The sequence below is a fragment of the Chelon labrosus genome (genome assembly GCF_963514085.1).
Source record: "Chelon labrosus genome assembly, chromosome: 13".
NCBI lineage: Eukaryota > Metazoa > Chordata > Actinopteri > Mugiliformes > Mugilidae > Chelon > Chelon labrosus.
In genome coordinates, this window is record NC_140346.1 from 10,438,359 (window position 1) to 10,582,537 (window position 144,179).

Genomic DNA, 144,179 nt, shown 5'->3' on the forward strand with positions numbered 1-144,179 from the left:
CCATGCTCCTTATCTGGTGTGGACACCGTGAAAGGTGAGGTCCACCAACATGACACACGTGTGTTCACAGATGTTGATAACTACACGTAATATTTGAAAAAGGACTCCAGAGGGAGTTGGGTGGTGTTCAGCCATTCAGTCTGGTTTCCTTGTATGTCCTGCTTTATTTTCTAATTGGTTATTTCTTTGCATTTAATCTAGATTTGCTTCCTGTCTTTGTCTTTTCCCACCGCTGTGATTACTCTACACCTGCCTTGCTGTGTCTTTTATCAGCGTGCTCCTCCCCCTCATCAGTTTCAGCCGTTGTGTGGTCTGTTCAGTTGTTTTCTACCCGTTTTGGCTTTCAGTAGTTTTTATATTGTATTAGTACTTTGTTTGTTTGCTAGTACTTTGGTTGGACTGTTTGAATGACCCTGCATTATTGTTGCACCACCTTTTGTTATATGCAGATTAATTAAAGTTAATTTCCTGTCACACTTGTCTAATTATGGAGGTGAACAAGAATGTGTACACTGATCAGCCACAACATTAAAACTGATCGGACTATGTTTCATTTGTATGAGTCCTCCTTCAGTGGAACTATCCACAGATGCATTTCTTTCATATATTATGTGAATAGAGCAGTACTCATTTTCGGTTGTAATGACCATAAAAAGTATTTTCTTCGATGCAAGCACTAAAACGACAGCTGCAATTCATTTTGAACATTCAACTCATGTGATTGGTAAACAGAAAAACATACACATTCAGTTTCAAGGATTATAAATTAATAATTAAGTAATCAGTGTAATGTTCTGTAAGTTGAGTGCAGTGAGGTAAATTAGAACAGATTGGATTCTGCTATAGAACTTCAGACTGAACAGCAGTGACTGTTCTCTCTCTCTTCAGGGTTCAAAACTAATGTCATGTGGAGCCTTCAAGTCTCTGAGGTATAAAAAGACTGGAGACAAAACTACTAATCTGAACATTGTTGTGGCATCACCGTGTGTGCTTCCCCGCTGGGAGTATCAGCGGAATACGAAAACAACCCTCCAGGTGCTTCCCAGCTGTTGCTGAAGGGAAAGAAGAGGACAGGAGCACTGCTGCAGAAAAACCGAAATCCTCGGAGACAGAAAGTTCTCTCCAACAAAATACGTTTGTTAAAATCTCATTTATTCATCGCTGATATACAAAAAACAATGCTTCATTTTTCGGTGTGAAAAATAACTCTGGATTTTGTTCTGCTTCGTCACATTTGGCCCTCGAGGCTTACCGTAGTGTAGGCCCTCAGTATGTACAACGTACAGTCCCTAAGGAGTGGATGTAAGATAACCCTCCACAGCTGAGGGGAGGATCTGGTTATCGAGGCCCCTCAGACTGAAGGAGAGGATACAGGGGAGTGTAACAAACCTGACTCAGTGTCAGTGCTTTAAAGTGGTGGGGTGTTTGAGAGTGCCGGCTACAGTCCATGCAGCAAGATTCACCACAGGGCCTTCACAGACCAGACGGCAAAGATTTCCCAAAAGCCTAAATGAGGAGTCCAAGGAGTTTTTTTCCTTCTTGAACAAAGACCCAAATGTTTCAACGCTGACTCTAGTGATCCTTTATGAAGGCTTTTGGGAAAGCCCCACCTCCCTTAAACCACCATTCCAACATCAATTCATCACACACAAGCTCCTGTGTGATTATCAGTTCTCCCCATATACATACGACTTTTTACACTTTTCAGGTTTCTTTACAAAAATAAGGTTATCTTGCATTCATGTCATCAATTAAAACGGGGTTACAAAGTGAGATGAACAACTGTTATTGCACAAACTGATTACCCACAAACAGATCATCCGTAAAAAGAACGTCAAAACAAGAAAAATAACAATAATCACAACTTCTACTCAGATTAATACGGACTAATAAATAGACATATGCCTCAGCCTGTATGAGTCTGGTGGCGAATGGAATGAAACATTCTGAAATGTCTGCAGAGAGGAGAAACTCTGACAGAAGGCAGAATAATGTAAATCGATGAAAAGCACAAACAAATGAACAGAACCAAATCAGTGGATCTCGGTCGGTCCCCCAAGGCGAGCAGATATGGGGGCGGGTGGGGGCTGACGATGACGTTGCCATGGTGGTAACTGCATCACCCCCTCCCCAGCTTCCATACATACCCGTGTGTGTGTGTGTGTGTGTGAAAAGTGCCTCGTCTACATGCATACGACTAAAAAACCAGCTCCAGACACTTGGGTGTCGATTGCTTATTCCTGCTGATAAAGAAGAGGAGGCACTTGTGGAATGAACAGCAACAGACCACATGCTGGTCCCTTCAACTGATTATTACATCTCTTTTGTCTTCCCATCAGGCAGCCATAGCGAGCCTTCGCCCACTTAGTGTTATTTGCACTTTACAAATAGAATGTCTGTTGTAGTAGAAAGGTTTCAAACAGCAAAAAAAAGAAAAAGAAAATAATAAAAAAAACTTCATGAAAATCAAATTTCAAATCATCGAATGAGACAAAAATACAACACATATCAAAAAACAAGCCCCAAGTCAACAATTAAGGATTGGTTAAGACATTAAATTATGATTTTTTTTTTTTTTTTTATATTACAGGAATGATATTAAATATATTAATCTGTAAGTATTCGTACGCAGACCCAAACAGCCCCTTCCCAGTTCAAAATCAGGCAATGAATGAAGCTCGCTGGATGAGTGGAAGATGCCACTGAAAGACAGTTCAGGCACAAGATGGCAAACGTAAGACGACATCATTCACTCGAACCAGATTCATTTCTGTCAAGCTTTTTTTGTTTTTTTTTGGTACATTTTGATCATATACATCAAATCCCGCATGCGCTCTCTCATGCGAAGCCATGCTGGTTGACGGGGAGGATTTTAAAATCAGCAGCGCGCGGCAAGACAAAACTCCAGCCAACGAAATAATGTCCATGCGATGCATCGTAGGCAAAAGTGACAGTGGTGTTTGGAGTGTGTGTTTGTGCGCGTGTGAGTGAGCATTTAAGGCATTCAAACTGTAGGGCTAATTCAGCGGGATGTAGTGGCAGTCCCTCACCTGGTCCCAAAATAAGTTAAACAAAAAATGAAAACGACAAAAAAAACAGGAGTGTGTCTAAAAGGAAGTGCTAGGAGTCAGTAGCCAGGGGAAGTAAAATAAAATAAACGGAGGTGGAAATGACAGGAAGTGAGGGTTGGAGGAAAGAGAAACAGATCAATGTTTTCTGCTGACCTGGAGCATTATGGCAGACATGAATTATTAAATACTAACTACTCCACGTTATCTGTCACGTCAGAAATAAGAAACCATGCTGCTGTTAAAACACAACGCCTCAAGCTCCGGGCTCAGTCTTTGGACGGTGTTGGGGTAGTTTTTTCAGAGATGTAAAGCAGCTTTCTGTTTGTAAACCTGAATGATTCGTCTTTGAAGGCTGTCAGTCGGTCAACCTTTAGTGGTTTTACGCCGCTTTATCTCCCCGGATCAGTCTTCGGTTTACCGTCGCCTCAGACCGTCGCTCTGCGTTAGTCAAGATGATTCTGCTCACGCTTTGCCATCGAGCGCGGCGTCCGTTGAGCCTGGACCATGACATCATAGAGCTGTTGGGGCTCTTAGCTAACATGGCGATCAAAGGCAGATTGATGAGAGGGCCCAGAGCAGCTGGTTAGGTAATGATGTCTTCATTCTTTCAGCCATCCATTTGCTCCCTGCTCTTCCTCCCTCCTTCCCTCCCTCCCTCGCTCGCTTCCTGCCCTCTCCATCCGCCCCAACCTTTTCTGGAACGCTTATTAAGAGCTATATTTAGATAAGCAGAAAACCTCCACTCTCAGAGTGCATCTGCGCCGAGCGTTGGTGTGTGTGTGTGTGTGTGTGTTTCTATGCGTGCTTGTAAAGCAAGGCTGTGGCTACAGTATGAAAGGAGTGGACGTTGTGAAAAGGGCTACAGGTGCTTCCGTCACTGCCAACAGGCATGTCTGCTTGCATAGGCTGTACTCTCAACCTGACCACTAAGACTCGCAGCGAGGGGATGAGCAAAGAGAGGAGAAGAGGGATAAATATAGAAAACTAAGGCATCTGTCCCTTCACGAGTCCGATGCTTGTCGACGGGACAAACTGTAGTGTAATCTACAAAGTAAAGATCATTCCAGTTAAACACAGACCACCTGATCAGTCAGAAATAAAATTACACAAGCAGGAAAACGAAGACTGAAATGTGTTCGAAAGGCAATAAAAAAAAATCCTATGAGAAATAGTCATCTGCTACCTCCCTATTCACGTACACTCACACGTTCTCACTTCATACACTCTCAGTACATGCATCTGTTACAGTATTCTTCTTCGTCATCACTGCTGAATTTCTCTGAAGTGGAAGACTCGTTCAAATGATAACTTTTGCAGGCCAAATCTTTGATTCCAACTATAAAACGTACAAGCTTAACAAAGTCTAAAAAAAATAACATCCCTTTTTTGTTTCGGTTTTTTTAAAACGATTTCAACCCAGTCCCGGATCCCTGTTGGACTCGACCAACAAGTGTCTTTTCTTTCTTCCCTCCCGAGCCACATTCGCTCTGCTGTGGGTTCCCAAGGGCAACGGGAGAGCAGGGCACAGATTGAGTTGTGTCCCCCCCTCCCCCTCGTAGAGTGCCTGGCTGCGTCAGTGCATGGCTCTTGGAGAAAGCACTCGCTGGTTCACGGAGCAAAAGATGTGGTGGAAGGGGAGGGAGAGGAGCAGATAAGGGAAAGCGTTGAAGAGGAGGCTGGCGTTGCAGTAGAACTCTTTCCAGAATTAAATATTGATCCTAAGCCCTGAGGAATTTTGCATGTATGTGGCTTTGGGAGATTAAAGACCTCACTGCTTCCCCTTCTTCCTCCATCTGCTCTTCTACCTCCCCCTCCTTCTCCCCGACTTTCCCTCACTGGGACTTCTCGTCGGACTCGGAGGGGGTGGGTTCGCGGGGCAGCGACATGCTCTTGTGGCGGTCCCACAGTTTGTGCAGCTCGGTGGCCTCGTTCTCGCTGCTGCTGGTGCCGCTGTCCCGGAAACTGGCCAGGGGCGGCCGTACCTTCACGCCTTTCACCGTCACTGAGCCCTCGATGGCTTTGCGGAGCTGGATGAAGAAAGACAAGACGGTTAGAGAAGATAGAAAAGAAGGCACAAGGAGCCCAGATCCAGGCGGGTGACACGTAAATGTCATCTGCCTGCCACGTATGCTTTCTATGCTTCAGCCAACAGCTCTTAAGCCCCAAAACTGAAGGGTTTGGAGCTTTCTGCTGTCCAAAAATGTGGTCCTCAAATTCGTGCTATTGAAATTTAAGCCCCCTGACAAATGCTGGAGATTATAGCATTATAGGAGCATTATAGGATCATTTTTGATGGAATATAATTCTGCAAACAAAAGTGGTGATATGTACAACAGCAGCGAGCATTCCTTTCTGCAATAGCACCTTTAAATATCCTAAAACAGACGGGTTTTAAACGCAACATATACTCTACCAGCTGCTCTGCATCAAGACATCTGATGGTCACATTCATCCATTATCCCCTCATTACACAAATGTAATGTAAGGAAAACAAACACAGCAAACCTTTGCTAACAAGACACGTTACAGAAGTACGGTGGCATTCAAAGTGCACTACCATGTCACTACCAATTAGGATCCCCAAAAAGAAGGAAAAATGTCTTAAGGTTGAGTTTTGTTTAACATTATTTGCAGCAGCTTCACAACACATATTAATTAGTTTCGTTTCCTTCGAGCACTGCATTGTGGGAGAATTGCACATTCAAAAAGCAGACAAAATAAGCATATACACTAATAAACAACACGCTCCAGGTCTGGTTAGGAGCTGGAGTGGATAAAGCAGGGCTCTGTGCTGCATAGTGTTTTGTCATGTGCAGCCCCTGTTGGGAACAGAACTGCTGAGCGTGACACAGCGCTGGCCTTGCTCCGCGGCGCAAGATCATGTCAGTGGTTTTACAAGCCGATGGAAAAAGGCACACAAGCAATTTTCTATTTTAGATTGGAATCGGTTTTCCAAAATGTAACCGAGGGAAGGATCATGGCCGGGGGTGGCGTGCGTTGGAAGCTGAGGTCAGAGTGACTCGGACTTTGCTGCCGTTTGCCCAAACATTTCACAGAATGAACATTGTACATCCATTAATCTCCGCTGCCCTCTTCGCCGCCTACGCACAGCGGCAATGGAAGCAGATCAAAATGGGTCTGAGTACAGGTCAGAGCAGCTTCTTCCACGGTACACGCTGCTCTGCAGTCTGCCTCTTAAAAATGTTCAGGAGAGCAGACAGTTTATTACAGGAAACCAAAGAGGCTTAGGATGTCAGAGAGGGTTGGTTTTGGTGTTACCAAAGAGCTCTGGCTCTGGTCAAACTAAGTTAGATTAACTAAAATCTTGAATACCGGAAGTTAACTTTTAATGTCTCAGATGTTATTGTGAGAACTCATGGTACAGAGGGAGACTTTAGGAGACTCTATTGAGGATTGTCTAGAAAATGTTTTCCAGAGTGTAGGGGTCCTAACAGTTGAAGTTGATTATTTCCTTAGAAGAAACTCCCAAATACCTGCTTTCCACTTCATCTGTTTATTAACTTCTTCTTGCTGTTTATTTCAATCACTTATCTGTTACATGTAGCTATCACAACCATTTATCTTCTACTTTATGCTCTTTTATGAGTTTATAATACGCAGACCCTAACGCAATAGCTTTCCAGAAATGTAACTACGCGCCATGGCGACGCAGACCACAAGAGCTGTGATTCGTCCGCTTGGTAGTAGCGTGTTTCCGCCTTAGTATTTCCGGCTGCTTCTCCATCTCCGCAACTGCTAGTGTTTAGGAACAACATGCTATTGTAATGCAGAGTGTCAATTCGTGACTTTAACACTTTATATTTGCTACTTTGGCAGACATTTTCAACAGTTTATTAATTACTTCAAACCAGCCATCTGAAATCGACATTCATTGAATCTAAGCCGTCTCGGTTATTTATCAGCAACTTTAAGCTAGCTGCTCAGACTTTCTTTTTTTTGCAAACTAGTTTTAACTCACTCATAGTGTTCACTTATAGCAACAACTTTCTTCTTCTTTTTCTACATAGAGGCAGCAGACGCTTAGTGTTTTGGTCCAAAGAGGAAATGATTTTAATAACTTGAGTGTTCTGGGTTTACATGACCTGACATTATTCAAACTCCTAAGCACACTGCAGCCACGTGAAAGTTTGTTATGACTCTCTACAGTCTCCTTCATCCTATCTCTCCCTGCTCTCTGAGTGTGAGTAGGCTATTGAGATTTCTGTCTGGCCAGGCTACGTTTGTCATTTGGCCGATAGAGTGAAGGATTTGTGTGCTACAGATCCTGTTGAGTTCTGTGTGCGTGTGTGCATGCACAAACACGTCTGATTCTTCTCTTCCATATGGACCAGAGAGGCTGTCGTATAATAGCATGTCTGTGTGACAGTCATGCAGACATGGGAGAGGCTGGACGTTATCTGGCTTGGCCGGGTTTCTTTGTTTGCTGGCGGAACGCGGAACAAAAAAGCCTAAATGTCAGGGACAGGCAAGCAGCACTGCACTTAGCAACAATCCTCTCACCAATTCCATGCCAATTCACAAAGAGTGAGGGGTTTTTAGTTGTTTGTGAAGCAGGAGAGGTGGAGAGAGAGGAAGGGAGGCAGAGAACAGACAGAGGGACAATAGAGAGAGACAACAATATTAAGCAGCCTCTTGTCTGTCACAGTACATAAGAGGCAGAGGGAGGAGGAATCATTAATGACGACTGAAATGTCTTTGTGTGCACAGCACGGGAATATTGACAGTGATTTTACAGTTATGAAAGCAGTGAACATTCTGCCTGTGTAAATGACTGCAGTCACGACTGAGGCTGGGTGTCAAAGAAGCTGACGAAAAATGGATTGTGAGATTAAAGTTCTAAACTATCACACCTGTGTATAATGAATAATAGAAAGATGTAAAAATTGTTACAGAATGAATCTAGACAACCAAAAAAAAAAAAAAAGAAAAAGACGCAGAAATAAAACATACCTCTTTGAGGGAAACCACCCCGATGAGGCGACCGATGCTGGTGACGTAGGCGTGGTCAAGGCCCAGCAGGGAGAAGATGGTGTGGGTCTGCAGAAAGAGATCAGAAATAATATGTAGTACAAATCAGAGACACTGGGTAAAACAACTAACACCTCTCAATCAGGTTAATTCAGCTGGTTAAATGTTTAGCTGAAAGGATACGATCACTTTGGGAAACGTGGCACAAACCGATATGTATTCCAGTTGCTTATCTGAAGATAAAAATAACTACAGCTGAGTGTGTTGAATACCTGGACATTCTGACTGAAGCTGTATGCATTGTGCTCTGTACTAAGCCGAGCCGAACGGGGAAGAATTAGATCGTGATGGAAAAGCCTTTGTTATCTCGGCAACAAGGCCATGAGGAGCCATGTTTCAAGCTATATCGGGTATTTATGAAGGACAGTAGGTAATTGGACAAGGACCACATACAAACTAGAGGTTTAACAGCCAGTGGTGATGCGTGCATCACATTATTGGTGATATCTGCCAAGTGCATAAGAATATACCTCATCATATAGATGGCTTGTAAATGTGTGGGGAAATCTGGCGGCTTTAAAGAGACAGACATATAATTGTTTAATTCCTTATATAAAAATAGCCAGTCTGACGACATTATTAACCGATATTGTTTAGGGTGGCTAAAATAAATATTTCTGCTGACTTAATGCACATCAGCTCATATTTGCTTGGCTTCTCATGCTGGTTTTCCAAATTGTGGGGTGTGCCAACCAGTTCTGGCTAAAACAAACCGTTTCCTGCATCCTCTCATTAGAAATCTTGCAAGATCGTGCAACGAGAGTCCATATTGAAGAAGATCATAAACATGACAGAAGCTACAACCATGAGATCACCGTAAGACCTGAAAGCTGGTTGGATTTATAAAGTGTGATGACAGAGAAGACATATGCAGGATGTAGGTAAAATATTGTGGAAATACCACAAATCTCCGGAACCAATGAAAAAAATTGTTTCAGTTTTAAATAAAATTATTTTGGAACTGAAATCTCTCTAAATGAATGTATATTGAGTGGAACCGAATCTGTAAATCAGAAATGAACTGATTCAGGAAATCTGTATCGATATCAAGCCCTGGTGTCAATCATCATCTACTGTCAATAACATGGATAAAATCTTTCAGTCTATAAAACCAAAGTTTATCCCAATGGGTCAGTGAGGTTCCCCCACCTACTTTGTTACAACTTTCTCAATGACCTGTATTTAGTACAGTTCAGTTGCTGCTTGGTTGTGTTGTTTCTTTTTATGAGTGTAACTGAAAATTTTACTTCACCTTTCTGAGGTTTAAAACCGCTATAATCTATATTATTGTATTAACAAGGGATCATATACTATAAGGAGTTTCCCGTTGTAATGAGATGAACTAGATTTATGCTTCTGCAGATACATACTCTATCTCTATACTCTACTCCATACAAACATTTAGCCTTACGAGCACATCTGAAACGTAGGGTTTTATCTCCTCTGTGGTCTCCAGTGTTGTTTCTTCTGTGCATCAAATGGCAGTTTAAACATTTCACTGACGGACTAACTGAAACTTAATATGGTACTAAACTGTAATTGCATGTTACTCTGTGGTTTGATGTGATGTGTGTCCCACTTAAGCTGCAGACTCGAGTCTCTGATTGGTGATGACACACATTAACCTGAGACAGCTGTCTCATGAATGGGGTCAAATACAGGTTGAACATGTTAGACTGCAGAGTCTATTGACTTTAAGAGGCCTTAAAGTGGAAAATTCAAAAATCCCCTGTTAAATCACCTTTTGAGCCAACCTAATGGGTGCTAATGGTGCAACACATTCACTATCCCCCATAAATGAAACGGACTGCCAACTGATCAACTGTTACTGTATTATATTTCTAGGACAACTACCTAATTTACTACCAAGTAGTCCAAAAAAGAAAAGCAACTGTGTTTAAATGCTCTGTAAGTACTACTGTTGTCATTATTGGCCATTAGTGTGATCCAAGTCTTTATCCTTCTGTTTTATCCAGCATTTATAGTGTCAGCAATGTTGGTTTCATATGTTTCTACGACCCTATTTTGATCTGTTTATACTCTCTTCCCTATTAGTACTATATTTGCTCATGCAATGACTAATATTCCCCATGAGGACCATTCAAGTTAATTTAATCTTATCTGCAGTACTAGAGTTACAGTGGATGAGTTGGGCTGTGGGCAGCTACAAGCAGGAGTGAGCGGTCGAAAAATTCAGTAGATCAGAAAAGACGTGGGAATGATTTTAGTTCTAGACTCTTTTAATGTTTAACAGAAGAAGAAGCCAGGACTGGGAAGTTTGAATTGTGTGCCAAGGAAAAGTTTGCTGAGTGTTTTTAGACCATGGCCAGCCGTAATGTGGTGTGTTTAAGAGTTGGCCCAAAGGGGGATGTGGTGACCCCTCTGAGGAAAGAGCCAGTTCACCAACACTTCAGCCCAGTTTACATCTATTTTAAATACCTTTCACTGATTAGAGGTGCTGCAGATTGCATGTTACAATCAACTGATCAGCAGTGTAACATTTGGCACAACAAGCTGAAACAAGAGCAACTGGACTGTTTTGATAATGTTTTCCTTTCCCAGTGAAGGGTACTCTAATGACTCCAGTCTCCAGGTGTGAATGGAGTGAAGCCTTTTGGGGACAAATGTTAAGATGGGGATGAGGAAGATCACATGGGAAGTGCTGTCCTAATGTGGAGTGTATCAACGTAATGTATCAACGACCACTGAAATTTCAACCTCAATTTCAACATAATGGAACAGAGCTGAAACATTTGTAGATGAATCAATTAGTCAACTGGAGACTTGGACAATCTAACACTGAAGGTGTAGTTTCAGAGAGGGCCAACAGCTCACTAAGATACTGATATGTGTGTATTACATTAATTTGTCATTAATCTGTGGGGTTTATGTAATGTTGGTGAACAGACCCTTTAAATATACATTTGTAGTGACGACAGGCTACAACAACGGCCTGATGTGTTCTTTGATGGAAACCCCAGAAGAGTTAGTTTTGCTCCTGTTGGCCTATACCTTAAATTAACTGACATTTGCCCTGGGCCAAAAACCGAGGCCACAGTGATTGAAGGAACAAATTGTCATGGAAAAATTCCAATAAATAGATTTGTCCATGACAAAAAGGCCTGCAGACAAACACACACAACAAGCGCAACACTAAACAGCTTGGGATAAATGGAAGCCAGAGAGAGAATAATTTCACACACGCACAAACACACGCACAAGCCTATGTACAGCCGCGGCAGGCGGTGTTTAATATGCTGGAGGAGATTGTGCATGGTATTGGCTTTTGGCGGTGTGCAGTGAAGGGAGGGGAGCAAGATGGATTGGTGCAGGATCCCTCTCTTAAATGTTTAAAGAGTATTCACAGGAGGCATAGGAGAGAAAAAGAGAGTGGGAGAGAGAGGTAGGATTATGAATGGAGGACATTAGGCGCTGCTGCAGCCGCTGGCGAGCCACATTGAGTGTATGCTGGTAGGAAGTGAGTGTTTCAGCACTGAAATGTGTTTGTGTGGGTGTACTAGGTTTGTGGGTGCTACATTCAGATGTGTGTGTGTGTGTGTGTGTGTGTGTGTGTGTGTGTGTGTGTGCATGTACTGAAGACAGAGGCTCTTCCATGGTGTTGGGAAGTGCTGCAGTAAGGGACTTAAATCAACTTCTGAAGAGCTGAAGATCTTTTCTTTACTGTGCTTTCTCCTTCACTCAGCTGGGAAGAACTTTAGCTTGAGTATATGTCTCCTTATTGGTTGTTTGTCACACTAAAAATACCTGGAGTATTGGAAGTTGAGGCAGTTCACTTTCCAATTGCTTCTGTCTGTTTTGGGGCAATGAAACTGGCCACATATTGATTCTTAAATAACTTTAAATCAAGTATAATAGAAAACAAGTGCTTGGGAAGTTATTTCCTAGTCATTGTACCCTCTACTGCCCTTTTGCCACCAACAGGACACTATTACTCTGGTGAACTTCAGACACCACTACTGCTAATATTACGACAAAGCAAAAATGACATGGCATTCAACAAGGCTCCTATCTAGGACACCTTCTTTATCACATCAGATTATGATGCACAATATAATCTATGTGTCACACTGATGTACATAAGAATGTGACAGATTTACACTTGTTCCATAAAAGCACTGTCTAGATGCACAGAACAGATCAGGATTTTAAAATGTGCCCTTGTTTGTAACTTCAGTAAGTTTGAGTAAAGCAGGCTTGGCAGCCGTCAATACAGGTCTCTCTAAAAAGCTAATATCAAACACAATACCTACACTCCTTCCTAAGTTTTAAAACGCCTGGTTGTCTTCGACAGGCCTGCTTACTAATCCAGAAGTAAAGCTATTTTCAATGTATCACATGTTGAAGAAAAATTAGGAAACTAGTGATCTGCATCAAAATGTTTTTGAGTCTTTAAACAGATCAGAATTCTATCAGAAGAACAAGAACGTATCCATATCTTGCAGAATATACAGTATATTGTTATATTATTTTATATATTCTATTTATGAATCTTAACTGTTTTCAGCTTTTTATGTCAACCTGAATTGCCTTGTTGTACGTATCTGCAACGTAACCTGCATTTCCTACATCAGCTGACAAATGTCCCATAAACGTAGAAGCAAACATACACATTTGTGCTCTAGTATGTGAGACACACACACACACACACACACAGAGGTTCAACAGCAGTATTTACAATCAGACCTTATGCAGCGACGTGCGCTCCACCAGCTGGAACGGGGCGGGGTCAATCTTGCAGTTGTTGAAGTTGACCTGCTCATCAAGCTGCTTCTCCTCCCACTCTGCAATCTGCACAGATTTTGAACATCACTGACAATATGCCAACAAAAGAAGGGAAAAAAAAAAAAAAAAACGCTTTCGCAGCAAGGACTTCTAACATGCAAGACATGACTGATCTATGAATAAAAAGGTAACCAAATAAAAGGCATCACACCTATTTAGAATTAGATGACACAAGCTATGCTTCAATAAACACTTGACTCCTTGTGTTGCAACCTGGCTTTGTTGGCCTAACATTTATTTATTTTGGGCTGTTTGACTATAAAACTTTGAGAGACAGGGCGCCCATCTTTTAACAGATGATGACTTTAACAGGCTTCAAGCAATCCCGTAGCACCACCCAACAAATCACATCCTCTGATAGACAGCTAATGGACCAGGTGCTTCACTTGAACGACTCTATAAATCAAATGAGACTCACAGCAATGGATAGTGAGAAAGGTGAATGGTGAACATGGAAGAGAGACGCAGAGAGAAGCAATGACACGGCAAACTTGTGAGAGATGAAAGACAAGTGATACTGAGAGAAAAGAGGGAGTGGGAGAGGGAAAGTGTGAGGAATGTGAGGCTGACAGAGAGGAAATGAGAAGAGCTGTTGATGGATGAATTATGAATTATGTCATATCCAAAAATATAAGACTCCAGGACAATCGGCCCATCGGATATTGAGAAATCTAAAAGGCGAAATCTGTGAGGCCGAGATGGCATCAAGCGCAAGCTGATGTTCCAGTTAGAGAAATATACTGTACGCTTGTTAAGACCTATTTCACTGAATGCATTTGAAAGACAAACTGATTCCTATAACAAATATTGTGAGTGCATCCTCAACCTGATATCATGTAACATGTTAAAACACATTAATGAGTCACAGTCACATTGGTTGTCATGTTCCTGTTCATTATTTGTCTTAGAGAACTGAAAAAGGATTAATCTGCCCCAGAAAATAGTCCCAAACTAAATTAGCAAAAAGTTGTTTTGCTTAAAAACTACAGTGGCTTGTTGTATAAACATTAGTAGTAATAAGAATGTGTTTTTTAAGAAATAAAAACTTCACATTTGTAGCCTGTTTCATAGTAGCCACATTGGATTTATTTATTTTTTTTTAAAGTTAAACTAACACATTTTGGTATCCCGCTTTGAGAAAGAGGTACTTACATGATATCCTGCTTTCAAACAGTCATAATCAAAGTTGCAAAAGCTAACAAATCGTTTCCATTATTCCAACTCAGCAACATGCTCTTTTAAGCTCTACCTGTCTGATAAACCCGCTTTAAAACTTTCTGCCCTGGGTTTGATTTGCAACTGGCTGTGAGTCTTACCTCTCTGATGGTCATGTCATCCTCTACATCTCCGTCATCCTGCAAATGAGAAGATACGGGACAGCAGTCAGTACAGAAAAAACAATTCTTCACCATGACAAGAAGAGACCCAGCGTGTACGCCACAAATACCCAAGCAATGGTAAACAAATGATAGACAAGCTATGACGCCCTGTGGGTTATTATCTCACTAAGCCTTTACGTGTACTTTTAAACTGTACCCTCTTCACTACATCTGTGCACAGAAGGCAGAATGACACATAATCACCCATGCATCACATCATAAGTGTTATACTGCGCCGCTGTCTCGAGACAGATGGACAGAAATGGGATGAGTGACTGAAGGAGCGACTACAGTATATTTAATGAGTGCGGGGGATGTGATGTATGAGATGTCAGAGCAGATGATCATTATAATGATGGATTCGTGGTGCGCTGAGGGCTCATAACCGACAGGGTGATGCTACAGACACAGTTTGACAAGCTGGAGTCAATCCGGCAACCTTGTCTTTGCAGAAAAGCACTAAAGGTAAAAAGAGGTCTGGGTGATGGAAAGGTACAACCGAGAGGGTGAGAATGTTACTGCGGGGTGTGTTTGGATGTCTCCGTGTGTGTGTGTGTGATGGGCTGTGAAATGCAATTTCAAAGTGTTTAGTCATGTGCTTGAGTTCAGGTATTTACTTTTCACAGGGATGCAAGAATGCAGGAGAACATGTGCGAGAGAGAGATAGAGTAAGACAGGGTGAGTGTGACCCAGGGGCTGATGGGAGCCCTGAGCTCATTTATCCTCATCGCTGTGGTGGTCGACCTGTCGGTAACCTTAGCAACTGTTGCCGTGGGGTGGAAAGAGGTGCCCTACTGTAGCATTATGCAAGCAGAGGCCAGACGTGCCTGGAGTTAATCAGACAAAGCAAACACACAAACACACACACACCTACAGCGCTTTATCTCTGCTGTCTCACTGATCATTCTGCTTGTCACACAACACAAGGGCGCTCTGAATGTCACCAAGGCACACTGTTGTTGGAGGGGGGAAAAGTAAAATAAAGGATGTGTTGGTGTGTGCCTGTGTGGAATGTGTGTGTGTGTGTGTGTTTTGAGGTGAGACCGTGCATGCAAAACAGGTGCTTTCAGAAAGATTAGCTGCTCTATTAAGAGAGCAAATCTCTGCTCCTGGATACACAGATTACGCAGAAGTGTGTGTGTGTGTGTGTCAAGTGGGAGAGTAAACTTTGCGAGCCCACGTGTGACTGACAGTAAAATCAGAGAAGCTGCGTGGGCATATTCAAATGAGATGTGAATGGGCATGTGAGCGTGTCCGTTTGTGTGTGTGTGTGTGTGTGTGTGCGGGTGCAGAGGCCTGTGAGAGTGCTGACAATGGCCTGATGAAGCTGTGCTGCTTGCTGGGCTGTTTCTGTGACCAGATACAGATTAGAAAGCTCTTCATTTCTCTCCCTCGCTCTTGCAGCCATCCATCCTTACATCACCATGGGGATCGTGTAATGAAATGCGCATTTAATCAAGTACTGTCCGAAAGTACAAAAAATAAAGAAAAAGCAGATGATTGTCAGAGATTTCTCTAAATTCAGTCTCAAACAACTGACACACTGACGCTGCCATCCCTGAAGACATGCCTCTAGCTAGCAAGGCTATCACGTAGTTACAATGATAAATGAATCAGGCGCATCCCCAACATCTGGTTTAGAACAAACAAACAAGGCAGCATATTATTGCCAGTAGTTAGCGTTATAGTCTACAGCCACAGCACGCTGCATGGCTGTAATTAACAGAGGTTGTAAACCGTGAACTTATAACAAGACAAGCTGTCTGCCAGCGGCTGTAAAACCTCAAAGAAGAAGAAAAACAGTAAATTTGGCCATCAGTGAGAGAAAAATGTTCACAGGGCTTCGGGATTATTTGAAGAACTCTGAACTGATCAAACTGGACTGCATGTGGTCCCTGAACTACAATGAATTTTCAATACTTTACTTGAGTACCAACTCATATTTATCCAAATCTACAGTATTGGTGTGGGAGATGGCTGAAATCTAAGACATGGATAACTCAAAGACTACATGACCAGACACCAGAAGGATTAAATGCGAAAACACAAATTGGTGGATTCAGCTTCAGTGAGTTGTTGAGTCCAACAGCTCAATCAGCTCATTGTTCTTTCAACAACCTCTGATTTTATTAGATTTAACTAGGTCTCCTGGATAAGAACCTGCTGCATGTAATGTTGTTGGTCATGCATCTTTAGACTACGCTCATAATTAGGATCCTGCTGCTTGCTGTTCTTTAAATAGTTGTTTCAGATGTTACAGTGGTGTCAAAAGGCCCTATAAAGTTTATCTCTCGTGCTTATTCTCAGCGTACTGATGGTCTCTGTTTCTCCATCTGCTGGCTGCACCACACACTGAACAGTGCAAAAGGGAAACATTGCAACAATAATTATCACTCATGTGCGAACAATTAACTGCTGATTGCCTTGCTGCTGATGCCCACTTTGCTTATTGCTTTCAAACTCCATTACCGCCTTATCCGTGTATTTGATTAGATTGCGGACACAATTATGACGCAAAATCAATAATGACATTGTTCAAACTGCAGCGGCATGAGCCATGATGTTGTTACGCACTTGCAAGCGCTTTGGGAAAAGCTGTGAAGTGTTAAGGAGAAAACCTAAAGGGTTCATTGTCCTTTGGTTGTTGAGTCGTGACCACCCTTGCTGTTTGGGAAGCACCCTGATTATCATGGCTGCACCATATCTGACTGGAAATGGCCAAAACCACAAAGTTACTTTTAAAACTGTGTCTGAGGAATTCACCTGACGCACTGAAACCTGCACCAAATTCCTCACAGTGAAAGCATCTGATATCTAGCATCAAATCAGTTCACCTTCAAAACACATTACAAGTCAGTATGTCACAGTCCTCTTGTCTAGATGGATCGGAGTTCGGCCTGTGTTGTCAGAAATTATTCAGGAAATGAAAATGTCATCTTGTCCCCTGAATATTCTTCCTATCAGCCACCCGAAGGACAGTTTTAACGGAGTCGGTGTCTTTGTAATACAGCTTAGAATTTGCTTCCACTGAACCTATTATGAAAATACCCACGGGCCTGATGACTTAAATAATCTCTGCCCTATTTTAAAATCTATAGAAAAACCTTTAATCTAGTGTTACCTGTCAATTCACGAGACAGACTTGCTTCCCATTATCAGCATTACCATTTCTTTTCCTCCAAGAACTAAGCATGTGTTAAATATAGTAAATCATTCCACTGTATATTCTTGGACAGGCTAGAGAACCAGTTTGGCCTGAGTCCAATTTCTACAACAGACTGTCTGTGTTGGCTTTAGGGAGTACAGATCCTACTTACTCCACATCGGTTAGCCTTGTTTTATTCTGCTATTACACACTTCCTTCTCACCAGCTCAGTTTGAGAGGGCTGCATCAGCACTGAATCCATAGCTATGAGATATCAGAGCGATTTGCAAAGTTATTTCGGTGTTAAAACTAGCAAACCGATGCAAAAAAAACAAAAAAAAAACAATGCTAACCCAATTCACTTTATTTCATCTTTTGCTGTTAGATTTCAGAATTACGCTTTAAGAAAGCTCTTCGGCTCTTTACTTCAATCTTCCTATTTTAGCACTGTGTTAATAGTTATGTCAGTAAACAACAGGCAGTTACTAAGTGAAAATATATCTTGGAACTTGTGAAAAATTGGAAGCTGTGACGTAGAATAAAACATCAGTTTTAGGATTTGAGAGTCATTAAGCAATGACTTGATTATATGCATTAGAAAATGCATACAGTACATGGGGAACTAGAGCATGTGCCTCAGCATTCATACAGTATAGAATGAATGAGAGATAGATAATTATGCTAACCTAGTTTACATTACTTGGTCATTTAAGACAATGAAACTGGAATTAATTCCAAATCTTTCCAACTGAATTATAAACAAGCATCATATCAGAAATGTCAGTAAGGTTAAAACTGTACAGGTATACATTTTTAGCAACGAATATTTCCAAACTAGTTTGTATGGTGCAAACTTTAATTTCAGGAGTTAGGAATCTCCATTTAGTAGACACTCGTATAGTCTGTAACTAGACTAAGTATGAAACTAAAAACTAGCACCTGGAACCCGAACAATGAATCAAAAATTTTTTGTTGGACAAAAACTAGTTTTACATTTCAGCCGAGTTCTGAAACAAAACAAGAGAGAAATGGCAACTTCTTTTTTTAAACTGCACTTCTAACAGGATGTCCTCAAGTTTTGTGCAGCTGTTTACCAAAAACACTGAGATGCATGTAATTGGTCTCGGCAGTTGGATGCTCCAGATGTCACAGCGACTTAGCTCATTATCTCCCTGCATCACTGGCAATTGTGAGATTCTGGAGTTATTTTTCATAATAATGTTGGATAAACATGTTAAACCAGTTGCGGAACGCTTCGTTTTTCAGCTTGGTAAAATAGCTGATGCCTCTCAGATAATTTATGCTTTTCTTCACATACTTTTATTAAATAAAATGCAAAAAAAATCGTTATGTGCTTTTCTGTCATGACATCTATCATTTATTTTCTCTCAGTGATGTCAAAGGTGGACAACTGGCATCTATTAAAGAAGAATAATGAGTTTCAACCAGTTTCTTCTCTTCTTTTTGTCCCTGGGCCTTGTTTTCTCTCTTTCTCCACTGATGCAGTGGAGTGTGACGAGTCAAACAGCTACTCAGAATTCAATTTAGGTAGAGACGCTCCAAGAGGGGTCATTACACACAACCACACACACAGAGGACACATATTCTTCTATCAGCACCTCAAAACAACATGGCTTGCGTCACGTACTTGTAATGCGTCTTCATTTGTAAGCATGTGTGAAGCATACATATTCACCAAATATCTAAAGGACAAAAGAAAAAAAAAACTCAACAGATATGAAGAGGGAGAAGTGAGGTGCCAAAAAACGAGCCCACAAGCCATCATAAATAAAGCATGTGGGTATTACAATGACAATAGAGTAGAGGAAAAATAATGAGAAAAACTGTGAGGAGAGACTGAGAGGCTGGGCGGCATCGTTCCTCTGAAACAGACTACTGATGTCATTTACTCTGCATCAATATTTTACAGCCCAGATAGAAGAATGGAGGGGGAGAGGTATCGAGGGAAGGTGTGGACAAATGACGAGAGCTACAAAAACAGGAGGAGAGTGTTGTAAAAGTCTTGAAGATAGATGGAGAGTTTGAAACACAGCTGCACGTATTAAACCAAAAACAAAGAATGGAAGTAGAAGTGCGAGAGAGGAGCTGATGCAAGGGGCGGGAAAAAGTAATAACTCGTCTCTATCTCTATTCTGCTGTGAGGGTGTATCTTAGAAGTGATGGGAGAAGTAAAACAAATGATGAGTTTATCTATATTCCTGCTCGGACCCACAGAGCCTCAGCGAGATCAGAGCAGATGCAAAGCTCTGCCACATACACATATCCACTGTTATTTACCGATCCACTGGTAAATGTTCTTTTAGCTTCTGATATGACAGGTGAAACAAACGCACAAGCCACAGACTTAGTTGTACTGTAAATGGTCACACTTATGTGTATGCTACAGGGGTTCATTGCTAATTAGCTCACTGTAAGGCAGTAATGACTAACATGCTTGTAGGCACCACTTAACACATCCAAAAATTCACTGCACTAATAGTCTACCATCTGTCACAGCACTGACCATCCAGTGTGCTCCTCGTGGGCACGTTTAACAAATCACTGGGCTTTATTAAATTAGAAGAAGCAGTGGCAGATGAGGACCATTGGTAGCTTGACTTGTGGCTAACAATTAATGCATTTAACAAATAGTCTGGGCATAACATCTGACATTAAATGAAAGACTTAAAGCAGCCTTGCACATGGTGTCGGAGATTGTATTTCTTTGTCTTTACTTTAATTGCATTTAATGTGTACACTGATCAGTCACAACATTATGACCATTGACGAGGAGTTAATAACATTGACCATCTTGTGACAATACAATGTTCTGCTGGGAAACTTGAACTGGCAGTCGTATAGATGTTACTTAGACATGTACCACCCCTCTAGACCAGACCAGACACCCCCACCCCGTAGCAATGACACTCCTTGATGGCAGCAGCCATCCCCAGCAGTATGCAGCCTGACATAGACACAAAAACAGTTTAGGAACAACAACATGAAAAACAGGACAAGGTGTTGACCTGGCCTCCAAATTCACTAGATCCCAAACTGATCAAGCATCTGTGGGATGGTCCACAGAAGCCCCCACTAACAACATTCTGTTGCCAGACACCACAGGACACCCTCAGAAGGCTCATGTCTATTCTCTGATGAGTAACAACTGTTTTGGAGGCACAAAGGAGACCTATACAATATTAGGAAGGTGGTCATAATGTTCTGACTGATAGGTGTATGTGTATTACTTTACAACAATCACATTAATTAAAAAATACCTTAAAATCCAACATATGCAATGTGCCTGGAATAGCTGCAGGTACACTTTTTATGACGCACAACCTCTTCATCAATACAGAGAACATGACCTTGCTCAGAGGCAGCTAAAGTCCTGAACACACTGCCATCAGTCTGAACTGATACAACACGTGACACGCACGGACTGCTCTGTGTCAACATAAACTCAACTTGGCAACTTCCAACTAAGAAACAAGAAAATGGACCAGTAAATTAAAAAGTTAACCTAATTATTTCTAAATGCAGAAATTGCAGGGATCATCAGATGACCTTAGTGTTGTTGGAGATTTGTGGTGCAAGTCTTGCTTGCTTAACGGATTATTAAACAGCGGATCTGTGTTTAAGATCTGAAATTAACTCTGCAGACCACATGAGGTCTCCATGTAATATTAATCCTGTTTGGATAGGGCTTAATTTGCCATAAAACCCCCTCCAGGACTTTTAGATGTCCCAATGTACTATACTACCAACAAGCTTGACAGAATAACATGTTGTGGTAAGTCCTCGACTTTTGGAAGTTTTGTGGCCTGTAATGTAGTAGCCCATCGGGCCAAATGTGTGATTTCTAACAGCCAGAGCGCTGATGTGCTGCTTCCTTTCACAGCCTGGAGACTGGCAGACCATCTAATGATTGGTACTTCAGCTGTAAATGTATGAAACAGCTACACTGTGTTTTGATTAATCTGTTTCAATATTACAGTTGGAGAAATCTGTTTCTTCATTCCCCTCATATTAAAGTTCCTCCTGTGTTTTATGGTCTTTGCGGTGTCATGGTGCTAAATACACGCCTCAGGGTTCATACTTTACGGCAGCAAATGAAAAAACACTCCCAGCACGCCTCCTCTGTTACTAATTTAGTACTTTTCATAAGGTCCCTTAAGGCAAGTCTGACTTCTATTGTGTTACAGCGCAGCACATCCTGTGTTAAAGAACCAAAGTGCTGGATTTTGGGACATCATTTGTGGTGCTTCGTAACAGAGAGAAGTAATTTCAGAATGGAGTCAGAAAATTCACACTGGATATGGTGCTGGGGTTGAAAGCCCTTAGAGGGTCATTGGCCACATTGGATGGGGACAGTGCATGATTTAGGAACACAATGCTGTTAGGGTTTTCCCTTACTTATCAACAGAACTGTTCACAGTGTCATTAATCAGTCGCGTACCGTGGGTTTACGCACGGACCCCGAAGCAGTAGGTGAAAAATGATCTGACGCTGCTCGGTGCTTTTGAATGTGTACAGACTTCAATAATTGTCACTGACATGTTAAACTAATGGAATCCCTTCAGTGCCTCAAGTCTGAATCATCAATAGTTCTAATAGAGTTAGACTGGCACAATAATGACAGAGAGTCTGAAGGAAGGAATTGTGGAATCTCGTACAACAATAAACATACACGAGTGATGTCGAGGAAGGATGAAGAGTCTGCAGTTAACATGTAGATCTAGTAGCTTGTGGTTGCAGCATTTTTAGATGTCCTTCTTTTATTTATCAGATAAGTTTAGAAATACGTTATTAATCTCTGGAGGGTTTTTTGCACCAAATAACAAAAGCCAGATAAGCACATTTTGCTCCTTTAGGACCAACCATGAATAGTTTGAATGTCAACCAATAAAATCCAGGAAATGCACAGGTTTAGCTATATAAAAGAGATGCTTAGTTTGTTGTCTGTCATGTGTTTTACAGACATGTCTGACCCTTTCGGAGATCCTACTTCAAAACTAGAAAGTCCCTCTTTGGTGTTTGGTTTGTCTATTCTGGTTTACTCTAAACATGGCGGTGAACTATGGTGGGTGGCTGACCTGCTCCTTCCCTGGGTATAAAGGGAAGTTCACGAAAGTACAATACAAATGATACCATTAATTTGAATACTGTATTCTATTTTTGCTAATAAAAACCCTTAAATCCATCACATTTGACCTCATACTCATCCATTATTCCATTTGTTATGTGTTTTCTTTAAACTACAACAGTTCAGTTGAGTTGAGTTCAGCTACATCCTGGGAGGTTATATAAGGAGCTCGTTCGTCTTTAGTATTATGATTTAGAGTTGAGTGAACTCTCATCATTAAATTTATTCAACTCAGTAAACAAATCAAAACTTTAAGTCAGAACAACTTGTTCATATGACCATGAGTTTATATTTAGTGAAATGGTCTGAACAACTATATGTTTAATTGATTTGAAACTTTACACTTTTAAAAATTTGTGGCACTCAGACTCATGATAATCACGTGCTAACACACCTCATCATTATCATTCTAGATTCAGTCCGTGTCTCTGATGTCTGGTTGATTAAGTAGCATCAAATCAGTCAACAGGTGATGATACTGAACATCTGTGACGTTAACACTTTAACAGTAGATGAAAGTCTACGCCTGGCCTTGCTTCTTAAAACTCGACCATAACAGAAAAAAAAAGTTTCAAAGAAACGGGGACAACATGCTCACCCCAGAGAAATTCTTTAGGCTGGGCGGTGGCTCCTAGTGAATGAAATGACATTATATGTGATGAGTGAAAAACAACTTAATTTAAGAAAGGATTGAGTATGAATAAATCATTGATGCTAATAGGCATCAGGCATCAGTATGAACGATCATACGGTGCTTAACAGTGTTTGATTTTCAGAAACGGACGTTCTCTGATGGTGTCTGATCATTTGTCATGCAAGGCGGGATGATCTGGTATCATTTTTCTCAATTCATATTCAGAAGCTTGCGTTATTGATTGACACGCAGCGCCGCTGGAGTAACAGGACAGCAGGCTACATCCCAGCTTGTAATGATATTTTCCAATACTTCACAGGATGTTTGTGAAGCACCATCTTTTCTTCTGAGCTGCTGCTTAATCGTTGGCGTTCAAATACCTGCCTGCTCCTAATGAGGAGACATGATGCTGGATGCACAGAGAAATTCTCTTCCTCCCGCCCTCCCTCCCCCAACATTACTTATGTGAAATACCACAGATTTTGAACTGTTACAACAAATGATGTGGGATTTTGGGTCACTCCAGGGACAGGGCGGGGCCTGCTCTGGGAGGCGGTCACTGATTGGACACCTCGGGTGACACAGCTGATGATGGACGGCACAGCATGCTTGATTGGACAATGCACAGAACACTTGACCACAACTGCACCACATCTTGGTTTTAATAGGAACGCAGTTGGAGCATTAGGTGAACATGAGAATGCAGCTTTTTGTAGAGCTAACTATAGTTCTGGATAACATTTGACACGGAAATAATAAGGTTGGGATCAATTTTGATTCAATGCAATTCAAGGAATGTTTATGGTGGCCCAAAGAGTTTAACAATGAAGAAATAAATAGTATGGAAAAAATAACAACTATAAATAAATACAGAAGGATATATAATCTAACCATGACCTTTTTTAATTAACTGATTTAATTCTAATTAACATGATTTCATTTCAGTTCAGTTCTTTTTATTTGATGTAATAAATAAAGTACTTTTATTTTATATTACTCTAACCGAAGAACAAGATCAAATTCGGTAAAAGCCTGTGTCCAGAATGATATATTTCACATTATTAACTTGTCAAATTGCACTTGAAATCTAAAATCTATTGTTATTTCTATTGTTATTTCTGGCACATTTAAGTTGTTTGTAGAAAATCTGGTTGTACATTCTGTCTCCCAAATTGTGTTTTTTGAATCAAATGAATTTGAATCCATGTCTCGGGTCACAAAGATGCTGTTTTTAACCAATAATGAAAGCAACTGCTGCCTTGATGGCGTTATCACTCATCAGTACAGGTTCTTTTTCAGTGGTCAAGTGTTCTGTTAAATGTCTACTGACCAACAAACCAATGGAAACTGTTTAAGCTGAATGGATCCTAGCCTTAGACAACGACACAGAGGCAGTGACAGGTCAGTATTCGTGGGGTTACAGGTTGCACAAGGGAGAGGGTGTGCTACACTTTTTGGCACGATGGCTCAGACGGGCTTTTGGCCCAGATCACAGTCCATCGGCATTTGGGATTAGCCCTGGAATGGAATGGCGGCGTGATAGTCGGTTGATTGGCTGATGAATCTGATGCAGATTCCAGGCAATTGGTTGGCCCAGATCGGTGGGTCTTACCACAACGGATATCCGGACTCGTTTGGACGGCCTCCTTTGCTCAGGAGACGTGGGACTCTCCAAGTTGTTGTTTTTCTTCCAGGGTGACCAGAGAAAGGCATACAAGGTTAACAACAACCTCAACCTCAGTCTGACTTTGCAAAAACTTCCTTGCAATGTCGATTTGACATGCCTAGACTTCCCTGCAACGCTGGGGAAAACGTAAATTGAAAACGTTTTTCAATGAAACAAACCATTAGTAGGGTGGTGCAGGAGTTAAGAGTTTTCTTTAAAGCTTTGCAGGATGCAAGGCTGAGACAAAGTGAAAAAGCTTTTATAGTGAGACTGCCTGAGATACTGTGTGTGTGGGGAGAGGGGGGTACTGTAGAGCGTGAAGGACTGTATGTGAGAGATAGCATAGGACTGAGTGGGTGTACAGAAAGTGTAAACGACAGGATGTGAGCCACCATGTTTGTGTGTGTCTGTGTGTGTGTGTGTGTGTGTGTGTGATGGTGGCGTTGTTGTCCTGTGTGTTCGAGGACATGGCTCTCTCACCTCCAGGCCTTCTGCGTCCGGACTGGCGCAGAACAGGTTCTTCAATGCAATGCCAGAATTATCTTGTGCACCTGCAAGACAGAAAGATTTAAAAATATCGTTTGACACGCTCTACTGTGAAATTTTTACACTATGCTATAAACATTTTATATTTTTAATGTTGTTGAGGTTTGGGCGGTCTCTTGGACAAAACAAGGTTGGATCGTTTTTGGCAGATTAATTGGTAGTTGCAGGATGACAATCCAAATCCATAAGGTGCTCCCACTGAGACACATGACTATACAAACAGTATTTAGCAGTATAAAGTGTATTTACATGTAACTGCAGTTTGGAGTTGGGATATACTGAACTTCTTATAATAGTACACCCTTGTGAATCTGTATTTCCGAATAGACCAGTTCTCCCTGACTAAAATTCTGTAGACAGAGTAACTTCAGACTGGCTTCCAGACTAATAACAGCTACTTTAGCAGTGTACTATCGTTATAAATAGTTAGGGAAAGTCGGGTTATACCAAGGTGACCAAACAGAGTTACATCTCCTATCATAGCCCTGTAGGAACTTTCAGGTAAATGTTGTCACAGGCTCTGTTTTGGTTTCCATTGTTTTGAATCCACCCTGTCTGCTTTGGGGATGAGTCCCAGGAACAAGGTTTCACCCTGATTAGGAAGTGACACTTTCTTCTGGGTATTTTCAGGGGCTGATGGCAGTAGAATATGGGGACATTGGAGGACATTCAATGGGGAGCTCGAGTCTGTGGCTATAAACCAAAAACAGTAAATAATAGGGATACAACACACAAGCAAAATATCTAAGTAAAAGTTTACAGGGTTCCATAAAAAATCTAGGATAACAAATGGGATAACCACTGTAAGAGAAAGCTACAAAAAAAAATAAAATCCCATTGAATGTAGTGTGCCTGAATGTGCTGTTGGCAAATGAGACCAGAGGACGTAACAAAACCTGAGAAAAACAGAGTTTGCCTAAAAAAAATGAAGTATGAAGCAAAGATGAAGTAATCGAGTTTGTCACAACAATATAACTGAAATACTGAGATACATATGATGTAGGTGTGCAATACATATGATGCTCTCTGACCAAAACAAAACTCTGTCTGAAAGAAAACAGTGAAACAATACATGAAACTCTACTGGGTTTTAACACCTGACTCTTTTTGATTTCCCGAGCCTCTTTTTACGTTAGACTTTATCTCATTTGATAATATGTAACAGATTATTTTTTAACAATTAGATTTTTTTGTCATAAATTACAGCACACTTATGCAGAAAACCAGGAACTATTAGCATGAGCTGTCAGTTTTCTAAGAAGATAAACACGCTAACATCAACATATTATTATTGTCATTGTGAACATGTTAGCGTAACAGCATAAAGCAATTAGCTCAAACCATGGGTGTTCCCAAGTACATCCTCAAAGAACTGTTGCCATGGCTGTCAGGTCTAAATCTTGTATGCAATTATTATTGTTATAGCATCAATTATTACTGAATTATCACATAAAATCAAATTTGAGATGAAAAAAGGTGTTGTGTGTTCAGACAGAGCAGAATTAGGCAAACAGTGAGGGTTTTTGGGGGTGTATTTCAATTAAGATCGTTGTAGTCAATGAGTCCTAAAATAGCTTTCATCAGCTAAGGAGCAATAGAAAAGGAGAGAGAAATGCTATCAGTGTTATGTGAGCTCAGAGAGACCATTACCACCACTCCTTACGGATCCATTGAATGTCCTATTCCTATTCTTTTTGATTGCTTCATCTGTCTGCTGTTGGAAACACTGCTATCTGCGTGTCTTTGTGCGGCCAAGTGTGTTTCTTACTGGTGGGAAGCTCACTGGGTCGCTCCACCACAGAGGATCTTTTCAGAGCAGGTTTGAGGGGCTTTTGAGATGCTGGACGAGTTGGACTGAAGGATGACTCCTCAGTAGAGATCTGTGCACACACCCAGAGACACACACATATACACAAAGATTACAAACAGCACTCAAAATTCCCAATCCCGCTTAAGAGATCAACCCGTCTCTCCTTTCCTGCAGACTCATTAGACAAATGGATGTAGTTCTGCAGAGTGAAGAGATGGAGACAAATCCAAAAAGGGGGAAGAGAAGAAATTCAAAGAAAATGCACAGAAAGGAAGAAAAGAAACCATCGGGGGGTGAGCGCTAAGAGAGGGGGTTTGTGTGTTGGCCTTGATGTAAACTTTCATGACTTCCGTGACTTTCCAGGGTGCCATTTCGATGACCTAAAAAACTTTTTGCTCAGTTATTTTAATGACTTTCTGAAGTGGGACAAAGTTCTAGCTTCATCTATGAAGTATCACAGATCAAATGCTGTGAAACTAGTTAGAAAACATATTCAGCTATAATTCCGTGAGTTTGCCCTTTTACAAATCCATTTATATTCTGGTTATGCCGGGCTGACATTAGCTTTTAGATATTTTGAATATTGTGTTGTAATATTGCATTAGTTGCAGATGTGTGCTGGTTTCTACAATGCTGTCTTTAGTAAGTAAATTATTTAACTAAAAGATGACTGTTCCACAGAAATAAGTTTCAGTCTCATGAGAAAATAAAATTATTAATTATTGTAAGGAAAAAGTTTGATGTTAAGGCTGGTATAAATATACAATGATCAGGCAAAACAACAGACTGTTGATGGGGGGGCCTTGGGCTGAGGGATCAGTTTGGGATCTAGTGAATTTAGAGGCCAGGTCAACACCTTCTGCTGTTTTTCATGTTTTTGGAGTTGTTCCTAAACATTTTTTTGTGTGGGTGTCTATGTCAGACTGCATCCTGCTGGGGATGGCTGCTGCCATCAAGGAGTGTCATTGCTATGGGGTGGGGGTGTCTGGTCTGGTCTAGGTGGGTGGTACATGTCTAATTAACATCCACATGAATGCCAGGTCCAAAAGTTTCCCGGCAGAACACTGAATTGTCACAAGATGGTCAATGTTATTTACTTCTCCTGTCAGTGGCTTTAATGTCGTGGCTGATCGGTGTAGGTATTCATTGATCATATTTATAGAAAAACATCTATAAGCTGATTTAACACAATTATAGCCTTTAAAAAGCTTTATTCAAGCTACATGAAAGAGTTGTAAGGAGGCAGAGAAGTGAAGCAAAGGAACAAACAAAAGACACTCCTTCCTCCCACTTCCACACTCAGGCCTGTGGGCATCCCATTCAGACACACAATGCAAACTAATGAAAAAGAAGCAATACGGAAAAAATCAACAGCTTGAGCACTGCAGTAGAAGGCCTGACTGTCCAGTCCCATTCTGTTCTCTTAAACTACCTCATGCATAGCTGCCATTGATGGTTCACATTTTGTCCGCTAAAAATTGGCTGCACAAGCTTCTCTACAACAGATGAGTCAGTATGTAGCACACCCCGCGAGTCTGTCTTTTCTTCTGTGATTGTTTTCCTCTCTCTGGCTTTGCAAATAAAAAAAATAAAAAAAATAGAAAGTAATGTCAAACTCTTGTTGATTGTCTAGCTCTCTGCCCGGTTTACTTGCCATATAGGGCCAGTAACTAATGTAATGTGTTTTCCAAATGTTGCTTCACTCCCTCGATTCATCTGCAGGGGCCTCTCACCTGGAAGCGGACTTCCTGACTGGCCCGGTGGTTGCCGTCCTCGCTGCCTTGGTCTGACACAACAGACAGGTGTTTCTTCTCTGCGTCAGCTCGTTCCCTGATGTACTCCATCCGTCTGGAGCGACCGAGCTGCTGCGAGAGCAGCGACTGGAGCTGGGCACGCTCGATGGAGCCCAACAGAATCATTGACTCTGCGACAGGAAACAAACAAAGAGGGGAGAGGTGAGGAGAAAAGGAAGAAATAAGAAGACCGTGAAATGGGTGGAGGGCAGTTTTGCGCAGGTGAAAGAAAGGAAAAGCCAGAGAAGAGGGAGGGCAAGAAATACTTGTTGTTTTTTTTTTTGTAAGGAATAGTGAGCAGACTGCAGGAGATTCCAAACACATGCAGCACTGCAGAGAGCTCAGCTGAGTTATATAACAAGAGCCCAGGATGCAGTGAATATGTATTAAGTAGCGCGTGTGTGTGTACGTGTGGGTGGCAGCTTGCTTGCTTTAAGTAATTGCCTTTGTGACAGTACGTGCTGATTATGTGTTTGGTTAAATGCCGCGGCTAATTGTTCCTGCATGATTGCATAATTGAAACAGCTTTGGAATACCAAATTTACACTTCAGTGAGGTGGCCAGCGCCATCAGCAAGCTGTACCCAGGCAGGTTGGTCAATCAATCAATCACTCTAATGAGCACATCACCAAGGTTGCTGGAATTAGCTTTTGGTAGTAAGTGGAAGGGAGGCTCAGTCTGACCGCATCGGCAACATTAAGCAATGACATCAGTGACTAGCACTGATTAACACACTGCCTTCACACAGGATTAACTACTGTAAAAAAAAAACATGTTTCTATATTGTGCCTTCTCATTGTTTTCACACTGGTGGGTGCTTAATCATTTATTTTTTTACTTATTGTAACACATTAACGCCACCGTTTGAAGCACACAAAAGTAGGTGCTTACAAATCAACTGTTGTAATTACCTATACATATATCATGGAAGCTGAACACAAAAGAAATTCAGTTTTGTAGGTTTGTAGGTTTTGTAGGTGTGTTAATATTTCCAGAACTTTGATTTCATTAAATAGGGCGGCAAAGTGGCGTGGTGGTTAGCAATGATGCCTCACGGCTTCCTCTCACCGTCCGAAGACATGCTCGTTGGCTCATTGGTGATTCTAAATTGGCCGTAGGTGTGCATGTGAGTGTGAATGGCGACCCTCCGGAGGACAAGCGGTTACAGAAAAGGAATGAATGAATGAATGATTTCATTAAATAGCAGGGCTCAGTGCAGACTGAATGCGCCCCAACATTACAAAGTACTATACTGATATTGGCGTATTATCATCTCATCATAAATGTTACTGTGATCATGTTAGCAATTAATGACGTTATTAGCATTCACTTAGCGCTTTGTGTTTGTGTATAGCTGCAAATGTATTCCGTCCCGCTCTGTTCTGGAGGTATCCCAATATGTATAGTTGCCAAATGTGGAGTTGTGAGTAGGAAAACTAATAGGATAAGTTAGAGTACACTATGGCCCTTACAGGAGCTATAGAGTTGTCATTTGAGCCATTGTTAACATGTAAAAGAAAGAAACAGTGCAGCTTTAACATCAGATTTGGTTAATGGACCATTTTTCGCAAACTGTTAATTTGCCCAAAAGAGAAAGTTACTGGCTATACACATGAGCTGTTAGCTCGCAAGCAACAGATGTCTGTGGGCGTGTGAATAGTGTGTGTAGTGTTCAGCTCAGTAATTCATCAGAAACTTCAAATCTTCGCTCTCATTTCCCTTCAGCCTCTCTCCTTCATTTCTGTACCTCTATGTGTTCATGACAGATGTAGCATCTGTTTGCATCTCGTCCACTCTTTACTTGAGAGGGTTTTATCAGCAGCTGTTTTCAAGGTCAACAGCTTAACTTGTACAATTAAACCGAAGGGAAGTTTTAAAAGACACTTCTCTGACAACTGAACTCTGAACTGAATCTGCTGAATCAAACGACGTGAAACTAAAAGCTCAAAAACAGACACGTAATGGATTTTGAGATGTTGTGTAGACTAAAAATAATACATTTATATAAACATCCATTTTTGATAATCATTAAAATGTTGGTATGCACACATTTATATATTTCTTGCACATGTGTGCTGCTTTAGTCTACAACTGGATTGACTGGAATTTACAGTATTGGATTTGAGGTGAAACCCCGTTTATGTGCAGACATATCAATACAGTAATGTGTAGTTTCTTATGCAATAAGCTTTAATGATTAAACCAGTGTATTTATCATATATGCATACAGGTTCATTTTCAGTTAGTTGAAAATGAGTTACCACTTCATATGAATTTTAAAATCTTAAATCACAAAAACTGTACAGGATGTGTGTGTGCTTGTGCATTTGTGTCTCACCTGCTGATTCCACCAGTGCCAGAGTCTTGAGGTGCCCCGTCAGCAGGACATTATGCAGGTCTCTGTAGCAGCAGTTGAGTGTGATGTACCGGACATCTCGCACCATAATGTCCTCCACACGAATATTATACTTCCTGATGTGAGAAGACAGAGGAGAGAAATATAAATGTCCCAAATCTGATTTTATAGTATAAGCTATAATGCTTAAGGCTACATTTATTTATTTATTTTGGATGAACAATCTACTAAAGCTTGGCCAGTGAAGTTGTCATAAATATGTCAGCGATCTACAACCGCTCTCCGTCACACTCCGACAGCACATCCTTGTGCTGACCGGTCAAGCCAGTAACACGTTGCCCTGGCGACACGTCATCCGGATGTTGACACCGTGGCCACGTGTACAGCAGGGGGTGACATTGCGTGAGCAGATCTTGCCTCAGCAGAATAGTACGCCCCAGTACACCAGTCATAAACACTCAGATTTCTCTTCCTGCTTGATCTTGGCAAAACCTGCGAACACGACAGCAGTCGCTCAATGGTTTCCGCTGCCAAGGGCTGTAGCCGTGCCAGGATGCAGACTCCGGCCAAGCCTCCGCTTCTTCTTGTGGTGACAACTCAATACACTGACCTCTCTTGAAACACAAAGTTAAATTGATGACCAGCTTCCTGGAGCTCCACTTCAATAAATATAATGCACAAAATGAGTCTAGGATCCCTCTTAGCAAAGTGAGTGGCATATATAAAGTTCCTCTTAAAGCGCTACATCAAATCAACATTCAATCTATTAATTCCTCTCGAGCAACAGTTGACCCTTACTGGGATATTAACCATATCATGAGATAAGAACATTGAATTTGCAAGAACGTAGCTGATCAATGAGACCATTTTTCTCTAAGATCCAGTGCCAGTGTTTTCAGACTTCTTTGTACAATACCAACCACCAATGTGGTTTTCCAGTTTTGGACTAGTAAGACATGTGGGCTAGGTCAACTATCCAAAGCTCCACATTGTAAGGTCTGGGGTATGTTTGATACAACAAGTTTATTGTTTCAGTGAACATTCATTTTCAGTTTTAAATGGGGATATTGTTACGTACGGTTCAGTCAGGTGTGGGGCTAAAGGTTTATAGATACCTCTCATAGAACAGGCACACAGCCTTTGAAGCATGCCGGCATCTTTACTTCCGCCTTAGTATGTAAAGGGCACACAATTTCCTTCATGGACACTGGACATGAGTCATGGCTCAAACCTGTCCAGTAGCAATGTAATTCAATGAGATGCTTGGTTGGGTGTCTAGCCATGCAGACAGTGTTAGGGTTTATTTGTCTAGGCTTCAAGACATTTGCCTCCACCTGTACACAAAGGAGATGAAGAGAGTCCTGCTGGTTGTGCTTACAGCGTTGTTAAAGGGCATTACCGGCACCAGGTTTCATTTTTCTTTGGAAATACTTTTGACAGAAGAAATGGCCCTAATGAAAAGTCTTTGCAGCTCAGGTAAATGGATTTACCAGAGTAACAGGGACCCAGTTCCTGGAATGAAATCTTGCTGTTTAGGTTTTCAAATCTAAATTGTCAATGATGGTACCACAATAAATAAAATTCAATTTAGTCTCATTGTAAAGTGTGCTAAGGAACCTAAGAGATGCTTGGCACAATCTTGGCAAACAAAACATTATGCATCGATACAGCTACATAAACTGAGTCAGTAGAAAATATTTTAAAAAACCAACCTCTAATAACTCTTTAAGTATTCACCTCAGTGCTCCCCATTCTCATAGATTACATGCCAGTCAAACCAAAGATATTCTTCTGAACAGTATCAGTATTTGGAGATGGCGTTACAGGTGATCAGTTTTCTTATTAAGCTTAACAAACCCCAAATTAAATAACATCTTGAGCAGTACTGAATATTTTCCTCCTCCACCAGATACCTACTGTTCCCAGCAACTAATCAAACAGCTTTCACAAACAGGATTCTTCATGACAGTTTCTATTAGTCTCTGATTGGGAGTACGAAAACAAACGAGCAAAGAGGAAAAACATTCCCTGAAAAGAAAGCTTCCTCTTCCCAGTGCATTGGCAGCCTCTTTTAATTTGCTAGTGGATCTGAGAGAATAATGTAATGCGTACCTCTGAACTGGCCTCAACCGCTGCCAAGCCTAATTTCCCTCGAGATATCAAAGGCAGTTGATGAAATCTGATTGGTTTCCTCTTAATTGTACCTTCCTCCCCCTGCAAAGGCTGGGCAATACATCTGATCAGTTTGAGTTATCTCACAATGAGAGCGTATAGATTTAAGCCAAGACAAACAGAGTTATTGGGTTATGAATCCAGGGTACATAGATCATCCATATAGTCCAGAGTAGTGTGGAGACATTTTGGCTGTGGGGTGGAAGATGTGGAAGCCAATAAAAGGATGGTTGTAATGATCTGGAGAATATCTGATCATCTCCTGTGGCTTGGCTGCTTGTCAGACGAGCAACAGAGGACCGTAGACTATTAAGAAAAACAGTAATTGGCCATTATGAAATGCTAAGAATCACAAAGTGACAGCCTAATGACTTTGCACACACGCGTGTGCAGAGCATGATGTTATGTAATTGTTCCCACACATTGTTTTAAATGCCACTCGGATGCTGAAGATAGATCTGTCATGAAAGAAGACTGGTCCGAATAAAAGAGGGAGAGAAGACGTGGGGAAGGTTCCATATGTGCTACTGGGTACGATTATAGAAAAGGTTCATGTCTGCGGTGGAAACACATATTTGATCTCCATGTTCATATCGGCAAAAGGTGCACAGAAATAGAAGATAAGGAATCCAATTCTCCCCATGTCTGTGTGGGTGGATGGGGTACATGCCATCATATGCATGTAATGCACAGCAGGCATTACACAAGTGTTCCTGCATGTGTGTGGGTGTGTGAGTGGGTGTGAGATGGATCATTTCCAGTCTGATTGAAAAAAACATTCAGTTGGAGGGGACGATGCTACCCAGAGTGTCTCCCCCTCCTCCCCCCACCTTGGCTGTTTCCTCTTCCACTCATGTAATGCTGCACAAACACAGGCTTTGTTACAGAAACTGACAGAGTGAAAGAGCGTAAAAGTAAAAAAAAAGGTGAGAAGGATAGTAGGAACTTTCTGTATAGGAACTCAAGTTTATAAAGCAGCAGCCTATTAAAGAGAGAGGATGTATTTTTGTGTGTGTGTTTAAGTGTGACATACTCAAGAGGGTAGGTTGACAGTTTATCAATCCTCTATATGTCTCAGCAACTTTTACATTTTTGAAAAGTGTCATATTGTCAAGATGATTTGACAGATGATCATGTCATGATGTAAAGTACCTTCATTCTGTGTGCCATGTCTGTCCAGACTCATTTAGTAAACGTGTAAATGGTATTTTTAGTGAAGCTATCACCATAGGGACATGTGGTTGTATGACTGTTTTGGTCATAATTAGCACATGAATTCTTGGGTAATGGCCAAAAAAGTGACTTTCAGTGACTTTCGACTATCAAATTCAGTTCATCTTTGATTCCAAGTGGACGTCAGTGCCAGGTGTAATGAAATCATCTTGAGAAGTTCCCGAGAATGGGATGAATGGACGGACAAGCTCCAAAAACATAATGCGTCTAGCCACAGCTGTTGCCAGCACACAGTGCACCTGAGATGTTGCCAACAATCTATCACGTCCAAAAAAAAAAAAAAAAAAAAAAACAGTTACAGGAAATATGCCACTTGAGGACAGTGTGTGGCGTACATTTTTATTAATGTGATGTTAATTAAGCTGATTTTTGAAGATAGAATCAGGTGTCAGGTACTTATAGGGGTGTACGATGGCCACTGAGAAACAAATAAAACAACTCAACTGTTCAGTTTTTGATCATATCTTTATAGGAACCATTGTGTTTAAAACAAAACGGCTGAAGAAAAGCACCAACAGAATGGATGCTAGAGAAGTCATGTACCCTGTTGGCTGAGAATGCTGTATTCTTTCGAGGCTGGCTACCCCTGTGATCATCAATGCAAAAACAGAGCTAAAACAAAGGGATTTGGACTTGAGTATTCTGTAACACGTTTCTCCACTCATCCAAGAAGAGTTCTCAGTTCTAAATGATTGGTGGGGGAGTTGGAGTTTTTATTAGGAACATCTCTTGGTGGTTCCCACTTGAAACAACAAGATCATATTTTGCAATTAGAGGATGTTTTTCAGATTAACCTGGGTGATGTCCTGTTTTAACACAATGAAAAATATCTCTCATTAGATAACTTAAGACTCAGCCCCTTTTGAACCATATTCATAAGCTTTAATTTGACCTGTGTGATCATCTTTTCTGAGATGTTGCTGTGTTCCCAGATCTCGCATAAGAAAGTTGGAATAAACCTGAGTTTACCCTTTAATAAAAGCATGCTTACTTTTTTATGTTCACTGTGAGAGCAGCCCTGTGTATACAATGTCTTAAGTGTGTGCAATATTATATAATCAGAGAAAAGAAAATTACATGTACAAGTATGCAAGAGCTCGCTGAAAGCACTGCTCAAATTGCATACTGTACAGATATTTTTCTCTCCCACGCACGCAGACACACTCAGACGAGACAGGAGAGTGAGGATGTGATGGACGGGCCTTGAGGTCGTAGATAACAAGAAGAGACAGACGAGAAGAGGACGGCAGAGAAAGAGTGAGAGAGGAATAGATACGAAGAGATGGACAACGAGGGTCAGCTGAGGTGCTGGCGTAGAAAGCGAAGCACTCAAGAGGCAGACGTGAAACTCTTCAAGGGATGGATGGATGGATGAACAGATGGAGGAGGAAATAAAAATGTTCCTCATTGCTCCCAATTTGTGTATTATGCATCCAAACTATTATCTCCTCCTAATTATTTGCCAACATCCACAAAAATAATCGGTTCCAAATAATTAAATGAAAAGTGCTTCTGTATGGATTCGGAGAGCTCTGAGGACTCCAAGCAGCTGGTAAACCCGTTCAGTATTGTGTGGTTTGTATAAATTATTAATGAGCATAGGGGCAATTAAAAGCCATGTAACTATTGAGCCAGGCACCTCCACCCACGTTTGTCTTTAGTGAAGCAAATTTCAATCAAAGAAGGTGTGCAATTAAAAGGTATATTTAAAATAATTAAGAAGCACACAGTAGTCAACTTTAGAGTACAAAAAAAAATGAAGACTGGCAACACAATTTACATTTGCTTTAGAAATGGTAATGGTGACACACCATTTGGATTTCATGGGGCGTGTTTCAACCGATACCTCTGTAGATAGTCCTTCAGCCAATCAGCACAATGAATTATGTGATGTATGCCTCTGAATATCTCACTTCTCTGCCATTTCGTTGGAAATAAAATCAACTCAATGGTGCTCCGATGACATGTATGACTATGTCACTGTTACTCTTCTGTCCATAAACCCCACCCAAACCATTTGACTGGCGCAGCACATAGTTGCTGGGGGGCAAAATGATGTCTGATTGGAGGGACTTGCCAATAAGGATCCATTCTTTAATACTTTCGTTTTGTAGTTGTTATTTCAATAGTTAGAAAATCTACTTTCCCATCATTTCCCATCAAAATCAAATGTATGTAATATAATGTATCGTGTGAAGGTCAGAGTGTGCTTGTGTTTCTCCACAGTGTTGTGTTTTACTTACTCGTGGTGTCCCCAGCCCAGCTCCGGGAGGTAGGGCAGCTTCTTGATCCTGATGATGGAGTCGTAGAGGGAGGGCTGCAGGGACTGAGCCACGGCATTAGCCAAGATCACCGCTATCATCACCGGCAGGATGTGCGAGATCTGGCCAGTCAGCTCAAACACAATGACGGCGGTGGAAACCGTGTGGGTGACCGCTCCGGACAAGGCTGCAGCACCTTTGGGCGGGGGAGAGGACAGTTGGGGGGAGCAAATGAACAGAGAAGCAAATGTTCAGATCAGTGTTCAAGGTGGGGCCTGGGGTAATATAAAGGGGTCACCGGAAGGGATTGAAGAGCATCATCCATCAAAAGGACAGGCACCTCAATCCTAACATGATTTCAGATAGGTAGAAATAATATTCCTGCTGCCTTTAGCATATAATAAAGTGGACTGTTGAGTTCCAGCAACTCAAGATACTGACTAGTAAGTGTTATTTTCAAATGTAATTTCGCACCAGAGCAGCTCATTTCTGAAAACAGAAACAGTCTTAACAGTATATTCCGTACATTCCTAAATACATAAATATTTCTTTTTTATCCACGGTATGTCTCTCACAAATTTATGTAAAAAGAGACATACGATACAATACGATACGATACTGTGTGCTGCTGCAACACAAAATAAATACAAAAAATAGAACACCAAACACAATAGTGGTTCTACGTACGTATGTGGTCTACTGGGAGCATGCTTGGTTGTACAGCCTTACAGCAGATAGGTGAAGCCGGCTTCTGAAGGCGCTGCCCAGTGCTGTTATAGCACTATATAGGGGGTGGGATTGCTGCTCAGCACTCTATTGAAGATAACTGATGGCACCACAGAGTCATAAAAGGACTTCAGTAGGGCTCCCTGCACACCGAAGGACCTTAGTGTCATTAGCAGGTAGAGTCTACTCTGGCCTTTCTACGATTGCGGTAGACATTACGTATTTCTGCAACTTTAATCCCGACTGTGTTGGAGAAAGTTGCGTAAAAAGTCCCATAGATAAGTTGGGGGAACCCGACATTAAACAGATTTAACGTATAACACAGTTCATCTGTGAAGGCTTTTGAGGTCAAAGCCGTTTTTTTAAAAACATTTCCAATAAAGCAGTTTCTGAGGATTCTGAGGTCTTTTTTGATGTTGCGGTACATCCAGCGATAATGGCTTCATTACTGTATCTTGAGGGGAAGGAAAGCGTCCACTGGTATTTAATTACTTGGTGGTTGCAGAGAACCCCAGTTCTAGTGGGCGTTTTTCCTCCATGTTAAAATGCCAAGCTCATTGCCTGGTACAAAAAGTAGTTTTGAAGGTGGCCTTACAGTTTGCAAGTTGTTTACTTAGGTAAGTCATTCCTGCCTCAGATGTACTCATACTCATATTAAGCAGTGTTGACTTAGCCAGGAGTCGTGGACTGCCAAGAGGGTTCAGATCATATTCACAATAATGCATACAGCATTATTGATCCAATCCATAAAGCCAAACTTCAGCGTCGGAAAGCCATTTACTGAGGATTCACAGTAGCCAAGCTGTTATCAATTTCCATGACCAGAACTACCACTCTCTCCTTCATACACTCACAGGCCTGCAAACCACATCAACATTCTTCTTCACGCCATCTTTTCTCATATGCCCGTAAGGCAAAAATTGACTTCTTCAACTAATCCAATACAAAAGGGAACCTCAATATTTCCAAATCTTTTTTTTCTCCCAATAAAGTGTTGTGAAAAGGGCAATATAAAAGCTGCATCAAAGCAGACAGAAGCAGCATGGGGCGAAGTGAGCCTTCACACTAACAGAGAAAATGGATGAGCCCAATCCGAAGAATGAGATGAACACTGGAAAAAAAAATAACAAGTAGAGAATAAAAGCATTAAAATGAAGAGAGAAGAGAGAGGGCGGCAGAGAGAAACAGATGGTGGGGGGAGAGCGTACAAAGGCAGGTTTCATTGTTCTTTCTCGTAACTTAATTAAGCCCATGTATGTCTGCCTATCCGCCTCAGACAAATGCTACTGCTCCCTCTGCCAATCCCAACATTCGGTCCTTTAAGCGAGCTTCACTGCGAGATGAAAGAGGCTCATCAGAGAGTCAGGCCTGTAAATGGCTGAGTCATCAGTCACAACAACAACATCAGCAGCAGCCCCAGAAAAACAGCCGCCGCCAGCATGCAACAGTGGCGTAATCAGCACGGCTGTCAACAAGTAGCACTATAGCAACACTGCATCTCATTAGACACAAAACTTCAGGGGGAAGGTGTATATATAATTGTACTGTATGTAAGCTCATTTGTTGCCACTGAACAGTTACGTCCAACGACATCAAACCATTACCATTACGTTATTATCTGTCATTTAACAACCTCTGAATCATCTCTTTAGAGCCAGACCAAGAAAAAGGTCTGGATACGTAAAGTGATATTAATTCATGGCATTGTATTAGTTTCCTGGAGCCAACAGAAATGACAAGACTCACGCAGGAAATGATTCACTAATGTTTCTTATTATTTGTTGTTTTCTTATTTTCGCTCCTCTCATTTGAAAGATACAAATGTCACAAGTGTACAAGACTGCTATTACCAAGATAAGACAGACAATACATGCTCTGGGGAACATAAACGTACCACATAACCCATTTTTTATTTTGATACTATGTTTTAGAATTGGATGAAAATGAAAAAAAAGCCTGGAGCAGCACTGCTGTCAAGCAGAGTGTCTGACTGGACACCTGTCAGTGCAGCTCTCCAATTATTTCTCAAATTTTTTTAGGCCTACTAGCGAGTACGCCACTTCCATAAGTCCTCCTACAGTTGTCGTGGCAGAGCACTTAGCCATTGCCGGGTATTTAATTTTTATTTAACACCAGCGCATCACGATTGGTGTGTTGGAAAATCGCACGTTCACTTGTTTATTGAACTGAACATTTCACTGCTTCTGAAGTTCTTGTTCTCACACCTTTCCTGTGGGCGGCATGTCTTCAATTTTGGGGCATGTGCTGGAGTACTGCACACCTGCCATGTTTCAAGAGCGTTACCTACGCAATTAACAAACACACCGTCTCACACTTCCAATTTGTGTCTACCACTCAAGAGAACTGCTGTTAGCGGTTTATAGATTAATCTACAACACAGCTTTGGGTTTTGAGCTAATGCCAATGTAATCTCCAATTTCCTGTTGTAGATTGTTTCACTGTTAAAAAAATCTTTTTCAGGAAAGGGCTGCGATAAAAACAAAACTTCAAAGAAAAAGGTGCAGGCAAATGAAAAATATATGAATCTTAAATAGAGACGGACAGGTAAAGTCGCAAAGTGAAAGAAGCCACTGAAGAAAAAAAAAAAACGGAATGATAAATTCATGGATAGATTGGATTTTGTTCGATGAAATGACATCAACTCAGCGTCCATTTCATAACAGGAGTTTTGGATTGCACACCAAGTTGTTTCTTTTCAAATTCCAGACTTTCTAGAAAATGAGCACTTGTCAGCTGGTGTCTGAGTTGTTTTGCAGGCATTTTCTTTGTTAAGACCATGTCGTTGCTCTTGGAAGTGTAATTCAGTTCCGTCTGAAGTGTTTGAGCCTGATCATATTCTGTGTCTCCTTTAATCAGGGTCCATTTCAAGTTGGAGAAGTAAAGTAAGGCACTGGGCTGTAGGAAATATCTATCTTGATTCATTTTCTGTGAGTGATGGCAATAAAAGTAAAAGAGGAAGCACTGATGCCCCAAAGACGCATAATGAGAAATAAGAAAATCGTGTGTTCTCTGCAAGTCCCAAAATATTATGTTAAAAAAACGACAATAGAGAATACACAGAAGAGTAGTGAGGGAAGTGAAAATTTCATTGTAGCCAGTGACAGGTGCCTTTAACTTACCCACAACGGCGTAGCCTCCTGGCACTATGGGGTAGATGGTACCATCTGAGTGGATGCCATCTGGGAACCAGGCTGCCATGCTTTCTCCAACCAGACGTCCAAAGGCTGCCCCTGAAAGGCATGCGTACAGGAACAGAGACATATTTAAGCATTACTTTTTCAAGGTGTGCGCACCAGGGCGGCTGCAGCTAAGGTGGTAGATAGGTCTAGCCGATAATTGCAAGGTTGGCGAGTTGCCGAAATGTCCTCGGACAAGAACCTGAAGTTTCTCCTGAGCAGCTTGCCTGTCAGCCCGTAAGAAGCTCTATAAACGTACTTTTGGTACCACTCAGGTAGTAAAGCACAATATAAAGGCAGACCATTTGCTGTTTCTTTTACTAAATGTCAACAAGGCTTGAGGCTTAAGTCACAGCAGAAGTAGCTTAGAGGGCAATACCACTCTAATAAGTGTACTGGTTGTCATTTTAGAAAGTATTTCTCCAGTAATAATGTGTCAAACTTTTTGGACGGCTTTTATTATTCATTCAGTAATACACAGGATAAGATGTTATAATCCCTTGTGCCAAAATCCCAGGCAAAACACATTTAGAGGCCCTGTTCAGCTAAGAGACCCTACCAAACCTATGGTCATATAATATGACAATTAACCTATAATCAAACCTATAAGCCTCCAGTAATAATGTGTCAAACTTTTTGGACGGCTTTTATTAAACAATAAACAGTGATTTGTTTTCAGATACCTAGTTCCATCATTCATTAAGAAGCCCCGCACAGATTGCAGTTATGCAATATTTCTGAGTTTAATATTCATATTCAATTATGATTGCTGCCCTGTTGTATGATGAGGCTGAAATCAGTAATGTTAGCGCTACCATTAAAGGGAAACTACAGTTTTTTGCAACCTGGACCTTATTTCTGGCATAAAATACGGTTTACTCAACCATATATAGATAATTAGATCAGTAGCAAACTACAGGTAAACAAGCCGACCTCCGTGGGTGCGCGTGGCGCTCAGAGACGTCATCATCCAGGTCAGAAGACATCATCTGCGGTCTGTAGGTCAATCTACAGACCCTGGATGATGATAACAGGTAACTCCGGACTCAACGGGGAATATCACTAGCGTACCATAACACAGTATTGGTGAAATGAACGAGTTTCGCGGCAGATTATTAGCGTTATTTAGAGGCTGTGTTTCGGGGGCCCAGTCACTCCCACTACATGGATATACGCTGATCTAATTATCTCTCGAAGGAATACAAATTACACAGAAGTTATATGGGTGAGTAAATGACCGTATTTTATGCCAGAAATAAGGTCCAGGTTGTAAAAAACAGTAGTTCCCCTTTAACTGGTTGGTGTTTTCACTAAGCTAGTTTTGATTCGGTTCGAGGTAGGGGTGTTTCCAGAGTGTGAAAGCACCACTTCTTATTTAAAGATCCTACCACCAACTGGTAAAGATGGCACTGACGATGAAATGCTATGTTACATTTGTAACTGATGTAAAGTCACTATTGCTAATGGCTGGTTTTTCTGTTTTCCCCACCTGAAAATACTTACTGTCTGCATTTTTTTTTGCTTTGCCAGGAAAACATAACGACACAGGACCGAGCTTAGGATAACAGATGCTTTTGCAGACCTCACACTCATATTCCTCCTCTCATTGCCCCCAGTGTCTCGACCCAGGGGGTCCCTGAAGAAGGCTCGACCTGACACGCTCCCACTCAAATATGATGACGCCACGATTGAGTGTAACCGCTAGACTTTCATATTTCTTGTAATGTGCACATTATTAAATCTTTACTGTTCACTCAGAAGGAAGGAACTGACTACAATCTAAATTATTACACTGGGGTAACACCTTGGAATGATGTATGTATACTACAAATTAATAAATAAAAATGAATAGAGTGTTCGTGAATAGTGTGTATGAGTGTTTTTCCTGTTCTTCCCAATGTCCAGAGACTATGTAAATGTAGTTTATATAACACATTTTTACCTAACTTCTCTCTCGCAGACACATCTTCAAACACATAATACACACACATAAACACACACTGCAATTGCTTCTTACCAATGACAAATACTGGCATGAATGCTCCACAGGGGACTGGGATGGTGGTGGCCAGGGCAGACATCCAGAACTAAGAGAGAAAAAGAGGCAGATAAAGACAGAAAAGACATAAAAAGAGAGAACAGGGTGGCATTTCAATTAGCTTCAGAGCACCATCCGTTGTGCCCAGAGATGATAGCCAAGTTCAATCCTCTACCAGCAGTGAGGAGGCGGCCATGCGAGGCTTATTGCTGAGGTTAGATTGAGCTGTCACTTTCACTCTTCATTTGACAAAGACCCTGAAATAAACCCCGGGTAATGAGTGCGCTCCGCCGATTGGGCGACACTGCGCCAGGCGAGCGGAAGAGACTGCTAATTAGGAAAGACAAACAAAAAAAAAGGGAAATGTCAATGCTGACAATGTGCGAGCATTATCGTCAGGCGTGTGTGCGTGTGTACCTAAGTTTAACGGGAGGGTTTCATTGATGTGACTTTTAAAAGGCTGGCATGTTTGGGTTGAAAAAGATACACAGACACTTGGGTCAGTGTTAAAATGAAAATCATTAAAAGCAGCTATGCTTTCTTGTCTGGACTCAGATATTAGGTTGTATGGCTCATTAAATACTGTTGAAGCTCTGCACAGCCAGTATAGTATTGACCAGTTCTATAGTGAATATATGGTTCATCTTTACATCCTTGACATCGGAGGTGGACAACAGGAAGTCCGTGCTTAATTGGGTGTTTTTATATTTGCAATTCAGCTTATTTGGTGCAATTCTAGAGGTAACTTGGATCGCTTTGTTAATGTCATACTGGATCATAAGTGCAGTATGACTGACAGCAAGTGAAGCAGCCTTCAGGTTGATTACGGTTCTCTGATGTGTCCATATCCATTACCATAGTTACCATTGCTTTCTTAACAGCTCATGATCGGCACATGGGAGAGTTTCTGCTTTTGAATTGATGCTAAAAATCACTTCAATGCTCGCGCACAAGTTTTCCTTTCACAAGCAGGAGCTTACAAGGAAGTGCAAGGCACACACAAAGGCATTTGCTTGAACTGAAAGCGCCAAGTGAGGCGTGGAAGCGTGGGGATTTTGTGTTCACAGTGAACTTCAATTAGAGACAGCACAATTCTATTATCCTATCAAGTCATGAAGGTGAACTGAATTGGTTTCCCCTCAAGTTTTCCAAGATCCTAGGTATCAAATGTATGAATATACAGGGAGAAGAAAGCGGGAACAGGGTCTAGTGTCACAATTGGTAGACTACTGAATAGTGAGTAAATTAATTGGTGATGATTCTGAGATATAATACAAGATATTATATGAGTCTTGTGTGTGTGAGTACAATCTGAGTACATTACTGTACATATTCAGATTCTTTATCTAAGCAGAAACCACAACCAAAAGTATTCAAGACCCTTCTTCCTAGAGAAACGATAGAATCCTCATCAGACAAATGCTCTGTAAAGTTTCAGATCACTCACAAGCAGCATTGCACTGCCTGAGCAGACTTATAACTACACTGGTTCCCAATTTAGCGGCCACATCAGATGGTGAGGAGATAGATCTGAGAGGAACTAAGTTCTAGGACACAGATTTTTTTTTTAATTCTTGTTATCAAATATAAATATAAAATGACAAATAAAGTTATTTAAAAGGTGCCATCTGGGAAGTCTGAAATCTCTCCTTAAAAAAAAAAAAAACTGCCATCTGTGACAAGAGGCTCCAACAAAGTGCTTTTTCTAACTTCACTTCAAAATGTTGGGATAACTCATAATTTGATGGATTGCATTTTATTTGTTACATTACCATGTATTTGTGTGTAAAACTCTGAGACAACAGTTGTAGAGGAGTGAAATGTATGAGGGATTTCTCTAAATTATAGTGGAGTAGTAATATGAAGTAGAATGACTCTTGTAAAGTAAAAGTACCTCAAAATTAAATAAAACTTGTACTTTCTTAAAATGTCAACTTAGGTTCTGGAGAACAATGTTGAAAATAGTAGGGGAATCAACCGATAATGACATTTATCTGCAGTTACAAATCTAAAACCAGACACATTTACACACACGGCTGATGCAGTTGTTGAAGGATACAGTGAGGGTCTGTGCAGTCAGTGCAATGGCAAATAAACTCACACTGCAAATACAACCGAGTGGTCAAATTTGCTACCGAGCACCTGCACAGATATGTAGTGTATGCACAAATGGCCCACTCGTGTGAAATGACCACGCAAACACTCATACTGTTCTTTCTGCGATGAAAACTACAGATCATTTTAGATGATGCACCTACGTGGGGCACCTCATCTATTCAGCAGAGGCACACAAAGTGGTCACAAAATAAAATATATGAATCAGAGTATTGTACAAGCCATTACACAAACCTCACCGATGTAATAATCTCACGGTTTCAAATAGACTTTTTAATTACACTCATTGCTTCGTCTCTCTCCCTCTCCTTTCTGCTCCCTCTGCTCTGTCTATAGTTAGCTGTAATTAAGGCCGGCTGCCATGGTGACGTAATGGATCTCCTCCTGTAACCCTACACTGCTGCCGCTTTCACACCTCACACAACCACACATATGTGCGTAGGTGTTCTCACACACCCACGCACACACAGCGTAACACAGACTCAGTGACGGGAATCAGAGCTGAAAACGAGGCCAGACACACAGTTGGTTGAATACACAAAATGGGCCTCATGGGAAAATGAAAATAATTTTTTTGTTTTATCTTCTTCTTCCTTCATCTTTCCTTCCCTTCTTCTTCTTTTTTTTTCCTCCAGCCAGTCAGTAAACCCTTAATAAGAGGTACGAAGTTTTAAAGGATCTAGAAGCTCATAACAAAGGCTTAACTTTATTGCAGAGGCCATGGACTCTGAGGAGCGCACAGGAAGTGTGTGTGTGTGTCCCGGTGTACCTGTGGGACATACCATCATACAATTTCCAAAGCCAGCGCAATGAAATCCAGTTTGTCATGAAACACAGAAAACTGCTGTGAGCAGTTCACTTCACTGCCCTTTAAAGCAACAAATTATAAAAAGACATCTCATAACTGCTAAAAAAAAAAGAACTAATATTTCCAAAGACGTTATTAATTAAAGGTAACATAAGACTCTCAGTACAACAAATGTTGTGTACATGTACTGTAAGCTGCCTGATAAATAAGTAAGAACTTACAAAGACCTCTTATTTCATAAGTTATAATGCAGCACGCAAGGTTGATTTCAATTAATTGCCTGCAGTCACCCTTGAGGCAGCGAATATGGAGAAACCAGTGAATTGATCCAAAATTAACTACAAAATCTGAGAATATGCTTGCTTGTCATATCCCAACCATTACCCAGCGTATAAAAAAATGGCTGTATGAGTTGATAAAAGCAGAGGTATTCATGAGACAATGTGTAACAATGGCAATTATGACTGATAAACTGTATCCAATTATACTTTCACAATGCTTTCTCTATCATACCAATACCAATGATGAGTAGTCCTATAAGCACATCCGTAGAAACAGAATAGTTATGTTCTCGTACATCTTCTAACATCCTATGAGCTTTTTAAACCAAATATTGAGCATGATTATACAGACTCTAAATCTATTTTAATTTTATGATGTAATAATACTAGATGCAAGGTCTGGTTAAGCACTAAACCGACCGTTATATTCCCAAAGCAAGGCAGGTAGTCAGGTGACGCTAAACAGTGAGGAGCTCGGGGTGGATGGATGAGTCAACACAACATCAGACAAGGAGGCAGTTTAAGTTTCCAGTTTCCTAATAACTGGTGTTTTTGACCTTGACCATAACAATGTATTTATTGTTGTAACAGTGACAACAAAGCTCCATTACCTGTAAAGAAGCAGATCTTTCCCTAAACGTAATTAGAGCTTAACCCTCTACTCTTACTCTGTCAACAGAGGAAATAAATACTTTCATATGTAAACATGATTCTCTCTGTAGCAGACAGTCTAATCTGAGCCAACTGCTTGTTTACTCGTAACACACACACACTTGAATGCAGGTGAGTGTGACAGGATGTTTTGGCTCTGTTCTCATAGGACAGGAGACGTAACCACGACAACTGCACTGACGCCTTACAGTTACCCATGCGTCCACCATCGGTTGGCTTGAGGTTACCACAAAGACAGCTATGCTGACAATTTTTTTGTACAACCACACTGTGCATCATACCAACAGAAGACAACATACAAAATAGCAACATACAAAATGAGAGCCTTGCTCTCCTTGAATGCTGCCTCTGGAGTCTTGTAAAACCATACTATTGCTTCAACAACAACAGGATGTGCTTCCATGACAATTTACAATATCATCCTTATCAAGAAAAAAGCTTTCTGCTACATTATACTAGAGTCATAAAACACATGGATGGAAAGTGAGTCACTGTGACCTTAAATAGACCTCTGCTGGTACGTGGCTTATGTACAAATAACAGTAGCCTACATAACCAATCACTGTATGTCTTCATGTGTTAGACTTGAGTCCAAAAAGAAAAATCTTTGTCTAAAACATAATCAACAAGAAACTGCATCGACCTCAATTCATCTAAATCATTTTGCGTCCTGAGTAATCCATTCACAAGTGGCCAGTTTAGAACAGGTGTGAACACACCCAGGACGCATTGAGTGAGCATTTGAGGGATCTGATCTCAGACCAAAGTAGGAGTTTACTTTGTTAGTGTGAACACACGAGTGTTGTGTCACATTAAAGACAGTAGTCATTTGTTAAGTTATGTATTTCCTAAATAATTATCAGTGTCTTTTTTCTTAAATGTTATAATCTGAGGTTTGTGCAGATCTCTAAAATAACGTCAGGAAGAGATAAATAAATATATAATAACTTAATGTGTGCTTCCAGTGAGTGACAGAAACTTTACAGCTTGTTCCAAAATATATGTCATCTTCCCAAATCATGATGCACAGAAAACAACAGCTTCTTTTCGTTCTGATACAGGGGTGGCAATCCATTGGAGAAAGCAGCTGTTAAAATATTCTACTTCTCCCCAAAAGATTCTGGTGTTTGCTTGTATAAAAAGTGTGAAACTCATATCAGATGTCAAGTGCTGGCTGAGGACACATGTGGAGACACATTTTAAAGCCAGGTGTGATCAGATAAGCCAGGACGGATGTTAATGAGAGAGTCTGAACCTCAGAAGGTTTGTGTAGGTGACAAAGTCTACAGTAGATACATAAGGTGGATGGTTATCATGCCTGATTCCTTGAGGACATTTCAAACTAACATAGTAGGCCAGCATAATGGAGGGTAGATTGTTTTAGATGAGAGACGTATTAGCATTTCTAAGCATATCCCTATCACATTTATTTGCTCCATTACCATTTATGCCTTCCGATTTGTTACTGTATCTGATTCTTTGCAGCAGCAGTGACTCACTTTCCCCTAGAGGAGCGATTCATTTTTCATCTAATCTAATCTAATGTAATGTAATCTACTAAGTGTACATCTCACAGAGGTAATGCACAGCCATCAAAATTCATGAGGTTCTCTGACCTCAAACTTAACCGGGACTCTGATAAACCATGAGAGGAAGTAGAAGTGAAGAAAAATCAAGCTAGGACTTGGGCGGGTTGTTGGTTTAAACCTAATAGGTCAAAAATACAAGCAAAAGAAGCGAACCTGACTCTCTTAAACAAAAACTTGCCGCATTAAAAACCAATTAAAAAATCCCTAATGAGCCACATGCACTTTGACAGTTGCTTTAATGAGACTTATAAGTTATAGAGCTGCTTGAGGGCTATGCTATTTTAGAAGAGAAAAGTAATTAAATTATGTTAACATATGCAACTCAGATTTCATTAGTGGAAATTATTAGTAATGATGCTGAACAAAAATACTGCTGCCTTTTTAAACATTCTATCCGGCAATGATGTGCCTGGGTGATGATCGTGTTGTTGTAATTTGTTTTATGTGAAATTATGTGAAACATAATCGGCAGCAGTGCAAAGTGTAATGAGTGGGTCCTCGCACAAAGAGATGACAAACCCGCGTGGCTGTAAACAGATTTTCTTGTTAGTGCTGATGCTTGGCGTTTTTGCCCATCATTTGAAAATAGCAACTATCTGTACTGTATTATCTACTTATCTATCTTTACATTGGGCTTTTATGCTTAATCTGAGCATGAGCAAGGAGTGAGAGATTTGATCACTACCAAAAGCACATATATGTTTTAATTATGTGATCAAGTCAAGGTGAAAACTGTAAGAGAGGTGTAGGTGTTGCATTATAGCTTGCTCATGGGGCCATATTACAAAACACCCTAACCCGCAGATTAAACTGTTTGGTAACCATGGCTATAAAATAACCATTAAACTGTCTTGTTCTACCTGGTAGTGTTAGCCAACCTTTTAATCTCTATTAATCCATTTAATCCATTCATTGATGGTGTACTGTGTTTGATGATACAACACTCATTAGTAGATATAAGCTACCGTAAGCCATGTTCCGGCAGTTAGCCAAGCAACTACAAAAAGCTTTCAAGCGGCCGACCCGTGGGCATGGAGCTTCTCAAGGTTGCGTTGTAACTGACAACGCAAAAGAAGTTTTTCAAAGAGAAGTGGCTGACACGGACAAAAACTCGCAGCATGGTGCCACGCAATTTAGCGTAGAGAGCAAAAGTAATTAGCATTTCAGATGATACGATTTGTGAAAGGGGGAAAACTGCAATGAAGGCAGCAGCATTACCGGTGATCAAAGGACTTTGTGAAAAGAAATGTTTTTATAAGACTCGAAGTCCGTGCAGTGTGGACGGAGCTCAGACGGAGCGTGACCCCATTCCTCAGCTCGTCTTCTCGAGTCTATCTAATCAGTCTCCAGGCTACGGCAGGAGATGATTCTCAGTGGAGAGACGACAATATTGGTAGTTTACTCAGTCACTCAAAATTAGGCATTTTCATGCTTTTCAGACAAGTGATATTACAGGTCATACAAATAATCACTGTAATCTCACAGTAAAGAAATAATTCACCAAGAATTGTGGTTCATGCCCTTTTCTCACACTTCAGAGTTGGTTTACGCAAACAATTTAACAATAACAACTTGATACTGTGGATGAAGCTGCCTAAATTTGTCCGGACTAAACCAGATGGCTGATAAAAGAAAAGAAGAAAGCATTCACTGTGAGTGTTTCTGGACCAGTCATTTTCTATGCTGAACTTGCAGAATGGTGGAAATGGCGTCAAGGCCACAAGGCGTCTTTTCACATCCAATCCACTTAAACAATTTAACATAAATTAACATTTAACATTAATATCATCTTTTCTTTGAATACAACTGAAGCAATAATTCATTAGGACTTTGCAGGAAAGAAAGCCTTTCCTCTGGTAATACTCATATCTTAAGAGTGTGTTCATTTCCGAGTCTTGAGCTGAACGTTTCAGCCGCAGAGATCAAGTAATGGATTAAACCTCCAGTAAAAACCAGCAGGAACTATACAACCTTTGGCGTGATGTATTTCTATAAAATGTATTCAGCAGAATGAAATGATTTCATTTCTCCAGAGCTGTGCACTTGAGGTTATAATTTGAATGGGTAAAGCCATGAGATGTGCTTAAATTAAGTGCGGCATGTGCTCCTGCTGTAACACTTGTGATCGAGAGAGAGAGCGAGAGAGAGAGAGAAAGACAGACGTAGAGCCGCAGGTTTAGTTCAGGTGAATTCTGAAAAACAGATAAACAATAGATATGGTGCAGGCAGACTAATTGCATGTTTATCATATAATTGATCAAAATGAGACTGATTACATGTGGAGAGGGATGCTGGATCATGCTTTATCACCTGTTTAATTTAAATACTTTTGCTCTCAGCACATATTGCTTCTGCCAAACAAATGCTTTAGCAGCTGAAAAACAAAGAGTTTAACGTTGATAGGCGTACCACAGAGAAAGAGGTCGATGACACGGTGAATTTGCGGATTTCAGTCACCTGTTACACGCATGACAGCTATCTAGCTGGTCCCATCAGTTGGATAAAAAGGGACCTAGAGGGATCTGTTCTTTTTTCAGCCCTTGCTTTTTCTCAAGCGTCTCACGTTGCATGTCTCACTCGCGATTGCTACATCTGCCACTACTGCCTTCTTCTGCTGTTTGTCCACCACTATAATGTTCGGTTTGTTAGCCAGCGCCGGTTGGTCGGTCTGTATCTGGCAGTCCCACGGGATATAGGACTACCTGCGGAGGAGGCTCCCATTTTGACCTTAGGACTTTCAGTCCATACTCCGCACATACACTATATTACCAAAAGTATTCGCTCACCCATTCAAATGATCAGAATCAGGTGTTCTAATCACTTGGCCTGGCCCCAGGTGTATAAATTCAAGCACTCAGGCATGCAGACTGTGAAACAAGACATTTGTGAAAGAATGGGCCGCTCTCAGGAGCTCAGTGAATTCCAGCGTGGAACTGTCATAGGATGCCACTTGTGCAACAAATCCAGTCGTGAAATTTCCTCGCTCCTAAATATTCCACAGTCAACTGTCAGCTCTATTATAACAAAATGGAAGCGTTTGGGAAAAACAGCAACTCAGCCACGAAGTGGTAGGCCACGTAAAGTGACGGAGAGGGGTCAGCGAATGCTGAAGCGCATAGTGCAAAGAGGTCGCCGACTTTCTGCACAGTCAATTGCTACAGAGCTACAAACTTCATGTGACCTTCAGATTAGCCCAAGTACAGTACGCAGAGAGCTTCATGGAATGGGTTTCCATGGCCGAGCAGCTGCAGCCAAGCCACACATCACCAAGTGCAATGCAAGGCGTCGGATGCAATGGTGTAAAGCACGCCGCCACTGGCCTCTAGAGCAGTGGAGACGCGTTCTCTGGAGTGATGAATCACGCTTTACCATCTGGCAATCTGATGGACGAGTCTGGGTTTGGAGGTTGCCAGGAGAACGGTACATTTCAGATTGCATTGTGCCAACTGTGAAATTTGGTGGAGGAGGAATTATGGTATGGGGTTGTTTTTCAGGAGCTGGGCTTGGCCCCTTAGTTCCAGTGAAAGGAACATTGAATGCTTCAGGATACCAAAACATTTTGGACAATTCCATGCTCCCAACCTTGTGGGAACAGTTTGGAGCGGGCCCCTTCCTCTTCCAACATGACTGTGCACCAGTGCACAAAGCAAGGTCCATAAAGACGTGGATGACAGAGTCTGGTGTGGATGAACTTGACTGGCCTGCACAGAGTCCTGACCTGAACCCGATAGAACACCTTTGGGATGAATTAGAGCGGAGACTGAGAGCCAGGCCTTCTCGACCAACATCAGTGTGTGACCTCACCAATGCGCTTTTGGAAGAATGGTCAAAAATTCCTATAAACACTCTCCTCAACCTTGTGGACAGTCTTCCCAGAAGAGTTGAAGCTGTAATAGCTGCAAAAGGTGGACCGACATCATATTGAATTCTATGAGTTAGGAATGGGATGGCACTTCAGTTCATAGAATGAGTAAAGGCAGGTGAGCGAATACTTTTGGTAATATAGTGTATATTTCTATACACTATACTTTGATTTTGAAAGTCCAGCATCCTTTGCATAAAACTCCACTCAACACTGGTTACTCTCATCAGATTTCCCTGGTTTCCCAACACCTGACATGGACCCTGATAGACCCGGCGACGTCTGAGGCAGTGTGACTTTTTCGCTCTCGTCGTTATTAATAATGAGTTAGGCAGATGGTAAGTAGCGCCTAAGGACATGCCTAAGGGCCCGTACTGTCTCCACCCCTGGGTGGGTTAAGGGACCTTTTAGTTTAGTCCAGTCTTAAAACGAGTCAACAAAGAACTTTAAAAAGTCATAACGATACAGTGATTTCAACTGACAGAGCAAGCCAGGTAGCTATCTAAGCTTCCTAAACCTGCAAGCGATGATTCCTGACTGAATCCTGCAAAATCTGAAAGCTGCATCTTCCTGGTTAAAGCCAGCATCCCCGCAGACTAGACCTTACAAGACATACGGCTTTCAGGATCAAAGCGAACAAACGAATATTATAAGTGGAACGTTGCCGTGTAAATTTGACCAAAATCAATACGGAGCAAAAGTGAGCTGCTAATGTTTGCTGACACTCTGATACAGCAGAATCCTGGACCGGTTTCTCCCTAGATGTGCTTTTGCTAACAGAGCACTAAGTAAGTAATGCTCCTCGGCCTCGGAAATGCTGTTTCAGGTTATTACTGTAGGTTCGCCGGATAAGCCGACAGTGAAGCAGATGAACACACAAACTAATCTATTCTTTACACCTTTGCCAGTGTGTCTTCATGTACTGATCAATAGTCTTAAAACATCTATATGGGTTTTAGTGGTTCCCCTACACACACTCACACGCCAACAGACAAAAAAAATGAACAACTTCCACATAAATATATGAGCGTTTTACTGTACATCACACACCTTGTGTCATGATTCACTTTTATTTATTGCTCTTAACCACACAGTAAGGAGCAAAAACAACTAAATTGGGGGACTATACATGTGAGGCAGCAGGGAGAAGTGAAGGACACTTATGTCAGGAATAGCAGTTATGACGCACTATCCAGGACATTTATACTCTATTTAATTTGTCATTCATCTGAGAACCCTCTGTGCTTATGCGTGTGTGTGTGTGTGTCACATTCAGAGGACAGTCTACTGCTTGGGGGGGGACTCAGGGACCCTCAGGGGCCCTTCTTATATTCCCACTCCAATTACAGTCCTGCCAGCTCTCTGTCACTCAGACACACACACACCCGCAGAGAAAACAGAGGACTCGCTCATCCTGGAGGACACACACACACAGACACACACACCTGTATTAATAAACCCACTCCTCCCTGAGAGCTGTAGATGTGCATAATTGCACGTAACTAAAAATAGCATTTTAACATCAGAGCGTGCCAAATTAGTTTACAGGTTTGTGTGGGCGTGATTTCAGAAGCTAAAAAATGTCGGCACCACGTCTGACACTTCTCAATAGATGCAGTGAACCTTACAAAGATCAGCAATATCATTTTTTTCACCTTTGCTGCACCATTACACGTGTCACTGAAGTATTTGTATTTAACGGTTTCATTTGCTGATCTGCTGTCGGTGACTTCCCGACACCAGACACCCGCACACGCGCACCTTTCCTTTCAGAAGTTTAGCAGCCGGTAAAGTGAGTCTTTCTGAAGTTTCGGCATTAAAAGGGGCAACAAGACAAGATTATTGCCAAGTGGAATAAAGGAACCACTCATTACCAAGAAGGATAGGGAGAGAGAGCAATCTTCCTTTTGAAAATCACCAGGCTGAATCCAGGAAAAAACCAAAGGCTGTAATTAGACAGGGCCATTACAGCCTCACTTTGAGGGCTGTGTATGTATCATATGAGATTCTGATGTGTGTGTCTGTGTGCGTGAAGGTGTGTGTGTGTGTGGGTGTGAGAGAGAGAGGACGTGAGACAGTGCACGCCCACAGACAGATGCTGAAACTGCTCAGTGAGATTTGTTCAGGTGTGTGATTAAAGTCAGAATAGTGTATGTGTGTGTGTGTCCTTTAGTGAGACTATTTCACTAAAGGACAGAAAGAGGACGGTGCAGGAGGATACACACACACACACACACACACACACAGACACACACACACACACGTATGAGAGAATGGATGGCTGACTTCATCAAGAAAAGTTGATTCAGTCAAACTCCCTTCATAAAGCAATCAGAACTAGTATTTGAAAGTCCTTTTTCTGAGATAGGGCGACAGACAAAAGGCTGAGAGAGAGCATCTCCATTGTGCTGCTGTGAAACAATGACGGTGAGTCAGTTTGTGCCGTTACTGCAGTGCAGAAACATCATCGGTCTCCGTGATTACATAACATGACATTGGAGCCTTCAGCCATGCTTTTGCAGTATTTCTGCTCTATGTTTTTTTTTATATGTGTGTCTATCAGTGGTGAGTAACTCTTTTGGCCAAAAGGGACACATACAGAGTGTATTTTTTCACTCTAAAACTGGTTTGGTTTGGATATTTAAGCGCCTATTTGTAGTACTTCAAAGTAGTAGCAGTACAATAAAAAAAGACCTAGCCAGATAGCAAAGCAGAAAACAAGCTAACAACATAATCTACATTTAAAGTAACTCTGAAAGTTCTGCAGGGCAGTGACAATTGTGGGTGCAACTGACGGTCACATGACAATGGTATACCTTGAAAATTAGCTTAAAAATATTTGGCTTGGTAAGGGGCATAAGCTTTATAATAATAAAAAAAAAAAAACTTTTTTTTTGCATTAAAGCTTTTCATTACACGATTTAGTGAATGTGCATATAATCTTTTAGAACTTTTTACCTATATTTTCCATGCAACTTTGGCAATATTGCTTTTTATTTGGATGTCATTTTAAATATTTTTACAAAACAGACTTTCCTCAAACCCTGCCTGCAGCCATCCTACACACACACACACACACACACACACACACACACACACAAAAACACACATTACACAACTTCACTCTATTCTGCACCCACTCATTTTCTCTTTGTGTACTTCACTTGCTGTATGAAGTTCAGAGCGCGCACACACACACACACACACACACTCAGCTCTAGCAGTGAGGGTGATTTATAATGTCTATTTTTTTGGTATTGGGGAAGGACATTTCATTCCAGCTCAACAGTGCAGTCCAAATAAATAAAAAAAGCCAGTCTAATCACAACCCAAACAGCCCTCTGCTCCAGCAACCCTTTAACAGGAACCACAACAAGCGGCCTCTTCTCATTGCAGAGACCGTAAGAAAAACGGACGAAAGGTGGCCTGACATTGGTGTTTTCTCTAAAAAGAGAATGATGAATATATACTGTACAGTAACTTCAGCTTGTTTTTTTTCCCCAGAGACCACGAATGCAGTGGCTTGGTTCCAACAATTTTAACAACGCACTGTTTTTCCCTGTCACTGAGACCCAGAGGAGTTAAGCCAGAGTCAGGTACTGATACTTTCACTGCATATCCTACTTTCCAACATAGTTCTTAGCTCAGCAAAATAGCTGGGGAAAGTTTTATATGAATGAATTTGTCACCTCACTTATACTGACTTTCACAAAGCATCTGAACATTTCCTGTTGTGAAGTACAGTTGTGCAGCTGTAAAGCTATGCTTTGCATACATTTCAGTCCCTCACATCGTGCATGTGTCCGTCTCAGCACCTGTCATGATCCATGAGCCGTCTGTACTTCCTGAGAAGGCTGGGGTCCTTCAACGTCTGCAAAAAACTGCTGCAGATGTTTTACCAGTCTGTGGTGGCCAGCGTCCTCTTCTATGCTGTGGTTTGCTGGGGAGGAAGCAGCAAGAAGAGGGACGCTGCTCGACTGGACAGACTGGTGAGGAGGGCTGGCTCAGTGGTGGGCACAGAGCTGGACTCTCTGGTGACAGTGGCAGAGAGAAGGACCCTGGACAAACTGCTGTCCATACTGGACAACGCCCACCACCCTCTGCACAACACCTTCATCAGGCAGAGGAGTGTGTTCAGTGGCAGGCTGCTGTCTCAGTCCTGCTCCACCAACAGACTGAAAAACTCTTTCGTCCCCCTGGCCATCAGGCTGTACAACAGCTCTCAGTGATGGCAGGAGACACAATAGACAATGGACAAACCTTTTGCACCTACTTACCGGACACTCTCATTTACCATGTCTGTCTACCTCTGCTACATCTGGTGACTGTGATTTTCATTCATTTTCTCCCATTTGTAGCTCTCATATTTATAAAAAAAAAAAAAAAAAAACCCTTCTACTTCTACTGGTCACTTTATATTTATATTTCTAACAGGTCACTTTATATTTATATTTCTAACAGGTCACTTTATATTTTTAACATAGTTTATAGTTGTATAAACATTTTATTTCTAGTCACTTTCTATTTTTTATATAGCTTTTGTATTTTATGTTCAATGTTTGTAACTGCTATTTTATGTTCAATGTTTGTAACTGCTACTGGATGCTTGAATTTCCCTTGGGATTAATAAAGTATCTATCTATCTATCTATCTATCTATGTGATCAACTCTGCGATAATCCAGGACAGTGATCATGGTGCATCAAAACTACAACACAGTAGCTGTTCTCCACCTGCCCAGCTGTGTACAAGCCAGAGATGCATCACTTCAAAATCCAGATAGCTCCAAGACGGAAAACCGGTTCCCTCTCTTGCTGCATTTTAAATAGGTCTTGTATGTTGGGCAAGCATTCAGGAGCCAATAAAACAAACTATTGCGATCTTATTTTATGCTGCATAAAATGATGTTGGAAGTGTGCAGTCTGTCGCCTGCAGCTCTTCATCTAACAGCTCACAGTGGTTCCTCCTTCTTGTTCTCTGACGGCAATGACCGGTGTCCTGCTTTGTAGACACGTTTTTGATGAATGATCGCGGTAAGTGCTAAGCTCACTGCATTTCCAACACATTGCACATTTCCCTTGACTAGTTATAATAAAGGTCAACTTGCATTTTGCTCACTGATCCCAACTGATAATGATTTATCATACTGACTTCATATCCAGATATCTGTTGATAGACCTTACATTAGCAGTAAATGAACACAGGACCTATTTTCTGTGAATCTCACCACTTTTAGGGACATTTTGTAATAAGCATTGGCTCAGTCCCCATTCTGTTAACTCATTTACGCTCCGCTCGACATTTTCAGATGGATTCATCAGCTTTGTCACTCAGCGATGCACCATCAAAGTAGACAAGAACTTTAAATGGCCTCCCGGGAACATAACTTCATTACACAGTGAGGGGGAGATTTTCTTTCTGACATTTTTTTATTTTAAACATGCTCCCCCTTTGTTCTTTACCAAAGGCAGGAGGAGATGGGCTCTGTTCCAAGGCTTTCCCATTAGCTCCGGTCCAGTGTTGAATAAAAGGAGCAAAACTCCTCCCATTTATAATGTGTTCATGTTCAAATCACTGTCTCCTTGTGACCTTCCTTTATCTTTAGTGACACTACAGACATAAGCAGCTGCTGCATGTATGGATTTTATATACCAGTACATATGCAATAGGGAAGGAAACCTCTTAAGCCCTAGAGTGGTGGGAGGTGAAGCCTGGTAAGACTTCAGAGAATGGATTCCCAGTGTAGTAGTGTGGTTAGTAACATCATGTGACAGACTAAAGGAGAAATTTAGTGGTGTAAAAGATCAATGTATTACATTAGCTGCTACATATTAGCAGGCAGAAATGAACATCTTACTAAATTTACTAGCTTTGTATGAACTCCCAGCCCCTTTTCACTGTTTTAATCTCCTACCTTCATGACGATGAAGAGGACCAGTGTCACAAAGATGTTGACTTGCGGGTGTTTCCAAGCTTGGGAATTTCCGATGATATCAAACTCCTCAGCGATGCCCTGTGTGGCCCACGTCCTGTTGTCCAGTAATGTCACCAGAGACTCCTTCTGAGTCAGCTGTAAATACACAGGAAGTGACATATGCCAGCATGAGAGGGCAGGTTTGTAGCATTCACTCTTTTATTCTTACTGGTTGTAGGACTATCCAATTGCATGCAGAGGTTTTTTTTTCTCTCTCTCTCTGTTTCGCCCCACGTAACAAGCCGCACAATGAAAGGCGGATATTCTGATAACATTTGAGTGAGGCTACGCAAGGCTAGAGTCAGTGTAGTGATTTATAAAGTCCTTCACCTCACGTTTCAACAAAACCAACTTGTCTAAAACTTAGTGTAACCAAAGGATGCTGACATTAAGGTGTGAAACAAAGGGTAGAATTTAAATTTAGGATTTACTGTGCTGTATAGTGAATGAAGGAAAATAAAGCTTTCAGAAGTCTTACAATGAGAAACCTATTTTGTTTTTTCTCATTCTAAAAAAATATTTTCTTACATTATGAAATACACTGATCAGGCATAACATTATGACCACCTTCCAAATACTGTGTAGGTCTCACTTGTTCCTACAAAACAGACTCATCAGAGAATGGACATGGTCCTTCTGAGGGTGTCCTGTGGTGTCTCGCAACAGAATGTTGTTAGTGGGGGTCTTTGGGTCCTATGGGTTGAGGGGCCTCTGATCATCCCACACAGATACTTGATCAGTTTGGGATCTAGTGAATTTGCAGGCCAGGTCAACACCTTGTGCTGTTTGTCGTGTTTTTGGGGTTGTTCCTAAACTGTTTTTGTGTGTGTCTGTGTGTCAGTCTGCATCCTGCTGGGGGGGGGGGGGGGGGGGGGGGGGGGTTGTCATTGCTATGGGGTTGGGATGCTTTGTCTAGTCTCGGTGGGTGGTACATGTCTAAGTAACATCCACATGAATGCCAGGCTCAAAAGTTTCCCAGCAGAACACTGAATTGTCACAAGATGGTCAATGTTATTTACTTCTCCTGTCAGTGGTTCTAATGTTGTGGCTGATCTGTGTATTTTTATCATTATCACCAGACACCAGGTTTCTTGTAAACACATTTTACAAGAATCCTTCTTACAAGACACTTCTGGTTATTACATCATACCACTTTCCCCGTGGCAAAACGTCTCGTTATTTCACAAAACCAATCCGATCCGCGCTCAAATCTTTGTCCACTCTCTGACACCAAAAAGAACACGCGACTACACCTAAGGCACATAAACGACACCAAAGCAATTGCCCAGCCAGGATAAATAAAAAAGTCTTGCCACATCTCCCTGCAGGCTACACTGGATACAGAAGTTTTGTAACACCTCATCATGTGATAACAAGAAAAGTTGGTTGTAACGAGATTTGTTGGTTTTGTGAAATAGCAAGAAAGTTTTCCAGTACGGTATAACGAGATAACGTGATACATTGTTATGTAACGAGAAATGTTCTTGTTAAAACTAACCGGTAAGGGCTGCATGACATACTATCATAAAAAGGACCTTTTAAAGGTTTCTCATAACAAAACAAACATGAAAGTTTCCTTCTTGTTATAATATGAAATGTGATGATATAATAATGAACTAGCTAACTTCTCCTCAGTGGAACACATTGTGCACATGTGACTAAAGCTTGGTCCCATGTGCCCACAGGTTGCCTGTGTATTATTTTGTGATCCAATAACTATAATGGGAAACACCTTCCTGCAATGATTAGAACTGTCCCCTCATAGCAACAAGCCATCTGCTGCCTTCCTGTACAGAGTTTGCATGTTCTCTGTGTGCATCCGTAGGTTTTTCTCCATGTGCTCTGGCTTCCTCCCACAGTCCACAGACATGCATGATGGGTTAACTTGTGATTCTAAAGTGGCCGTAGTGTAAATGGGAGTTAACATCTCTGTGATAAACTGATGTCACCCTGTCTGTCACACAATGACAGCCCAGAGGGCTCCAGGTCTAAAGACGACCCTCTAAGGATGAGTAGTTATAGGGAAAGGATGGATAACAACCATCACTTCCTTGTCTTAGATGCAACACAACTAATTCCAGTTAAAGCTGAAATGACACAGGTGATGTGGAGCTACTGTATATTGCTGTACAAGATCTTACTGGTATTTCTTTTTCACAGTTTTTAAATGTTTTACATTTTCTATTCTAAATAGTTTATTAATACTCGCCAAATATGATATACTTCAAAAACTAGAGCTACTTTTACCTTTATTTAAGTTTTATTTTGAGTTTCTTCACAATGATCATGTTAAATAATAATGACCAAGGATTAACAATTATTTAAATTCTGAGATTGCCTTCTGCAATCTAGTGAATAAAGCCGACACACTGCAATTTGACACAGAGGTTTGCCGATCTAAGGTCCCGTAACACACCTGACATTACATTTGAATTTGAAGTAAATATGGATTAGTTATTCAGCTCCGAACACTGTGGGGAAACTGAAAATGTTCTCTGCTCCTCTCTATCCAGGAAGCCTGTGGTTAGCCTGTATTATTCAACTGTTGGCTGCCTGTGACTGCTTCTTTGTACAGTGCGCATCCATTTTTCCTACTCTGACAGATTCTCTGTATCACTTTGAGAAAATTACCTTTCTTAATTAGCAACAAAACTCGCTCAAGTCATAAATTTGAATGCTACAACGACCCTCCAGTGTGTCAGCGCGGGAGATGATGTTCTCAGAGTGTATAAAACAATGTCACTGGAGATTTAAGATCTAAGGGAGCAGGCAGGGGTGCAGGAAGACAAATTCACCTGCAGCTGTTTAAAGCCCAGACTATAGTAGCTCGTACTGGTGGTGATAATACTTCCCACTGGCAGACGAATGATGTCTGAGGAGTGTGTGAGCAAGACGGAGAGATCTGAATGCAGAATCTTTGACCATGTGCTCCAGAGAGGAGCTTTAAGACGAGTGGGCCAGCGTGGGCAGATTCTGAGCCTTGGAAGTCTGACTCACCCTCTGACTAGGAGCCAAGACCAAGCTACAGCATGTGTGTGTGTGTGTGTACTGTATAAGTACAGAGCCCAGGGATGATGCACAGACTATTCCTTTTCTGATTCTGATAATTAGAAAGATGAAGGGGTGAAATTGGAGTGCAGTCACACACACACACACACACACACACACACACACACACACAGGCTTTTGAGTCATACGAAGAGCAAAAGGACGGTACGATCGTCCAGGACTGAATAGGAACACTCAGATGCACATTTGAACCTGTGCTTTGTGTATCAAAAACAATGACACACTGACATGAATGATAATCAGGCTGTTATGTTAACTGTATAAATCATACTTAGAGTTTTGATATCAGTTTGTAAAGTCATTAAAAGGAGTTGACTTCTCTGCAGTCTACACTAGCTTTGTTAACATCTAACATCTTGAGCTAAAACGGGGTGACTGAATTGAATGAATCCACAAATAAATGGCTTGGACAAATACATTCGTAACAACTTGAATAAATGTCAGAATAAATATTACATACATACTCCATAAATATCCCGTGTGATTAAACCTGCTGATGCTTTGCACGCACCAAGAACACACTCACAGCCACAGTAGGGATTTCTTGTAAAACACTTACTGGATGTTCCACACACATATTACAACAGGAAGATATGGTGTGAACACACAACATGTAAATATTACGTAAGCACATAATTAATGGGTCATAATGCCACAGGCTTTCTTTGGAGGTGTAACAGCTGCAGTTCAGTTTGTAAAACAATGGTAAAACAGGTGCGGGGAACCTACTCTTCCAGCCATGAACTGTCCAAAGCCAGGAGGAAATGTTAGTGTGGAGATGATTAAAGTGACCAGTGCTGGATACAGCAGACGCCTGAAAAGACAGAGAGTAATAAAAAGAGGAACTGTTAATATTCAACGCTGTTAAATGAGCTGACTGACACAGGTGTGTTTTTTTCATCAGCCTTAACCGCAGAGTAAAACGAGACAAAGTCAGCATCAATGCATTAAACCAACTAACCAACATTCATGTTTACATTGTTCCAGAGAGTGTAAACAGGTGTCCTAATGCTATGTTAATCACAAGAAACAAAGTTAGAAAAAGGCCAGGCTGTTGAAGTGTTGCTCAAGCCCTCATTCACGGGGTTATGTCACCATCGATTGGTTGACGTTTCATCGTATCATTGGAGTGTTGAAAAAGTTGGACTTAAAGTGCACCATGTTCTCTGCTGCTTTGGTGGTTTTGTGGATGGCTGCTCTCTTCCTTGCTTCACTGATACACAAGGCACAAAGACTCTGGACAGAGACTGGGCTGCAAATCCTTCCTCTATTGGGACACACCTAGCTCTCCATCTGGCTTGCTGGCAACAGCTAACCAGCCCTTCATACTTGGTGAGCGTCCTCTCAAAGGCCTCTTCCAAGCAATCTTCCCAAGGAACTCTTAGCTCCAACATAACCACCTGCTTGGTGGACTTGGACAGGAGAACAATATCTGGTCTAAGGGTGGTGGTTGCAATGTGGTTGGGGAACTTTAGTCGTGGCTCCAGGTCCACCAACGGGTGCCAGTCATTGTGGGGGCCAGGGTACCTGCGGATGTTCTTGCAGATGTCTTCAACCGGTAGTCCAGCTTTGACAAAGCATTTCACTTGTATGCGTGGAAGGCAAATTCTGAATGATGTACCTCATGGCCTCTCTACAGCTGCTGAGTTAAATGCTGACACATCATATTTTATGCTATGTATGACAAATGAACTGAATAATCTGAACAGTAATTGTAGTGGAGAAAGGTGAGAAGTACAAAAGTTGCACCATATATATATATATATGTATATATGAGTGCAGTCTCTTCCTGTAGAGATCATACTTACTTTTTCATGAGGAACCTGTTGATGGCCTTCTGTTTCCTGATGAACTGAACAATCAGTCGGTTCAGGTAGACAAACAAAGCCCCACCAAAACCACTGGCAATGCTGCAGGGACAAAAAAAAAAAAAAAAAGAGAGTTGGAGCTGTTTTTGTACAGTGTTAAAAGAACGCCTTCTGTGTAATCAACCTGAAACAGAACAAATTAGTTCAAGTGTAAACAAGCCAAAGCGGCAAGAGTATCATTTTTTTCCCTCTCTCTTGAACCACCTACACAGGGTGTCCACAACGTGTTTGGCCACAGTAAAAATAATGTAAATGTAACACGTTTCTGAAGGACTGGAGGCGGATGTAAATGTACAGAAGAATAGTCACAGGATGTGTACAAAGCGAAGAAGAAGTGATAGGAAAAAAGGACAACTGAGGACAATGAAGAAGTCAACAAAACATGTGAGAAGTAAATACTGCAGGACACAGAAGAGCAATAATAACGACAGAGGGAAACAAAGACATACAGTACATTGGAAGGAGATACATAAATGCAATGAAGAAATGAACAGGGAATTACAGCCAAGAGACAGTGTGACAGCACACAGAGAGATGGGCATGTGTGGGGGAGTCAGAGACAAAGCAGAGAAAGAGGTTTATGTAAGTACGCGTTTAAAGGCTCAGTGGGAGCCCGCTTTATGGCAGCGAGAGGGGAAGAAAGACGAGGAGAGGTGGGGAGAGAGAAAGAATAGACTCAGACAGCTATGCAGACAACCTAATGCTTATAAATTTATCTTGCTGCATTATTAATTCCTTCAAATACCTTTGAATAAATAATGAACAGGATGATGAGGGAGTCTTTGCACTGCTCGTGTGCCTTTTTGTGTTCTTTGTGGGTGGACTCAGTGAAAATCTCTCCGTGGGACAGTTCAGTGTTAAGAGGGCGGGTTTAGGGTAAAGATTTCAGTACTGGTTGAGGACAGGCAGGTGTGCAGAGGCAGGTTAAGGTGTTCCAGCTCACACGGATGCTCCTCTAAGGGGACGCACTAAGGAAGTGCACTGAGAGGTTGAATAAGGCTAATTTAAATGTTTATCCTCATACACGCCGTATTAAAACTGCTCATTTTCAACAACACATTCAATTTGAAGTGATTCAAATGATTAATCAAGTCAAAATTGTTGTCAGCTGATTAACGCATTGATGACTGTGACAACTCACTGCTTTAAGTTACACTGTACTGAATGTGTATTGATTAATAAGCAGCGGATTAATCATTACAGAAAATAACTGTATGCCTGTTGCCTAAAATCTGGCAAAGGAAATACACCAATTTACTGATTAGATGAAAGAAATCAAGAGGAACACACTTTAAGAATTATATCTATTTGTATCGTTCTTTATTTAATTAAATCCGCGCTTTCAGACATGATCCTTACAATGAATGACGAAGCCTTGCATGAAGATTTTATTGTGAGTCACTGCGATTTTCGGTCACTAATGATGCTTCATTTTTGAGTCTTAACTGCGCGAGAAATGTTTTATTTAGAACGTCTTGAACACTGATTTTTAGAGTCACCACTTCTTCACCACTAGAACCACAGCTGCTTATTTAGATGTCATTATGCAACAGAATTTAAACAATGCTCTCAGGGCTTTTAAGGTGTCCATTTACTGCAGTTTATTTTGACCCAATCCCGCCGCCAGAAACATACAGCAAAGCGTGTATTTATCCGCTACTGAAAATAGCCCCCAACAAATGCGCCATTTACTTTATTTTATTTAAATATTTTTTTCCATCTGACATCTCTAGAGACGGATTTTGTCTTGTCCATCCAACCTTTCATGTATTAACCATTTGAACTTCTGTGTGTCTAGCTTAAAACAATGCTTTTTGGACGTTTCGTTGCAGCATCCACCATTTCTTTAAGAGCATAATGTTTTTCTGTAGCCCAGCTGACCTCAGCCGCAGTACTTGGTGCCGAAATTCAGGGCTGTTGCCACGGTGTGCATGTGGTACGTTACATGTTTGTGCTTATGACCCAACAGTGATTGTCTTATTGTCATATCAAAAAACTAAAACTAAACTTTTTTTATTAGCTAGCGTCAAAGCTGCCAAAACTCCAAGAAGTGGGACACTGAGTTTAAAAGAAGAGAAAAATATTCCAGGGAGGGTTATGGAGTTCATGGCTTTGGATTACCAGCTCATTTCTGTGGTAGAGAACACGGGCTTTTTTTGACAGCCCTATTTATTGGACTTAATCCAGTTGCACGGTGCACATGTGATATAGAAGAAGGAACAAGGAAAATAAGAAAGATCTTCATGAATCTCCAGGGGAGGAGCTTTTGTTTATTTAGGATCGGGTCGGAACTTACATCTGCTGACACTGAATATTAAAAGCTCAGTCAATCTTAATCAGGACATCGCTACTTCTAACATAAACCCTGATCACTGTACTGGATGTATTTTGCATGCGTGCACATTTGCAAGCGCAAGAATGAGGTCGTATCACACCCTCCTTAATTCCCAGTGAATCTCTCTAAAGCCCGAAGGTGTAAACAGTACGTAGGATAGTGTGTGTGACTCTTCAAAGACGTGCCCTTGGCAGCATCGAGAACAGAACAAACTCTTTCTGGCCTAGTTGACTGAGACACTGACCGACTTTCCCTGCTTGACAGCTATTGGCAGGGGAAGATGGAAACTCCACGGATGCACCGGCACACAGCCTCCTCCACACACGCACACACTAGCACGGTGTAAAACTGGGGCTAAGCGCTCCGCTGCCATCTCTGGAGGCAGTGTTAAGTGTACTGTACGTGCGAGTCACTGATGCAGCAGCGGGTTTTAGCACCTCCAGGCAAAAACAAAACCAAAAGCAGAAGAACAAAAGATGAGGGGGAAAAAAAAGAAGAGAGGATTATCTTCTCTAGGGCAGACCTATGCGCAAGTTACACAAATGCATGTGCTTTCATCTGAAAGAGAGTGAGGGAGGGCACCCCTCCCATCTCTCCACCAGCGTCCTTCTAGGAGCCTATGGTCTCATTCACAGCAAAGGAAGTGCCTCCAGGCTAAGGCAGGATAAAATAAGACATTCCTCTGTGCGCTAGCAACTGCTGCAGGCTGAATAATCCATGTTTGGTGACTCACGCTAGCCACCCTGCAGTAACACCTTCGCAAGCTACAGTGAGTGGAGCTTCTAAATAATATCTGAATTTATGCTGCTGCCATAGTAAATGGGAACACTTGTCAGAAAAATGAGAAGGTTACAACGCTACTCGCTGAATTTATGCTTTAAGTTTCTTCGGACCTCAACAGCAGACCAAACTTTTGTTGCCTCTGTAAGAATTACCCCTTTCAGATTTCATGAATACTTTATGAATAGTTAATGTCAGCGATGGTTTATATTACTTATAAATCTTTCATATGAACACATTTTTGGATTCTTGGCAGGTGTTTGACATGATGGCTGGCGTTCCTTATTCCCCAATTACTGTCTTTGTGAAGACATAGACTGGACAGTCTCATGCCACCACTGAACACTTACCCAATGACAGCAAAGGCAGGAAGCTCCTGGAGGTCAAAGGGAAAGTCCAGCCGGAAACGGGTTTTGAAAAGAGCTGTGATGGTCTCTGGAGGAATGGACAAAGAGCAAAGTTAAGAAAGAGAGAAGGCCTCTATGACGTCAGACAATGATCAAATATTACAGCCGCCCAGCTTCTGTCCCTGATGGAAAATAGTGATTGAGAAGTCAGCAAAAAAAAATTCAGCTCATTGGAGAGGAGCTGGCCAGGAGTCCTATCAATCCACCTATCCACCAAACAGAGTGGGAGCACTCAACAAAATGTCGTAAAAAAAAGTTAACAGCTAATAAGGCCCTGGAAATCCAGAGGAAGCTATTTGATTGGCTGTAAGTTTGGAAATTTGTCTCTGTAAAGCCAGACTCTTGTTAGTTTTCTGCTCCATTAGGAACCTATTTCCATCGTGAGCATCAGCAGAGCATATGCATCTGCTGTTCCTCTTCTGCTTCATGTATAACCCATATGTTCCCCTTCTGCTGAGCAACAGAACTTTGCGAATAATTACAGAAGAAGGAAAAAAATAGCACCAATTAATCATATTAACAATGGCTGGATTCCATTCAGGAGTTCCAGGTCCAGGGTTGTGGTATTCTGAATACTGTCTGTCATGGCTTACTGGGACAATCATTCATTCATTTATTTTCTCTAACCGCTTGTCCTCTGGTGCTAATGCAATGGTCTAATAGTTTTCGGGCCACGGGGGGGCTGGAGCCTATCCCAACTATCATTATATACATATATATAATGCTTGCCGTAGACTTTATTGGGAACAAATGTACAGTCTAATAAAATCTAAAGCACCTATCACACATGCACTGCAGCCCTGTCATTCTGCAGACATCTCCTGGAGGAACTATATTACGTGAGGAAGCGAATGTCCATTTCAGCTGAAGCGACATTAAGTGGTCTTAATCCTGCCAACTCCCTAGCACGATGTCCATGTAATGTGATAGAGAACAGAGAATATAGAGAGAGGTAATTGACGGCACTGCATTGAGCATAGCTGCTGCGTCGTACTCTTTTCTGCTTGCCCGTATACTGCTTTCCATTCGGTTGTCGGCATGTCCAAATACATGAATGTACATTTGATGTACTGGGTCTGGACCATGTATACTGGGGTACATCAGACGAACAGAACATAAAACTACAGTACACTAGTAAGTAAGTAGCTATAGGACACAAAAAGGACAAGAGATATCCGCTAGCTTACGAAAGACAGGAAATACCACAGCTACATGTAGGAACTAGCGGTTGGGTGAAAGACAGGCATTTGCACCCACCACGGTAAGGAGCTCGAACATATCACAGGTGAAAGGGTTAAAAAAAAAACAGACGAGGTTCCAGGATGGCATGGACCCTATCACACGCGTAATATTAAACTCAGTGCAAAATCTGTCATCCTTATGGATGAGTTTCCCTCCTACACACTGGCATAGACGATCTTCTGTTGCCTGCTACATGTGTGAAAGGTCAACTCTAGACAGTGTCTGAAGAATCAGGTCCAGATATTGTTCATACGGGAATTCAGCACAACACGTCTGCCACAAAGTCTAAGTTCACGAAGCTTGTACTTTGTCCACGTTTTGTTGATACTGTCTGAAAGGTGGTGGGGTCATACTGGTTGTAGATTCTGCCCTCTTCATATATGATAATGGAGAGGGACACTTTTCAAAATAACTGACCACGTTAGATTGCATTAGACCACAAAGGAGTTCCTCATAAAGCATACGTACATACGAGGACTTTGAGCACATCCGCCTTACCTTCGTCTCTGTTCCAAACAGCTAGGACTCTGAAGATGAAGGCACTGAAGGTAGCGGCAAAGAAACCTCTCCAGTAGTTCCTCACCGCAAAGAACGTGGACGTTACTTCAATACTGAACAACACACCTGGAACACACAAAGGTATAAGATGATACTGATGTACAGATGTACTGTAAATGATATTCAAAATTCAGGTTTCTCCACAAACAGAATTCTGTTGCCTACTTTTTACTTGAGTAGTGATAACAAGTTCCTAAGCAGGATAAGAAAAGCCCCTAATAGCACACCTTCTTCTGATCGGTGGGCCTTGTGGAAGCCATTGCTTATGAACACTGACAGATCATCTTTTTGTTGTTGTGGAACTCATTTCCATTCATACCAAAACCTGATCTGGACTATGAGAGTGGGAAGCATGAATACGTGCAAAGACAAATATTAGGATAGTAGGATGTCTGCTTATTGTGTCACATCATAGTGGATATTTGTATGCTATGGAACACTAAATGCCTTCGATATTAGAGTGAGTGCATTAGTAAGAGACTTACTGATGCAAAAAAACACAACGGTTTTTGTTTTCAGAGTCACGCACGGCTGAATTTGTTGGCCACCATCTGCATTCAGACCCGATCTCAGTTGCTGGGCACGTCATATTGGATTTCTAAAACTCACTTATTTGCTAGATGAAGCCATGGTGTGCTGTAAAATGACTGAACGAGCACATGCGGAGAAAAACCTGCTTGCAACTAAATAAATGATGTCACTCACACAAAGACGCGCCGTGAGATCTGCTCTAACATTTACCAAGAGTCTAAATTTAACATGAGATGATACGAGCTGCACAGAAAGAGATACTGCCTTCACTAAAAGATCCCCTCTGAAAAGTAAAAAAAAAAAAAAAAAGCTCCATCAATTTCAGCGACATGAAGCCCATTACTTGTAATGCTGGATGATCTGAGACTCATATTATACAGCGTTTGCACCTCTGCTTTATTACAGTGCGTGCCAGACTTCTGTTATTGTGATTTTTTTTTTTTTTTTTGCAGGGTGAGTCTCACCTCCTATGGGGGCAGCGAAACAGCAGCCCACTCCCACAGCACAGGCTGCAGCCAGCATCTCAATGTTCCTGGACTCATTCTGAAAGACACACACACATGCACACAACTGGTTACACTTCGGTCATGCGTTGTCGTTTACTCACCCTGGCCTAAAAATTAATAAAGAGGCAGGATCAGAACACATTAAACTGTAGCTCCACACCTTAAGTCCACCTATTGGGCATTTATAAGCCATACAATAAACAGCTTATAACTGACTGTAATGCAGTTGTTAGCAGATACGAGGACATTTTAAAGGTTTTTTTTGGATACGTCTGATCTAACTTACCTTCATTCCAATGAGGCCAATGTCCCTCGAGCAGCGTGGCAGCGGTAAAGACAGGTTAGTGTGTTTGAATGTGTTTTTTTTTTCCCCCTTTGACTGTACACTTAACCTGGTTTTATATGCTGTACTACTGCTTTCAGGGACACACCTCTCACTTCACGAAAAGAATAATAAAGCTTACACTGCACAACATGTTGACGTTGAACAGGTACAAGTACAGTACAAATATATCTGTGGTTTGTGGAGACATAAAGCTAGAAAATTATTAATTTTAACTCTTATAATACTTATGCCCCAAAATATATACATATAAAACTCTTGTAACAAGATTTCAGTCAGGACTGCTTTGGTCAAAGAGACTTCGCAATAAAATTATTTTTGGCAGCATAGCTCTGTTTTAAGACAGCAGCAGCAAAGACCCCAGATACAGAAAAGAGTAAGCATCAGTCGTGACTTATCAGAACCGTGGGGCAGCATTGGGGCTTTGATCACCACCCTAACCAAGGGGTTAGTTATGTGACAGGATCTGTGTCCTCCAAGTAGTCACAAAGGAAGGCTTCTTAGTGGACACTGAGGCAAAGCGCCACAGCCAAGAGCTGACAGCTTTGACTCTCAAACCAATCTGAGACAGGATACTAGAATAAATGACAGACAGTCCAGTCTGTTTGACAAGACCTGAGCGGAACATTGACTGCAGAGCATGCTGGAAAGTGTGCGGTTGAATTACCTTAATCCCTATAAGAACAGGTTCCTTCAGGTAGCATGGGAGTAAGAGACAAAGTTAAGCTAGCAAAGAAAACACTACAAGAAAGAACATTTTTTTTTAACCTTACTACTAACTAAATGTCTATCATTGTGAAATTCTGCAACTTGTCTAACTCAGCTCAATCAACTGACATTCACAGATCTGATGCAAAAAGAAAGATAATTGTCTGCCATTATATATCTCATCTAGAGTCCGCCCTCTTCAACTAATGGCGTACTCCATGTGCATGTAAAGTGCTCATCTCTGTGTTGTTTTTTTTTCCCCACAATGACAGAGCTTCGACACAAAAAGCTTATTTTTACAGCCCACGGGCTACATTAACATACTGTACTTCAAACTCTAGAGAGGACGAGGGGATACTGCAGCGGAGGGACACTTCAAACATGCACACACACTCTTAGCATTAATATGCCATGAAATGCAACACAACACCCCAGAGAGACTGCAGGGGGAACAGGAGGTTGCAGGGAGACAAAGTAACGAGGAGGATGATGACGGCAGTGATTACTAAAGAGAGGGATAAAAAGGGAAGACGGGCAGATGAAATGCTTAACGGTCAAATAAAAACAGGGATCGAAAGAATGTGGTGGAGGTGGAGGAATTTGTTTTCTGCCAAAGAAAAATCAGATGATGTGACCAAGTGTTGGATTCCGGCTTGTTTGTCCATTTTATCGGAATTCAAAAGATTTAAGCTTCACCACTGTGGTGGAGAATCACCTTTAGGCACCAGTCTTCTACAAGGACGTAGTATGTTTTTTTTTTTTGAGACAACTGTAGGGTTTTAATCTAAAAAAACAACAACAATGCCCATAGTGTATACATCCAAACACCTCATACAAAGGTCCTTTATATACTTTAATACATTTATATTCCTAAAAACAATACGTGGTTGTTTTCTTTAATGGATGGATCATAAGAGAGAGACCGGAAGTTATGGTTCAACCATGTGAGCTATACGCCAGTAACAGGAGCCGCCACAATTGGAGACGAGCTTTAACATCGTGACGTGTCGACGTATTCCAGGCAAATATATTTATATAGGCAGCATCGCCAGTTATGCGGATGATATGTGGTCCTATTATGACTTCTGTTTTTTGTAGCAAAGAGAGAAGGTATTCTAACTGTGTCCATGCAGGGAGCACCTGTAGGTTCAGGTAAATGGACAGCTTGGTAAAATATGTTCGACTTGGCTAACTCTGTGAACATCACGTAATATCAGTTTTGACAATCCTGTTTTCGGCTCAGGTCCATATTGCTGATGCATAGTAGGGAGCTCTGGAGCTCTAGATACAGACCTTCTTTCAGTCCTGCTGCCCTGTGTACTCTTTTATTTTTTAAATCCTCCCATTTTTCCACCATCTCATCTCTCAAGAGAGCTGCTCACATCTCATCATCACTAAGAGGAAGATGAGAGACAAGACTTTCCTTCCAAATCCCTGACTCCTCTCCCCATGGACAGAGAAGATGAAGAAGAAGAAAAAGGAGGAGATGCCGAAGCAGAAAAATATTTTCCTTCTCCCCCGCTTCAGTCTGCGTCTTTTCCATCCCACTTTTGGTTTTTTTTTCTGCCAAATTCTCATCTTCATTAATGCTATTTGCCTCCACACCACTACTTATCTCTCTGGGTAAAGTTAATTCAGGACTTGAAAGAGATCTAATTTGTTGACAAATAAAACAAGATTTATAAAATTGGGTTTTTTACTGGCTCTTATCTTTTTGGGGATGAAGAAAATCAGTTCCTGAAGAAAAAAAATGAATAAAACTGCATTTTGTGTCCGTGCTCAAATTCTTTTTGACTGCACAGATAATGAAAAACCAACAAACATAATCCCTACGTCAGACAGAGGTACTGTCTGGAAAAGCATCAGGCCGGAGCCCGCAGCTGTCCAAAAGGCATCCATGTTAGAAATTAATTCTTTCAGTAATCTTCATTCACAGGTAAGCTTTTTGTTCTTCTCCGCTACCCTTTCTCTAGCAATTCACCTGCTGTCATTATCTACCACTTTTCAGACCTTTTGCTCTCTTTACCACTTCACTCTCCGACAACTTGAAAAATGTCAGCCTCCCCCCTCCGCTCCACTCCTCTTGGCCTTTTAAAAACGCCAGTCTTATCTCTTCATTTCGTTTCATCCCTTCTGCTTTTTCTCTCCGATCGGTCCTCGAGTGCAGCCTTAAGCTATTACGTAGCCGATTTGTGCTCAGATTTTTGTGGTCGATGGAAAAATCTATTGAGTTGCTCGGAATAAAAGCATCAACTACATCAAAAGCTTCATTTACACTGTGATGGTCGCGGGAAACACAAGTGGACATTTATGTGCAGGTATTACTCTACCAAAACTAAGATGTTCTAGTATATTCGCTGGAAGCCGCTTAGAATCCGTCTGATTTGTCAAAATTTTCAGTTTTCTGATTATGCGAGAATAAAATCTCCATTTCACAAATGTGGTAACATAACAGGTTCTCCATTCATGCATTACCTGCCCATTTTTTTTTTTCTATTTAGCTTTACATATTATTCAGGTACCCATGAACAATAAAATATTCTTCCTTTATGAAAGCGTATGAATAGGTTTATCTAAATATAAAGGCTTTTACGATGAAATTCCCTCTTTGTGTTACTGATCCTCCGCTGCAGCTCGGCAGGGACACATTGTCTGAGGCATCACAGAGTAAATTTAGTGCTAAAAATCTAGTGAAGATCTCTGCTTTATTTGTTCGGTTCAGACTGCCAAGAGCACAGATGAGCATCACATAATCTTTCTAACACATTTTTGTCCAGGACGATTTTGTCCCCCTAAATGTTCACTGGACGCACTTCATAACGGTTTAATGTGCTACATTAACAGGAGGAATGTTATTATTATTTGGACACCGTATCTTTGCCCTGCTCAGTGCTAGTCAGACTGATGATAAAACGAGATTTTGATGTTTTATTTTTGAATACAAAGTGCTTGCTGCACATAAGGGGAACGAAAAATAAATCTAACTTATCAATCAGACTAACTGTAACAACACTGATCATTGGGGTTCTCTTAATGATAGTACAGCAATAATTCTGTTAATGCACCAAGATTGTTTCTCTGTAGCTGCTGTATTTGCATGTTACCAGCATAGAAAAAACACAGTGCTCATCTTTGTCTGACTCTTTTTAGAAGATATTAGTTGAGAATTAATGCGTTTCGTTAGGCAAAGTGAATAGTCCACGAATCAGAGGGTTCATGGCTCGATCCTTGGGGGACCAAAGGTAAGTGTCCTCAGTGAGACACTTTATCCAGAGTTGCTGCCAGTGTATGAATGTGTGTGCTTGTGTGAACGGATGGGTAGATGTGTAATTGTGAAGTGCTTTGAGTAGCGAATGGCAGAAATGTGCTATATAAATACGACACCATTTACCAATAAAATAATGACCTGAAAACAAAGCAGTCAGTGCCTATTTCCTGTAATGATGTGTACATGTGTAGCTTTTAAAATGAATTCATCCCAAATCGTCCCCTGATCACAACTCCCTATACAATGGGTGTTCAATGGCAGCCGACTGAGTTTTGGCATTCACTAGCCATTGTCATCTTGTGCCATCTGTCAGCTGACATGTAAGATTCAGTGCATTACATCATGGGACTGTTGAGAGAAGGTATTATACATGCCATGGACACTACTTTAAAAGTTGAAATAAATATTTTTAGATAAAATAGTGGACCACAAGTTATAAGTGCAGCGCTCTATTCAGGAACTATGGGGTGATTTTAGACACAGACTAACACTATGTTCTCCAGTGAGGAGGAACAGTCTGTATAAGGTGAAACCATTTGCTGTTGCTCATCAAGCCCATTTCATTCAGAGTGTAGTAATATCACATCTAAGGTTAGGGCGGCAGGACAACATCCTGAAAGGTGTCAGCTTGAAAATCTGCCTGAAAAGGTTTTTATGTGAACAATGAAAGGGAAAAAGAACAGATGGTTCCATTTAAATTTGCCAGTGAAACCAACAAAACCATGGACTCAAGTGGGCGAAATGGAAGGAGCGCAAGCACATGTGAGACATATAACATAAGAATACAACTTACTTCATAGATTCCTCCAAACAGAGACATGAACTTGCTGAGGAGAGCAGCACACAGACTGGCGATGTGCACAAACGGACCCTGACAGGAGGAGAAATAAAGACATAAAACAGGTTAGGAGCAACCCAGCCTCCTTTTTGTTGGTAGTTACCTGTCACAGCACATGAAAACACATCAATTACAAGTCTGCAGAGCATATTAACATTCAGAGGATGAGGATGAAAGTGGAACTAACAGGATTAAAAGTGAGGGCATCAGAAAAGTGATGCAAGTGAGAGGGGCTGCGCTGAATCCAAACTGCAGATGCTGCTGCAGTAGTACACAGGCAGAAGGGCCTGAGGCGTGTGTGCGAGGAAACAATATTTTCTTGCAAGTATGTCATCAGGGTAGGCAGTCTTTAGGGGGATGCTGTACTTTCGAGAAATACTAATCTACACTATTTTGCATTCGCACAAACTTGTTCACGAGTAAACACAAGTCCAAGTCCACTACTAAACAACATCTGCAACGCGAGGCAGGGGATCCCAGAACCACCAGAAAAACATTAGTCTCCCTCCCACTGGGATTGGAAAAAGTCTCACTCTGCACTTTCCTCCTCTTTCTCCTGTTTTTCCAGATTTGTACGCTCCCTGCTCGCCACGTGAACCCGAGCATATCGGCTCCATCGTGTGCCATTTATGAATCATCTGTAATTCATGCTGCAGGGGCATTGGGGGACCGGAATGAGAATGAGCCGGAGAGGGTTCATGTAACGGAGCATGTTAGTCGGTGCATGTATGCAGTGATTCATGGTGCAGGTTTTACAACATGCTTCACCACCGTTGTCACACTTTGCTTCTCCCTGTATGGGTTTCTGACAACTGATAATAATTTGAATGGAAGGTGGTTCAGCAAAATTTATTGGATGCTGTGAAAGCTAACAGCCTGGCGCTGGTGTGGGTTTGATAATAATTCAAAGGTTTGGTGCTGTGATCACTGAATCGGGGAAAGAAAGCAACACAACTGCTAGATGTGAGCTTTGGTGGCATTGCTAAGATAAAGGAGTAAAGCTGAGACACAAAAGTCAGAATAATGACACGTACCTGCACAGTGTTGCCAGATCAGGTGGTTTCATGCCGACCTGGGCGGTTTTGAATACATTTTTTTGCAGGTAATAATAATATTTGGTTTGGTTTTTTTCTTACTACTTTTAATGTCGGTTTGGAACAAAACCAAAATGCAAAGTGAAAAAAACAAGTGGGTGGTTGAAGTGCTAACCCAAATATCTTATATTTTGGGCGGCTGCGTGTTTTGGTGGCTTTGGAACAACTTTTGTGACGTAAACCTGGCAAGACTGCACCTGCAACGATCAGTCTATGTGCATCCGTACTGCCCTGCTAAGGCAAAACACTGAAAATGACTTCATTTTTACTTACAGTGTCATGCCTTAAAATTTGTTGATAGTGAGAAAAAATAGCATGTGGCTGCAAGGCTAGCAAGGCTAAAATGTGCCGCCTCAAATGCAGTGTTCAAGCACCCTAAGAATTTTACCTGTTAAACCACATATATAACGCTATATATTTATATATGTACGAATCTTTAATTACAGTGGAGAAAAGAAGTCCTGCTAAAATCTAGTAAGGCTAGCTGAGCAGCCTTATGATCTGCAGAGGCTAAGTACAAATACTTAGCTCTATACGTTTACAGATTCATTTATTAAGTTAGCTCAAATAAAAACAAAAGTTCAACAAGGGGCACATTTTATGTGCAGATTCTTCTTTCTCCCTGAGCCCAGTAAAATGCCCAGATAGAATCTGGTATAATCAACTTAAGAAGTTATAAAATTAATGTACTGTATGTATATCTGTTACAAGGTTAAGCAACATCCCTTATACTGTTTGTGTAGTAACTGCTCTCTGAGTGCACTCACTGAAAAACAAACTACACAGAAATGATTTTTCCTCAAGTTTTTCCTCAACCCTGGTGAGAACAGCTTGCATTTCGTTTCAGAACAGTGAGTCACACATTGTAATGACTGACTCATTGATTGATAAAGTTGTGAGCTTGTGCACTGTGTGTCATTCGTCGTCCTCTCATCATGGGTCATCCCATTTAGAAGGCCAGCTCCATTCACATGCACACAGACGCTCAAAGCACAAATGAAGACGTGCAGGCTGATTTGTGTGTGTGTGTGTGTGTGTGTGGGGGGGGGGGGGTGTGTTACCTCCTTGCCTAGAGGCATGCCACTGCCTAGAGCGCAGGTGAGACCGATAACTTTGGCCACAAAAGTTTTGAAGGTGAGGTATTCCTTTAGCACGACTCCTCGCAGGATGGTTTTCATCTCCGGTATACCTGAACCTGCAGGGGAGAACAGCGAGCACTTACAGTCGACTGTCAACTTAAAGAAAAACACACTGAAAAATCTGACCTTTAAAACTTGGCTTCAAATCTAAAGCAATTTCCACCGACATGCAAGAACCGAAGTTAGTGTGTGTGGGAAAAAAAAACATCCTTGTCTTGGTGATTTAAATAGGAACGAGTTTAAACAATCATATTAACTAAATGTAATAAGACTTGGAAATGGCAGCTAATTCTGTACATGATATTAGCTGTTTTCCAAACTATTTTTTTTAGAGCTACCTCAAACCAAGAACACAAAAAGATATCTGTTATGTGGATGTTGAACTCCAGTATTGTAGTAAAATATTCATCTCCAACTTTGTCGTTAGTCTTACGATCATTTTACATGACTGATTTGAATAAGCTGCATTTTATGGATTTGTATGTGTCGAATTGTGTTTTAAATGACTTTTATTCTTGTAAATATACTTGTATTCTAAGTACAAAATAAAAAGAATACCAGCTTCAAAAAAACTATTTCAGTATTTTGGATGATTTGCTGTGGAAACTCTTAATCTTAATTCTGAGTTTATTCTGTGAAAATCCGCCGTTGAAAAAAAGATGACAAGTGTAAGGAAAGTATGATGTGGTGTTAGAAGAAGACACCTCAGATTCTCAGGAGCACGCACATCTCTTTAGCCTCTGTTATTGAGAGTGCGAGTCAAGTTTCTGCCCTCGGTGCAGCACAAAGCACTGAATTCAAACCAACTGAATGAATTTAAGAACATTTCTCTCCTTCCCTCATCTGATATAGAAGCAGAGGAGGCCCTCTGGGGAGGGAGCTAAGCCTCTAGCGGCTGAGAACAGAGTGGTGTTACGCTGCAGTAGCTACCATTCACACCATTTACACACAGGAGTTTAGTAGAAGCTGATTAAGTACAGACTGGTGGCTGGTGATTTTTCGGTTCAAGTGTGACAAAAATCTGATATAAAATAGCTAACGGGAGGATGATTGAGGTTTCAATTCTCAATTAATTCTCCCGTGTATGTGTAGAGTCTTTCTGCAAAACCCACAGGGATAGATTACACTAGGACTTAAGGCAGGGGTCAGTAGCCCAAAAAGATCCACTTCCTTAATAAGGTAAAATTGAAGTTCTATGCATGGGCAGCAAAAACACACACAAAAGTAGTGACCTAACAGTTATGTATGGAGATATAGAAAGGGCTGTATTCAAACCATGCCACAACGCACTTAAAAAGAGGAGGAGATACATCACATTTCATGCGTGTTTGTGTGTATTAATTATACATAGACTGTATAAAGATGGACTGCTGAACTGCTCCTCAAAAGTATAGCCAAAGCAAGTAGAGCTCCCCCTGGTGACTGGCTGCAGTATAGGTCATATAAGCTCTAGTTTTCTGGTTAAGTTTTGTTTTAGTTAGTTACTTGATGCTACAGAAACAGGATGTGACATAATGGCGACCACCAGTTGCCATGCCACCTGCTCTCTAAAGCAGTCCCATGGCAAGAAAGTTGCAACTCGTCCATATTTATACAGTCTATGGTATTATAGCTAAGTTAAAATGAGTTTTTGTATCATATTTGGTATCAAGAATCTCCAAATGTCAATAGTATTGGTTCTAAATCGGAAATTTCTGCTATTGTGACAAAAGCTTTTTAGGACCAGATATTTTTAGGTAGGACAGATTTGGCCCACAAGCTGCTATTCGTCCATCAGCGACTGAAACGCTTGCAGAAATAATAAATAATAAGTGTAGCATTGTTCAGACTGGCGGGCACACACACGTACACTTTGTCTACTGTAGTGTAGTGTAGTGTAGTGCAGAAAACTGTGTTTAATTATTAATTCCTGTAATATTTCTTTAATGTCTTTGGTCATACCACAAACCAAAAGATATGCAGTGTATACAGTGACAAACTACAAATATAGGATATATGGCATTTGAATTTGATTGATTTGACTGACTGGCAAATTGTTATTGATCACCTTTTTATTAACACAACAAGTGTCTTGTTTTTGGTTCCCATGCTGCTGTGTGGCTCAACTACATGTCCCGTGTGCGTCTGTTTTTATTGTGTGTGTGTGTCGTACCAACAGCCTGCGGGGCGAGGATCTGAGTGAAGCCAGCAGAAAAGGTGATGAGGACCACGGGGTAGGTGACCCAGGCTAGGTACTGCAGGAACACGTTACTGTCCAGACCACCGTACATCCACTTCTGTGCTGTGGACACACATACAAAGCCAGGTCAGATGGAAACCACTAGAAAGGTGCGGCAACACTGATACTGAAACGATGTGTGTATGTGACGAGTGAATATACTGCATATACTGTACACGACACACATAAAACAAGATCATTATACACCTTACAGAAACATTCACAGGTAGAGTTACTGCGAGATGTCATGAGGTTATACTGCAATGCCTAGACAAACGCACACCCTCACGCATCAAGGAGAATGGTTACATAAACACTTTTACGAGTAGTTGTGTGCGCCTCTGCAGGACATGCGGTTAGTCATATTCTAGATCCAATTAAAAGAAATGTACACCATAAGTGGAACTGACAAGACTAGGTTAGCTTCCCCTTGAGAGCGCAGCCCAACACACACAGCCTGAAAAATCCATCGGAATTAAAGCCGCTCCTGAAAGGATTCAGATCAGCTCTCGCAAAACTTTCTTCAATCCTTTTAAAACATCTGCCTACCTCTTCCTGGAATGTACAGTTGACATACCGTTTAATCCCTCGTCCGCATCATCTCCTCCCTCAGTCTCCCGCCTTCACCTCGCGGTTAGATAACCGATGCCACGCGAGGCCTTCCATCAATCCCTCCTCCTTTGATCTACCTTGAAGCCCAACGTTTTCTTTTCCTCTCTCTCCAACTCCTTCTGTTTTCACATTCAAACACCTCTTTTTGCTCTCTCTGCCTGTTATCCCTCCTGGTTTTTATCCCTTAAAGAACATTTCACTCACCACTCTTGTCTTCGGCGTTCATTTAAAACGGCCCCGGGGTTCAATTCTCAACACAACCTGTTCTATTTACATGCCCCCGCTGGCCCCGATCCATAAAAAATATCAAGTTTAACTGCAATGTCATCATCCTATGATTTCCTTCCTTCTTTCTAAAAAAAAATAAATAAATCATCTTTTCTCTATTAAACTTTTTAGTACAATGTGTGCAAACCCCAGTCCTAAAACCATAGGTACGATCCAGACTCCCTCCATCCCTCCCTCCCTCCCTCACCTTGTAGGCAGATGGCGATGCAGAAGTCCACCACCCAGCTGACCAGGGCCATGACGAGTCCCAGCAGGATGAGGAAGATCCAGTCCTCCCCGACCCGCGAGATCAGGAACTTCTGACAGCGAACTGTGCAGACTACAGGGATGGCAGGAAGACAACATATCATGTTAGGAACCGCATTAGACCAGAGATTGGCACTGAGGTTTGGGTAATGCATACAGTATTTATTCTACGCTGGCCAAGTGCAACAGCCGTGTTTCCATCCAACAGCTTTTGAGGTATTGAGCAGCAGTGCATGTGTTGTCTGCCAAGTAATCCACTTCCTATCCAATCCTAAATATAGTCAAAGATTGTAAAAAATGTAAGGGGAATTATGGATTGTGGAGTCTTGATGGCACACTGCTGAACACCACACACTGAGGATGACAAAGAAACGGGATTGACTGGATTTGGCTGAGCCTTATTTTACAGGTAATCTGTAATTTTTTTTATAGTTTACTGAAAGGGTCCAGAAGAAAAAACAGAGACAAAGCTCTGAAACTGTTATTTGAGTTTAGCCGAGCTGTGATTTTAGGCAGTTTCAAACTTTCACAGAAATGTACCTGAAAATGTACCAAATGCACAATTTAAAATTTCTTCCATTAAATTCAAACTTATGGATCAGTTTCTCGGAAAATCGCAAACTATGACACTTTAAAAGGTTTTAAATAAGTACATCTTGCTTCTCAGAGCAAGGGCTAAGGTGACGGTTAGAGAAAAATGCCTGTACGCTACTAGTAGTTTTTTAAATTATGTTTCAAGGCTGTGGAGGCTTTCACTGTCCCTTTCAAAATTCTCTTCCCTTAGGACAGACATCTCAAAATCTGGACAAAAAGAACTCAACTGTGTTCTTAAACACTTACTCACTTTATTTATTAGTACAGTGTATTTGATTATAACCTCAGTTCATGGGGAACCCACTTAACCAGGTGATCTATAGGGACGGCCGACAGATTTTTATTTTTATTTTTCTTGGATGGAAACTCGGCTAGCTGCGATGTGGAAGTCAAATGCCGGAAGCATTACATGGGCTGACAAAATAATAAAAACGTAACTCTTACCAGTGCCAGCAGAAATGAAGGCAACACCACGGCCCCATTCAGACTTTGCAATCCAATCACAAGTGACTAGTTGTAGGTACCTGTGTTCACATCTGGCATCAACATGTGTCTACACATGCATCACGAGCCAGCGCTTCTGATCCAATCTCAGTTTCACATTCTTTATACAAATAAACGCTTACATCATTTGGGGTGCAGTAGAGTAATTAAAACCGCAGCTATCTCTAATGGATCTGTACTGATGTATTGTGTGTTAACACTACCAAAGGAATGAAGACAAATGTGACCAAGACTCCAAATGTGGTCAGAGATCAAATCTCTCAGATTTCAATGTGTCCTGTGTGTGTTGTCCTGTACTTTACACTGGTCATTTGCGATCTGATTGGCGAGGACAGATGTTAATGCAAGGTCTGAATGGGGCCTTCGTTACACAGAAACTCACCGACTGTGTGTTACCATGTGTTAAGATTCTAAGACCCATAAACACATGGGACAAGAGACTGAAGACAAAACATACTACACTAATCAATGTATGTTAAATAAGCAAAACAGTCACAGCAAATGGAGGCAAAGCACTACCAAGCGAAACACAAAACATACGACTCAGTGCGTGAGGTACGATCAGTCCTGCTTTACTCACCTAGAAGCAACAGGAAACAGATTCACGGCTAATACTGTATAACACTCGGTGCGAGACAAGTATCCACACCTTTTAATTATGACTAATTGCAGGAACCAAACATTAGTTTGATGGTGACTCAAAAGGATGTGCGCTCACACAGCATAATTCATAATACCCCCCGTTCACACCACATTTCCCCCTCCCCACGTTCTCCGAGGCCTGTCCTCGTTTCCCTCTTTGCCTCTGCAGGGAAATGACACTTGGCAGCAGTGGGGCGCCCCTCACACTGATGACTCTCATACTCTCTTTATTTGTTTCTGTCTTCTTGCTTCCCCTTTAATTCCCAGCATGTACAGCAAATCTTTATGTAAAACTCCAAATACTATTTCACGGCTGACTTTTGTGGCTTTCAGCGAATATCCATTAATATTTCATGCATTTTGTTTTAACAGAACAAGAAGACAAAATTAGTTACTCTGTTTCCCATCCCCGTCTTTGATTTTCTTAAAAAAAAAAAAAAAACTTCATAGAAATTACAGTAGAAAACACATTCTTTCTTTCTTTTCTTTCTTCTGGGATGCACATAATTTTGTAGTAGTTAGCGAGAAAAAGGTGAAGAAAAGGTGTAGACGCACATATCACTGACCACTGGAGATTTAGAGCATACAGCCAAACTGGGTACAACCCTGGTCAATATGACTAAAATGTTTAAAGATTACAAATCGCGTCCATTGTAGCAGCTTTGTCTTGTCAAACCCGGGAGGAATTAATCAATTTCCTTTAAAATATTCAACACAGAGTACTAAATAATGAAAGACCCAACTACAACCACAAAGTGAGTTCACCCCCAACATCAGTGAGATTCCATCCTTTTGTTTTTGCAATGCCTTTATCCTAATTTGTGACGACAGAGACAGTCCTCCTGGACAATACCAGTCTTGCTCAAATCTGTGCAGAGATCAGCTGCTCTTTCCTGGAGGGGGTGTCATTGGTCTGCCTTTAACTTAAAAAACTTCTTGTCCTATTGGATTTAAGTCAGGGGACATAAAGTTGACCGGGTCATAGATTTCAGTTATTCTTTAATAACTCTGGTCAGATAGTTGCAATGTGCCCTGGATCATTGTCACGCCTGAAAATCTGTCTCCATGCCAAACATCTTGAGACTTGAAATCATCTTTTCATTCAGTATTTGGATATCCAAACTTACATACATACCGTCCACTAGCCACTACATCTGACTTTATTGTTTCCTGCAGCTTCTGGTCAGTAACTTGACCCTCTCCCACCTTTATGCAGAGCCATGCTACACTATATTAGACACCGCTTGGGCCAAAACTGAGAACACGGTGTTCACACATTCTGTTATATCCTTGTTCATGCAGTCCGCCTTCATTTTAAAACGGCACGCATGAACACTGCAGTGGTCACAGGGGGGGGACGCACGTTTGTTGCATTAAGGTTGTACTTTGGGATCTGTATTTTCAGTGTAGTCTGTCTAACCAGTCTGTTCTAACTGTTCAAAATAAATTATTCACTTCAGCTTACAACAATACAATTGTAAAACGATGTAAAAGAATTATGCACAGTGATGTACTGAAGTTTGTTGAGTGAACTGAACTCTCACTAATTTCACCGCTTGGTGCATTATCCCGCTGAGACTGTTTTGTTTGTTTGTTTTATTGCATTTTATCCTGCAATTTTATTCTTTTTGTGCCACTGAGGAGTTGCATTAAATTCCGTTTTGTTCAGAAGTGCAGTGAGAATAAAATCATTTGATTGATTGGATTGTTTTTGATTGTCGTACACTGTAAGTTCAACTCACGGGAAGAGAACTTTAACAGGTTAGTTATTTTTCTAAATCTTTTTAATACCCCTGGTTAATTCACATTTACCTGTAGATACGAACGAAACATTAGTAAAAACATAAAAATAAATACACGCTCAAAGCTGAGGTGAGGTGGTCTGTGTTTGGCGGATGACGGATGAGAGACAGAGGCAGAGCGCTGGAGCGAGGGCAGGAGGCGAAAAGCTGCAGGGATGGAAAGAAAAAAATGCAGCTACACACCAACACACACGCACATTCCCCAATCAACACCTTCAAGAGCCGTCTAACACACACATGCTGGAAAAAGATGTGACAAACACACATACTCACATACTCAAATTTGTCTTTGCTTTCCATCACTCCACAGACAGTTATGTGACAATTCTGAGAAACAGGCTTTGTACATGTGTATATTTAGATTCATGTGTTGTGTTATGTGAGCTTGCGTGTGCGTGTGTGTGCTTGTGTGTGCGATTGAGCTTGTGCGTCATCTCACCCACAGGCCGTCTGTGTTCTAGGACCCCTTCTGTCATCCAGACACTAGTCAATGTAAATGAGTGTTAGAGTGTGTGAGTGTGTGATGGTGCGTGTGTGTGAGCATGCATGTGTGCAGACGAGATTTCTTTGTACTCCTAAACACAGACTGTGTGTGTGTGTGCGTGTGTGTGTGTGTGTGTGTGTGTGTGTGTGCGTGCCTGCGTGTCTTGCAGCAAGTGTAATCTTGTCTTTTTGGAGATGCAATTCAGTTAGCTCCGTCTGTGCTCTGGTATTGCATAAGAGCCTTTTCTGCACTGCACAAATGAACACACACACACACACACACAGAGATCATGCAGACTGGTTGCTGACTTTATTCTTCATGGCATGCAATAAGCAGCAGCATGCTAGTTCCCAATAACTCTCTTTGCCTTCTGACTCACCCCCTGCGCTTCCCTCCCCCTCTCTCTGCTTCTCCCTGCTGATGCTTTCTACTAATCACATTCAACCTCCGACTTTACCTCTCATCCCCTCCTCCCCCTCTGAGGCCTCATCTGCTGCCCTCCACACTCACTTCTTTCATTGCACACTCCCCTCACGCCCTCTGTATATTCCTTTTCATTTTAGCTTGCCCACTTGCCCACACTCTCGTCAGCGAGGGACACAATGCCCACATACCTGCTGAGACTAATTTAGGTTGCCTTGGATACGCAGCGCATCTAGCTCCTCGGACTGGCATCAAGAAACTGCATTATTTTGGTTTGAGCAATACTTCATGAAAACTATTTCTGGATTTAAACAGCTAGTATCAAATATTTATCGTGAATAAAAATTTAAAGGGACATTATTAGACAATTTAGCATTACACCCAAATGAAAAATTCAAAAGCAGAGATATTTGGTTTCTTATTGGTCAAGGTCCAAATATGGCAAATACTACACTTTCCTAGACAGGTAAAGCCAGTCTGAATTATTTTTTCAACTCATTAAGAAGAAAAAAGTACCTCTGCACGCAACTGGACAGTCATACAACCAATTAGAGACATATATATTGTCTGTTCTTGTGGACTTGAGAAATGTCACCAATCGCTGTCCAAGTATCCAAGTGTCCGGGTGTGTTTTACCGAGGATACAACAGAATGTCGCCTGTGTGGCCTCAGGAAAGCCAGGTATCCCAGAATGCACTTCAAGTACGCTGCTGTCTCTAATTACTCAACAGCAATCCTCCGTTCTCCAGAGTGTATACTTCAGAGTCAAACTTCTAAAATCTGAACTACCAAGTTCGCAAGTCCAAAGTTATTGTAATTGGTATTGATAAACGCCCAAATTCAACTCCAGTGCTCATCAGATGTGTTTGACGTTACTGTGACTGTTACTCTTCCGTCCATCACCCCAGAAAGCCCGCCGCTATGATTTGATTGGCCAGACAGATCTTTGCTGGGCCATAACCAGGTCCCAACAGAGCAACTCCAGATCAAAAAGTTTGTGGGCGGGGAAAGTCGGGTTGCACAATTGTCTGTATTTTGTAGAACGTTCTTTAGGCTGGAACCTATCCCAGGTATTACTGAGAGGTGAGAGGTGTGCCACACCCTTACCATTCACTCTCACATCGATAACTATGGTCAATTTAGAACATAACCAGGGCAATTACCCTGACAAGCATGTCTCTGGACTGTGGGAGGAAGTCGGAACACCTGGTGAAAACCCACGGAGAAAGGCCACGGTGGCACAGGGAGAACAATATAAAACTGGACTCCTGGGACCTGCTGTGCTCCCTAAGAACACTTGCTCGAAAGGTGTAAGAACAATGGAACTTTTTACAGGGAACATGCTGACACGTCAGAAACAGAAAGGGGCTTCCCAGAGGCAGAAACGATGAGTTGTAAAAGTGTCATCAATTAAACCATATCCATCATCTCAGGTGACAGTAACAAACCAATATGTATTATTTAACAAAAGGAACAGTGTCAGAATATACATATCGGACCGCCTCTTGTGTGATTGTGCTGAAAATGAGGGCAAGAGGCAAGCAGAATGAAAAACCACACTCTCTCGTTCCCTCTTAGATGAAAATCACTAGTGGTGCAGATTCCCTGCTTCCGCTCACACACAAAACCCAATTATTCAAATCAGCCCCTCATTTGTTATGCAAGGTGACAGCTATATATGGGTGTAAAGGGTAAAAGAGCCCACCATTATTGCATCAATTCTGCACAGTCATGGCAATGAGGCCTGTTCTCAGTTTGTGTGTATGTGCCCTCCACATGCATTATGTAGCGCCATGCGTAAGGAAGAGATTCAATTAGAAATGTCTGGATGTGTTTAAGACCACAGGCTTAATTAGATTAGAATTAATACAGATAGACAAATCTGACCATTCAGCGCTTCTGCTTTTTAAACAGCAACTCTTTAGGCTGTACAGTACTGTACGCACAGTGTAGAATAAAAGGAAACGGGATCGATCTTTAAAGCTCTGCAGCTTTTCACTGCAAAAATGTTAAATAGTTTTATACCTGCTTTGACTTCTGCAGTGCAATCGGTCAAAGCAGTGCTGTACAGATTTGCAAACAGTGCACCTGCCACCTGTCTCACCGTATCATCAACTGATTTACCACCAAACATAAGCTGTGTTCAAGAGAGGCTTGGTTAAAATGTTGGTTTGTTTGACATATGGAATAGACTGATAACAGAGTCAAAGTATTGTATAGAGAAAACTCTTTGGACTGTGCAACTTAGTATTTATGACACTGACTTCCACAAAGGTAATCTGTGAAATCTGGAACAGAAGTAATTTTATGCTGCAATCTCTTGATGATGGACACTAGTTAATTATGACATGTACCTGTTGACTTCAGCTGGATTTGTAGTACCATTAAATAAGTTTTTCACAAATTGGCTTGGTTTTAAACTTTTACTTTTTATTGCCACAGCAGGGTTTCCATTAGGTCAAGTTAGCTACATTAAAAGTGTGAAATTCTATATTATTATAAAATAAACACCCCATATAACATTTAACATGGCTTTAACTGCATTGGTCTCATTTAGTTTAGTTTCATTTGTTTGTTTGTTTATTGACCCATTTCATTGGCTTTAGGAGGAGCCAAAGGACTACAATGCACTTTCACTATACGTTGTCCTTTTATTTCAAAAATGTCAGTGGATCGGTCATGTTTTATGTTATGCTGGCTTTGAGTTTGATGCAAAGGCTGATGAATTTTCAGACCACGCAGTGGCACAGGAAAATCATAAGGGAGCAGCAGCAGCAACCTACACCTGACAAGCTACCATACACCTTAATGTTAAATACCAGATTATACTGACAGGTAACACTTACACCTCACAATTTAATCACTTGAGGAGCATCTGGTGAGGAGGTCTTATGACCAAGATACCACATGGGACCTTGGGAGGTGGCAAGCGAAAGGAGAAACCAACCAAATATTAAAAAGGTGGTCATAATGTTTTCCTCCCATTCATTCCTGTCTAACTGAGCGTTGTTTGTATTTTGGCAGCACAGGTTTATACAGTACACTGTATGGGCACATGGGAAACAACTCTAGTATAATTCCCTCTGGTTCGGACTCCCAGACTCTCAGTTTACTCAAAGCTCCCAGATGATTTACCTCGGTCTGAGTAAATCAACAGAATCTCTGCGCTTCCAATGAAATGAGCTGATTCTAAAAAATATGGGCTGAAGAACAGGGGACGCAAAAAGCAAAGCGAGAGTGCATGAAAAAACTAACAGGAAAAATTGGCCCCTCAAGACAAAAGAAATGTTGTTAGAGAAATAAAAACCAACAATGCATTTGTAAATGTTTCCTCTGGTACTTAATATGACCATCTCCATTCTCGGAACGATCCAACTGTAGCGTCTCCGTCTTTCCCTCCCCTCCCTGCGCACCCATTCATCTGTTCATTAATCTATCTATCCGTCCCTCCTCCGCTCCTTCCTTCATGTTGATGTGTTCTCTATGCTAATGAGATCTAAAAGGAGGTGATGTTTATGTAAATGTTCTGTAACAGCCCCAGCGTCAGTCCCAGGCGAGATGGCAAAGCGTCTCGTCTCGCACTCAATCACTCGCCGAGTAACGACGGCCGTGGCACCCGTCTTACGGCTGCAGTACAATGTCTGCTTAATGAGGTGTAATGGCGTGTCTACACATACACACACACATCCACACACACACACACACACACACACAAACAGGGCCAGAGCAAATCACCAAAGTTATTATGCAAGCTCTGGTATCTTTCTTTAATCGCTTCCAGAGAGTTTGGGATGTATGTTTAACTTTTCTTCACACATTTCTTCAATTTTCTTCACTTTTCCACCTGAGTGGTCCACCCATTCACACACGAATGGCGCAAGCTGCTATGCAAGGTGCTCACCTACCCTTGGGTTCAACTTTGGATTCAGTGTCTTGACCATGGACACTTCGGCCAGCCTTCAGTTAGCCAGGGATTGAACTGCCAACCCCGCGATTAGCGAACAAACTGCTCTACCACATGAGGCATAGCCGCCCACAATTGTCTATTTCTTTACTATCACTTCATTAGAAATACTGCCAACAGGGCAGTAGATAACTTTTACTGTCATTGGTCAATGGTTTGGAGCCATCTCACTACTGTATCGCTTTCACTAACTCCAAAGTTCTGCACAAACGTTTACATACAACTTTTAACTTGCCGATCGATAGTGCTTTTCATCCTGAGCCGAACAGACACATCCGACGATCGATACCATGGCCCCAACTTCATCCTTAATGAATGCGTTAGGGTCTTAGGGCGCCTGAGTATCCTCTCTCTCTCTATCTATCTGAGAAGTCACTCCACTTCTCCGTCTCCTCAGAGACTGAGGAACCCACGAAGCCAGGCGACTTCAGTCTGACCTCCAGGTTTCTGAGTGTGACCCCACACTTTGCTGTCATGGAAACCTCTTCTCCTGGACCCAGTGGTTTGAGAGGAATCCATAACGAGAAAGGATGTGAAGTACAAATCGAATGAGTGCTGTGGCCATTGTGACTATCCTTTTGATTAATATAAGCTTTTGTGGACTTTTGTGACTTGCTCCATTGTCTGATGAGGCGAACGAGTTGTTTTACTGCCACTGGCATTTTAAAATGAATAAGCATTTTAATTTGTTTGATGGGAAGAACTGTCCATCTAATTTTACTATTACAGGGTTAGAGTCACTATTTTCCAGAATGATTTTGTTTTCCACGATTCCAGAGTCTTCAACCCATCATGTCTTGAGGAGGGCACCAGACGGTCAAATCTGTGGTGCAGTTTATCCCCCATTTTAAGAAGGGACAGCCTTTGCTTTCAGATGTGGGTGCTATTGCACATTTATTCCATATTTATTCTGAAAATAAAGATATTTTCAGAGTGAATACTGATGGTTCTTCTCTGCTTACACTCTACAGGTTAGTTGGTTCGGGAAATGGACGGCACTTCAAACTGGTGTACTGCAGTCCAATCGATGGTTTCATCCTGCCTGGGCGTCCCATTTAAGTACCCTTCTGACATCATTCAATGACGACGGTGCTTTATGAGCTGTTCACCCTGGTACCTCTTTGTGTTGAGCTCTCGCATATCTTGGAAGCTTTTGAGGTGTATAGACGCATGTAGAAATAGGGGTGTTTCATATTACTTTAGTGTTTTGGGTAGGGATTTAGGTTTTCTTTTGGAACTTTATTTGCAAGATTGAACACAACAAAAGTCTAAGCTGTGTTTGGCTTTGTTTAATTCTGTTAATCACTTAAACAATAAAACCTTCATTTGAACAAACATCATCTGGTTTAATGTTGCTTCCCTCTTTTCCTAGCAGAGCTCTGTGGTAACTGAAGCGCATACTGTACAGCACTTACAAAAGTCTATTTTACATATTGCTGCTAAATTGTTGTGTTACAGACCTTGGATTTGATTTAGGTGAGTTTAACAATATACAGATATACCATTTTTTCCACACAAACACTGGGAATATGTCTGTGAAGGTTCTCAGTCATCCAGGTCCTGGTATACCCAAAAAACAAACTGAAACAAAGGCAACTGGACCTGTAGAGTTTCTCGAAAAGATGTTTCACCAAGTAGTAGCTTCTTCCGTTCTAAAGGACTGGTGAGAAGATGAGGTTTAAATGTCTGTGGGTCTTGGCCACGTGAGTGTCACATGACTGGCGTCTGTTAACCATCAGATACTCACCTGTAGCAACTGTCTTTGTAAATTGATGGCCGGTTCTATCTCAGTCCTCCTCCCCTGTTCAGATAGATATTATCTGCCATCAATTCAAACACAGTCTTAACGTCTGTCTACAAGACGTTTCTCCCCATTCACATCTTGCGAAAGGAGTCTCTGGCCAATGATGGGGTGTTAGAGTACCATTCATCGGAGAAAGAGCCCTCCAACTATAGGTGCGTATCTAGTTAATAGACCCTAGTCATCTCAGTCTGAGTTTATGATGGGCAGCATATGTTTCCATTTAAACCCCAACTCCGCACCAGTGTTTTAGAACTAAAGAAGCTACTTGGAAAGGGATGAAATGTTCACATAACGAAGCACAACAAGTCCAGTTGCCTTCATTTCAGCTTATTTTCTGGATATTTGTCAGTCTGGTGTACAAGCTACGCAACTGCAATTACATGCCGACATGCAAAAATGAATATCGACCAATAACATCAGCCAGACAATTAAGTTTGTTCTCACCTGACACGTTTGCCCGTGCTTAGTGGATTAAAGTCGTCTATGTACATTTCTGTGAGAAGCTTTTGTGTGTTTATGGATAAAATAAACTCCCGTGAGCTTAGACATGCGTTTACACAGTATTTAACGTTGGCTTTGAGAGAATGGCAGTGTCGAACTAACGACTGCACGCTTTAAAACTTGGATATTGAACTAAATTAGGCCCGCGTCACTACTGAGGCCGCCATGAGGTGATTGAGAAAGCAGCAGCAGCAGCATGATTTCTCCAGTGGCGACACACATCATGGACACACAGACATGCACACACACACACACACAGAGCCAAGACAGGCAGATGGTGGCACTGATGATCACAATAACAGTCCATCAACATAAGTGTGGATGAGTAAGTTTGTGTGCATGTGGCCCTTGATGCGTTGGGGGAAATGTGCCTCTCGCTTTGTGTGTGTGTGTGTGTTTAGCCCGATCACACAGGGGAGAGGTAAGTCGTTTCATTTCCTGGATGAAAGCCTGGTGCACCAAAAGCCAAGGGACCCGCTGCTGACTCTCTGCACTGCTTCTCTTTCTCCCTCTCATCTTCCTCTCTCATTCCGTCTCCATTTACTTCATCGCTCCACTCTCCAGACCTTTTCTCTTCCTCACATATTTTCCTCCATCTGACCCCCATCCATCCTAAGTTTTCTTCCTTCTCCTTCAGATTCTCCCTCCATTTCTGCACCACATCCGTTCACGTCTCTCCCATTCTCTACAGTCTATTCTCCCTCCCACCCCCACAAACACACAACCCCCCCCCCCCCCCCCCCCCCCCCCATGCTCTGCCGCTGCAGAGTCAGCACTTCCGTCCTGCAGTCCTCTGCAGACACGCAAGTGCGCTGATCTACACTTTTATACCCTGCCCTAACCAATTTCAGAGAATTTCCATTGCGTGTACAGTACCTCTGCTATCCTTTAAATTGACAGCAGCACACACACAGTAAATACGCATGTCTCCTCTGGGCACATTCATACACATTGAAGCGGAGAATTGAAGCAAACACACGTCAATCTTGGCAAAAAGAAATAGTATTAAAAGTTGCAAGCGAATGCACAGCACAGGAATACACACAGCGTACATGACTAATGAATTATTAGATGTCCGTGTGTGCGTGGGTGTGTGTGTGTGTAGGGCGATGGCACATTTGTCTGTTCTTAAGCAGCAGCAGAAAGACGGGAGGCATTGATCATCATGCTTGTCTGAGGCTTGCACTGGCTAATCAGAACCATTCATCTCTCGTATCACACTGCCGCTCTCACACCCACACGAAACACACAACTAAGACGTTCAGAGCTCTTTATTACTTTCCATCAGGGCTCGAGGCTAGCCGTAATAAGGCCAGACTGGGCGAGTTTGTACCATGCAGCGGAATAGGAATAATACGCACACTGAGATATTTTTCATGTTGGCTGTTGATTAATATGACGCCACGAGGTGAGTGTGTGTTCCTGGCTTGTATTTTGCAAACTGCAGGACCATCAAACTTCAAGCTTCTTATTTTTTTTTCCCGCTGTTAAAACACACTGATCATTATGGCCTATGCAGAATCTGTAAAGACAGTGGGGGTTTTTAATTGTCAGCGGCATTAATGCAATGCAAAGCGAGGGAGGGAGGCTCTTTTCAAGCATTTGACAAGGCTGGCGCAATGCTTAATGACCACTTATTAAAGATTAATGATGGAGTAGTAATGCAGCTGTATTTGCCGTAGTACAGTGAGGATTAAGGAGGTAGTTGGTAGTCGAAGGGGCAGGTTTTTTTTATTTCTTTGATTACCAGAGATAAAGTCCTGGGCTGGGGCTTCCAGAACATATGGGTACCCTGACCCTAGAGGACAAACAGATCATATAACACAGTTAAACACAAGCAGTGGTCCACTGTGTGTGTGTGTGTGTGTGTGTGCATTGTCCTTTCCCCACAATCCCTCCTTCATTTTAAACAAATTTCCACCAGTGTAAAAAAAAACCTCTTTATCCATTTTTCTACATAACATTATTAGTGTGTGATTTATGTGGGCCCTGCGCAAACTCAGCAGCACCACAAATGAAAAAGAAGCTGAGGAAGAGCAACACAGGAGTAACCCCGAGAGGAGGAAACAAAGAGGGGTGATGGAAGAAAAATGGTGACAAATAAGGAAGAAAAGAGAGGGAAGAACAAATAAAATCCATGGAGTTTATTAGGAAAAGAGAGTAAAAAGTGATTCCCTCTCCCTCCAGGACTGGTCGTTTGGTCTGGTGTGAACACAGCATCGCACTCTGTTTCAGAGACAAATCTACTGAGCCGAGACCTGTTAGAGAGGGTGGTCTGAGCCCGCCTGCAATCGCGGTTCAGTTCATTTGCAGTGCCAACACACATTACCCAGTGACAGATACGGCTACTCTTTATAAGCTTATAATTAAATAATCAAACAGTTTAACTGGAGCAGGATAGGTTGTTCTATGTCTCCGGAGCACGTCCTCTCCTTCAGAGGTGTCCAGCAGCAGCAGCAGCAGCAGATCGCCCTCTCAGCATATAGATGCTTGAGCAAACTGAACATATGACAGGTACAGATGTCAGTGCCCACACTCTCTGCTGATGCTCCATTTTTGGTTCCCATTATTTCCTGATTTCCTTAAATCCAATTTTACCACAAAATTATGTCCAATCACAAAACTGTTTGCAAGTGCAAAGTGCTGACGGAATAACAGAACATCGATTCGATTACTTTGTGTCACTTGTCATTTAAAGTTAATTAACCGAACCAAAGTAATATGCATCATATACAGTACAAATATTATATTAGTAGATGAGGATCATGATTGTCCAATCACAGCTCTCCCATTTTCCCAGGAGAAATGTGACAAATTCTGAAAATGTGCTGTGAAGAAGAAAAGCTCTAATATAAATGAATATTTGCAGAGATTTGAATTTATTTTCAGCTTTTCAAAACTTGTTTCAGACTTGCAAAACATTTTTTTTTTTTTTTTTTTTATTGGATTTCAAGCTTTCAAAACAGTTGTGGCATTATGGATGCAATCCCATACTCCCAGAATTTAGCAGGTTGAAATGCCTAGTGAAAAACAGTAAAGTGTGCCACTATGACATCTAATCAAATTGAAAAGTGAGTCATTTCATTTTGAATTCTTTCAATAGCACGCGGTGTGGTATTGATCAGCGCACTGAACATCAGTGGTCACCCTCACATCCATCATTTCAGGCAAGAAACCTAAATGGATGATATTCATTTTTCTTAAATAAAAGGCCAAACAGATAGATCTTCAACACAAACACAATAAAAGAGAAAAGTCACAGAGGTAACCAGTTTTCAGAATGCCATATGTATCTCCTGCAGGAATCCCATCTCTCAAAAAACTTTTCCACTCTCATCCGAGTCTGGATGCAAAACATCAAGTATGGAAAAATATGTGTGTGCTGCGGATTGGCTCTGGGCTCGCTCATGATTAGAGAGTAATAACTCAGAACATGGGTCTCAGATGGACGGAGAGAGATGGAAACACACACACACTTCAAATTATACCCAGCAGAGAAGAGAGGGAGGAGGAGGTGATGGATTGCCATCCAAGAGGGACGTGAAGAGATCTGAGTGGTAAGCAGGAATGGAGAAGGAGAGTAAGCGAGGGAAGGGTTAGAAAGTGGAGAGGGAATGAAGGGGAAAAGGAAAAAGAAGTGGAGGGGGGGGTCAAAGAAAATGTTGAGATAAGGGGGAAGGAAATGAAGGGCTGTGGATAGAAGAGAAAAGCAGAATTACAATGGAAAAAAGTAAGGATGAAGGTGTGCAAGAGAAAGGATCAAGATGAAAACACAAAAAAATAAAAATAAAAAAGCTGTAAAGTCGCCAAGAAACTAGGACGCCGACTTCTTTGTGGCCTTCAGGGCTTAACAACCATTAATTTTACTGTGAGCTCTGTCGTCTCCACAAACCACGTGTTGACATCACAGTCCGAACACATAAAAATTAATGATGCCATTAATAAAACTTTGGCCTGCTGGTAACAGCTGCAGTGAAATCAGTCCAAAACACGCACAGAGCTAATAGATTTATACATTTGCACTTGACAAGTGTAGTATCTCTGTGGATGAATTCTCATCTAACTGCAGTTAATTAAGAAATAAATTTGCTTTTACTGTACCTACTGATATGAAAATAGGTAAGCAACCGACTGATCTGTATATTGTTATGTAGGGAAATCAACCCTTACAAATCAGAATCAGTCTTAAAGGAATGAAATGAAACTTTTAGAATCATTATTTCTTCATCAGTTCATTATATTGTTGGAGGAATGACCCCGACTCCCCCTGCGCTCGCTTGTTCTTCAACCAAACGATCTTGCATTCAATCAGTAGACGGAGAGGAACTCAAACCGGGTACAGCATTATTCTTTAAAACAGCTCCCTGCGGATTTAGAAACTTGATGACTCTGGCAAAGCAGCGAGTACCGCAGTGGCAGTATCACTGTTGGAAACCATGGTGCACCGTGGCTGTTGAGAGAAAATAGATGTCCAAAGGAGTGGTCATGGAAAACCTTCGTCATGGAAAATGAATAATGTACTAAGAACTGTTTGCAGGCAGCGTACAGAGTGATGCCTATCAGCGCTGCTGTCAACTGTCAATCCATGCCTGATCCTCTCCAGAAAAAAAAAACAAAAAAACCCCACAACAGCCTGTCAAACGTGTTCCTTTTATCCAACGCTAAATACCTTGACTATATCTGTTTGCATGGATTGTACAAGAAGTGACAATTCAGGACCAAAATAACAAGGGATGTGACTTTTCTCTTGTACACAACTGAAACAAGGTCCTATAGAAGCTGTACGCGCAAGAAATACTGGACAGTAACAGGGATGTGTTGATTGGAAGTGACACATGCAGATGCAGCAAGACGGTCAGCTGCATCTGGTGGAAGAAACAACACTCTGAAGCACCACTAACACAGGCGTCACTGAGAATTGCAACAGCTGCATCTGTTACAAACAATCTTCACAAATATTATCCCGTATAGGCTAACGTGGCAAAGTCAAATTATAACGTGCATGTGTAAATAACGTCGTTCCATTCATTGTATGGAATATGGCATTGGGAATTCAGTGATTTTGAGCAACAATCAAATTTTTGGTATTGGTGCATCCCAGTCAATTAATTAATTAAGTCAATTATTTACTCCCTGAATCTGAAAGAAATATAGGTGTGAAAGCACCCTTTGTCTGGTCACGGTTCCTGGATTCAAGGTTTGACAAGATGTCAGAAAGATTTCTTTGAGATTCTGCTACACATGGATGTAAATACATCATAATTTCTTTGTCATGCTGTGAAGTCCAATAATACTAACTACAAACTAATAACTCCCACAGCATAGTTACATTAAATCAATTGAAAAACATGAGTTGGTTCCAATGAATTCCTGTAACACACGTGTCAAACGGGCCAAATCCGCGGGCCAAATCCGGCCCTTCAGAAGGTCTAATCTGGCCCGCATGAATTTGCAAAGTGGAGTGGTCATTATTTAAAGGTTATTACACTATTATGTTACTGGTCCGGCCCGTATGAGATCAAATTGACAGAAATAATCTTAATTTATCCTTCTGAAACACAGTCAACACGGGCCTGTCTTGCACCTGTCTTAATGAGAAAACATCCCTACACACAGCACCATACCAGACAACGCACCAGCTCTTATCCCACAGATGGAATTGAAGGTCCTTGTTTGGCAGGAATTGCCACAGGAGCCCTGATTTAGACACCTTGCACCTTGGGACAAGTGTCTGAATATTAAATATGATGTCACCATCTCACTGCTCCCAGCGAGCGTCGTTATGGGTGCCATCTTGGCTCAGACTGCTGCCCCTGAGAGGACACAATCAATGCTAGCCAACACCGTGGCTAGCGGGGGTTCTCTGGACCTACGCCACAACCTCTATAGTAAAAGCAACGGGCAGCAGCAATCCAAGATCGCCACACAAACACACACACACACAGACACAATCTTCCTGAGTGGCACTGAATCAAATATTGATCACTGGCCCAAGTTTCCTTGGTTACTTGATATATTACAGTGAAAGTTGCCTTACCCTTTCTCTCTCCACGTATCACACACACGTCTAGCACATGTTTAGCACACATGTAACAGTCTCACTGTGTGTATCAGTCGTGTTACTTACTGGACTTGGCAGCTAGCTGGACGTGAATGACGTCTGAACACCCCCGAGCGCGTCAGCGTGGTGCCCAACACACACGAGCAGGACACACGTGACTCACATATACTTTTAAAAAGCCTGTGTACAGTATGTAGCCGAGTGCATGTAAACGGTGGAACAGCATGTGCTCTCTAATCACCAGTTGGGATAAGGCTGGCCATTCAGTGCGCAAGCGGCTGATTTGTTAAATGTGGTCCGTGCTAACGTGAAGTGTGTCTAACACCATAGAAAATCACACATTGTCAGGTACAACAATGATCAAAGCTATAATTTGGAAAGTCTGAAGTGTCTGAAGTGGATACACGTTGAAAATATGGAAGTGACATGAGACTTTTGTGAGGACATTTTAATGGGGGGCATAATTGTATGTTAGGTGCTGTATGGGCCGTTTAGGGTCTCCATTGGGAAACGCATGTTCTGTCACACTGTGACAACAAGCTGACAGATACGCAGCATGATGTGCAGCCTTTTACAGAAGTCTGGCAACTGTATAGAGCAGAAACAGTTAGAGGATTTATACAGCCACACAGTTTGGGATGGGTGGTGCAGTGGTTGGTACTGTTGCCTCCCAGCAAGAAGGTTCTGGGTTCAGTCTGTGGGGAAGCTGAATTCTGTTTATAGGTGATTCTGAATTGGCTGTAGGTGTGAGTGTGAATGGTTGTTTGTCTTCCTGTGTTAGCGTTATGATAGCCTAGGTGTACCCCACGTCTTACCCAATGACACCTGGAATAGGCTCTAGCCCATGACCATGTAATTTAAGCGGTTATAGATAATGGACATATTTGAATTCACCCTCAAAACTGGGGACATCTACCCACTTTTTTGTCCTTCTTGTCATTATTTTTTGTCTTTCTTCTAGTTCAAGGGATAATTATGCTCAGTATCTTTGGCCTCAAATTCACCCATTACCAGTTACTATTTGCAATGTAAATATGGACATACATGCGACTATTACAGGATACCTTTGATACTGAAGAAAGCTTTAAACTGTGATGATTCTGAAGTCACAATAAGTATTTTAAAAGTAGCATCGCCCAAGCTGTTGGAGCTGTTGCTGCTCCATCTGCTGACTCTGTTTTGACATGTGGGCCAATCAGCAGCCAAACTACAATAAAAGACTTCACTAAGTCTCCCACAACATTAATCATATAATCCCTTCTCATCGTGAAACTCCAGGTCTTCATTGTGGATGTGACTAGTATTACTACTGATGAAGAGGCAGCAGTGAATCTTTCACCTGACACACTACACCTGACACTGAGGCCGTCTGTACTTTAACAGCACCAAGACTGCCTGATTGGTTTGTTTATTAATTTAGCTGACTTACGTGTTTGGAATATATTAGTGTCACGTATTCGGCGGCGCTGTCGTTACTGTCCGATAAAGGTAATTCCAAATTTACATTCCAAATGCGTGTTGGCTAATCCTTCCTAAACTGCCGTGACAACATGCCAGAAAGCATTAGCAGACTAGGAAAATACATTTCTGCGTGCAGGTGCACACAAGCACAGGCACGAAGACGTACTCAAGAACACGCACACCCAGGTGCAAGCGAGGCTAAATGAACCAGCACCCCCACACAGGTTACTGAAGTGGCAACATGGCAGGTGTCATTGGTTAATGAGTATCAAAGTGTGCATGCTTTTGTTGCACACGTGTGTGTCACGTAACAAATGTGTCCATTCACCCGCCGGACACGGGGGCTGTACTTTCCTTACCAATATCCACGAGGAAAGAAAACGAGGAGTTGGGAAAGAGAAGAAAGGTAAAAAGAAAAATAAGAAGATGGGGCGGAAAGCAAAGGTAAGAAACAAAAAAATGAAAGGGAAGAAAAACGTGAGCAACTGTTGGTCGCTAGGCGCCTGCCGGTCGCCATAGCAACACGCGGCGCCACGCTGGGCTCCCGCTGACATCACACCTGTTGAAGCGAAACGTGTGTGTGTGTGCCTTGGAACCAATTAAATGACATAGCGGTGCAGGTGGACCGAGGGACAGAAGAGAGAGAGGGACAGAGACGGAGGGAGGAAAAGAAAAAGACAGCTGTGTAGATTTCATCGCCGCATGGACACAGCTGTGTGTGTGTGTGTGTGTGTGTGTGTGTGTGTGTGTGTGTGTGTGTCCTCTGGGATGTTGGGAGTCTGTGACATCACCAATGAGAGTAGATGACAGCAGCCTGAAGACTATAGACACATCCAAGAGGTGACACCCCCTCCCCCACCCCCTCCCCCACCCCTTTCCACAGCAACAGAGACAGACAGGAATGAGATGGAGATAAAAATAGACATTTAATTACCTGAATGCTTTACTTCATCTCTCTGTTTCTACAAGAAAATAACTTTCTTTCTTTTTTGATGAATTTTTTTAAAAAAAACTGAGAGAACAATAGCAAAATCAGAGCGAAAGAATGAAAAGTAGGGTCAAAAGAAGGAATGGTTTAGATTTGTTTTGCCAAGTCCCATCAAATGACTAAGTCACATCTAGATAAATAAACTTGACTGAGATTTGAGTTGGTGCATTGCCTGCAGCCTACTGCTCCCTGCACTGCTGTGTGTGTGTTCCTCTTGTCGGCTGAATATTTTATGTCCGTTTTCATGGCTGAGCTCTTTTAACAGAATTTGTTACGCTGCACACACGCACGACGCACACACACACACACACAAGCGCGGTAATGTAATCACGCCGCTTGTGTAATCCTTACCTTTTAACCCTGTCTGTTGCGGGGATTCAATTTAAAGCGGTCAGTTTCACATTAGACGCAGTATCTTTATGCGATCAACCTTTAAAGCTAAATAAGACGCACAGCAAATCCAATTGTCCCACCTGCGACTATCGAATAGAATTAAATTACAAGATGCAGGAATCACGTTAGGATTAACCTCGTCCCAACATTTGAAGTGAATGCGAAATTGCAGAAAAATAAAAATGACAAATGGATGATGGAATGGAAAACATCTTTAAATATACTTTACTAGTGTGTGAGCAGGTGGTGAAGAGAGAGGGAGACTGAGAGGATGCTCGCTGATGTCCAGTTTGTGTTCAGGTTTGTGTTTGCGCAACACAGAAACATGCACACAGAAACAGAAGGAAGAGGGGATCAGCAGCTTCTCCAAGGTCCCTTCTCATTTCTGCCACCACTCCTCCACCTTTCACCCAAAGGCACCACTGTGAAGCTCAATGCTGCACCCTGCTGGCCAACAGATGCGCAGACAGGCTCTCCCCAAGGAGCGGCCCGGCTGGTTGAACAGCCAATAGTCAGTGAAAACACCGTATGTTCACTCTTGTGGCACTTGTTTTCCACTTTATGGTCTCCAAATGGAGGCACTCTGAGCATGAACATTCATTCTCTGCTTTGCTGATCTTAGCTGCCAGCTTTCCTAACGAGGCCAGAATCTTTTAGTTTCTCTGTATTTATGAGCAGTTATGGAAATTGATTTAAGCCCTGACAGACAGTGGTACTTTCATCTAAATACAAGAAAAAAATCGAAGCTAAGATAATGATCAAACTTTCACTGACACTAATGAGACCAGAACTGGAAATCAGAAGACAACATTAGTGAGTAGAATAATAGATTTTACTGAATAGATTTTACAAATGTGCTGTCTTCAGTAGCCTGGCATAGCTAGATTCAATTCCTATTAGAATATGAGTCTAACACACCATTTATGGGGGTGTTTAAACTGAAACAGAGAAATAAAACTCTACATGCTATTGGGTATCCCTAAAACCAATCAGAGCCATTCTGTTGTAAACAAATTCAGCTCCGTATTATTCAGATGATGTGTTACTCTTCTGACTTGCCTAACCCGGCAGATCTCTGCTGGGGAATAAACAGTTCCAAACAGAGCGACTCCAAACCTGACCAAAATATTGTGGCGTATGGAAGTTTGCCTGATCTTGAGCACTTCCAATTAATGCCACTTATTTCTTATGTTACATTTTCCAGTGATGCTGACGCCACACTCAATATGTCCTATTTTTTTTTTTTTAAAGAAAAATCAGGAAAAACTCCAAAACCTAAATATACTTCCTACCCACAACTCATCTCAAGATTGCACTGGGAAACACTAGACTAAAACTATCTATAGCTGTATATAAAGTAATTAAAACTAGTTTCACTAGACATGCTATGGTAACAAAATGATGCTTACACAAATACATCAGCATAGTAAGGTATCACTCAAGGAGCGCGATTTGTTTTTTATTTAAATACATTTAACTGATACTTCTTTAACTTGAAGATGGTTTTAAATACGTGTTTTTTGATTCCACCGTATGTAATGGGGTTTGTTAACTGTGTCACATTGGTACTTCTTCCACCGCTGACCTGACCCTAGGTCCCAGTGGTCCAAGATTTTAGCCTACTGAAGAGTGGACATATTTGACATCAAGCACTGGCAGTCTTTGTTGAAATTAGATATTTTTAGCAGGAGCCCAGAGGTCTTCAAACGGCGATTTCAAATGGTCACTCGCTCTGCCAATCTGTTCAAACCACTTTGTTCTACTTGGGTGAAAGGAGCGGAAATGTTGACGGCAAAACAAACTAACTGCTCTCCAACAGGGCAAATCACTGCAGGGAGTCCTGCATAAACAGCAACACACAACAAACAAGTCAGCATCCACTGCATCACTTCCTAGTAGTACTTGCATTCCTGGGATTGCTGCCATAGATAACCATGGAAGTGATGTTATTATTACTTTCATTGTAGTCCCACAAATGTACTGTTACTTTTTCAATGATTCCAAATCACAACGCTTTTTGACGAATGGAAACATTTTGGTGGGGAGATAGTACACCCATGAGAAGTTATGAGCACAGATGAAGTGAATAACTCGATGAATAACGCTGCATCTGGTAACCCTTCAGCACTGGTGTTTGTTTAACAGTGGTCAGGCCATAAGGTCTTTGGAGATGTGCTGGATCAACTTGGATTATTGGCAACACCAGATCTTCAAGGACTGTGTGGATTTGGATTTTGGATTTCTTGTCGACGTCTTGGTGCCAGATACCACGGGGCACCTTCAGAGGTCTTTGCAGGTTGTGTGCTGCCAAAACATTTCCAAAGGACCAACAATATTTTAGTCAAGGTTGGTAATAATGTTGTGGTTCATCAGTTTATGTCTCACTGGGTAAAACCATTCCTTTCACACCTAAGTATGGACTTATTAAGTGAATGGTGATGTGACCAGTCCACATCAAACACAGCTTTGTTTTGACAATATTGCTGTGGATTGTTAGAACTTTAAGTGCAAGCGCTATCAGTCATTCACAATAAGATGGCAATTCAAGATAACCTCAGCCTTATGTCACCTTACCTCGAAGTTATTCCTGTGTGGCGACATTGGAACAGAGAACATTGGTATCAGATTGATACTCTGCATTTGCAGATACCCTGAATTGATAACCTCGTTTCTAACTCCTCTAACTAAACTTCTCGATCTCAGATAAGTAATCTCTGTCATGGTCTGTGGAGCATTATGTCAAGAGGTCACCAGCGTATATCTGTCCAAAAGCTGCACAGCAAGTCTTTCACCTTCATTGTATCGACTGCTTTTAGAAAGTAAGTCCCTTTACAGCGTAATGAGTCGGTCATAAATGTCTATTTTTCTATAAGTACAAGAACAAGCTACTCGGATGGCGTGATCCTGAGCAATCGTACAGCTTCTTTAAAAAAAAAAGTTGCACTCAGCTTTTCTACAGCGTTCGGAAAGGGCAAGGGTGCCGCAGTCGATGATGCAAGACCGGGCTCTGTCTCGTAAGGGAATGATAGATAAGGAGTAGAGATTGCAGGGCAGAGGCAGTCAAGCCTTAAAAGTCACCAGTTAAAAGCTAAAAATCAAATGAATAAATTCTAAAATTCACTGGTGTCACAGAGGGCTCCCGCAGGTTCAGGTTCTGAGCAATTCTGCAGCATTTTGTGGAAAGAGAAAGCACTTATTATACGACACGATTTAACACAACGGTTTTACATTCCGAATCCCTAACCCTAAACCTGTCTTATCTTCAAATGCCATACTAAAGACATAAGTAGAACATTAAATAGACTAATTTAAACTGTGGGAAAAACACCATTCTCCAATGCTTTTCCTCTGACGTCCTTTTACATAGGGTACCTGAAAGCCTCGTGGATGCATCGAAACATGCATCAAGAGTAATTTCATATGAGAATAATGTGGAATTTGTCAAAAAAGAAACACAGAAAGTACATAAAATTAAAGTAACGACGACCAACCTCAGTTAAGACCAGGTCAGTTTACAAATTTAGATTTGAGCTACATTTGAGTTTGTACATTTGTGTTTTTGTGGAGTGGTAAAGTGATTGAGTAAAGGCCATTAGATGCATCCATTGTACATCTTTTTAAAATGATATATACATATTACAACACAATAAGAAACGGAAACCACATTCTACCTATAGTAAAAAGTCAGTGAATTTTAAATCTAATTTAAATATAATCTAAGTGATTTCAAAATAGTAATTTCCAGCAGTGGTTAAGTGTTGCTAATGTATGTATATACAAATGTATACATTTAATTTACAGGGCAACTGCATGAGTAAATACGGCTATTTCCAGGACTAGCAGTGAATATCTGACCATTTTGTTGGTGTTCTGTTGTAACCAAACATTTTATATGAAATTATTCACATCTAAAGGGTAACAAGGGCAGTACATACCTTGACATAATCTTACTGTTTCAGTGACAGGAATGTCACAATATGGATTTTTTAAATCTTTTGTTTGTTTTTTATTTTATTATTTGCAAAAAGGCGTACATATTGTGTGATTCAATCATTAAAACTAAATGGAGCACTTTAACAACTAAACACAAACCACATTTCTCATTCTTTTGTTAAAGTTGAGAAGCATTAGAGCTGCATTCATATCAACAGCTACGGAGCAGGCTACAGTCTGCTGCACTGCCGGGAGCGTCTTGCGACTCACTCGCACTCTAGCTGCCACACTGCCGGCCATAATTACAAAGGGACTACCTGTTGTTCAAGCTGCTCCACTGTCATTACATTTCGCCGGGAACAATGCCTCGAGCTGCTGGGACTGCCTGGCTGTTGGGGGAGTCGTACTGCCATATCATAAACGCGCGCGCTGTCGACACACAGCTGAAATGATGACAGCTCCCGCGGGGCCAGAGAATGCATTCTGCTGCTGGCTGCAACATTCAGCATCATTAAACAGCAGCAAGTAAATACGATGTCTGTTTGTTTCTCTGAGGTGTGTGCGTATGTGTGTGTGTGAATGTGTATCAAATGTAAATAAGTGTGAGTGAGCAATAATAAAAAGAGACTGTGCCCTTAGAGGGAGGGGAAAGGAGGGGGAATACTGTGTGTGGTCCTGTCAGTTTTATATTTCCATATATTCTGAGCCAGTCACTTCTTGTTTTTGTGCCGTTATCCCACTCTGTGCGTGTTTATGTTTGCTGTTTTTCTCCCACAGAGATAAAAGTGTGTGCGGGCACCGTGCTATCCAGACAAAATCTCTCATGCTTGAAGACACCTGCTGGGCGACTAATCAGTTGTATCGCTGGCATTTCGGTGTCCTGATCCATATAGAGAGGAGGCAAAAGAGCGTGATGGATAGCTGACTCATCAGCTTGGAGCGGAACAAAAGCTAAGCTCATCACTGAGATGAGAGCAGAGGACACACACACACATACGCACACAGACACACACACCTGCTGCTTTCGCCACAAGAGTGGCGTGATTTGTGCCGGGTGCAGTGATGCCTTGTCAACAGCAGAGGGGACTCCATTTACACAGAACAGGCAACTGGCAGTGGGGGAAGAAAAGTGACTGACATGCTGAGCTGCTCTTAATCAGTAAAGTCATACAGTCAGTAGGTTCTTTCATTATTCACATATTCTCATAAACTAGGGGAGAGGGGGGAGATCAAGGTTTATAAAATGTACAAATGAACTGGAGGACAAACGTGACAACGCTGCAAACTCAATAGTTATAGATTTGTCCCCTGTTCAAGAGCTTCTGAGTCACAGCACAGCATTACAGACGCTGGCCGCTTACCAGAGGATGAGACTGGTACCGCTCCATTTGTGGTGTGTTTCAAACCATAAAGTAATACAAAAAAAAAAACACACACACGTCTCCACGCAATTGGATAGTCTTATTCAATGCCACGGCGCTCAAGTGACTGTTACTCTGTCGATCGGCACATGAAGTGATTCGACTGGCTCAGCAGATCCTTGCTGGAGAATAATCAGTTCCCAATAGAGTGACTCCAGTCCAACTTTCCACTACAAATCTTTTGTGGGTGGGGGAACTTGGGCTGGCTTGCAGGCTCTGCAACTGCTCGTCCGCTGAAGAGGTGCAACACTACTTCCCCATTAGCTGGAGCATGGCAGGCATGAGTCATGATTAAATCTGTTCATTTAATATGCTAATTATAACATTGAAGAAGACAAAGAAGGACTAGAAGGAGATTTGTAACAGTGCTGATGTTTTAACAGTCTTATTCCATCACTGCCACTCAGTAACACAAGAGCCCTCTGTTGTCTGGTCCTCACACTACAAGGCCTATGACTAGAAGTGCAACTTAACTTTATGTTATCATATCCTTTTCAGCAGGTAAAACGTCAGTGTCATGTGTGCTGCTACTGCAACAGGCAGCACCACTCAATACTTTTACTATTACTTTCAGCCTGTGGACTTTTAACTATTTTTATTCAGATTCTTTGAGGGGTGGGCTCAAAATTTATACATGCATGATTATTTATCTGCCATTTTTCATGAAAAACAACCATACTGACCACTTGCTGCTTTTTCTTTAAAAACAAGATGCATTTCTACCACTGGAGCTTCCCAGGAATGGGAGCCTTGTGAGGAAGTCAGTTCCCCCTGCCTGTATTTTCACTACAGGGATCAGGGTCTAAATGACCTTTCAAGGAGACAACTATGCACGCTCACTCCACCCTATGTGAGGGTTCAGGAACTTTTGGCCTGGAGTTTGAAGCACTTGACGCAACTGCAAACACAGTAATTTTCTCACTGTTTATGGCTAGTAAATCTCAGGACAAAGCTGCCCAGGACATTTCAAAAGCCCAGCGTTGTCTATTTTTGCAGGTGGAGCACATTGACAGTTAATTCATGGTTGTTGTGCTTCAGACAGTCTAGTGTACGTTGGCTCCAGAAAGCTGTAGGATCTTGCTGGACATTAGTTCTTGGCGAATTAAAACCATGCGATGTTGGGTGGAGAAGCCACTTTTGTAAATCTCTTCCTGTCTAAATCCCTCGGGGCACACTGCCAGAGATACATACAATATGAAGACCAGGAAGTAAAGAGGTCACTCAATAAACTGTAATTATACAGTGGAGAGATATGACAAAGAGGCCGAGAGAAACTAAAAAAGATAAGGAGTTAGAGAGACAAAGTCAGCGTAATGATGTAGATATCCAGTAGCAAGTGCCATCAGGTCACTGGTGTGCAGATACTGTGTTTTTTATCAGTCTTGTAAGTTCTATTAACACACACAGCACTTTTTAATCGGCCTTTCTGCAACTTTTTCCCCCATGCTGTATGGATCAACTGACTGGCCGTGGCTGCTCACACTGAACATAAGCACAGAGTCTCCAGTTGGTTTTACCCATCGATTAAATAAAATGTAGACAAGAGAGAAAAAAGAGAAAAGGCATCATTACTTTGAGCAATTCTACTATGATTCTAATATAACAGAAAAAGCAAGGTATGGGTATTAATAATCAAAAGTACTATAGTAGTAATAAAACAAACTCAAACTTGTTTGACTGCAGGAAATCTGATCAACCTTACAGATCGTTTACGTAGCGTTTAGAGAGTCAGTCAGTCTAAAAGAAGTTCATCCGAATTCCAAAATGACTTTGGAACAAATGCAATTTGACCAGAATTTGAAAGATGCTGTCCTACTGAGGATTTGAATTTGTTTGTGTGTGTATATGCTTTAAAGAGGTAAGAGAAGGACTGCGGGATGTGAAGTAATTTGCCTTCGATCTAAATAAAGCTCAAAGACATTCTCTGCTCGTGTTTACAAGCAGTCTTAGGGCCTGTTCAGACTTTGCATTAAGATCCGATCTGGGCGATACAATCGCGTAAAAGACATATGTGAACATCCCCAGGACGCACTGAGATCGCATTTGAGAGATCCGATCTGTGACCGCATTTGGAGGTGGTCTGGATTTGTCTGCATTCCTTTGGTAGTGTGAACGCACAATGCGTCCTGAGTCACGTTAAAAACCTCCAACTCAGCGGGGTCGCTCCTGCAACAGGGGAGTTTTCTCCATTCATTCAGAAAAAAAATTATTATTAATAAATAATAAATAAATCTAGTGTTCAGATTCAAGATGAATGGCGTGCTCAATTCCTTTTGAGTTTGATTTGGGTGCTCTTCGATAAATAAATCTAATCAAGAATTAACAAGAAAGTATGTAATATGAGTACACAAGTGTGCTTTTATCATTAAATAACACATCAGCATGCGGTTAATTGATGTGCTCATGCTGATGTATAAGGAGTCTCGTATTTCCTCATTTACCTTTATTACCAGAGATTATGGCGCGTATTGAAACTTCCCGGGGTGGAGTCACAATCTAAGTGTTGTGCAGCTCTATCTAACACCAGGGTAAGGGACCAATGAATAATAACGTGTGCCCAAGGCATGAAGCACACACAAAAAACAGCTCTGTTCGCAGTTCTGGAGCAGCGGTAGAGATCCATTAGAGACATCAGCTCTTAAAATATTCTATTGCGCCCCAGATGATGTCAGGGTTTATTTGCATACAGAGCGAGACTGAGATTGGATCTGGAGAGCAGGCTGGCATGTTAATGCTAGGTGTGAACACACCACCTAGAGATGGTCACTTCGGTTCGCAGAGGATTCCACAGGAAGGACGTTAATGCAAGATCTGAACAGGGCTTTATTCTGTTATGTGTCCTATACACAATCTTATCTAATCTCTAATCTCTCAGCCTCAGTGGATATTATCACCAGCAACAGGACAGAGTGAGGTGTGGGGGGATGCTCACATGAATCCACTCGTGCACTGGAATCCTGCATACATTCACATGCTGTCCACAGATTCACAGCAAAGGATTGTTGTTCTGATGACTGTCTGCCGCTGCAGCATTTGTTCTCCTTTCTGTCCTACCCTGCTATTCAGCATCAATGCCCCTCAAGCTAAGAAGCAGTGGGAGTGGACTTTCGATCCATCAAAGCGCCTTCATTATTGCATTTCCGACACTAAGGTAGTGTTCAAATGACGTTCCCCCTTCAGTCAGCAATGGTGACGATGGCTCAGGCTGCTTTAAGGAGCACATACTGTTACTATGTCTTTTTTACTGGGTTCACTCTATTTCTTTTGACTCTGCTGAAATGTGTCATCACAAGACTGCTAATGCGGTGATGCTCAATCTGCCTCTAAGAGCCAGTATAAGCAGACTGGACTCAGTTCATAGTAACACCACAGTGTCATCGGACCTGACAAAGGTTAATCGGTCCACTACAAGTGTTTACCAGAACTGGTCTTAAACAATCAGTGGACTGATGGTCAGGCTACAGTCAAATATTACGCTCAGTACCACAGGACACTCACTTCCAAGGCAGACCTAATTACTGACCACTTGGAAATGTCACAGACAAGTCTGTTTTATTAAATATATGAAGAGATTTGAAGGAATGGATGGAATCAAATACAACTGTATTAAAACCTGAAGGGTAAGTATCTGTAGCCTGATTCAATGATAAAGACAAAATGATTTTTCTTTGATTTTGAGGGCAGGTTCAGCTGATTGCCACTTATAACAACGCCTTTATAGTGATCTCTACTGCGAAGACACTTATGTGAAACTTATGTGCATCATGGTATTATACAGTTGTAACCGTAGTTCATATAACAGATTCATTTGATTTTTTAATATGAAGCAATCTTCCCATCTTCCCCTTTCACCTATATGTAAGCCAGTTCTTGTAATGAGGTAACTTGATATTACATATTTGGACTTTTTCTTTTAAACCAAATCAGAGGAATATTTTCAACCATTGTTGTGCAATATAACCACATCCAGAACAGATTTAACTGTACATTTGCAGAAACTTGTGTCATAACCATTGTTGCTTGTCCAATCCCAAGCTGTAACACTTACTGCGACACTTGGCACAGCGTCCCTTGTCATACTCCAGCAGGTCTAGGGCCCGGCTTCGCTCTGTCACCGATCGCCTCTGCCCGCTCTCCCTCAGCCGAGCGGCTTCCTCTTTGGCGTACACCCCGAGCTCCTGGGTGTAGCGCCCATACATCTGGAAACGGACAAGAAAGCGTGTTAAGCTTAACTCACCAAGCCCTAACCATGTTGAGGAAGCAACATTTTTTTGCAAGTAAAGCTATTGAACCGATATGAACAGAGAAACCTTTCTGAAACGATTTTCTGATTTTTCTAATTGCGCTGTTCAAGATTCAAGACTGAACTCTCATCAATTTTTGGCCTTAACCCTTGTATGAAAAATGTATCCAAATGTCTGACATACGGTACACCACACCAACATCTTACTATCTCCTTGCCTCATTTTATTTCGAGTATATCAAGTGGATTCTTCATAGGGCTGGATTTTAAAAAATTTGATTGAAATCGATCATATTTGAACAATCTAACGTTGATTCGTAAAATAGTCTGACTGATTTTTCAAAGAAATGCCATTTCCTGCATCCTCTGATCTAATCGGGACCTTGGGAATTCGAAGAGAATCAGTTTAGGAAATCGGTAGCGATACCAGCACTAGTTCTTCATGCCCTTCTCTAGTGTCCCTAGCTATTAACCTTGCAAAAACAAGGTTATTATGATTTCCTAAAATCTGGAATCATTAAAGTATTAAATTCTAATGTTTGAATTGGTCGCATTTTCTAAGTGTACATGTACATATGATTATCTCTGTTAGTTTGCTTTATTGCTTTCCCGTCTTCATGGGTTAATGAATTTGTGCGACTCTCTGCCAAAAACAAAAGACGTCAAGTCAGCAGCACAAGAGACAGGAAGCGCCAAGATTTGTACACCGCCCAGACACCAGCTCCCCCTGCCATCACGCTCTTGGGTGGTGGGCAGGAACCTGAGCACTAATGATTTCCTCTTTGCCACCCAACAAAACACTGCAAGGTTTTCAAATCCGCCTTTAGAGGTCACCCAAGGCCATCAAGGATGAATTCAGCAGCTTTAGCGTTACAGACTGGGAAAAAAAAGTGCCTGTACATCTTGCACACGGCATGGGTTAACTTCTTACGTTACAAGTATTACTCTTTAAAGTCCAAGCTCTGTGGTGCACATCTGAAGTCCACAGTGAAGGGCAAGTGGAGCATATATTAGCCGCATTACTAAATCTAAATGCTAGAATATCTAAAAGTTCAGAAGTGCCCATCTGTGTATGAGAGAGAGCCCAGACAGTATGTCAGACTATATTTAGTGCTTAACAGCTTGAAATGTAAAACGAGACAAAATACAATCTCAGGTACATTTTCTGCTGCATCTGCGTTAACTGCAGTGTGTTCTTAATGTTGAAATTGTATGTCTCGAGTTTCTTGTTGTTGATAGAGGGGGGAATTGTTACTTGTATTATTGTTGTTGGTACGTTGGTAGTTTACAGCGGGGGGGGGGGGGGCTTTTGGTCCTATGGGTTGAGGGGAGGGGTCGCTGTGGATCAGGCTTGTTCCAGTGCATCCCACAGATACTTGATCAGTTTGGGGGGGATCTAGTGGATTTGGAGGCCAGGTCAACACCTTGTGCTGTTCTTCATGTTTTCTGAGTTGTTCCTGTGTGTCTGTGTCAGGCTGCATCCTGCTGGGTCATTGTTTTGGGGTGGGGGTGCCTGGTCTGGTCTAGGCGGGTGGCACATGTTTAAGTAACATCCACACAAATGCCAGGTCCAAAAGTTTCCCGGCAGAACATTGAATTGTTTACAAGATGGACAATGTTATTAACTTCTCCTGTCAGTGGTTTTAATGTTTAATGTTGTGGCTGATTGGTGTGCCTGCTAAATAATAATATTCACCACGAGCAAAAACATTACCTTACCATCAGTGAATCTGAATATACTGCCATGACCTTGGAAAACGTGCACACTCTTTCCATGTCCCATAAACGGCGCTTCCCTATCACTTTATGGCTGATATGGTTGTGTTTACACAGCAAAGCCATAAGCACACGGCTACTTCTGTTGAAATAATCAAAACGTCCTGATTCACTAAATTTCCACGCATGTCAGGGTAAAACAGACACTGGAAGCAGGTTTACATTTCTAAGAACTTTTCCCAATGGCCTGGTGGAAGCAAATGTTTAGATAACAAACACACACACACACCCACACACACACACACACACACAAAGACTATTTTTAGCTACACACACAAACCTGTACATTCTTATACAGAGTTTGTGTGGTTCACCGCTGGGGTATCAGGTTCAATGATCACAGCCAAACCGTTAATCAAAACAGGGGAAGGACATTCACCTGAATAAAGACCGTTATATTCCCAGAAAGGATGAGCCCAGGAGATGGACTAACCTCTCAATGTGAGAATACATGCTTGGCAGGCTCGTGCTGCAGCCGTGTTGTGAAAAGGTCTTCTGTCATTGTCTCCCAGCGCTGCAACTGCATCTTGTGCAAGTCCTGTCCATATCAAGCACGCTTGGCATTTGTTAAGCCGTGCCAATTGTCTCAGCGAGAAATTCCAGCAGTCTGTCACGACGTAGGAACTAATATCAGCACCAATAGTGACTTAATAAAATGGATCAGGAGTCAGATATGACTGACCTACAGTAAACACTGTTTCTCAATGTTATTTCAAACTCAAATTCACAGTTGCACAAGACAGAAAACAATATAACTGTAGAAATGTTTTTACTTAAGTGCTTTAGATTAAAACAAACTGCTTGCATGGATTGTTTTTAACACCTGGCAAATACTGGGAACTATACTCAAGCTCTTTTCTCTGTTACTTTAGAAGAATGTCTCCAATCAGTCAAATACAGTTTGGTAGACAGAGATTCTGAGAAAATCTGGGAAGTCAAAACTGGAAACAAACAAATAGAGCATATACATATTTGCATAACTCCGTTTGTTATTTTGCTGGGTATTTATGCACTTTCTCCAGATCAGACCAAACCAACTGGCCAGCAATGATTTTTATGTTAGTTCATGACTGACTGCTTGTGATTATGCCTTAGCCTAGTAAGAGATCACCTGTTCTGACTGATCCAAGCGGAGTATGGGTCTGACGAACCAACACCACAGTACATACACAGAATGTGAAACTGCCCGTTCGGCTTATCAAGGGAAATGGGTAGTTTAATTGAGCCAGGAAAGAGACTGCTTTTTCTGACAAAAATAATTTCCTAGCATCAGTCAGGGAGTTAGAGCCTATTATGGAAAGCTACTGCTATAGGTCTGGATATTACTGTGCTCCTAATTTCCAAATATTACTGAATTATGTTTCCTATGAGTTCCCTTAACTGGTTAGAAGAATAGACAAAATACTGTATAAATTAAATTCATATTCTTCTGTAACCGCTTGTCATATGAAGGGTCACGGGGGGGGCTGGAGCTTATCTCAGCTGTCATCGGGCGAGAGGCAGGGTACACCCTGGACAGGTCTCCAGTCCATCGCAGGGCTAACACAGAGAGACAGACAACCATTCACACTCACATTCACACCTACGGCTAATTTAGAACGACCAGTTAACGTAATGAGCATGTCTTTGGACGGTGGTAGGAAGCCGGAGTACCCGGAGAGAACCCACTCATGCAAAGGGAGAACATGCAAACTACACACAGAAAGGTCCCAGGAACCTTCTTGCTGCGAAGCATCAGTGCTAACCACCACGCCTCTGTGTCGCCCCTAAATTAAATTATATAAAATGAAAAATAAACATTCTTTCTCATGCTATACACAAGCTGGATGTACGTTAAATTATACATGGCTTGATTGCTTGAGTTAAACAGACGACCATATGCTGCTTCTCATCAAAGTGAAAATATCCTAAGAAATATTTAGAGACTGCAACCGTTGCTCGAAAGAAACCGGAAAAATGACCTAGTCTCGGATTAAACGTTCATTTTTAATACAAGTATACTAATGACTGTCTGAAGTCTGGAACTCATTAAGATCACCAAAGAATGGATTTGTGATGCTTTGGCAGGTCTTTCCTGCAGCTGTGGTTTTGTTCATGGGTCTTTCTGCCTTTAGTTTTGTATTCAGCTAGTGATATACATGCTCCATCTGGTTGAGATCAGGTGACTGACCTGGCCATTGCAGAGCATTTCACATTTCAGTGTGCTTTGAGTTCCATTGCCCTGGGGCTGCACACATTCATTACATAAATATTAACTTTTGCAAATGTATAAAACTAGAAAAATTGTGTCAGTGTCTCAACAATATATAGACAAAACTGTACGTGTGTCGATGCAGTGATAGCTGGTAATGTAGAGACACTACAAGGAGACTACAATTTATTTCAAAGGAACAGAATAACAGAATTCAAAGCTTTTTCAGGAATCTGTGTGCTTAAAATGTGGAGCTGGTTCCAATTCCAAACCACTTCTTATTAAACCCTACATGTTAGAGGGGATTAATAGACTGACAAGCCTCAAAATACCTCACTGGGTTTGTAAAAGTCCAATATGGGAGTAGTAAAGGAATAAACACAAACAGTGGGAAAGAGAGGAAAAATCAAGAAGGGAAACATTTGGGGAGCGATTTGGGGTTTCTGACATCAAATGCCAACCGCTGTTCAACCCAAGATGCCATTCTGCATGGCATTCTTGGCCACATTCATGATCGGCAACCCTAAGTTTTAATTAAGTAAGGAGACTTCAAACGCAACGGAAACTCGAAAGACCCGAAAACAGGAGGGCAGAAATAGACCTTCAGATGCACCCCCTTGAAACTTGCATCTGACCAGAGGAAGAAAACAAACAGACCCATCCAGAACAAAGACATTACTGGTTGAAAGCCTATCATTATGTTGAGCATAGTCAGAAATGGGCGCTTGGCTCAGCCTGCCTGCCTGGGTTAATTGATCCCAGATGAATGGGTTGTCCTGGACTCATTGTCCTGGCCGCAAGGGCAAGGGAGAGGGAGCGGGTGACAAATAATACCAGAATCAGTATTAAGGGTATCAGCGATTGGGAAGAGCCTGGGCACACCACAAAGCAAGATCCTCTCAAACTGTCATTTGCAACAGAAAAACCCTTCCAACCAAGAATTCTATAATTAACATTTAACATACACCGATCAGCCATAACATTAAAACCACTGACAGGAGAAGTAAATAACATCAACCATCTTGTGACAATTCACAGTTCTTTTGCTCTGAAGCTTTTGGACCTGGCATCCATGTGGATGTTGCTTAGACATGTACCACCCACCTAGACCAGACCAGGCACCCCCACCCCATAGCAATCACACTCCTTGATGGCAGTGGCCATCCTCAGCAGGATGCAGCCTGACACAGGCACACACACAAAAACGGTTTAGGAACAACTAAAACAACATGAAAAACAGAACAAGGTGTTGACCTGGCCTTCAAATTCCCTAGATCCCAAACTGATCAAGTATCTGTGGGATGATCCACAGAGGCCCCCACTAACAAATATTCTGTTGGACAGGACACCCTCAGAAGGCCCATGTCAATTCTCTGGTGACTCACAACTGTTTTGGAAACACAAGGGAGACCTACCAATATTAGGAAGGTGGTCATAATGTTATGCCTGATAGGTGTAGATTAAACCCAGTTCAAAGGCTAACTGACAAACCTGGAATTAATAAGTGACAAGGCTTGTCAAGACAAAAACCATAAATGCGCTTCAAGGGTCGGGTCACCTTGGTTAATGACACTTAAAACAGGTGAGATAACAGGTGAGAAAGGTGGGAGATACTGTAAGTCCCCACCTCTTTCTCAGCTGTATTTTAGTAAGTAGTTTAACAGGGAGCACAAGAAGGAAGGTTGGAGAAGTGGAAAACACTATTTATCTATCTATTTATCTTTTTAAATGAATTAGACCTGTCTTTTGATGGTGACTTGGGCAAACCTTGCTTGAAACACACAGGGGATCATAAAATCCTTCAGGTATTTTAACATCAGTGCAGTCTGTGATGCAACCACTCTCTGAAAAAAGTTTTGAGACAACAATTCTGAGCACGGTTCAATGATACGAGATACAAAAAATAAAAAAGACAAGGACGAGGGATAAGGAGAGGGAGATTCCTTTATTGACACTGAAAGAAATCTTTAGAGAATGGAGACATGTCAGGGAAGACGACAGAGAAAAGCTTGACTCAAGGAGCCAATCAAGGAGCTCAGCCTGTGCAACACCTTCCTCCGTTTCAGCCACTCTGAGAGGTTAATGAGTGAACCAGCCGAGCTGGAGTTTAATCAGCCCAGCAGATCGACACACACACAGATGGCTGTACGTTCCATAGCTTGGTAGCGCAGAAATATGTGCAGTTGAACGGAATTAAGTTTTAATATTTGATCGAATATAAGAGAGAGTGATTTTTCTGCATTGACAGCAGCCTCTACATTAGGGAATGGGTTTCTAGTTCTGTCCTGTTGTGACTGATGTACTTTGCAATCTCTGACATTCCAACAATCACAAACAACGCCAGGATCTGGTGTCATTAGTCGTCACTTAGTCATCTGATATTAAAGTTCACAGAGTGCTAGGGTCACAGACAAGCTGGCATGAACTAAACCCCATTTCTTTGCATAATGTTGGATGAGCACAATACTGAGAGTGAAGGCGATGTAGCTACTCAGCAGTTGTAATGTTGTCCTTTTAAGCAAAAGGTAGTGGGCGAGAAAACATTAGTCTTGCTGAATTTCCCTTTTTCTGCTATGTACACTGGATGGTTGGATATCTTTGTGACTGCTCAGAGCACTGATAAACACATTTGTTGTCTGATGCGGTCAGACTGCTTGTCTTCGGGACTAGTACTTAGAGATAATAACGCCGCCCTTAGTTTCCCTTGTTGGCGTCTACTTTCCCAGTAGAACAAACAAACGTCAAGACATCTGTCCCAACAACATTCAGCATTTGGGAGACCCTGTTATATAGTTAGTTAACATTGTGAACATTGAAGAATATACTGACCTGGCCAGTTCCTCAATCATAGTTGCGGTTTCCAAACAGTCCATACAATACGTGAATACGTGGACAAGTTAGATGCCAAAAGTAAAGTGTGGTCACTTTTTCACTTTTGAAACAAATGAATTCTGATTTTATTTGTTACTGCGTGTCCAAATATAGCCTGGAAGCCAGAAAGAAAATCTGCACTGGAACCCCTCCGTTGGGAGTCCAGCAAATATCCGCCGGGCCAATCAAATCATTTGGGTGGGTTTTATGTAGGGATGGAGAGAAGAGCAACAGCAACATAGTTATATCATCTGAGCATTATGGAGCTGAATTTGTCTCTATTTGACGCGATATGTTTAGAGTCCACTATCTCATCTATTGAAAAAGGTACAGACAGTGAAATAACTTTAAAGAATGAGCAGTTAACAGCAATCAAGGCACTTATTGAGAATGCCTAAATCGCTTAATGTCATATATTTAGTTGCCCAGATTGGTCATAGGACTATCTATTGCACACAGAGGTATTTTTTCTCTGCATCTGTTGAATCGTGCCCATAATGAAATCAAATAGCGTGTTACCTGACTTATATTCTGTTTAGAACTGAGTCTGGCTACACCTGGTTAGTCCAAATATAGTTTTACCTACAACTAAAATGGAAAATAATGCAGAAAATATGCAATATTAGCAGAGTTTAGATTGCTTGACAAAAGGGGAAGAGAAATACGTGAAAAATATGACACTTTTCTATTAATTTCAATGCTATTCTTATTGCAATAAATTACCATACAGATCAAATGCACACAGACACAAAGTTGTACTGTGAAGTGAAGACACTACTTAAGGAGTCCAGCTGTACAAAGTCTGGAAGAGATTTGTACAAAGTCAATGTGTACAGAAGTGAGAAAGATGAGTGGGGTATTGCATTTGAGTCAAGACAAGTCAGATCCTGCATAGTGTGAGTCTGCAAATGAGGGAAGAGGAGCCTTAAATAAACATGAATGGGACAAGAGAACTGGAGACACACACTCTCTCACACACACACACACACACACACACACACACACACACAGACACACATGGCTGCAGTCCAAGCAGTCAACCCCAAATGACCAGGAACCCTCACCGTTCAAGCCCAGCATGGCACTACTCACTTCAGCTAATGAGCTCTCTAGCAGAGTGTGTGCATGTGTGTCCCCCAGTGTGTGTGCAAAGAAAGACCGCTGATTCTGATCACTCAGAAATTCAGAGTGGTGCAGTGGAAAAACTGATAAAAAGACTGATAAGCTGGAGTTTCTTTCCTGTCCGTCAACCTTCCACATAAAAACATTCATCCATATGAAAACAGGCAGAGGAGGTGGTTCGACACAAACAGGTCCCTGCTGTTTTCAATGTGTGCAAGTGAAAGTGTGTCAGCACACTCGTAAAGGAAGGAAGGAAGGGGAGAACTTGAAAGACTTATTGTACAATTAATCTAGAGGAGGTCCTGAAGGAAGAAAGGGTGAGGAGTGAAACTGTGTGGGACAGAGGAAGGAATTTGATGGTTACAGATCCTTCACCCTGACGAGGATTAAACTGGGAGGAAAACACTGCGCCCTTGTAAGACTTTAATGCTCACAGTGTGTTACCGAACACACGCAGCTCTGTCGTATTTTGAACGGCTGAGTTTTCCGTTTCAGATGTGGCATGATTTGGCAGGACTTCTCGTTTAACACATCTAAACTTTGCAATGTCATTGTCGGCCACTCCCTTACCGACCTTTCTGGCTCCAAAAACTATTTGGGGTTCGTTTCTTGAGCCAAAACTAACTGACCACCACATTTTTTTCCCAACAGAAGGTGACATTATAGGTGAACTTTTTGAATGTAAGAAAAAGGACGAGTAAAGTCCTTTACTTTGGCTTCTAAACCTAAGAATAAAATATTGAATGAGATGTTGCTTGCAACAGAATGTCAAGAAAGGTCATTATATGATGTTTACGCCATTTATGTTATTAATTCCTATTTGAATATCATATACTATCAGATTTCTCACGTTAATTGCTGATGATAATCAACATTTCATACAAATAAGATCAACTTTAACAACTTGGCGAATGGAAAAATCTTGATCTAGTATTCTCTATACTGCCATAACTCAGATTTATAATGGTTTAATGTTTAACATGTTCACTAACTTACTTTATTGAGCGAACATGTATTTGGAAAGCAAACATGCAACCTACCATTCATGAGAAATGTAATCAAACGCGGTCACCAGTACTGTAGTGCACCTTGAAGCTGACATCTGTCAATTATTACTGTTTTTTGCAAGGGGGGCATGATATCTACTGGTAAGGTCCCAACTTTCTACCACCAACAGTATGATGTCCACATTCTATAGTTACAATGGAATAATAATAGCAACAGTAATTATAATAATCCAAACAACAACACTAGGGATTCCCAATTACCTCTGTACTGAATCACACTAATTGTTCTTTCTTAGTTATTTCACTGTTGGTATCTTTCACAACAGACGTGATGATGGATCGTAAATATCTCACTTTTCCGATGGAAGCTCAGATAACGTGTAAGACTATGACTCCTGTGCCCATCACTCTGCACATAAAGCCCGCGCATCCAACTTGACTGGTCTGGCCGATCTTTGCTGGAGCATAATCAGTTCCCAACGGAGCAACTCCAGACCAACTTATCCCCACAAAAAGTTTGTGGGCGAGGGAAGTTCGGACTGGCGGCCGTCCCTTAAAAAGCAAAAGAAGGTATGAAAACCAAACCGGAATTTCACAGATGGTGTTTTTTCTCCGTGTCAAAACCTTCCACCATAACCACAACACAACTTAATCACTATCATCTCATGGGTTACCAGAACAGAGGTCTGGTAAGTCTACTTCTTTCTAACTTTCCACGCCAGCATTTTTCATTTTCAGACTCTCAATGCTAATATCATGTGAGTCATGGACGGTTGGGGTTGAAAACAACTTTACTCTTACTCTTGACGCCGATTCAAGGCAGCTGATCAGACTTCCTGCAGCTCTTTTTGAAGCCACAGAGGTCTTTTAAGTTTGATAATAATACAGGCCACAGGAACAACAGGGCCGTGCTTGTAAAACTGAGCCAAAGTGGGCAACAAAGAGAGACCTAGAAGAAGAAAGTGTGGAAGAGTGGGATGAACAGGATTTACTGTAAATAATGGTTTCCCAATCCTCCTGTGGGGCACCCCAGGGGGCTAATAGGGAATCTTGAGCTCCTGTGCCAGGCTGCCATGCCAACCCTCCAGGCCTCTCTCACACTGACCCAGAGTTGGACAAACAGATGGAAAGAAAAGGGGGAAGGATGGATGGACACATGACAGTAGAATAAGAAGCAGGAAAAGCGGCGTGTCGGTGACGGACAGGCTGCAGTGAAAGGTAAAGGAAAGGGGGACGGGAAAAAGAATGGGTTAATGCGCGTGGGAGGGGGCGTTAGGACGTTTGGCACTGTATGGAGAATCCATCCTACAGTGTGAGCTGAATTTAGATTTTAACTGTGCATTTGGGAGGAGGACGATTTGCAAAAAAAAAAAAAAAAAAGATGGAGGGAGGGAGGGAGGGAGGAGACGGGGAGAATGAAAGAGTGCAGCTGTGAACATTGGAGGAACGGCTCGTGATTAATGATAGAGTCTTCACACCTGTCAAATGTTGGAGCAATGAAACGCAGCCAGCCGCAGCACACACACACACACACACAGGGTAGCACATTTACACTTAAATAGTCTATTGAAATAATATTTCTACTACGGTTTGTGAAATATACATTTCGATTATGTTCCAGGCTTGCAGTTAGATAAATAGGATTATTAAGTCCAATAAGCCTCAGTCTCCCACACACGGTCTAACGTCTTCCCCTCATCTGTCTCTTCTCTGTATCAGTTGTGTGTAGACAGACATGCACTGTGCCCTGCTACAAAGAGAGCATGAATCTCCTCTCCTCTTTCTTGCTCTCTGTCCGTTCCCGCCTTGTTCACCCGCTCCAGTAATCAGTTCCAACGGCAGGCTGGCAGCTGCACATTGGTATTAGTTCCACGTCTTAACCAGCCCCTCCAGAAAGAGCCACAGACACTGCAAAGCACTGATATTCACCTGTGGGTCGTGCGCGTCTGTGTGTGTGTGTGTGTGTGTGCGTGTGTGTGTGTGAGAGCAGCAGCAGGTGTGCTCTCCTGTTGCCTCATTAAGAAAAACCCATATTTACTTGGGCACACTCAGCTCTGCTGGCAAGCTGCACTCCTGCGCTTTCCAAATACTCCACTTCCATCACTCTCTGTCCTTCCTTCCAAGGTTTAAGGCCACACGCGGTTTTGGAGGCCAGCGCTGATATCGATTCGCCTTTGAAAACTGCTTCCCATCTAGTTATTTTGACCAATACTGCATGCTGCTATAACCAGCATTTCAGCTCTAATCAATGGATGAAGTGGCTGAGCATAACGTAAAAGGTCACCGAGACAAACCCACAGATTAGTAACACAAAACTTGGCAGACCGAACCCGCATCTATGTTTAAAGGTCTGAGGAGCTGACGGTCTGGTTTTCTGTACTGTAACTTCACCGTTTGTTTCTCTCTCGCCACTTTCAGTGTTGGTTCCAATTCACTTTACACAACCTGCTACAGCAGACAAGAAAACTTGGCTACTAGAGTTCACAAACGAAGGCTCACTTCAGTTGAACTTCTCTTTAAAATTCACTTTCTAATACGATGCACCGCATGATCGGAGGGGACCAAGACATAAATGCACCTGAATATTTCAAATACTGACACAAAGGCCAGAGACCTGCAGCAATGGAACGTCCAGTGGTCCCAATTAGACCGAGTCAGGTCTCAGTTAGAAGAAGCCATGCGGACAAGTAACCACACAACCTAAAGAAACACGGCCAAACGGAAAATCACCCAGAAAAGACATCTGTAGTGCGTTCAACTTATAATTGACAAATTAATCACCACATATAGATTTTCTTTATCAAGTTGTGGTGTTAGTGTCTCTCAGCACTTTCTAATGTAATTCAATGTTTCCCACGAAATTTCATGAGACCCTGGTGTTTTTTTGTTTTGTTTTTTTTTCTGGATCAGCCCCCATAACGATCAGGACATCTCTTCTCTTCAGATTGCTGTGGAAAAGTCTCTAAAAATGGAAAGTTCTAGAATCATATACAAAGCTTATGAGTCATATTATGACTTTTGTTTAAGGTGAAAAACAAGCGCCTGGAATCATCAAATTAACAACAAATCAGTGCTATTTAATAAGTGTGGTTCATCACCGCAGACACATTTCTAAATATACTAAATATACCATAGAAATATGTTCTCGTTCCTCCATCCCACCTCTATCCCATCATTACCATCCATCCCACACTGTGCATGCATCCATACACAGACAGAGTAAGAATGAGTTCACTGCAGTCAGTGCCGAGGAGGATGTCGTGTCAGAAGAGAAGAACTTTGGGTGGACAGATTCCCATTAGACGAATAGTTCAGGTGACATGGCTGACTGGAGAGTAAAAATAAATAGCCAAGAAAAATCTTCCCCTCTTGCACTGTGTCCTTCACACGGCGCTTAAATCACTTTGTGAGCAATGATCACGATACATTTTTTTGCATAATGCCCCAGTCATCTAATCAATCACTCCGGGCTCTGACAACACGCTCTCTGCGTTTGTCAGTAAAATGCATTTCAATCAGCAGTGATGACCCTTTGTCATAACAGTCTACATCACTTAAAACAACAGGCTCGTACGCCACAACCACCAAGGCAATTTATATGAAGCTGCAGATGCAGAACACCACATCAATAAATCTGACTGGAAATGGTCTGGAATGATTTGCAAGTTAATGCTTTTATATTTAGAAGGCAGTTTAGACTGCAGTCTTAAGCTTGGTTTGTCCTTCAGCCACTGGCAGCCTATGCCGCTGTGAGCTTTGCAACTTGTGTGTTGACATAGTTCTGTAATTATGCTGCAGAAACACTACATGGTGGGGATTTTTGTGCCACCGTTTCTTCGTGTCCTTCAGACAATGATTGAGGAGTGGATCACGTTGGAGTTGGAGCCAGTAAAAGTCAAACAACAGTTACTCTTACACAGATACGAGAGAAAAGATGTCGGAGCAGAGAGTGGGACAGTTGTTGCCGCAACATGTACTTGCATTTCTGTGGCTTGTCAGCCTACACCTACACTGAACTGTCAGCAAATGATCCAATACAGAGGTGCACAGCTCTGCTTAAATTAGAAGGTGAATAAGACAGAAAAATGAATCTATTTTTCAACTGGGATCAAAATCATTTGGTACATTTGTAGGTTTAAGCTCTAGTACGTTTTCTCTAAAACGTAACTGTCATGAAATTTGATCATTTTGAAGTCAAAAGTGAAAACAGTTCAATCTTCTGAGACAAAAACATTGTTAAGGAACAACAGTGTGTCTGCTGCATGACTGCTTATAGATTTTAAGACAGAAATCTTTAGAGATTCTTTGTTTTTGAAATGGTACATTCTGCAGTTTAGTTTGTGTCTTTGTTTTTGAGTTACGGAGAAAAGAATTACATACACTATTCAATTTTGTGTTCATTTTAATCTTAAACTGGTCCATTACATCCATCTCCAACACCAGAATTTTATCAAAACAAAGGAAACAACCAATCTCAAGCCAATGCATGTTTTGCTGTTTTGCTTCAAAGACATCTAAAAAATGGATTGACTGGCTCATCGCCTCGTGAATTTGACTGTTTGACGTACTTACTTACTTTTTCTATTTTCATCTCCACTTCAGGATATTTCTTGAAATGCTGAATTCATCTCAGTGTAAGAGTCACGGCCAGAAACGGAAAATAGTGCATAAGGTAAAAGACAAAAATCATCTGAATGATGTGTTCAAGCCCTCTCCAGTATCCTCCCGGGTGGCAAAGGTCCAAACTGATAATTTTTCAGCTTCGCACGACTTATTTATGTGAAAATGTTTTCTAGTGATAACACACACTAGATCACACGAGCCCCTATTAAGTTTAGGTTTGCTGACCAAGTGCATACGAGTGTGAATATTTATCATTTATCACAACTAGACTGGTGGCCATTCTGAGAAACATGGTAACCAGAACTTGGGAGATACAGATTTGTGAGCCTCTACTTATGTCAGAAAACATTTTCCAAAACAATTTCCCCGTCTGTCCAGACATAAAGTGCAGAATATATATGGAGGACTTGTTTGAATCTCCTCTATATCCATGACTGAAGGGCCCTTGAGATTGGCACCAAACCTTTTAACTTCTCCCTGGGTGCCTTGGCTACAGTGGATTTTCTTTCTTTCTTTTCTTTAATATTTTCTATATTTTCCATAAAACGTGGCTCCTTTGAATAAACTAAAATATGAATCATATTCTAGTTTAGTTTTCATGTCTTCAGTATCAATCTACAACGTACACAATAACAAAAATAAAGAAAGACTATTGAATGAGGAGGAGATGGTGTGTGTATGTCTGCATTTGTTTTAATAAATTAATTAAAAAGAATTGTGATTTCACATTCACATTCATTCACATTATTCTATGAGACATTCAATAAAAGTGTTTTTGTAGAAAATTATGAAGCCTTTGTGAACTTTTTGGATATAAAATGTCACGACTTCATCATATTATCTTATTAATCATTTTTGGGCACTATGATCAGCATATGATATGTTAAAAGGCCAAAAAGGTGATTTGTGACAGTGACCTTTGACCACTACATCCTAATCATTCCTCTTGAGTTCAACTGAACACTGAGTTGAATTAAAGAAAGAAAAAGAAAGTCTGTCAAGGTGTTTCTGGGATACTGCATTGACAAGCACGAGCGGACAGAGAGGTACACCAACCATGCATTTCATTTTCATATTCAGACAGCTGAGTGGAAGGTGAAATGACAGTAACAGATCAGACAATGCAGCCTTCAGTGAGAACAGGGGGTGAGACTGAGGGAGGGAGAAAAGACATTTATGCACAATGACTCCCTGTGTTTCATTCTCTCCTCCACTCTTGTCTCTCACACATGCTTGGATGGGCCGTGGGAAGACACCGCCATGGCACTGCCTGCACCGGCCCAACACACACGCACACACAAATGGGCTGAGGACGCACTGTCCAGCAAACTCGTCACTGACATCTGACTGTAAAAACACAGCTGTGACAATAGCGGGCCTGAGAAAGTGGCGAACAAAAGACTGTGAAACAGGCGAAAAGGTGAAAACAGAAAGAAAGAAATACACTGAAGAGGACTAAAAGAAAGGCAGAAAGTAAGAATGAGAGAGGGAACCAAAAACCTTAAAGAAAAAAAAAAACAGGAAGAATGAAAAGACAGACAAAAGCTCTCACTCAAGAGGTAGAGGCGAAAAGAGCTTGAGAAAACATGAGAGAGAAGGAGAGAGAGAGAGAGAGAGAGGGAGGGAAATATGAGAGTCATAACATAAACAGAACTCCGCAGAGTGTGAGAAAGGAAAAAAACAGAGCTCACATGAGAAAGTCAGAGACTGACCCAGGTGAGAGGATGAATAATAAAATATGAAAGGCCCGGAGGCTGGGAGAATCCAGCAGCTGCAGGGTCCAGCTCTCTCTCTCTCACAAACACACACACACACACACCTTGAGAAAGACAAGAAGAGGATGAAGAAGAGGAGGAAGTGGAGGAGGAGGAGGAAGGAGGACACTGTGTAGTGCCAGGCAGGCCAGTTTTTGTCAATATCTGTAATGAAATAAAGGCTGCCCGAGACAATATTCAATCAACCCCTGTGAGAGAATACCTGCAGTCATCAGCATATAGCTGCACTGCACAACAACACCACCACCCACCCAACACCTACACCAACTCTAACCTACACCTTGGTTAATGCCATTAATGTAGCTTTTAAATGAATTTCCCAATTGTGTCTTATTGTTGAATATATAGCTCGTCTTTAATGTCTAAATATATCCAAAATCCCAAACAATGACTGTAGTAATAGTAATGATAGAGGAGAGGAAATGTATACAAAAAGTTAAAGTTTAAAAAAAAAAACTCTTTGGATAAGAACAATGGAAATGGAAGAGAAAAAGACAACAAAGAAGAAGCTGAGGTTGAAGGAAAATGAAAAGTGATGGAAATGGAGGGAATAGAAACAGAAAGGAAGAAGGGACGGTGACAAGGAAAAGCAGAGGAAGAAAAGGGAAAGAGGAAAATGTAAAGAAAATAAGAGGAAAACGATTAAGGCAAAATAGAAGATGGCGTAATTAGAAAGAACTGTGAGGATGAAGACTGGAATAATTACGGACAAATCACGTATCCCAGAGGAAACACTGCATACAGGAAGTGTGAATTTAAAATGAAGACGGGAGCTCGGCTTCATAGCACCAACAGTCGCTCTGTCAGTACACAAACACAGAGACCAACGAGGCTCGCACACGAACACAGAAATGACTTTTAGCCCGTTTTAAGGGATTAACTTCCTTTAGCTTCATCACGCGAGATGAGATTAGCACAATCAAGTTTACTCTCACACACACACACACACACGTGAAACAAGGAAAGCTTTTAGCTAAACAAGGCTGAAATAAAACTGAAGGAGAACAAGTGGAAAGAGAGAGAGACAGGATGTACTGGGGAGGAGGAGAGGGAGAGGGCGAAGGAATTATTCAACTAGCTGATCTGTGGTGAACAAATCTAAGCTGGCAATAAGAGTAGCGTTGGTCCACTAAGCCGGGAACAGGCCGACATAATCCCCATTTCATAACCCCGCCGATCTGCATATATTGATCTGGCATCGGTGTTGAATTCCCTTGTGAAAATCATTTTCCAGAATATCCAAATAATCACAGAGCTGAAGCACTTGGACAGATGACTGTGAAACTGCTGCACACTGGAGCCTTGGTAAATCCACTTAGCTGGCCAGGTAAGTCTGTGCATTATGAGATAATATGAGGATATATTAAAAAGTATAAGTATGTTAGCTTTATCACAATAATATGTGATGCATTAAGATGAAAAAATTATATGAAGCCCTCCCCTGGTGAAGTATATCACCATTTCTATTCCGACTATGACTATTCTTGTCATTAGCCCTAAAGCAAAGCTCACAATTAGTTTTGAAACAAGAATCCAACTGATGATGGTGCTAGATGGAAAAATATGGGAATCCTGAGATGGCATGAGGTTTATCCTCTGGGCATAATGGCAAATCTTATCACCAATCTACCGAGCAGGTGTTTAGGTATATAAAACTAAAGTAAAAAACTGTCACCAAAGTCGTTATAACGTATCCCCTTGGGACCATGGATATCTGTACCAAAGTTCATAGCAATCAATGCAACCCTTACTGAGATAGCTCAGTGTGTAGTCTCGCTGCGTCAAAATAAACACCAAAGGTCAGTCTGGTCACATCAAAATCAGATATGCTGAAGCAACAACCAAACAGCCTGAGGAAAGGCTTCAGAGAGGGTTAACACCAAACACTTCCCAGAACACACGGCAGGTTGCTTACTAAGGAGTGATTTGTTTTTTCGTTGGAGTCAGCTACCCCATGTTATCTCTGCAGACTGCTCTCCCTTCAGGGGGGCAATCCTGTGATAATGTGAGAGGAGGCAAATATTCGACTGAACTGGTCCCAGATCAGGGTCTGAAGTCACCAATGAGTGTTCCAGCTGTCTTTTGTCAAGGAGTACGTAAGGACAAGGATGCGACCGCCCCAGTCACATGATGCTGCATTCATGTGCTACAGCTTTGAGAAAACATAATTCACCTATCTGACAATAAACGGCACAAATGTTTACATCCTCCTCAGCAGGTGAAGGCTTTGAGTTATTGATAATGGCTTCGAGTTCCATCAGCGGAGTGAACTCTGACCTCTGAGATAAAAATACAATACAGTCATCATTACAATACATCCAGTGTGCGTAGATGAGTACCATAAATCTTTCCTTATCTAGTGATACACGGTCATTAAAAATGAACACAGCAAGTTGTATAAGGCAAATAAATGTGCAGGGCTAAATATAGACCTACTGTTTCACACTATTAGATTCAGAATATTCAATATTTGATTTTAAGAATTACACTGATCCATTAAAATGCATCAATGTTGCATCACAACACAAACTTTTGAAGTAACAAAAGCAAGAAAGACGTAAAGTGTGAAAAAAATATGAACGAGAAATATTCTTTAATTTATTTATTTCTGCCTTAAAGAGGACATTTTAACATTTTAATGTATACAGGGATTGACTTGCCTTTGGAGCCAGCCTCAAGTGGCCGTTAAAGGAACTGAAGTGTTTTGCGCATTGACATTGGTTTAATTATTCAGCCAGAGGTCGTGTGAAGCCGACTACTTGGTGATAGATCAAAACTGAGCACGTACACCACCAGGTTAGACCACATTGTCCTGACAACAATCCTCCTATGCTGAACTGAATTCTCACAACCTTTACTCAACAGATGTTTACTGTATGATACAGGCTCTGTCTGGATTTGCTAACTGCAGTCAAAAGCTGGGTTGACCGCGGACTCTGGTGGAGGATTTCATGGTTCCAGGCCACACTGAGATGACTCTTAGTCCAGCATCTGCACTGTGGAACACAAGCTGCCTGCTGCTTTTACTGGAACACATGCAAATGTGCAGGCAAACACAGTTCCCGTCAAAAAGCCCCACTGCGAGTCCACTGATCCGTCTGAATAACACTTGTCTAAAGTGCGCAATATGCACTTAAACCCCTTAGAGCTTGAAGGTCTGCCCTTGATAAAAGTCTTAAGACGGCTTTTTTCTTTCATAAACCAGCAGACGTATTGTTATCTTGAGACTAATGTGCTATACTATATGTGTGCACACATGTTCGCATGTGCTGAGATACACTAAAAGACTGGGTGTGCATATCACAATGTTATCTATAAGGTTACATGAAAAGGTATGTGTGTATACTTGTCCTTGACTCGTGTACAGTTTATGCAGGTAACAGTGAGCAGAGAGTTCCTAAATGACCTCTGAAAACTAACATCTCAATAAGACACCGGGAAAAGGGCAATCTATATTTGCTGCAAAGCAACTGAAGAATATTCTGAAATTAAAAATAAAATTTACATAGAGCATACGGTTTGGTGCAGTGGTGGCAGTAATGCAGATGCTGTATTGAATTGTTGTGGTGAAGGGAGCTGAGCTGGAAGGCAAAAGCTTTCGATCTATCTTCATTCCAGTCCTCACCTATGGTTATGAACTGTGGGTAGGGCCCAAAAGAATGGCATCGCAGTTACAAGCGGCTAAAATGAGGTTCTTATAAAGGGTGGCTGGACTCGCTAGACAGTTAAAGCATGATTTATAGTTATTTGTCACTTCTACGCCATAGCTAGGCTTAGCTCTGGACACTACTCTGTAGCCTAAGGTGTAACCTGACGTGCACCTCAACGGAAATGTAACTACATTTAGCAACAACGCAGACCGTAATGGCTTTGATTGGACCAAAACGGCTTTTCTTGGTCACGTGTCTCAGCGCAGCGGCCGCACATGCCCAGAAAGTTTTTCCTCGCTCAGCCTCCTCCACACCATCTACTCGGATGCCTTCTTTATGTTCTGTGCTACAGTGATTTCAGTTGAAGTAACTGTTGATCCGCATTCATTAACTTCAACTGCTCGGTTTCACTCACCATTGTGTGAGTAGAGTGAAACTTAACCCAGCCGACTGGTAACCGTGTAGTGTATCATTACAGAACATATATATAAACCAAGCTTAAGAGTCAAAATTCCTTTTGAATTAAGTCGTGGAGCTCTTATATGATCATGTACAATCCTTAAAACAACATGCTTTATATAGCACAGAACACGGACAAAATGGAAAGAAGCCTGAAAAGCTATTGGGACAGGCTGGCATTGCCACAAGCAATGGCAGTTCACCAACTAGCCCTGTAAGCTGTCATGACATCTTTTAATCCTCTTGAATTTTGTAGTGTACATATTTTTGTTTTCTAAAAAAATGTTCATCACAGAAGGAAAGCTGAATGTGTAGAAATGGTAATACATATTTTAAGGCCTGGTGATAAAAGACCAAAACAAACCTTTATCCATGTGCTACAAATCAATCATCTTCATTATCAGTTGTCCTGCTGAACGTTATGTCTATTCACTGCGTCTGTATATAGCCTTCTAATTTCTTTTTGTTTGGCAGTCAAAAACCAAGTTATTGAGTTGACTACAATGAACGTCAAAGAAAAGCATCAAATTTACGCATTGGAAAGGGTGAATCACCAAAACAATATTCTTTGCAGATCCAATTATTTATGCAACTGTTTGCAGCTCCAGAGTTATTAAAATGAAGAAACCATAAAGTGACTCAGTGGTTCATGATTGCCAAACACAAAACAGGCATTTTAACCAATTTCAAGTGGAGCAGTAGCTCTGCATGAAGATCTTCGCCATCAGGAGCTAAGAAACTTTCCAGCCTCCTATCTGTTCACCCTCACTCCGCTGCTTTCTGCCCTCTGAGTTCAGAAGATTAACTTTTGGCTTTAGCACGACCTATTGCTGGAGCTTGGTTGCACCTTGCTGTATTGTACATGATGAGTTCACTTGCTACACCCACACTGTTTGCCACTGGACTTTGCCTCATGAAAGACTATGTGGTTACCCCTGAACACATCTCAACTAGAAAAGGGAAAGGAAAGGGAGTGAGAAGGAGGGAGGTGTGAGTTGTAATTGATTTAAGGTTAATGATGCTCATCTATCTTAAAGCAAGCGGGTGTCTCTGGTAAAGGTGTGCGCTGTACACACTAGGGCCACGGCTATTTGTGTTGCTTACAGTTGCTGATACCTCTGTGGTGAATGTGTGGTCCTTGCTGCATGAAGTAGAATAGTATAAAATGACTTTGTACTGGCTGGGCATCCACATTTGAAGACATATTATTATTATTATGCGTAGCAAAAGACAACAAAAGGAATATGTGATGCATTTCCCTTCAACTTTGAGTGTGGTTCATTTGTGGCCTTGTATACAGGTTTAGTGGAGTCACCTTGTGCTAATAGGTACATACACACACCTTTGTCCCAATGGTAATAAGACCATTGCTATAGCTAATACAAGCTATTAAGCAACAAACAGAGGAGCACTAAAGTACAACGTGACCTGCACATACAAACATACTCATAGGATTTTGGTAAAGGAAATGTACTGGTCTACTTTTATTGAGTTCAAAGTGCATATGTGTATGTGAAGAACAAGTCCAATCAGTAGACACAAGGTAATTAAATTGTTTACTTCCATCAAGGGTAGAGAGCTGGAACACAGGAAGTGCTACTGGCCAATACCAGTAAACCAGTAAACAAATTTAGCCAGTTTGTGATTTCTCTGGGGGGTTTGCGTACCTGGAGCTTGCAGTTCATTTTTCTTTAAAACAGAGGCACATCATTTAGGTGTTTGTGGTTCTTCTTGGGTTTGATCAGGTCAATTATCTTCAATTTCATTTGGGTCTTACAGATGCCCTGAAGAGGACTTGTCACAGGCCCATTACAGTCATTCTTCTTCTGGTAGTTTTATACTTCACTTTGTGGGGTAAGGACACTTAACAAGCGAAGCCGACAGTGACTTCTTAGTTTCCATTTGAATTCCACGTGTCAAACTTGCTTCACAGTCAAGTCGATATTTTGGTGAAAGTTCCAGGCTACTGCGCAGTAGGCTGAGTTTTAATGAATGAGCCTGTTGAGACCAAATGTCACCTCAGATTTTCATCAATTATTACACCTAAAAGAAACTTCACGGCAGAAATAAAATATTCTACTGCTGTATCTTGTCTAAACTAACGAAATCAAATTTCCCCTACATCTCTTTGTCATTTTGTCATATTTTTATGATCTGACCACAAGCGGCTGCAGATAACCTGCAAGAGGACTGGTTTACAACCTAACTTAGAGGATGTGTGTGTGCCAACATTTGATTCAATATTTAACAGCTGTTTGACTGAAGAATGACCTGCAGGAGATACGGTACAACTCACACGTAGCAAGAACTATGTACACCAGGGACTATGACTGACTAAGTCTGCTTCTCTAAGATTTAAGTTGCTGCATGATCACTGTTGTATAGATATTTGTGTCTTAATGAAGTTTAAAAGTTCATAAAATGATTGGGTTTCAAAACATGATACTGATGTTCAATATGTAATTATACAATAAAGCAGATGGAAGTTTAATTGAGATATCCAAACCTAATAATTGTAACGCAGGTTAATGAGGATTGAATGATGTGAATTAGAAACACAGTATGTGGAACCAGTTGAAATATATCAATAGGAGCTGTGAAATCAGGGAAATACACATAAAACCTTTACCACAGCAGTAACACACACGACACACAACAGCTGTTTGAAAATGCACACAACAAAATACAGAAGTGGTATAAAAAGCAACCTACAGCATAATACTGTTTTTCAGTTGGGACATTTTACTGCCGCGAAACACGCACGCACCATAATATCACATGACAACGGCTCTGAGACACAACCACTCTTGTCGTTGTTGCATAACAGTTTCTGTAGCTACAGTATATCACAGCATCCCCTACATATGTCTGTTATCATGTCAAACGATAGATAATCACCGCCTGAGGAATTTCCTGTTCCATGTTGTTTCTAGAGTCAAGGGTTAACGTCACCTATGCGCAGGAATTTTTCAGTGTGAGGCCATACTTGGCAGAAACGCAAATCAATGAGCAGCACTGAGTAATGGCAGCGTTGGACTTTAATACATCGATATTTGCGCATATACATGATAAAGTATCCAGATTTGGGTTAGGAGATAGTAACTCACCCAATCAAGAATAAATACACTCACTTGACAATTATATCAATAATATGCTTCAAAACTAATTTAGTAATATAAACCTCCATACATCTAAACAGGATTTTGCCCATATTGCACTACCCCTAGAATTCAACGTCATCAGAGCCATCGATTACCCATAGTCATATAGCAGAAACAGGAAGTAGCATCTTGAGTATTTTAATGTAGTGATTACTGGCTATCTGTGCAAAATTGTGAACAAAGAGCACACAAGTCCACAACAGAGGAAGATTGTGTAGCTTTTTAGCTAAAAATAATGTCCTCTGTTGATGCAAAAACTCGTCCACAAAGGAGCGACAGTTTGCAGGCAGTTATGAAACAAGACTTGGCGTACAAATATATCTTTTGAATAAATCTCGTCAACATGTTGTACCACAGACCTTTTTTACGGCAGACATTTTGACTCGTAACAGTGGGGAAAGCACATGGTGTATTAATAATGGCTGCATTCAGTTTAGGGGAAATCTTGCTTTTGGTCTGGTCCACTGTCATGGCTTACTGGGACACTGAAAGAGGACACTGGATGCCCATTTCCACAAGTTGTTATATTTGTTTATTTCTTTCATGACTTGATGGACTCTCTGTGACATGCTTTGGTTAAAACTAGCAGAAATACAGAAATACCTAATCACCATGTCAAAAACGGACATGTTCGCAGCGAGCCATTTTGGTGCGATCCCCCTCCCTCCCAAGAATGAGCTCCCGTTACCCCGCCTCTCGAGTAGTGTTGCCTTGGCAACCGTATAGTATATCGGTAGAGTCCAGTCCATCTACATGTACCTATCTATATGTACCAGAGTTGAACCCAGTTGAACAGAAGATCCCCAAAGAAGTTCAGCAATAAAGGTTTGAACAAGATGTTTCTGAATGTTTGGTGAACTTAATCCTACTCCCAGTGATGTTACTTTAGTACAGTTAATTGACAGCTACACTACTAGCCTGTGGTACAGTTAACAGTCACGATAAGCAGATGTTCCGGTAAATTTACGCTAAGTAACGCCGCTTTACTCAACTTTATCCTGAGGTTGGGATTGGGTGTAAAGACGCCTGTGAGCCTTTAAAGCTTCGCCATCCTCGTCGTTAAATGTGTACAGGTGAAGGAGAGCAGTCAGAAGCCGTGTAGGGACAGGGCTCAGCGGCGGTCTTATGTTCAGATCAAATGATCTACTTCACACACGGACTCAAATTTGAAATGGCTCGCTGAATGACACATTTTCACTGTCAGACCACTCATAACAAACTGACGGCATGGATTTTTATCAGCTTTTCTGAGCTGGCAGACACCCCACTAAATATAGAAAAAAATTAGATTTTCATCAGTTGTCCCCTTTAAAGGTACTAAGCCATCATTAATAAACAGCATTCACTACTGTGACAAGTCAAGCAGTCTGCTGTAGGAACAGATAATGGTCATTAATGGCCTTTACCCTTAATGGTTCTTTGGTCAAAATGGTGAACATTAGGGTTGTAGTGATACATGCATTCATCCCAAACCATCCAGCATAGGACGTGCGCTATGAGACTTCCTTGGCTAGGTAAGTTCTTTGATCCAAACTACTACTACTGTCAGAAGTGGTTTATTTATCCACACATTCACATAGACTGGAAAGCAAGTTCCTCTCCCTGCAGCATTACATGCAGTCTCTCCCTGCAGACTTGGCTGTGCCAAAGCAATAATAACAATGATATGAGGGCATTTGTCACTGTGGATATGCAACCATATTTAAGCGTAGGAAATTAACTGACTCGAGCATATGGTTGAAGTGCTAGAGGCCCGCTACGTGTTTTGGTCAGCCAATTGTGTCTGCCCTTTAGAAAGGAGGGCAAGTGACAATTGTTTGGAAACTAACAAGGTCTTGTACTCACTGTAATCCCAAGAGACAAAACCATTATACATACCATAGTATTATTGCTTACCATTAGACCTCTGGTGAACATAGTGGCAGTGGTAATAAACTGTGCTCCGAAACCTTTTTGTGGCCTGCAAGCATTTAGCCCGCCAACTACAGGAGATCACCAACTAGCAAGCATTTATATCTAATGTCACTATATACTACATGTCACTGCAAAACAGAGACCTTAGAACCGAACATAGCACAGGGAAACATTATGTATTTGTACTGTATCACTTTGTAATGTGACCAGACCTTTATTGAAGCATTGTGCACTTCACACTGAATCAACACTTGTTTTGGGAGCTGAAACAAGTCAGGTCAGTGCAGGATGGTAGAAGAGTCATGCTTCGTGGCTTTCCGCTGCCACCTTATGTCAACTTTACCGGTTGGTTCACCTTCAACAGGCTTGTCTGTGTGTCAGCCACAAAAATGTCTCATTTGATTGGACTGTACTTCTGCAAAGAGTTACCAAAGCTTCGAGAGTTAATTGGTCCGCTTCCGATCTCTGCTTTTTTTTCTTCAAACCAAATGTTTCAGCGTTTCAAACCAGAGCAGCGAGAGAACACTGTCACACGACTCAGTGCCTGTAACTTATGTGAAAATAAGTTTTAAAAATGATAATTTGCTCATTCAAATCTCATGTTTTAAGCTTTCTGAAACTTTTTTTCCCAGGTTTAACCATTCCAAACTAATATGCACATTTAAACATTGTGATAGCCTTCAAAACTTTTTTCCCTAGATGTCAACCTTTAAAACATTTTCTTGAACAACTTAAAAAGACACTTGAGAACAACACTCTTGTTTTCAGGGACTGTCCTATTCTCACACAATTCCAAACAGTAATAGTGTGTGGGTGTTCATACTGTAGTTAAAAACTGTTATGCTTCGACATGCCTCTGTTGACTGCCAGGCCGACCTCCCTCCACTGTGAAGTTACGACGCTGGTAGAGATATTAACGCTGGCTAAACTCTATAAGTCGATGCACTGCCATTACAGGATGTGATACAGTGAGCAATGTTCATATTCATATCTCTGTGTGTGTGTGTGTCGCATTGAACACGGACAAACTGCATCACTAGCAAGGTGCTCCCAAGGTTGTGGGTCATTAGATTGTGTGTGCATGAAATTACGCCTCTTATCATAGCTTGTGTTGTTCAAACTGCAGAACAAACAAGGTCACAAAATATATCAGACAGTTGAAGCATTTGCAAAACACACGTGTATGTGTGAGTACGGGTACGTGTGTATGTGCGAGTGTGCGTATGAGTGAGTGTGTGGGTATCCCACGCGGCTGTCGATCGGTCACAGCTCCCACAAGCTCGAGGCTGGTGCAGTGCACCGTAGCACTGCCCTGCAGCACTTTACGGGAGCCAGACCCCAACAGGTTTTCCTCCCCCTCGCTCTTTTTTTCTTCTACATCCCTCACCGGGGAGGAAGGGGGAGGACATGTGGAAGGGTGCTAGGGGGGGTGCAGAACTGCCAAGGCTTAGGCCAACTTATTAGAGAGAGATCGATGTGTGTGAGCTCTCAACACGGGCAGCGGGATTTGGGAGCACAATCCAGCGCGAACACTCGGAGGGATGGGGGGGGATGTGTGGAAGGATGGAATAGTGAGGGGGCTGGGGGAGTGAAGGAGAGCTAAACTAAAAATAACATCTATAGATCCAACTTTAACATGAATATAGCGGAGCACAGCAGAAAAAAATAAATAAATGCTCATCTCAGAACTCAGTCAAGCGTCCCTGTGGCCTTGTCAGCCTTTTCCCACACATACATCATACACATGGCATGCATGCTGTAATACTACACACCATATCTGGTGCACACACATATATGCACACGATGGGCAATTACCACTGCAGAATAACAGCCGAACACATCGGGGAGTTACGCAGATGCAGAGATGCTACAGATTCTTTCCGCCTACATGGCTTTCACTCTGACAACAGAATGTCAAAGTTCATACAAACTTCCTGTTTGTCACACGCACACACAAAGTAACCTACATGGAGAGCTAACATATATCAGCTATCTGTGCTATACGTCTCACCTGGAAGAGAACACAGAAATGGAGGGAGGGAAGAATAAAGGTGGAGGAACGGCAATTTGAGATGCTTCCTACACTCCCAGAACTGAACACACACGCACGGTGGAGGGAACAGTGTCGTAGGGGACCAGCTATGGGAGAACGAGCACAGCCGTAGGTGCCATGCTTACAAAAAAAATCAAACACCCACCTGTGGTAAAAATAAAACGAGGAGATATTTCTGCTACGGTACGAGCACAGGGAGAGTGGAACAAGAAGTGCAGAGCAGAGCCAGGTGGACATGAGGACTCCTCTTCACAGAGACAGTAGGGTCTGGGACTTTGATCAGCTTGATACTGGTGCCTATTAATATCTCACGTCAGCTGTGTCCTATTCAATATGGCTTATGTCAGTCACTACAGAAGGAGCTGTGAGAGTGCAAACAGTACTCATAAGATTCTGAGTGAATAGATTTGTGATTTAAAGAGAGAAAAGGATCCGCTCGTGAGGGAGAGGAGGGTGTGATCTTTTAACCTGCTGTTTCAGGGATTTCTAAGAAATAAGTAAATATATAAATAAATCATAAATATATTCTCTTGTGTAATTTGTCCTTACTCTTCTTGTCCGCGTCACTCACCCTCACCTTTTCAATCACTGTCCTTTGTTAAATGTCTTTGCCCATTCACCCTTGGGTGGCATCAAGTGGCACTGGCGTCCAACCACCACAATGGCCTACAGTGTCCCTTAATGAACCCTCTCCCGTGTGAAACTGAAGAGAGCGCATTACATCAGCCTGTCTGCTGCCCTGCAGGTGTTGTTTCAACACCAGTGAGTGCCAGCGTGACTGACTGGTCCTCCTCCTCTTATGTACTCCGTTTCCTTGGAGAGCAGGGGATAAGAAGAGGACGGATGACTTCACTGTCAGACGCTGAGTGAAGAGGAGAGGGTGAAGCAACATTTAGGCCACAAACAAATGTGGATGGACCAAGAAGATTCCCAGAATTACTTAATGATGTTACACCACTCATCCAAGTAGCTTCTTCAGTTCTAAAAGACTGGTGGGGACTCAGGATACATTAGGAACACCTGTGGGTGTTGCCAATAGACTGTATTAATATGGACAACATGTCACCACTTCCTTGCATTGGCCAAACTGACACTATTGTCCCGGGAAAGAGTCTGTCCAAGAGTGGCGCCACGCGGAGCCGTGTTATCAATGACCTGACCACTTCCGCCAGGCTCATTCGCGTTTTCATTTAATTAATACTATGCTCTGCTCTACCTCCACTAGTTACAAGGAAATGTTGGATTACTCTCACGGTGCCACTGGACCGCTTTACGGAGCAGTTGGTATGGCAATCACGATTATGTCACATCCTGTTTCTATAGGTAAACGAGGTAGGTAAAACGAAACTTATCCAAACAATTGACACTTGAACATGCATCAATATTATATTAACTACCTAAAATAAATTTATTTGACGTGTATTTTAGTGTTTTAGTTTGGCGCAAGTCTCCACTAACATGGAGGAGGTGCGTGCTTATGTGACCTATACTGCAGTCAGTCACCAGGGGGAGCTCTACTTGCTTTGGCTTCACTTTTGAGAAGCAGTTCTGCCATCCATCTTTACACGGTCTATGGCGTTGCCCACCTTAAACTCGCAAGAGTAGCGTCTGTTAATGACCAGATATTCATCTGTAAGTGGAGGAATTTGTTTTGATCCTGTTTTCATCTCCAATTAATGATACTTGAATGACCCATAAATGACCAGAGACTACAGTCTCAAGATGTGTATGGGGGTGAGACTTTATGGGGATAGATCTTAAGATGTTGTAAATGATGGCATCCATTTACAACACACAGTCATGGTAATCCCATGCAAAGGTGTCAAAATCTCACCAAGTTATGTCCCCACTAGGAAGAAGTGAAATTTTTGATGCAAATTGTAGCAACTGGGCAAAAACTGTTTATAAAGCGCCTTGACTACATTTCAGCTCAATATCTTTGCATTCACTGCATGCCCAGCCTTCCATTCAACTTGAAAACTCCAAACTTGAATGAGTTAACAACTTGAACCAAAAATTGTCCATTGTTGCACTGAAATTTCAGACACAGGTATGTCCCTACAAAGATCCATAAATTATCATTCAAGCAAGAACCGTCATGCCGGCCACAGGCCACAAAACACAATGTAGAGAAAACATTCATCTAAAAAAATGATTTAAGTCAGAGAGGGATTCAGGAGTAGAAGACTTTAGAGGCGAAAAAATGAAGAAAAGCAGCTGCTGGTATTCTGGGAGAGGTTTCACATTCAGTATGCCTTCCACAGGGCCAGGCTGTGTGAAGCAGCCTGCATCAGATGAAATAAATAGGCCGAAGACTTGAACTTTCTGAGTTTAAATATTCTGGTAAGGCTTCACAAGATACTGCTGGATGTGAGATATGAGAGTTGAGGGAGTGAAATGGAGAGGTAGACTCCAGACACCATGTGACTGTGAGGACACAAACACACACATTTTAGATTTCAGCATAGATTTGAATGCCAAACGAGCGATCACTCTGAATTCTCTGAGTTTTTGATCCTTAAAGCCAAATCTATTGGGACGCATGGGCGCCTCATCCTTTGTGTACTTGAGCCAGACAGGTCAGAGATGGGTACATGATAACACTGTGTGGTAACATCAGCACCAGACATCACAAGACTTTGCTCTGGGCACTCACTGTTGCCAGTGTCTGCTACTCTGCACGCTATAGTTCTGATTACGAGGTAGATAACATTACAATATGACTGTGAGTGCAGGGTGTTGGGTGAAGTCGCATGCTGTCGAGAGGATTTGAACCGTTCCTCAATAGTACTTTTGTTGTATTTCAAGCCTGACTTACATATTCTGCATGTCAGAGTAGTATTAGCTTCATCTTTAGTCAAGTACTTTCACACACTTGATGAGCCGTTGCTAGTTCGCTGCAATGACCCACTGGGCTCCTCACCTTCAGAGAAGACACATCTGGTCGACGTGAGGCACAGCCGTGAAGTCAACGAGTCGACTTGTCTGCAACAACCCCTAGTTCTGACCTACAGATTCTGCTAAAACCAAGCAAAACGTGCCAAGAGCAGATCTGGCAGAAAAATCAATACAAGCACAGGGTTCATCCAAATGAATATATTAGCATATGAAATGCTAATATAAAACACATAAAAGGTTTCTGTCTTTTTGTTCCTTCCACCCACAACACGGACGGCTGATGAGAGCCCTTCCGAACCTGTCAAAATGAAATTCAGAAGAAAAGATTGCAAATGTCTGATTTGTTTGGATATGTTAAAGGTCAACTCAGTGCTGCAATCAGCCACAGGTTTATTGTTAAATCAATATTGGCCTGCAAAATAACTGAAAGAAAAAAAAGTGAATAATAGAGCCTGTGCTGCAAAAACACCAAATAATCATTATCATCATCACCAACCTCACCAAGCTTAAAGTTTTATGTTAAAATTATACGAATAATTTTACGTGATCATTTTTACATGGACATGATAATTTTAAGGTTTGCATCTTGCAATATGTTGAGCTGATCCTTCTGACTGGAACTGGTGCTGATTCAGGCATATTCAGGACTAAAAAATCTACAGTTTTTTTTTTTTAGCTAGGAGTCTTTGCTCTGCTTTCTCCATCTCCACTGGAAATATATAACATATGCTATGCAGCCAAACAAGGGAATGTCAGGTCACAGGTGAAACAAATACATATTCTCAAACAAAGTAATTGCCTTTTGCATTTACTGTTCACAGTGACAAGGAACAGCAATAAAACAATCACCCTATTCTGAAGCTTTTCTCCGATTCCCATAATGCATTCAGAGGAGAGAAGAGAATCGCTGGAGGGGCTATGAGTGAGGATCTACAAGCGTATCTTTTGTAGAAGTCTTTTCAACTCTCGTGACTTATAAGAGAGGCATGGCACACAGCCGGATGCACGTGGCTGGTGTTCTTAATACCTCTCCCCAAACACCATTTATGAGATCCAATCCACAAAAATACATTTGTTACCCTTGTTATGGGATGATTCGACAATTAAATTTTGTCCACGTACCTCCCTTCTGTCCCTCTTAAAATTACCTTTTTGTAACTGTGAATTAAAGTAATGAGCAAATGCATCTTGAAATTTTATGCAGTGAGTTTATTCAGGCATTCTTTTATCTTGTTTCTCTAAAAGCACCACAGACTAAATCAAGTAACAGACTCATATTCTATTCCATTTCATTATGAAATAAAAATCTCAATTGGATCGTCCCACAGCCAATCACAGCAACAAAGGAAGTTTGTTAATTACACATCCTTTTCGGGTTATTTCACTGTCAAATCTTTTACGACGTGACAGCGTACTCTAAACAGCTTGCTTATTCGACAGCAGCCATTTTGTTGGAAATAAATTCAACCCAGCCGTGCACAGATGGCGAGTATGACTACGGCGCTGTTACTCATCTGTCCATCACGGCTTATAGCCCGCCCATACTGGGCAGATCTTTGCCGGAGAATAATCGATTGCCAAAGGAGGGGTTCCAGACCAACTTTCTGCCACATAAAATTCATAGACAGGGAAATTGGTCTGGCTTCCAGGCTACAAAACACGACCAGCAGGATAATTTTAAGTTACATGATCTGGAATTATGCATAACTGCAGCAGCTCAGAGCAGCGCGTCCAGTGCAGTACATTTCACCAGTCACATATCCCACTTCATTCCAAGGATCTTTCTATAGTCTTGAGTATGTCTCTATGCTTCTAAGCACATGACTGACTACAGTAACTGTAGTTATGGAGTCAGAACACAACTTTGGCGCTTTTGACTCAACTCGCCCAAACCGCCTTCTATTAAGCTTCCTGAACTTGTGCAAGCCAAGGGTCGCATGTCAACCAGTGCATGGCCACAGAGTTAATTCAATTAAAAGTGAATATGCAAGTTCACGGTCATTTTACAGGGATCATAAACTACAGTGGTACGCTATGACAAAACAATGGACAGAGGATGCAGCTGTGGCACGCATAAATATTTAAAATAGAATAGAAACAACGGTCACAAAGATGGAAAAGATGGCAGACAGTAGATATGTCAGCCATGAAAAAGGTTTCGGCTGTTTCTAAACTGCTACATTTATTGATTTGCCAGCGCTTCGGTCAAATTGACATCCAGATAAAAATTAGGCCCCTAAACGCTAATCTCTCGCGACCAGAATGCATTCAAAATCCAACATTTAGCAAAGGTAATACGATACGAAAACAAAGAACAGGATTCACAGTTCACAAGAAAAATGATGGAAAAGGGAAGAAGAAGGAAGTGAGTGACAGACTACAAAAAGAGGAAGCAAGGAAGCGACTGCTACAGAACTAACCAGTTAACAACCCAGTCACACACTCGTGCTGCAACTGGGACTCCAAGGGCAACCCTTTAAATAGTGGAAGAGTGTGTGTGCGTTTAATGTGCGTCTTTGAGGCTTATATGTTGGTTCCTGCAGCGTGTCCGTAGCGTGCCCTCCCATGATTTGTTTGTGTGTGTGTGTGCGTTTGTGTGTGTGTGTGTGTGTGTGTGGGAAGACGAATCGTATGTTGTGGTGAGAGTGCAGAGGGGCGTTCAAAGGCAAGCACTCATTCTCCGAGGGGGGAAAGAATGCTGCGGAATCTGTTTGCAGAAAAGGAAAACAACAACACAAACGCTATAGGAGGGACTTGAAAAACTACCCTGGCCGCTAGAAAAAGTAGAGAGTGCAGGAGTCGCGCCCACATCCCGAAACTGAAAGTAGGTGCCGGAGCGAGTCGCAAACCACAAAAAGATAGAAGTTACAGGCCGCGGCAGAGTCACGCCCCATTGTAATGTGATGCTAAATTAAGCAGGAGTATCAGAGTAAGCTTTATTTTATAGCATAAAAATAAGAAAAACAAAGAAATCAAGAGGAGAGTTTTTATGAAAATCACAAATTCATAAAGCTGCTGTTTCTAAGGATAAGTCTGAAACAAAGTGCGACACACAAATGTTAGCATCTATTAGCAGTAATTATGGAGAGTAACAAATGCTATGTGATTTTAAACAAGAAGGTGTTTGATCAGGGAATGAAGAGTCAGGAGGTGTGTGTTTGTCCTCTGTTGATCCATGTTAGTGGGGGTCTTTTAACACTGGAGCCGTTAAAGTGATCAGGCCAACTCTTGAACATCTCTACCATACAACATGCACACATACTGCATGGTTGTGCAAACACACTTTAAAATGTCTACAGCGTTCCTAAGAGCTCATCTACAGATATATTGTGGATCTTGTCCTATTGTCCCAATGACACTTAACTCTGTATCAAAGGTTCTTCATGTTCATCTGTGAATTACACGAGGCAGATCTATCATGTCGGTCCTATGAATCCTTTCCACCTGACTTCATTTAAACTGCACCTCAGGATAAGTTGCTGGTCACACCATTTGCTTTGTGCAGGTCAAGTGTTTGAACAAGTATTCAGACTGTTCCAAAAGTTTGTTAAACAACCCGGACATTACGAGATATAGACTTTGTTCTCAAACATTTATCACTTCATATCACATTGGTCCTAATCTAAAACCAACTGAAGCTGCTGCGCAATGTGTTTTGTGGTTTCTCACATACTCACATCTTGTTTCTACACCTGATGTACACCAGCCGGGGCACAGCCAGCCTAAAATTTAATCTAAGTAGGACGCCATTTGGATTTCATAATGGGGTGGTCCAATAGATATAAAGAAACAAATAACTGTGCATCAATTGGATCCTTCACTCTCTTGTAAACAATCTCAACTCAGATGACATGTATGACTACGATGCGGTTACTCTTCTGTTCATCACTGCATAAAGCAAAGCCCAAATGTTTCAATTGACACGGCAGACCTTTGCCAAAGCATAATCAGTTCCAATGGACAGACTCCAGACCAAAGTCGGTCTGGCCTCCAGGCTATGTCCAACTACAAAACTACAAGTTATTAGTGTTGAGAACTTTGTCAGAACTTTGTCTTGATCTCTTTGCCTCAATTACCCTGTGAATACAAAAAGGTTGAATGCAACATTGTAATGCTGCTCTAAAATAATACAGATGTGTATTGTTTCTACTGACATCTTGGCACAATGCAGTATTTGCACAGGGTTGTTGGGTCAAAGTCTATGTCGGTAACAATGACATTTTATTATCCGGTGTTTAGATGGTCAGAGGCGCACACACACGATCTTTTATGAGAAACCCCCCCATCAACATCATCTAATCAGTCCAAGCAAGTCACACTTAGTTCCAAACTATCCGGGTGTAGATAAAGGTCTGCCCTTGTGCAGTGTGGGCGGAGTTTGTGAGCAGGTGAGAGGATTGTAAAGAGAGAACAAGAGAGGTGACAAGTTCAAAAAGAGGACAGGCACTGCAGATATGAGAGCAAAACTTCAAATTTACATAAAATCCAGAAAGGCAGAGTGCGAGAGATGGAAATGGAGTGGTGAAGAGAGTATTTGGAATTAGCCTGCCATGCTCTGATTGGTTGCTGAGGGCTGTGCTTCATTAGCACCAAGTCTTCATCGCAGCCCTGTGATGAGCAGCAGGAGTCATTATGGCGGAGCTCAGTCAGGGTAGAAAGAAACAGGTGGGACGTGCACAGCGTGTGAGGGTCGACGTGTTGCGAGTGTATATCACACCTGCCTGCGTGATCTCGCTGCATGTACGCAAAAGGCCAAGTGCCTATTAGAGGAGTGAAATGTGTGTGGCTTACAAGGACGTGACTGTGCGCTACCTTGTGTAGTGACAGAGCGCTGTATTGCCTGCAGATAACCGGCGTTTGGTGCTTCAAAGCACCTTCCATCTCGCCTCGCAATCTGTCAGCGCGGGGACTGCTGTGCCTCGTCTGCCGAATGCAGCGCTGATCGACTTCATCAGAGGCTAAACACTGCCAAGCGTCTGTTTAATTACACTCCACTGATGGTAAACTAACAGCAATTAGAAAGCATGCAGGCGGAGGGGAGAGCTCCTGTAGTTCTGGGTTGATGAACTGAGGACAAAGCTGGAGA

General features: G+C 41.6%; 1 protein-coding gene across 1 annotated transcript; it reads right to left on the minus strand.

The window, feature by feature from the left end:
- Positions 1–4,429: 4,429 nt before the first annotated feature.
- On the minus strand, positions 4,430–109,549 carry LOC311498352 (chloride channel protein 2-like; the record flags this gene model as incomplete). Its single annotated transcript, XM_084558894.1, has 22 exons — positions 4,430–5,098; positions 8,043–8,129; positions 12,825–12,929; positions 14,240–14,278; positions 25,374–25,444; positions 27,208–27,319; positions 28,983–29,173; positions 31,381–31,514; positions 37,047–37,260; positions 40,931–41,041; positions 43,005–43,074; positions 58,266–58,421; positions 62,124–62,208; positions 63,203–63,304; positions 66,728–66,812; positions 68,525–68,650; positions 69,580–69,658; positions 74,734–74,811; positions 76,934–77,067; positions 79,164–79,292; positions 80,317–80,448; positions 109,399–109,549. The coding sequence occupies 22 exons, from the start codon at positions 109,547–109,549 to the stop codon at positions 4,904–4,906; spliced, it is 2,586 nt and encodes an 861-aa protein (XP_084415020.1). The 3' UTR covers positions 4,430–4,903.
- Positions 109,550–144,179: the final 34,630 nt, after the last annotated feature.